General features: G+C 52.6%; 5 protein-coding genes across 8 annotated transcripts in view; 4 read left to right on the top strand and 1 right to left on the bottom strand.

Moving 5' to 3' along the window:
• Positions 1-7,270: 7,270 nt before the first annotated feature.
• AP3D1 (adaptor related protein complex 3 subunit delta 1) lies at positions 7,271-51,542 on the top strand. The gene is made up of 32 exons (XM_036399281.1): positions 7,271-7,586; positions 20,810-20,905; positions 21,699-21,779; positions 22,416-22,496; positions 24,314-24,421; positions 24,755-24,884; positions 26,925-27,064; positions 27,327-27,400; positions 29,099-29,148; positions 30,650-30,699; positions 31,099-31,147; positions 31,587-31,732; positions 32,474-32,622; positions 33,771-34,001; positions 35,407-35,638; positions 36,021-36,166; positions 36,291-36,432; positions 37,163-37,234; positions 38,007-38,082; positions 38,815-39,014; positions 39,648-39,721; positions 41,952-42,162; positions 43,386-43,448; positions 44,075-44,173; positions 44,925-45,074; positions 45,195-45,242; positions 45,574-45,763; positions 46,815-46,903; positions 47,821-47,906; positions 48,243-48,364; positions 49,095-49,174; positions 49,330-51,542. Exons 1-32 carry the CDS (start codon positions 7,491-7,493, stop codon positions 49,423-49,425), a joined length of 3,657 nt encoding a protein of 1,218 aa, XP_036255174.1. The 5' UTR covers positions 7,271-7,490; the 3' UTR covers positions 49,426-51,542.
• Positions 51,543-54,418: 2,876 nt separating this feature from the next.
• Positions 54,419-68,141, top strand: MOB3A (MOB kinase activator 3A). Of its 3 annotated transcripts, none has more exons than XM_036399624.2 (4): positions 54,419-54,507; positions 64,459-64,989; positions 66,667-66,869; positions 67,687-68,141. In XM_036399624.2, exons 2-4 carry the CDS (start codon positions 64,572-64,574, stop codon positions 67,714-67,716), a joined length of 651 nt encoding a protein of 216 aa, XP_036255517.1. In that variant the 5' UTR covers positions 54,419-54,507; positions 64,459-64,571; the 3' UTR covers positions 67,717-68,141. The 3 variants fall into 3 exon arrangements, with proteins under 3 accessions (XP_036255517.1, XP_036255519.1, XP_036255520.1); XM_036399626.2 differs by lacking the exon at positions 54,419-54,507 and adding an exon at positions 59,295-59,383; XM_036399627.2 differs by lacking the exon at positions 54,419-54,507 and adding an exon at positions 60,246-60,298.
• Positions 68,142-78,145: 10,004 nt separating this feature from the next.
• MKNK2 (MAPK interacting serine/threonine kinase 2) lies at positions 78,146-89,264 on the top strand. Its single transcript, XM_036399345.2, has 14 exons — positions 78,146-78,223; positions 78,322-78,508; positions 80,405-80,486; positions 80,637-80,738; positions 80,861-80,958; positions 81,873-81,952; positions 82,385-82,458; positions 82,538-82,642; positions 82,981-83,036; positions 83,374-83,469; positions 84,811-85,005; positions 85,097-85,261; positions 85,363-85,406; positions 85,645-89,264. The coding sequence occupies exons 2-14, from the start codon at positions 78,461-78,463 to the stop codon at positions 85,910-85,912; spliced, it is 1,413 nt and encodes a 470-aa protein (XP_036255238.1). The 5' UTR covers positions 78,146-78,223; positions 78,322-78,460; the 3' UTR covers positions 85,913-89,264.
• A 6,225-nt stretch (positions 89,265-95,489) lies between these two features.
• On the top strand, positions 95,490-121,941 carry BTBD2 (BTB domain containing 2). The gene is made up of 9 exons (XM_036399552.2): positions 95,490-96,101; positions 102,690-102,809; positions 106,218-106,374; positions 110,002-110,107; positions 110,909-111,106; positions 115,278-115,470; positions 117,024-117,111; positions 118,290-118,436; positions 119,311-121,941. The coding sequence occupies exons 1-9, from the start codon at positions 95,515-95,517 to the stop codon at positions 119,470-119,472; spliced, it is 1,758 nt and encodes a 585-aa protein (XP_036255445.1). The 5' UTR covers positions 95,490-95,514; the 3' UTR covers positions 119,473-121,941.
• A 2,318-nt stretch (positions 121,942-124,259) lies between these two features.
• The window catches only part of CSNK1G2 (casein kinase 1 gamma 2), a 42,880-nt gene continuing 38,271 nt past the window's right edge, over positions 124,260-128,868 (bottom strand). Inside the window, exons 11-13 of one of the 2 annotated variants that reach the window (XM_036399553.2) lie at positions 127,640-127,744; positions 125,208-125,314; positions 124,260-124,769 (exon numbers count right to left, since the gene is read on the bottom strand). In XM_036399553.2, coding sequence (XP_036255446.1) covers positions 124,715-124,769; positions 125,208-125,314; positions 127,640-127,744 — 267 coding nt within the window. In that variant the 3' untranslated portion in view covers positions 124,260-124,714. The remainder of the gene's footprint in view (positions 124,770-125,207; positions 125,315-127,639; positions 127,745-128,868) is intronic. The other variant, XM_036399554.2, reaches the window with a different exon arrangement.

The following is a 128,868-nucleotide window of genomic DNA, read 5'->3' as shown; positions in this document are numbered from 1 at the left end:
CTCTGCTCCTGTAGCACTGGAAAAGAGATTTTTCCATGTCAAGAGTGCACAGTGGGCAGCTGGTGCCCACAGGCAGCTGGCACAGCCCCTCCTGCCCTGCTGCTCCCACATCCCACCTCTGCTCCCGTACAGCCCCGGCCAGGGATCCCCCAGAATGGGGGTCCCAACTCTGCACTGTGGGGGGACACAGGGAGGGCTTTAATGCACCAAGGACACTTTGCACAGGCAGTGCTCTGACCCTCTGTGCACAAACCACGTGCAAAGGCACCTCTGGAGCTCATCCCACACCGGGGTTACTCCCCTTGGACTGTGGGGTCGGCTTCTATCATGTTCATGTGTCCATTAACCCTCAGGTAGGGCCAGGGCTTGGCACAGGGACTTGAGGAGCACACAGCTCCTCTGATGTGGACCTGCCTTCCAGCAACAGCTCATCTTCACTATTGACCCAATTTAGCTGACAACAACAAGCTGGATCACGAGGCAGGTTCCTGCAGGCAAGTTTGCTCCCATCAGATGAAACATCCCAAGGGGAGCCCTGGTAGTGGCAGGGCAGGATGCAGGTGGTCCATAGCCCCAGGGATGGAGTCAGCTCTGATGGCCGTGCACAACTTCCCTTTCCCTCATGCAAAATGCCCCACGTGCAATTTTCCAAGCCCCACTTAAATTTCTTGGGGTCAATCCTGCATGGCATCAGGGAATTCCCTTCCACATCATGGAGCAACATCTTTCCATCTGTCCTTTCCATCTGTCCTGCCAACTCTCTGGGCAAAAGCTCTCCAGAGATGCTCTGGCTGCAGTTGCCACAACAACAGTGATGCAACAGTTTCCTCTGCACTGGAGTCCTGTTGATTCCGAGGGCCTGGGCTGGGCAAGGCATCAAAGCTGCGCTGGTGCCAGTGGAGGTCCAGGCAGGATAAAGCCACTTGTGGTTGTCAGTGTCTCCCTTTTGGTCCTGGAACTGGTCTCAAACTGGGTTTGAGCCCAGGTTGGGAGCTTTTTCTCTCTAGGGAGATGTGGCTGCCACTGCTGGAGCCTCCCTTACACAGTGATGGGAGCACTCTCCAATGAGGAGCCAGAGCTCCAGATTCATCAAGGAACAAGAGGGACAAAGCCAGGGGTGCTGCCTGTGCCAGGCACAGCTGGTGGCAGAAGAGTCACCTGCTCAGCCCCCCAGAGCAGCCCTGAGGCCAGGGGAGGCGCCAGGAATGTTTTCACTGTGTCTCCCTCCCACCCAGCCCTCGGGGGTTCCCATCAGCTCTGCTTTGCCAGGGGAAAACAAACCCGATTTGGTCCTTTTAGGCTCTGCTGGAGCTTGAATTGGCCGATGCTGCAGCGCTGGCTGTGTCTAACCCCACACTGCCAGAGGGCTTCTGGAGAGCCCCTGGTGCCATCCAGGAAGCCTCTGCCCTGCCTGGCCCCTGGCAGAGGGGACAGAGAGGCCAAACCAGGTCCTGTGGGTGGGCTGGGTTGTCCCTGCTGCTGCCTCCCACCTCTCTCGCCCTTTTTTACCCCCTTGTTTGGGGGCAGCCGGGGTTAGGGACACGCTGGCTCCATTTCTCAGGCAGAGGGAGCAGTGCCCAGCTTTCCCCTGGCTCCGGGCTCTCCCCAGCCTTCACCTTGCCGGCCCGGCCCGCTCCAATGTGCCGTGGTTCGGGATGGATTCCAGGCATTCTATCAGATGTGGAATTTGTGAGCACGAGGCGGGTGTTTAACCCTCGGGCTCCATCCGACCCCTCTCTTTCAGCAGGAATGTGGGGACACAAAGGCTCAGGCTGGGGCGAGGGGACCGTGCCAGCTGCCCGTGCAGCGGTGCCAGACCCGAGTCACCCGCCCGGGACCCGCAGTGCCCCAAGGCAGCCGCGGCTCACGGAGCCTCCTGAATGGGTCCCTTGTCCCCGCAGCGCCGGCTGGCCACGTGTCCCGGCCCGTGCCTGGCCCGCGGGGACACCGGCTGCCCCCGCGCCCCACCCCACAGCTCATCGTCACCCACACCCTAATGTGGGGGTGGGAACATATTGGGGTCACCCTTAATCTAAATGTGAGCACCCATCACCTCCACCCGAATATGGGGCACCCATCACCCTCAACCAGACACCACAGAGGCGTCACCCCAGCAGCACACACGGGGCACCCGTCACCCACACCGGGTGCCCGATGGGGAACCCAGCGCCCCATCCAGCCACAGTGCACCCATCACCCCAACACGGGGCGTCCATCTCCCCCCACATCCCCCTAAAGGCTGCAGCCCTGCCCCTGATGACACAGGTCCCCCACGCGTGTCCCCAGCCCGGGCAGGTCCCGCCGTGTCCCCCCGGCTCTCCCGGGCCGCAGGCGCCACCTCGCGGGGACGAGCAGGGACCGGCGGAGCGGGGTCTGTGCCCGGCACCGCGGACACCCCGACAGCGCCACCCCAGGACAGGGCACCCCGGCATGGAGCATCTGGATATGGGCACCCCAAAACGGGCACTCCGGAATGGGGCATCTGGATATGGGACCCCAATAGGGGCACCACAAAACGAGTATCTGGATATGGGCATCCCATAGGGGCACCCCGAAAGGGGCACCCTGTCATGGAGCATCTGGATATGGGCACCCCAAAACGGGCACCCCGGAATGGGGCATCTGGATATAGGCACCCCACCACGGGCACCCTGGCATGGGGCACCTGGATTTGGGACCCCAATAGGAGCAGCCCAAAAAGGGCACCCTGGCATGGAGCATCTGGATATGGGCACCCCAATGGGGGCACCCCAAAAAGGGCACCCAGGTAAACACATTCCAACACAGGTACCCCAGTATGAGCACCCCAATATGGACAGTGGGGCATGGGGCACCCCAGCGTGATTCACCCCGAAACTGGCACCCCAAAATGGGCATCCTATCGTGGACAGCTTGGCATAGGGACTGCAATATGGGGCAGCCCAATATGGGCACTCCAGAATGGGCACCCCAAAACGGGCATCCTGTCACAGACACCTCTGCATGGGGACTGCAATATGGGCTCAATTTGGGGACTCTACTATTGTCACCAGGGGGCAGGACACCCTGGCACAGTCACACCATCCTGGGCATCAAGGACAACCCTACATGGGACACCTCAAAAAGGGCATTTTGACATGGGCATCCCAGCAAAGACACTCCAGCAGAGGTACCCCAATATGGGCACCCAGGCATGGGGCACCCCAATGTAAGCACCCCAAAATGGGCATTCTGTCACAGACACCTTGGCATACGAACTGCAACATGGGGCACTCCAATATGGGCATCCCAAAACGGGTACCCCAATATTGTCACTTGGGGACAGGGCACCCTGGTTCAGTCACCCCATCCCGAGTGTCCCATATAGGACACCCCAAAAAGGGCATCCTGGCATGGGGTTCCTGGCAAGGACATTCCAACACAGGCACCCCAATATGGGTATCCAGGCATGAAACACCCCAAAAGGAGCACTCCAAAATAGACATCCTGTCATGGGAACCCTGGCTGGGCCCTTGGAGGCTGAACAGCCCCAATTTCATGTTTCTTTCCTTCAATTCCATGTGTCTTTCCTTGTGATTTACATAAAAATCACAATTAACATAACCAAGTACATCCTCTTAAACATCATTGGGGTGTGAAACCCACAGAGTGCTTTGAGTGCCAGGAATGGGGAGAAAGCTCTTGGAAGCATTGCCACGGGGGAAACCAAACAAGCAGCTCAGAGCCAGCTCCATCGGGGATGTGATGGTCGGGATTGTGTTTTGTGGGACTCAGCAGAGCTCTCCCAAGGCACAGCATTCCTTAGGGATACTCTGGCAGCGGCTGGAGAGGGAAAATTCCTTCCCTGGAAATGCTGCCTGTGTAAGTGCAGCAGAGAAAACAGGAGGTGGCGTAATTTATTAAAAAAATAATAAAAATATCTGAGCTGCAAAAACTGGGAAAGACAAAAGCTGGGAAAGACAAAAGCTGAGAATTTTAAGATTTAGGTATCACCGATGGCAGCAATTAGGTTTAAAGCAGTGCTGTTAATTAAAGGTGATCATAAGGGGATTCCAAACCCTTCAGCATTCACAGGAAGAGTGAAAAAGTCAATTGTGTCCCAAATTCAATGCTTAAGGCTGAACTAAGTCAGGCTGCCTCAGGAAAAGAAATCCTTGGAAATTCAGTTGGGAGCGATCAAGTCTTGAGTCCAAACCCATCTGTAGGAGATGTTCCCCACACCTCAGGGTGCTGCATCTCCCAGCCTGGGCTTCCCTGCCTGGGGCTGTGAGGGTGTGACAAAGTGACAATGTGACAAAGTGACAGTGTGACAATGCGATAGTGTGACTATGTGACAGTGTGACAGTGGCTGAGCTCCGCTGCAAAGGGCTGGGTTAAAGCAAGGGATTTTCACAAGGTTTTTGGGGATCCCCTCAGAGAGCAGCCCAGTCAGAGGCAGGGGGACAGTGTGGGGACAGTGTGGGGACAGTGTGGGGACAGTGTGGGGACAGTGTGGGGACAGTGTGGGGACAGTGACAGCACAGCTGGGCACAGCCAGCCCTTCCCAACCACAGCCTCAGCCTGGCAGCTGGATGTTCTCCATTCCATGAGGACTCCAGCAAACACAACTCCTCCCTTTGACTTTTTCCCTTCAAAAGGGAAACCTCCTGCAGAGGGGCTGATGTGTGCAGCTATTTCTGAATAAAACCAACACAACCCCCGAGATGGGCTCCTCTCTCTGCCCCTGGGCCAACACCAACAGCCTGCAAAGCCCAGGCTGAAGGCAGAGAACAAAGGGGAAAACATTGAGAGCAAGAGAAATCCTGTTCCTTCCCCTGTCGTGCAGCAGCTCAGAATCCCAGGTGGATCTTGGCAAGGTCATGTCTCCTTTTTGTTTGCAAGCTCCTTTCTCTTTGGTTCCCTCCTTTCCCTGATGCTGGAATCTTGCTCTGGAGATGAAGGAGGGGTGGGAAAGCAGCCCCTGCACATTTTGTTTACCCTCTCCTGGTCCCTGTCACCACCCACCTGTAGTGGGGACGTGTCATCCATGGGTAGGGGCTCATTCAGGGGTGCTTCACACACGGGTAGAGGACAAGCTGTGGTCACAGGGACACCAAACCACTGCCCACTCTGTGCCCACACATGTGGGGACACCCACAAAGTTCCACACATCATGTCACCTGTCACCTGTCACAGCTCTCCCACACTGACACTGGTCACCTGGGGCAGTGGGTGACAGTGTTTAGTGGCAGCCTGTGGAGTTGCATCCCCAATAAAAAATGACCCAAAATTTGGCTCTCTTGGCTGTGCAGCAAATGCTGACACCCACGGGCAGAGGGGAGAGGTGGAGCTCTGCCAGCCCCACTCTATGGGACCCCCACCCCATGGAGGGACCTGCAGCTCCCCCATCCCTATGAAGGTACACCTGACCCCACAGGGGAACTCTCAGCCCCAGAAATTATCTGCAGCCCCATGGAAGGATCCCCATCCCCATGGAGGGATCCCCATCCCTATGGAGGTACACCTGACCCCATGGGGGGACTCTCAGCCCCAGAAAGGACCTGCAGACCCATGGAGGTGTCTCCATCCTTATGGAGAGTTCCCCAGCCCCATGGAGTGACCCCCGGCCCTATGCAGGAACTCTCAGCCTCAGAAAGGACCCTCAGGCCCACAAAGGGACCCCCATCCCCATGGAGAGACCCCCATCCCCAATGACGGCCCCTCCTCCCTACGGAAGGATCCTGTCCCCACGGGAGGACACCCACCCTCATGGAAGGACTTCCATCCTCACGGAGGGAGCCCCATGCCCATGGAGTGACCCCCATTCCTACGGAGGGACCCCCATCCCCATGGAAGGACCACGGTCCCCACGCGCGTCCCCGCCGCGCGTGCCCGCGCTGCCACGTGGGACCCGCGGGAGCGCCCGGCTGGGGGCGTGGCCAGTTCAGAGGCGTGGCCAAGAAGGGGGCGTGGTCCGGTATGAGGGCGTGGCCAATGCTGGGACAGCGGCAGCAGTGGCAGCAGGGACAGCAGTGGCAGCAGTGGCAGCAGTGGCAGCAGTGGCAGCAGGGACAGCAGTGGCAGCAGTGACGCGGCTGTCGCGGAGCGTGGGGGGGATGAACCCCAGAATAATTCAAGTTTGAGTGACCACACCGGGCCATCCGCTCCCACCCTCCTGCTCCGGCAGGGCTATCCCAGAGCACAGGGCACAGGACTGTGTCCAGATGGTTCTGGAATGTCCCCACTGAGGGATGCCCCACACTTTCCCTGGGCAGTCTGTTCAGTGCTTGGTCACCTGCACAGCAAAGTTCTGCCTGACGTCCAGATGGAAGTTCCCGGGCATGTGTTCCTGCCAGTTCCTCTGGTGCCACTGCTGGGCTCCACAGGGCAGAGGCCGGGCCCTGCTCTGAGCCTCCCTCAGGCACACAGGGCTGAGGGCCCCTCTCCGCTGGGTCTGCTCTGGAGGCTGAACAGCCCCAGCCGTTCCTCGTATGAGAGATGCTCCAGTCCCTTCATCATGTCCACAGCCCCCACGGGCCCACTCCACGTCTCGCTGATCCCGAGGAGCCCAGAGCTGGACACAGCATCCAGCTGAGCCCCAGCAGAGCTGAGGAAGGGCCAGGACCAGCTGCCATGTCCTACCACCGATGCTCTTCCTAACACAGCCCGGGATCCCACGGCCTCTTGGCCCCCAGTTCAGGTCCAGCAGCTCACTAAATACTCAGTGTTTGCTCCAAGCGCTTCCAGGGTTGGGGTTTTCTCGTGTGTTTACAGCTGTTTGTTGTTTCCAATGCTGTTTCCATCCCATGGCATGAGAAGGGCAGGATCCTTCTCCCGGGCCTGCAGCCTCCTGAGGGGCGAGTGGGCGGGGCCTACAGGAGTTGGCGGGCGTGGCCTTGCGGAAGGGGCGGGACGGGGCGGTCTCGGGGCGTGATCAGAGTTGAGGGGCGTGGTCTGGGCGGGGTAAGCGGGGCTGGAGAGCAGCAGTGAGATGGGATTAAAGGCGTGGCCAGAGAGGGAGGGGGCGTGTCTGGAGATCAGGGAGGCGGGCAGATGGGGCAGGGGCGGGGTCAGAGGGCGTGTCCAGACATTTGGAGGCGTGTCCAAGGTGATTGGGGCGTGGCTGGAGAGCGGCGAGGTGGGCGGGGCCGTTCCGGGTGCGTGGCCAGACCGAGACGCGGCCCGGACGGAGTGGGCGGGGCTGGAAAGCGGCACAGCGGATCGTGTTGGCCTGGGGGCGTGGCCGGTCGGTCGGGGCGTGGCCATGTCGGGGGCGTGGCCGAGCCCTCAGCTGACCGGCCGCCATTTTGTCGGTGCCGGATCCCCAGCGCCGCCTGGAGCTGTGCCTGCGGCCGGGGTCGCCCGTGCCCGCCCGTCCTCCAGGGCAGCTCCGCCCGTGCCCTCCCGCTCCCCTCGGCATGTGAGCGCCCCGGCACCGCTGCTCTCACCCGGCTCGAGCGGCAGTAGCACCGCGGCGGCCCCCCCGGCCGGGCCCGGCCCCTCAGCCCGGCGCAGGCCCCGCCGCCGCCGCCATGGCGCTGAAGATGGTGAAGGGCAGCATCGACCGTATGTTTGACAAGAACCTGCAGGACCTGGTGCGCGGCATCCGCAATCACAAGGAGGATGAGGTGAGGGGAGCCTTCCCCGCGCTCCGGCCCGGGGATGTCACCGCTGCCCGCCGGGGCCATGTCTGGGAAGGGAATGTTGGTTTGGGAAGGGGGAAGCGGGAGTCAGAACGAGGAAGGTGACGCTGGGGTGTGGGGCACGAGGGACAGGCTGGGTGAGAGCAGGAGAGTTAATAAGGGAGGGTCGTGCTTGGTGCTCACCTTTCCATTCAGTGTGTTGTGGTGTTAAGATCTGTGATATACATACGGATATATATATAAATATATATACACGCAAATGTATACGTGATTATTACAGAGAAATAATATCGAGGAATTCCTTCCTCTCCAGCCCTACAGTCACGTGCTGTAGTCAGCTAGGTGTTCTTCACCCTGAAGCTGTTATACAGGAGAAGTAAGCTCCTAATTCAGCTGTCAGACCATTCATGTTAAGAATCTCCTGACTAAAATGTCCTTCTCTCAGAGCTTTTCTAGGCAGCAATCAGTTCTCCGTGCTGGCCTGTTATCCACTCTTGTGTGAGAAGCACGTGATCAGGAAATTAGTATAGGTGAAATAATTAGTCATCAAGAACGTGTTATGTGAGACTCCACAGTCAAGTGTCACACGGTAATTGAGAAGTAACGGGCCCAATGTCATTTATGTTCATCTTCGAGTAACTCATGAGAAGCTTTCCTAATGTTGGTCTAACAGCTGGGCTTTGCTGGTTCGTTGGGGGGTGGCTGTGGAGTCAGTATCAGCTATCAAAAGCTGCAAAGTTGTAAACATGTAACTAAATGAAGAACTTTACTAGGAAAACCGATCTTCCTTGCTGGTGCTGTTGAACTGAAACACAAAATATAACTTCGAAAATTTCTGTGAAGTCCCTTGTGCACAGGACAAGGGGTTGTTTGGTAGTGGGCATACCTGGGAAATTTCTGCTTTTAACAGAATAGGCTGAGTTGGAAGGGACCCACCAGGATGATTGAATCTAATTTATTTCAGCATATGTTACATTTATGGTATTGGTTTGGTGGCAGAGGAAGGCAGGGCTGCTGTGCAGTGCCCTGAAAAATGTGGGAAACATCATGAAGTAGCAACAGGAAATTTGTATGGAATTTATGAGCTTAGTGTGTTCTGCCAGAGCAGGATCTGGTCAGCAGTATTCTTATGGAGCCCTCCAGTGTGTTGTGCTGCTTTTAGTAAATCTGCTTTATTCCTTTGTGCATAGGACAGAATGTGTTTCTTAGCTGTCAAAACCCTGAGGATCCCTCTGGTGAAGGTCCAGGCCTTTGTGGCACCAGTTCTTTGAGAAAAATTGAATGTTCTTTCTGAAATAATTTTGTGACAAACAGCTTCACAAAGAGAATTAAGAGCCACACTGAGTTTGTTGTAACCTGTGACAAGAAATGGTTAAAATGCATTGGCTTTGGTGCCCTTTGGAGTTAGGAAAAAACACTCCTTGGACAATTTTGTAGGGCTCTGTGTACTTGTAGGAAGCTGTTACTGGGATCTGTGCACACTCTGGGATTCAGTGAGGTCAGAGCAATATGTTGTCTCAGAACAGCTGGGCTGCAGCATGATGGGATTTTAAACTCTTCTGTTTGGAGTACAAATGGTGAGGTTTTGAAACAGATAACTACAGGGATAATTCCTTTTCATAGGCTCACGAGCACAGCAAAAATTAAAACCCAAACCAGGATGTGTTCAGCTGATGAAGACATTGCTCTGGTAAAACCTGTGTGTTTGGGAATCCTTCAAACATTTGTCTTAATTCCAGAGAGTGGCTGCAAACAGCACAGGACTGTGCCTGTTCCTGGCTCAGCTGGAGAGAGCTGTAAACCTGCTGTTGAGGTTTTGGGTGTGGATTCAGTGCTTCCAGGCAGTGGCCAGGGACATTGGCTAATTTTCAGGTGATGTTACAAAATCAGAAGGCTGTTTTAGAGGAACTAGCTGCAAAAATTCTTCCTCTTTTCCCTACAGTGTTTCCATTGTTCATTGTATCTGTTGAATGTTGCTCCAGTGCTGTAGTTCAAGCAATATTTGTGTGTCTCAAGAGAAGGGTCTAAGCCTAAGACAGACACTCCATCCTGTTCAGAAAAGCAAATTTGTTTAAAACAAACAGTGTGCTTTAGTGGGGAGGATATTGGCTATTGGTCTTGGCTCAACAGGAGTTTCTCCAGGAAGAGTTGTCTCTGGGAAGAAGCTACTGTGGTTGTTAAATAGCAATGATATGAAGAGAAATGAAGGCAAGATTGTTATTTGGACTTGTGATTTACTTGTGCTTTTTGCAGGAGGTTAGTTTATTTCCATGTTTTGGGTTTTGTGTTTTGGAATTTAATCCCATGGAAAAATCTGCCATCACTTATTCCCTCATGCCTCTGGGCAGTCTCTCCTGGTAGATCTGAGATGGAAAGTTTGATTCCTTTCCAGCTCTTATGCAGGTACCACATGAGCATATTTGGTATTTCACAGCCCATCGAGGCTGTACCAGTGCCTGGCACCCCAGTTCACAGTGGGTTTCTCACTGCAGCTCTTGGACAGCCCTGCTGTCTTCTTGCTTGGTGGGTTTGTGTTCTTCCTATGTTGCTGTGAGCCTAAATCTCACACCCCAGGGTGTGTCCTGAAGTCAGAGCAGGCCACATCTCCTCATTGAGGAGTTTTTGTGCTCCTCAGCTCTTTAGAGGAGCTGGGAGTGCTGGAGGCTGCCTGGCCCTCGAGCTCACAGCCCCTGTGCAGCGTGTTGATTCCCTGTTGGAGGCATTTCCATGTGTGACCCATTTACTTTGAGTTTAAAACACTGGAACTGAAGGGATGGAGGCCCCTAAGGATGTGAGGCAGGAGGGAGAGGTGGTTGAGGCAGTCCCTGCTCTGTGCACGCTCCCTGTGCCCATTTCTGGTGTTCTGGGGAGTGCTGGAGCTGCTGCTGCTGCAGGCTCGGTGCTGTGTGCAGGGCATGAGGTGGCAGAGCAGCAGGAGCTCCCTCCCAGCTCTGACACCTTGTGTTTACTTTCCAACAGATGCTTTCGTTCCTGTGGCGTTTCCCAGCGCCAGTTCAAAGCCAGACTTGATCCTACTGCGTTTTCCTGACTTTTCGCTTCCAATACCTCATTCTTTCCCTTTCATTTGGAAAAGGGATGCTTTTGCTAATGGAAGTGGTGTTTTTCAGCAGTTTTTAGGTGGTTTTGTATGTCGTGGAGTAACTTCTCCTACTTTGTGCCTACTGCTTCAGGATCTGCTCCACAGCGTGCTCAGGAGAGGAATGCCTTGTACCATAGGCTGTTAAAATATACTGGATTTTTGCAAGATAGTCCAAACTGATAAATTATATCTGTTCTCCTAAATGTGCAGTAAGGGACAGGATATTCCTTTGATGCTGTTTGGCCCTTGCACAGTGTTTTTCATTCACCATTAAAAGTTTACTTTTCCCAACAAGGAAGCTCCTGTCAGATGCTGATGTGAGATGTTCCTTTAGAAAACTGAAATTATTAAGTAACAGGTATTAATGAGTGTGCTTAGCTCATTCACACAGTAGCCTTCTGTTTCAGGTGTCTTTGATTTACTGCAGGACACTTAAAGAGAGAGAAGGGGTTTTAAAAAGTCCTGTACTAAATATCTGTGCACTTCTTTTATAACATGAGAAGATTGTCCCCCTATTTTCTCAGAGACTTTGCTGTGTGTGCCTTCGTGGTTTTGGGAATTGATACTTTCAGGAAAAATCATATTGAAAAATTCACCTTTTCCTGTCTCTGGTGTTGGGTGATAAGTATCTCATTGCTGGTTCACACTTAAACTGTTTTGGAAGAAATGAGCACTCAGTGCTGCTGGTTGGGAAAAAACTTCAGTTACTAAAATAATGCTAAATGGGAGCAGCATTGTGTGTGAAATGTCTGATTTACTGTCAGCCTGGGCTTTCCAACCTGCCAGTGGCCCCTTGCTGCTCACTGAGTGTTACCTGAGGACAGGCCACTTGTGTTGTTAAAAAAGCTTTTTCCTCTCAATAAAGGGCTGCTGTGTTCCACTGCTGATTTCCAGCTTCTTCTCTGACACATTTTCGGATGAAATGATGTGGGGAGTTTTGAGGAATCTTTTCACATCCCAAAACTCTTCTGGGCTCAGAAGGCTGAAGGCCTTCTCATGCTGTGGCTTCTGCCAGCCTGGCCTCAGCCCCTGGTGCAGTATTGGTATTTGCTGGTCAAGGACGTGGGATGGAACATAATCAGGGAATTTTGAGGAATGCTAAAGCTTCTTGGTGCCTGACAGAACAGAGCAGAGCAACTGCTGGGCAGTGCAGTTCATTGATGACAGGCAGCTCTTTCAGGCACTGCTGCTCCGTCACTTACTGGGTGTCATGTACGTGTTGGTATCTTTGAAGGCAGCTCATTATTCCACCCACTTCCAAGTGCATCTACAGTTGCTATTGTTAATTCTTGGTGTGTGTGAATCACTGCAAAAGACAAAGTCGGAAGCAGAAACAATACACAAAGGGGGTTGGATAAGGACCTCACACCAGTCTGGGACTGGCCTGCAGGGCCCGGTGTGAGTGTCCTGCCTTGCCTGCTGTGTCACAGTCACAGAGGGCCTGGGGCATGGCACACGAGCCAAGATGTGGGCAGTGTTCTCCTGTGATTACAGGCAGGAGCAGCTGAGGCTTTGCATTAGTGCTGCCTTTCATTAGCTTCTTGCTTTCTCCTGTATTAAATATTACTTAATTGACTGTGGCATGAGTGGGGATAATAGCTTTGTTCCCAGTCCTGAGCGTTTTATAGCTGCCTCTGCTGAGGGTTTGAAATGCTCCAGACAGATCTGTGCTGGCACATGTGGGAGTAAATATTGTGCCTAGGCAGGGCCAGGGGAGAGGAAGAGCTGTCTGGTACCTAAGAAATGGAGTGACCATCCACTGTTCCTTTAGTGAGGCCAGGGGGAAAACAGCCAGAGAAATCAAAGTAAAATACGGATACATGGATACAGATTGCATTTCTGCACTGTGATCAACTGCCAGGAGTTGTTTATTTGGTGCTTTTTGTTGCAGATCTTTGTCCTGCTGCTGAGTGCACAAAATGGGGTTTTTGTGGTTTCTTTCCATCAGCGTCCATGAAAGTGACTGAAAACCTCTTCCTCCACAGTGGGGTTAGTGATGGCATTTTTGTACAGACAGCACCTTTAGGTTTTTCACTTGGAAGTGTCCTTGGGAGAACACCCTGTTCCTGGTGTCCTGTGAAGGGCAGCGTTACATGACAGCACCAGAAAGAACCAAGTCATGGGACTGCTTACAAGGAAGCATTTGTGTTCATTGGATTATTAAAAACTGCTGATCATTCACACTGAGAAATTGAAATGCTTCATCATCTCAGGGGAGTCTGCTAAAATCCAGGTGTCAGGAAGCATAAAAATATTTGAATAGAGTAAAAACTGCAGAAAATAACATTGTTGGTGGTAGTTTTAGTAGCTCAGAAAGGTGATTGAGGGTTTTTTTAAACAAGAAGCAAATGTTGACAGTAACTGAAATAAGTGAGCCCTGTTGAATCCTGGGTGTAACTGGGTACTAGAAATGCTTGGTTCCTGCCAGCCCCCCTCAGTCACTGCCCAGCAGGCTGAGCAGTTTGTAAACCTCATAGCTGAGTGCTGGGTTTTGGATTAGCTGTTTCTTTTTTGTTGTTATTTCCATGATCACCTAGGTGTTCAAACCTGACAACTTCTATTGAGAAATTCCTGTGTTGGAAGCTGTATAAATGGAGGGAGGTGTCAATGTGGGAATGTTGAGACTTTCTTCTGGTTGGCTCAGTCTATGGCAAAGCTGTATAAATGTATTGCCCCAAGTGCATCACTGTGCTAATCAGCTTCAGCCTTGAGAGTGGATGTTTATTTAGTGTGAGTGCTGTGATTGTACAGCAGGGAGGAGGTGAACAAACTTACTTTAATTGCACAAATATTTGTGCTGAATTTAAGAAGTCAGGAATGGCCATGAACCATCTTTTTCATTGTCCTCCTTACCTTTCCATAACTGCACAGTACTCACAGCTGTGCATGAATCAGTGTTAGAGCTTTGTAGTACTTTCAGTGTTACATTTTTATTTGATATTAATACGTCATTAAGCATCTTTTTTTGGTTTCTCTCTGAACTACTTCAGTCATCTGAGTCTCAGCAACAATAGCTACTTTAGTTTCCCAGGAGGAAGTGACTGCTTCCTCTGCATCCAGCAAAGCACGTGCTTGGATGAAGCCTGCCTTTATCAGAGCCTGAAACTGCACAGAGATGTCTGGAACAAGCAAGTTGAAAAATCTACTGCAAAAACATTTACATAGCTTTTTACTCAGTAATGTAAAAATAAAACTTTGGGTACATCTTTATTTGCAAAGATGACACTTTTATCTGACATCTCTCCAGGCTTAAAAGTTGTCTGCTCGGATATGGCTGAGACAGCACAGACCCCTGAGGATTGTTTAATTGCTGTGCAATTAAATTAACACATACTGTGATCAGACAGGAGATGTGCTTCTATTAAGTGACTGATCAGACTGGAGATAATGAAGGGACAGCTCTAGACCCTTGCTGCTGCTGCCTGCTTGCTGATTTACTGCTCTTGGGCCTTGCTGATTGCCATTTTGCTGATTCCCAAGGTGCCAGCAGTGATCTTGGCCTTGCCCACCTGGGAGGGGGCCAGGGTGCCTCATGCAGCTCCAGCTTCCTGCATCAGTGCCCTTCTGTGGGCATTTCAGTGTGAAATCCTGAATTGTCTCTGGGTAAACCAGCAGAGAGGAGCTGTCCATGGGAGACTGCCAGACACCCCAGTGCTTGGAGGCATGCTGCAGGTGCCTGGAGTCACTTGGGACAAGCAGCTGCAACTCTACAGCTTTTTCTTTGCTGCAACCCAATCATTGTGTTCCAGCCCTGCTCAGAAGATCCTGTGTGTTTTTCTGTGGTGCCTTAAGGGGCTGTAGTGGCTGGTCTGGGGTTGGATATCTGCCCTGAAATTGGTGCACAGTACTTGCATCGATAGCATTTCTCTGATCTTTTACAATGAGGTTCAAAGGTTTTAATTGGCTTATGAGTCACTTTAGGATGGATGTGTGCATGGATCATTCCAGATCTCAGTTGGTGTGTTTAACTTCAGCAAACATTAACAAAAGAAAAAACTGTAAACCTGCTTTTTGCATTCCTTCCTCTGTGTTGTTTGGCCAAGGAGTCTTGTGACCTCCCTGTGCTTGTAGCAGACAAGGGGCAGTGGGTAATGCATCGTGTTTCTAATAAATAATCGAGAAGTCTGCTGCAAATGAACCAGCAGAACCTCGTGCTCTGCTGTTGTCACTCAGAACATTGGGCTGGGACCTTAAGCCTAGCTCAGGATGAGCCAGTAAATCCCTGGAAAGCTTCATGGATAAAACCAAGGCAGGTTAAAACATGTACAGCAATGCTGTTTGTCAACAGCTGAGTGAAAGATAAGCTTGGCTTGCTGAAAATGCCTTTCAGTTTCCTGAGCCCTTTATTGCAGCTGAGAGCCCTCTGTGCTGCTGGACTGAGGCTGTGCAGAGCCAGCAGGACGAGCATTGTGCAGCTCCCCACTCACTGCTGATCCTTGTTCTGCTCTCAGCTGCTTTGCCATGGCTTTGGTGAAGTTACTTGTGAGGAGCATGTGTGGGAGCACATGCCTTGGGATTCTGTCTGTCCAGCCATGGAGTAGCCTAAACAAAAGATCCTGTTGTTTATCTCCAATAGCTTTTTCTCCAGTAGTTAAAATAATACAGTATTTTTATGGACATTAATGTGTAATATGTTGGTCTCTAATGCTGTGTCCAAGTCAGTAGAAAGCAGCACATTTTGCCCTTTAATGCCCTTGTCTGTCACTTCAGTTGATTCATTCCATGCTGTCCAGGCACTGCAAACACTAGAGGTGTCCTCTGACTGGTTCAGTGCTGTTGGACATCAAGTGCTGCTTTGGGGGGTTTGAGAGAAGCCTTACAAGTGATAAATATTCCTTCCCAGCCTTCTTTCCAAGGCACCTGATCTGTGCTGTGAATGGCATCTGCTGCCTGGAGCACAAGCAGACCTGAAAGTTCCTTCACCTCCTCAAGGTGTTTTGGGGTGTGAGTGCCTTTGGTGTTGGGCATGGTGGTTGTGTTAGAAGTTGCAGCAGTGGGCATCTTCCTCTCATGTGAGACCATCATGTGCTTGTGTGATGGTCTCAGTGTGATCTCATGGAGTTTGTCTCAAAGTCCTACCAAAAAGTGATAAATCCTATAGTGCTTAAAACAGAAGAAATGTTACGTTTTGTGCATATTTATTTTTATGTTCTAAGTATTCCAAACATTTCTGTTTCACCATGGTGTGGTTTCAGACATATCAGAAAATATCTTGCTCCTTGGGGCATTCACTGTTAATAATTCTTTCCTTAAAACACTGTATTTAACCCTGGAAGTGCAAGAGAAATAACAACTGATGTTCACTGATGTTTTGCTCTTTCATGTGGATGGAAGCACTTGGATGTTGCAGTGAGAGGTTTAAATCTCAAATCAAGTGCATTTGGTTTGCTGGGTAGCAACCCAAAGTGGTAGGAATGGGAGTTTGCCTTCTCATGAATTTAGAAGGTGGTTTATGGCTGAGATGAAATACAGCTTCTTAAATACTGCTGGAAATGAGTAGTTTACACGATGAAATTTAATGTCAAGGTTCTGCAGTGATCTCCATTCCAATCATTGGTGTGTTTCTGCCAGGTAATGACAGAAAGTACAGCATGGAGAATCACATTTCCTAGGGATGCAATTGTTGTACAGATTAGGGACTTGTTTAAACTTCATATACTGATTGCTTCAGGAAGAGAAGTCTTTTGTGAGCATCTCTGAAATTGTCAGCAAACCCCAAGTTCTGTCTTGGCTTGGAATAAAGCTTTAGTGTTTCTCAAAGTTAAGTCAAAAAACATGGCTGGGAAATAAAAAGTCCTATAAAATGGCATTTTTGGCTTCTTACCATGACCCAGTCTCCCCTTCCTCCTTCCATTTCTAAGAGACTGTATATTTGATTCATGATGCCTCCTTTCTTATTTTAGCCACTCACATTCATTTAAATGCACATATTTTCTAGGTGAGATCTTGGAATTCTTGAGGAATTTGGGCTTGTTTGAAAAAACAGCTTGTGTGTTTTGTTAATGGGTATAAAATACTCCAGCATCTCGTTGGTGACATACTTTGAGAAATGCCCTTGTGACTGTGCTGTTCTCCCAGCTCTCTTGGGTGCTCTCTTCTCACATCTGCAGGCTGCACTTGGGTTTTGGCTGGGCTGCTTGGGCATGTTCCTGTGAGGCTCCTTGGGAGAGAGAACAATCACCAGAGTGGTTGCTATAGCATTTCATTAAGGAGCCCTTCCACCGAGGCAGGGAAGGCTCCTTTCCCACTTGGCAGCCTAGCAGGAATAAAAGAGAGCTCAGCTCCTTGCCTGCGCCCTCAGAGCCTCCAGCTCTGCCCCTGCTCCCACCCTTCCTCCTGAGAGGGTTCCTGTGCCTCATGGCTCTGCCTGAGGGGCTGCTGAGCATTGCCTGGCTCCCTCCCAGCCATCTGGATGGGTGCACACAGGTCTGTACATGTTGGAGCTTAGAAATGCTCCTCAGTCCACTGATGTGGCCAGGATGTGTGAGCCATCAGCACAAAACTGCAAATTGTACTGTCACAGAATTAGGAAGGAATGAATAGCTAAGAAATACATTGATATTGTAATGAATACTGGGAGCATAAATGAACTCTGGGCACTGCTGAGGCCCTGTCTTGAATCCTGGGCTCAGGTTTGGGCCCCTCATGTAAGAAACACATTGAAAGGCTGGAGCATGTCCAGAGCAGGGACTGGAGCACAAATGGATGAGGAGGAGCTGGGGGGCTCAGCCTGGAGCAAAGGAGGCTCAGGGGGGACCTTGTGGCTCTGCACAACTCCTGTCAGACAGGAGGGGACAGCCAGGGGGGTCGGGCTCTGCTTGCAGGGAACAGAGGGACAGGAGGAAACTGCTTCAAGCTGTACCAGATGAGCTTTAGATTGGATATTAGGGAAAATTGCTGCATAGGAGGTGTGGTCAGGCTTTGGAAGGGGCTGCCCAGGGCAGTGGTGGAGTCACCATCCCTGGAAGTGTTCAAAAAAACGTGTGGATGTGGCATTTGGGGCATGTTTTAGTGATGAACATGGCAGTGCTGGATTAACAACTAGTGAACTTGTTGATCCTTGAGGGCTTTTCCAACCTCAATGATTCTGTGATTCATGGGACCTCAAAAGCATTTAAGGAAAAACAGAGCTACTTATATCCTGGGAAATATTTGGTTTTAATTACCACACTAGGAAATTCCTATATTAGAAGGATTTCTACAAAGACATAATCGCTGCTGGGCAAGATACCCAGATTTTTTTGCTGTGTCAGTATGTAAATGTTAAATGGTTTTTACTTCCAAGTATTTAGGTCTTGCTTAGTGACTGGAATTCTTTTCATTGCATCGAGTGGTTGTTCTCCCTTTTGCTGTGTGCTGTGACCCCACACAGTGAGCAGCAGTGGGACCCGTGGGTGTGGCTCTGTGCCCAGGTCAGGCTTGCACAGCTCCACTGAGGATCTGCTCCTGCCTCCAGGTTCCCTCCCAGTTGTGTGGGTGTGAGATGTGGCAGCAGATCCAGCTGGGTGTGGTGCTTGCCTTTCACATTGAGGAGAGACTGCACCGATCAGTTTTCCTCATATTGCTCATTCACAGCAGTGCCACTCCACAGGATTAACAAAAAGTTAATACCTGCTGATCCTGTAAAGCTTTCTATATATAGTGCCTGTCATTCCTTGGAGTGTTTTGGGATTTGAAGTACAGCTGTTTCAGAAGGACTTCTTTCTGCTCTCTCTAATCCCTTTTTCAGTTCTGTAATGTGCTTTTCCAGAAGCTGGACTAACTGCTAGGCAGGGATTTGCCTGTGGGATGCTGGGGCTGGTGCCTCTGGAGCCTGAGTTCAGCTCTGCCAGGCTGGGCACTACTGAACTTCTCTGTGCTCTATTTTTTCCACCTCTCCTGCTCACACAGTGGCTTGTGCTCAACTCTGAAGAGGTTGCCAGAAGATTAAGCTGATGTTTGTATAGTGTGGGGATAGATGCAGTGGGAAATAAGTGAGGCTTTTGGTTATGGATGTAAAGACTGAGAACCTGTGTCAGTGTCCTTCTGCCTTGAGAGCCATCACTGGGCCTTGCTCCCAGGATGTGGCAACAAGATACACACATGAAGGATTCTGTGACACTGTTCCAGTGTGCTCTTCTGTGAGCATAAAATATTCAAGGCCAAGTACAATATATTTGTGGATCAGTTGCATGTTGTGTAAGTCACTCTTTCAGCATTTTTAATGAAGTATTTATTTTCTACCCTCAGAAGGGTTTTTTTTAGTTTATACTCAAGAGTTTAAACTTCCCATATGAGTTGCCAGGACCTGAATCACTCTCAGGTGAAGGGTTTACAATCCCAAGTCTGTTTCTGGGTAAAGTCACCTGGACACTGTGTTGTTAAGTGTTGGGGGTGATGCCATCTCCAGTTTTGGCAGATGCAATCCACTCACCTGTATCCAGGAGAGCAGAAGGGATCTGCATACAGGACAGGGCTGTTTGGTGTTTCCAGTGCCCTCCTTTAGCATGAGAATTCCCACTCTAAGGACAGTATTTCTATCCCAAACACAGGCATTTAGGAATAGCTTAGATTCCCTCCATTCATTCATTCATTCATTGTCTGCTGAGCCCCCCCAGCTGTGCCAGGCTGGCTCCAGAACAGAGGGGCTCCAGCCCTTGCAGCATCTCCGTGCCTCCTCTGGCCTGGCTCCAGCAGCTCCACGTCCTCCTGCTGCTGGTGCCCAGGGCTGGGGCAGCTCTGCAGGTGGGGTCTCACCTGAGCACAGGGGCACAGGGGCAGAATCCCCCCCTCCCCTGCTGCCCACGCTGGGGGCTCAGCCCAGCCCAGGGGGGGTTTCTGGCTCAGTGCCCATGGCCGGGGCAGCCTGAGCCTCTCACCCACCAACACCCCAAGTCCTTCCCCCAGGGCTGATTTCCATCCATTCTCCACCTGCTGTTTCTACCAGCAAACTTTTGTAACTTGAATTGTGTCACTCCAGACATTTGTAAAAGACTAAAAACTCGTTGTATTAATGCCCAAAAATTAGTGTAAAGGGGAAAAAATGTTGATTAAAGTCAGGCCACTAGACACTTCTGTGCTAAAAATATCATTTTGGAGGAAGGTGGTGGTATTCAGGCAGGGATTAGGTAATCTGGTTCTGACCTGGTTCCTCTGGCAGCTAGGAATGTGAAATACCCTGGTGCATGCATGGCTTTGAAAAGAGAGATTATTTCTCTGCATTTAAATTTTCATTATTCCTGTAGCAGATGCCTTCAGTACTAAAATAATAATTAATTGTGAACTGGAAGAATCTTTGGCTGAGCAAATTCTGTGTATAAATTAAAATCTGTACAGATAATTTTAAATCACATGTTTGCCACATCCTTCCCACAAGCACAGATGTGATTGCTTGGAAAGATGTGAAGCACCGATATTTAAATGTAAACATTGTGACATTTGGCTCTTTGAATTGCTGAGAAATTGATAGAAATAACTGTTATTTATCAAAATGTGTAAATGGCAATAGGGCTGATGGAAGTTGAGAACCAGAGAGGGAGTTCCTGACTTTCCACAGAGCTTTCCATGGCTGGGGGGATCCAGGAAGCACCTGTGTCCCATCCAAGCCTTGTGTTGTGTCCCTGTGCTGTGGGTGCACACCCACAGTGTCATCATTGGCAGCAGGTCCATAAAGGGGCTGTTGTCATCAGTCCCCTCTCATTTGGGGGCTGTTAGCAGTGTGGCAGTTTGTCCTTGTCACGTAAGGAGCGGGTGTTCTCTGACGTCCCTCTGGAGGCAGGAGTTTGCTAGCAATGCTGAGCTCTGGTTTTGTGCAGGCCTCTGCCTACTCAGTCTCCATTGAACAGCTTCATGGTTGCAGATTTATGAATTTAGAGCTTTGGAGTGAGTGGTGTGATTGTGAGGGAGAGGTAGAAGGGACAACCACCAAAGAAACATCTCAAACTTTGGGTTTTGTGACAGAATTGTGATTCTTTTTAATAAGTCATTTTGTCAGAATTAAGTGCTTACTAAATTGTGTGTGTGTGTGAGATTGATGCTTGCAAATGGAGTTCTGCTGCTTCTCACCACCAACATGCTGGAAACTTGAGAAACTGGTGGAGGAGCTCAAGTTTTTGTTTGTTTTCCTCAGGCAAAATACATCTCTCAGTGCATCGACGAGATCAAGCAGGAGCTGAAGCAGGACAACATCGCCGTGAAGGCAAACGCAGTCTGCAAGCTGACCTATGTAAGTGCCCTGCTGGTCCCATGCAGCTGCATTTTGTCCTTCCCTGCTGGTTTGGAGCCAGCCCTGGCTCTGGGTGCCTGCTCTGCCTCCCTGCTCTAAGTGCAGCCTGGGGGACATCACTGCCCCAGCTCTGACATCAGAGGCTGCAGTTCCTGCTCTGTTTGGTACAACTGGATTTAATTGTGATGGGGCAGGAAATGAATCTCATTTAAAACAAGCAAGTTAAAAGAAATTGGTTTTAGCTGGATTGGTTCTTATGACATAGTGACATGAGCACTTGAAACTGGGTTCGTTTCTCTTTGCTCAGTCCTTTGCTGACAAGAAGACAAATTTTGGTAAAGATTTCTTTTTGTGGCTCTGTTATGGTTTTTATTCAAAGAAAATCAGGAAGAAAACCATTCACACCAGTGCTTATATAACTGCCTATCATAGAATCATAGAATGATTTGGATTTGAAGAGACCTTAAAACTCATCCTCCTGCCATGGCAGGGACACCTCCCACTGTCCCAGGCTGCTCCCAGCCCTGTCCAGCCTGGCCTTGGGCACTGCCAGGGATGCAGGGGCAGCCCCAGCTGCTCTGGGCAGCCTGGAACTGGTGCAAACTGTTGAAAACCTGTGATGTCTTTCACTTACTGTGGGTGGGGCAGTGCTGAGTGGTTCATTGCTCATAAACCTGTGATGCCTACAGTATCATTTTCAGACTCCTGTTGCATCAACAGTTTTGGGACATGTCTTGACCTATTTCCTTGAGTCTCTTATTTGAGAAGTTTATCTTGGCTTCTCTGCTCACAGTTACAGATGCTGGGCTATGACATCAGTTGGGCTGCTTTCAACATTATTGAAGTTATGAGTGCTTCCAAGTTTACATTCAAGGTGAGTTCTCTGTAAATGCAGCTGTCCTTTACCTTTTGTGAAAAGCCAGGGTATTTTTATGTGAAGACCACCTGAGATTCTTAGTACCAGGCATTTTTTATTCTGTAATAGCGTTATAATTTTTCATGAAAGATTTATTTTATGTTGTGTTGCAGACCTTTTTCACCAAACAGGGTGGAATTTTGCTTCCTAAGAAATTATTCCCTAATGGGGCTTTATACCTGAAACTTGGGAGTCAACACAAACAGAATAATTATAGTAGACAATCCTACCTTATTTCTGCAGCTTTGTGGTCACTGAACTGTGTTGTAACAAAATAGAGAAGGTGGAGGTGGTTTTATTATCCCTAAGACAGATAAATTATCAGTAGAACATTACTTGTCTGAACTTTCTCTTTTTTGATATAAACCCCCATTTCTAGGGAACCCTCTGATGCCTCTTGTCTTATACAAACCTACTCATTCACCTGTTTAATATTGCTTATAAAACCTACTCATTCACCTGTTTAATATTGCTTATAAAACCTACTCATTCACCTGTTTAATATTGCTTATAAAGCCACCAGTTGTTTTCAAATTGAACATTGTGTAAATTGATTTAAGAACAAGCCTTGTTTTCCTCCCTGCCTTTTCCCAGCGCATTGGTTACCTGGCTGCCTCCCAGTGCTTTCATGAAGGGACTGATGTCATTATGCTGACAACTAATCAGATCAGAAAGGTAAATGTTCACTTCTTCATTGCTTCTTGCACTCTCTCCCTACTTGTACTTTCACATCTGTACTGAGTGTTTCTCCATGAGGAATACAGAGGTGTTTCAGTAGAATTCTCCATTTGCAGTCTCCTGTCATTCCACAAGCAGAGGGATTAATGAGACACTCAGGACTGTGCCCATCCCTCCCTGTGCTGTCTCATACCAGCTCTGTGTTTGTTCAGCACTGAGAATGGGGACAGAAATAACTTTGCTGCTCTCTAGGCAGTGCTTATAAGAATGTAACAGGCAGGAAAAATGTCCCCATTCCTGAAGTAAAATGAGCAGTGGCTCAGGAGTGACATGGCTCCACAGCACTTCTACTTGTGAGGGATATTTTTGTCTGCAATTCCACATCAGACTTTGACTTCTCTGGTAGAATTGGGTCTAAAAATGGTGAAGAGAGTATGGAAAGTTTTGTTCTGCATTCATGTACCCACATGTGCATTCATTTTCATAGAGCTTGATCACTTGGAGTTACTGGTTTGCAGCATAGTTTTCCCATTCTTGAAGTTACAGATATTATTTTAAGCTCTTGACTTTCATTTTTTAATTATCACTGCTTTAAAACTTGAATGATCCAGTACAAGATCTGCCTACATTTTTACCATTTTTACAAGGAACCAAAATGTGTTTTCCTTGCTTAAAAAAGAGCAGTGGGATGTTACCCTGTATCTTCCTAAAGAACCAGTGCTTTTCCTTTTATCTTTTGAACTATTTTGTGCTGAATGGGAATATCTATTGTCTTTATTATGGACTCTTTATTTTACTGAATTTCAGTCACTTACTGGCTACTTGCACTTTGTGCCCAAGTTTTTATGTAAAAGATAAAAATCTTTGTCTTTTCATGTTTCATTGATCCATCAACTTGAGATTTGAAGGATTTATCAGTTCTAAAAATACATTAGAGCCAGGATGAATTGCAGTTTTTTGCTCCTTAAGAAGTAGATTGCATTATTCTTAAAGTAGACTCTAATTTCCCACCACCTTTAAATGAGATGTAAATGGCACAGAACCCCAAAGGCCTGACTATGTTTAGCTCTCCTGAAGCAGCTTCAGTATCCATGTGAATCTGGACTCTGAATTCAGCAGTCCATGTGGGAATGCTCTGTGCAGCTGCATGTTGGTGTTTCCTGATACACAATTTATAGTCTGTACTTGAACATACCCATAAATTAATTTTACTATGGGTGACTTAAGCTTAGAAAGACCTGAAAGACTAAGGAGGGCTGGGTAGGATACTGACTCCAAATAGATCCAAGGGAACCTGACCAATAAATGTGTTCCACACACAGAAATTGTGTCCTGTCTTGGTGGGCTGGAAGTTGTGGTGCTGCCAGCAGCTTGGGAGAAGAATAATCTCATTTCTCTGCTAGATTAAGGTGGAACACCACTCACCAAGAGTGCTTGTTCCCAGTAAATTCACACTTGGAATTGGACTTAGCAGGCTTAGTGTGTAATACCAGCTTTTTAGGACTTTAAATATGTTTGTGATCCTGTAATGAGTGTTTAAAACCTATTTCCATTCCCAAAACACCACCAAGGCATGATCTCTCTGATTACTTTTATTGCAGTCATCCATCTCTTGTTTAATTATGGTTCTTTGTGCTCATTATTAAACCCCAGGCTGGCTGTAGTTTAGCAGGTGTTAGTAGTTGATATATAAATATTCCCATGAAGAAGAAGCTCTGCTTCATTTATGTTGATTATATAAAATTACTCTGAGGAAGTTGTTTCTTGACATTCTGTGTGATCTTAAATTTTTGAGCGTGTTTCTCTTTTTTCAGGATCTGAGTAGCCCTAACCAGTATGATACTGGAGTTGCACTGACTGGCTTGTCCTGTTTTGTTACTCCAGATCTTGCCAGGGACTTGGCAAATGACATCATGACATTGGTGAGTTCATAAGGTTGAAAGAACTTTATAATTATAGAATGTGAAGTTATTCAAATCTGGTAAATATCTTAAATTTAGAACTGCTACATGTGAAACCTGCTGCTTCATTCTTGTGGGGGCTCTGGGGAGCTTTTACAGACCTTGCTTAGATCAAGAGGATCACTTTGAAATCCATCCATTCGTTTTGGTGATAAACAACAATATTTTGCTCTTGCCTCAAAGCTGAGTTTTCAAAAAGCAGTTTGAGTCTCCCAGGAAGAGCTTTGGTGACAGCACAGGAGCTCTGGAAACACAGATGTGCTCAGAGCCTGACTGCAGTTGTTTCCTTCACAGATGTCTCACACAAAGCCTTACATCAGGAAGAAGGCAGTGTTAATCATGTACAAAGTTTTTTTGAAGTACCCAGAGTCCCTCCGTCCTGCATTTCCTCGCCTTAAAGAGAAACTTGAAGATCCAGATCCTGGTGAGTGGATTTTAGTGAATTCCTTCTGCTCTCACACATGGAGGTCCATGTGCTTGTAGAGTTTGTGGAGAGAAGAATTCATTCAAAATGCTGTAATCATCTTTTGGGCACTGCCTCCCCTGTTTCAGGGTAGGTGAGCATAGGAGAGTTTTGGTGGGTGTTGCCATATTAAAAATATGTTCTTTAAAATGTCCATTTCTTCAACCCCAAAGCTACTGAAAATGTATCAGTGGGTTAAACCTTAATGGACAAAGCAGCTTAAAGTTTCCTGATTTGTTGCTTACTGAACTCAGCTATTGAAAATATTTCAGTTGATTTCAGGGTTTGGGGTTCTGGTTTTGTTACTACTTGTGGCTTTTTTAGCTGCAGCTGTTGACTTGCAGTGGACACACTTGAAATGATTTAACATTCCTTAGTGTATTTTTTATTTATTTGAGTCCAGACTGCTCTTTGGACCCCTCAGGACTGTGTCAGTGCAGGTCAGCAGCAGCACAGGAAATCTGCAATTGCTCAGTATGAAATTCACAATTTTGCTCAGTCTTTAGGAGGTGCTGCTGTTCCCTCACTGCGCTTGTTTTAGGAATTCTGTGCGTGGTGTGTATCTGATCTCCACTTGATTTGTATCTGCAATTACAGAGAGAAATTTAATTGCATGTCCCAACTGTTTTATTGTGGGCATGGATTATTTATCTTCCAGGGACAATGTTATTAAAGAAAGCAAAATCCCTCACCTGCAGAGAGAGGAAGAAATTGCCTGTTGAGCTTTGTGGAGTGAAGGATTTCTCTCTGCTAGGACACCCAGCCTGTCTAGACTAAAACATTCCAAACTGACAACTCAGGGGCTGAGCAATGAGAAGGGAGTGAACATGTCCAGTCAGATTGCTTCAGGAATTATTTTTGTTTTGTATTTAAACATTTGTAAAGAATACATATCAGAGAAATCAGGAGCGATTGGAAACTTTCTGGGGGGTGGTTGATTGTGTTGTCTGTGTCCCACAGCCAGCTCTCCACAGTCCAGGGCAGGGATGTGGCAGTGGGCTTGGGAAAAGACACACAGGGATGTGGCAGTGGGCTTGGGAAAAGACACACAGGGATGTGGCAGTGGGCTTGGGAAAAAACACACAGGGATGTGACAGTGGGCTTGGGAAAAGACACACAGGGATGTGGCAGTGGGCTTGGGAAAAGACACACAGGGATGTGGCAGTGGGCTTGGGGAAACACACACAGGGATGTGGCAGTGGGCTTGGGAAAAAGCACACAGGGATGTGGCAGTGGGCTTGGGAAAAGACACACAGGGATGTGACAGTGGGCTTGGAAAAAATACACAGGGATGTGACAGTGTGCTTGGGAAAAAGCACACAGGGATGTGGCAGTGGGCTTGGGGAAAAGCACACAGGGATGTGGCAGTGGGCTTGGGGAAAAGACACACAGGGATGTGCAGGGTGCTTGGGAAAAGACACACAGGGATGTGGCAGTGGGCTTGGGAAAAGACACACAGGGATGTGCAGGGTGCTTGGGAAAAGACACACAGGGATGTGCAGTGGGCTTGGGAAAAGACACACAGGGATGTGGCAGTGGGCTTGGGAAAAGACACACAGGGATGTGGCAGGGTGCTTGGGAAAAGACACACAGGGATGTGGCAGTGTGCTTGGGAAAAGACACACAGGGATGTGGCAGGGTGCTTGGGGAAAAACACACAGGGATGTGGCAGTGGGCTTGGGAAAAGACACACAGGGATGTGGCAGTGTGCTTGGGAAAAGACACACAGGGATGTGGCAGGGTGCTGTTTTTTCTCATGCTGGACCAAAGCAGATACCTGGCTTGCTGCTGTATTAGAAAATAGCCAGAATTAAATAAAACCCTTTCTCAGTTTGCTTTTACATCCCTGTATTTACTGCCTCAGGCTTGGGAATGAGGCCAAACCATTGGACACACAGGTCTGACGCTTCAGCTGCTTTTGCTGTGGGGGTTCTGCACCAGAAACTTCAATTCCAGTGAAGGCATTGATGGGATTTGTGCTGTCCCTCCTGTTTTGCCCAGGTGTGCAGTCTGCTGCAGTAAATGTGATTTGTGAGCTGGCTCGACGCAATCCCAAGAATTACCTTTCCCTCGCCCCCCTCTTCTTCAAGCTGATGACGTCGTCAACCAATAATTGGGTTCTCATTAAAATTATAAAACTGGCAAGTATTCTGCTTTTTGTTTACAGGATTAGAGTTCTCATTAAATGACTTTGGGTGTGAAAATGGATTTCTTGCTAGGAGGCATAGTTACCGTTCAATCTGAATAAAAAGAAACCAGGAATATCTTTTAATGTTTGTGAATGTAACCAAAGAGAAAAATATGTTAATATAGCTTGGTTTAAATACAGTGAGCTGTAATTTACATAATGTGTTGAAGCTGTTGAAAAGCAGCTATTAACTCACTTTTCTTCTCATTGGATAGTTTGGTGCTCTTACTCCATTAGAACCAAGACTGGGAAAGAAACTGATTGAGCCCCTGACCAACCTCATCCACAGGTTTGTGTGACAGATCCTGCCTTGTTCAGTCAGGACTGGGGAAGGCCTGGTGGCTGGGTCAGTAACTGGGGTGAGGATGCATTCTGTAATTTTTTTATTGACTTTTGGTACATTGGCTTCAAGTATCAAAAGATATTCTTAGATAAGGGTTGTTTCTGGAAAACCTGAGTGGGGTAAAATACCTTAAAGGAAAATCTCTGGGTGTCTGACTGTCAGCATGAATTCCCCCAATGAATAGATGAAAATTGGAGCAATTTGCTTTCCTTTCACTGCATTTCAAGCCAGAGATGACTGTGAAGGATGTGTAAAAAGGCTCAGCTGTGTATTTGCCTCTCCTGTTTGCCTCACACATTTGATTCCTGACTTTTAGGAGTGCCTTACCCACCAAAGCAGCGTGACAAGGAATATATTAAAGCCCTTTCTCATGCATTTGGCAGCTCAGATGTGTTTTGAAAGAGGTTCTTACAATATATATGTTCTAAATGTAGATTAAATAAAGTTGAAGTTATTTCCTTGGCCCTTGTCTGTTACTGGTTTGTAGTGGTTCTAATTCTGAACTGAAATCAGGGAATAGATGCCTTGGGGGAATACATGGATTCTCCCTGTTATGAAGAGGAAGTGTGATCTTATGCAGGAGTTGTTAAGTGAAAAAGTTGATTTCTTTTCATGTGAGAGAGCAAGGTTTTAAGCAGATATCTGTGTAGCCTTGAGAGCAGCTCTAGCCAGAGGATTTCTGTCCATCCTCACATTCCTCTAAGGCAGGCTCAGAACAGACTAGCAGGTACCTCCAGGAAGTTGTCAGCACTAACAAATAGGTACAACCCACCAGAAAAAGCAGGAAGATGGACAATCCCAACTCCCACATCAGTAATTCTGAGTTGTGGGGACTGAATCCTCTTTGGCTTGGTCTCCATTCAGTCATTTTGGGTCTCGTTATGAGTCACAGCACCCTGAGCTGTCCCACCAAGTGCCCAGGGAGCAGAAGTGGTGGTTTTGGTTCCCAGCATCCCAAGCTGACCCTCAGGGCATCACTGTGCCACTGGAGCGGTTCTCCTTCCCTGTGTCCCTGTGCTTGGAACCTGCTCCTTTGGGGCTTGGCAGGTTCCTGGTTCCCTCTTGTACGGATCAGGCTTTGCAGGGACCTCTGCAGTCCTCAGAACTGCTCTGTCTGGGTGTTCAGCTGGCACAAGCAGCCTTGAATTTGAGTTCTGGGGGAAATCAGGCACTGGGAATGGGTTGATGATTTCCAGGGATGGGAAGTGTGTTCCTGCATCCCAGTCCTCTGCTGCTGGGCCGTGACTCCTTCGCTTGGAGAGAGACTTGAGCTTCTCCATCTGCCTTGTCAGGAGTTTTTGACCTTGGGCAGAGGATTTAATTTGATTCTTGGACAAGATTGCTTCAGTATTGTGTGACTGGTGCTGAAGTTTGAGTAACCACTTCCTTCCATATTCCTTGTGCCACAGTACTCTTACTTGCTGCTTTTCCAGGGAGATTTTTGAGTTTTTAAACATTTGTTTAAAAATTCCTCCCCCCAACAGTTTTTAAGTGAGAATCATTTCATCTGTTTGAAGGGATATGGAGCAGAATATTGACAATGTCTTGTGAAGTTCAAGGTGCTAACTAGCTCCAAGATAGTGCTGACAACTCTCAAAATGTGCTGGTTTATTCCTTATTTAATATACCTGATTTCTGTTTCAGCACCTCAGCCATGTCTCTCTTATATGAATGTGTGAACACAGTAATAGCAGGTGAGAACTGAAACTTGGAACCTAGAAAAAAAAACGTGATGAACTTTGTTATCAACTGACACCATCTGTAAACCTTCTTTTCTTTAACATAATGTATTCTAAAATGCAATAAGTCTCCTGGCAAACTTTGTGTTACTGTGGGGCTGAAATCCTTTGTTGTCAGTGGGTGAGGCACAGTCACTACAGCTGTCTTGTGTTTGCTGAAAGCTGAGGGCAGGTACAGACAATGAGATTATTTATATGCTAGATCCTAAATGTTGCTACAACTACAAAATGTACCAGCAGCAATAGAATTAAAACAAGTGATGTCTCTTTGCCAAGTTCTCTTATGTGATGATGGATCAGACTTTTTGTTTTTTTTTTAATTTTGCAACTTTGCAGTTTAAAAATGGGGTGTAATTCCTTAGAGGAGGCAGTTGGAATTACTGATTGGCAGTTTCAGTTTCTGGGGAAGGGAGATGAACTCCGTAACTGGGAGGGTGAGAGAAAACAAAGGCAAAAAGGGATAACACAGTATTGCAGCTCAGGCTTGGCTGCAGTATCAGAGTGTGGAGCACAGGGTTATTGACATGCACAGTTGGTCTGTCTGTCTCCTGTGGGTTCTTTGGATAATGGTGCAGAACTTTCTGTGCTGGGTAGTTCAGAGAGGGAAGAGAGATCTGTCACTCACTGTTACTCCTTCAGGAAAATGAGGTGTTGTGATGGGAGGGAGAAGAGCACAGAGGGAATTCCATTGTGGGTGAGAGTGGCCTTCACTGAGATCCAGTGGGGTCATCCTGTGGGCAGAGGGGGAATTCACCCACCCAGGACACCTCAGGCATGGTGATGTCAAACTCAGAGCCAGCAAATGAGCCCTGAAAGGCCAGAGGAGCACCTGGCACCTCCCAGCTCTGCAGGTGACAGTGTCCAGCTCAGCTTCCCTGCAAGGCCAGAGGGCAGCACCTGGCAGCTGCTCAGGCACAGCTGTGCCAGCAGCAGTTACCAGGGTGAGCCCACCTTTTCTGCAGTGGGGCTGTGTGCTGCCAGAGCTTTCAAGTGTCCCAAATAATCAACAATGGCTGGCTTGATTAAAGCTCCAATCTAATCACATTAAACTCCAGGATCCATTGCTGCATCCCATTGCATTAGGAAAGTGCACAATTAAAAATTCAGCTGTACAGTAGCTGCTGACATATTAATAGCCTTGACTGCTATGTGATGTCAGTGAAATAAACCCTAGTAAGAGCAAAAAAGAGCAGCTTTGACCTGGCTGGTGCAGCTTTTTCCACTTTTACACTTTTTTCCCTGCCCTCTTATTATTACTGTTACAGGTGTATGAAACTGTAAGTTCATGTCACAACCTTCTCTCCTTCCTCCAGACCCCCCAAAAGTCCAGACCAACAGACAAACAATAATCTATCACCTTTCCCTTCGAGCTGAGCTGGGTGTGGGCTGTTGGGTGGTGTTGTTGCAGTCACTCCCAGCACAGAAATTCTGACTGGAATTTGTGCTTCTGTTTCAGTTCTGATCTCTCTGTCCTCGGGGATGCCCAACCACAGCGCCAGCATCCAGGTGGGACCCTGGGTTTGGGACTTGTTCTGCTCTGCTGGGGGATCCCAAGGGCCAGGGAAAATGGGAATGTGTTCCTCTGCCAGAAGTTACAGCAGTAGCTCCCTGAAGTGCTCTTCACTGTACAGCCCTGCAGATTGAAGCATTCCCTATATAAATTTTCCTACTTAATTCACTCTAAAATGCAGAGTTTGAGAGTTTTCCCAACTCTTTATTTTTTTCCTGCTATCAATACAGTCATACAGAGGGTCCTTGTGTTTGGAAGTCTGTTAATGCAACAAAACCCTCTCACCTAGAGACCTCAGGTCTTGGTCAGATACTTCCTTGTGTATTGAGTAAACTTCATGAAGACTTACTTTAATTAAAGACCTGTAAAAAACACAGTGTGGTCTTTTTTTCCAGCTTTGTGTGCAGAAGTTGAGGATATTGATAGAAGATTCTGACCAGAACTGTAAGTATGGTGCTTTCTTCATGGAGCTGTTGGCCCCCAAGCCCTGGGGAGATGCTGCAGCAGCCACAGAGGGGTTGTAGTGCCTGGTGTGCTGTAAACAGTTGCTGGGGTATTTAATATGGAAATAATTTTTGATGGTGAGCACTTCTTTATAATAATATTTTTAAAAACAAATGACAGCAATTATTACTGCTGCTTGTGGTCTTGTAAATCTAAACCAGTTCTTTCCATGCTCTGGGATTTCTGTTTTTATAGACTGGCTGCTTGGAAAGCAGTGACAGCTATTTTCAGCAGAGTGAGCATAAGAGTAAAATGCAAGAGTGTTGACTGACTTTAGTGACTGCAAAGAATACTGGGAAATTTTTAACTTTAAGATATCATGCTCAGCCCAAAACAGTGTTTCTATATTTGGAAAGAAGTTTTATTTTGTCTTTCACAGTGAAGTACCTGGGCCTGTTAGCTATGTCCAAAATCCTGAAAACACACCCCAAGTCAGTTCAGTCTCACAAGGATCTCATTCTCCAATGTTTGGATGACAAAGATGAGTCCATCCGACTCAGAGCTTTAGATCTCCTCTATGGCATGGTATGTTCCTACATTTATTTCCTCAGCAGCCCCACTGACCCTTTAGGAAAATAATGATTAAGGAAAACATGCAACTTTGTCTGCCCACTCCACAGCAGACTATTGCTAACAACTCCTATATCTTTTCTGGCAGTCCTTTATTAGTCCTACTTAGGACAAGTAAAATATCTGGCTCAGCATGAGGGTTTTAAAAATTCTGATTCAGACTGGATGGAGTTTCTCAGTTCAGGCCCTGTTGAAAATCACCCATTTTGAAATCAATTCCATTGGATGTTAATAATTCCTAAATTTGTTTCCTTTATAAGCAAAAATGTTTTAAACTCTTAAACTTGCTAGTCTGGCAGTAGAAGAGTCACTTTCTTTTGGATTTCTGTATTGCTGATAGTAATTCTGATCCTCAGCTCTCCCACAGCAAGGTCCTCACAGAATCAGCTGGGTTGGAAAAAACCTTGGAGATTATCCAATCCAACTTATGATCTAACACCATTTGTCAGCCAGGCCATGGCAGTAAGTGCCACATCCAGTCTTTTCTTAAAGACCTTGTAAAAAGCTGACTCTTCTGTAACAAAAATATTGAACAGTATTAAACAGGTTCATTTTTGGATTGGGGCCCACAGAGGTGGTTCTGGTTTCTTGTTAACGTGATATGGGTCCAGCAAAGATCCAGCAGCTGCTCTACTGGAACTGGAAGGACTTGGCTGTGTAGGAAAGTGGTTGAACCCTTCACCACCTCTTTAACAGGTCTCCAAGAAGAACTTGATGGAGATTGTGAAGAAACTGATGATTCACGTGGATAAAGCCGAAGGGACGACGTACCGAGATGAGCTGCTCACCAAAATCATTGACATCTGCAGCCAGTCCAATTACCAGTACATCACCAACTTTGAATGGTCAGTGCTTCCAGTGCCAGCTTGGAGCTCATCACAAAGACAGTGCAGGGTTGTGTTGGGAAGGATGAAAGTTTGACAAGAAAGTCTCACAGATATGTATGTTTAGCATAAAAAATTTTTAAATGTGGAGTCTGATGAAGGAAGAGTTGGAAGCAAGTTTTGATATAGAAGAAAAGAATTGCTGAGCCAGTCTTACTGGATAACCAAGAAGGCCAAGGGTGTGTTAGTTAGAAGGGGTTTTTATGGCTTAGAGCAAAGGATAAACCCACCTGAAACAAGATGCTTTTACCAAGCAGAAAGATAGCACAGGCAAACAAGGCAGCAAAGCTGCAAGTAGAAAAAAGGTCTCAGAATTTTCCACTGCAAGAAAACTGAAAAACAACTCTAGCTGAAACTGTAATGTACTGACTTTAAATGATTGGAGAACAGTAACAAGAATATGGTAATGATAGTAGTTATGATAGGCTATAGATAATAGTTAAGGTATAGATTGGTTCTACTGTATTAAGATGCTCAGCAAAGAAAAGTCTCTAATGCATTGTAACCAAAACCAAAGCATCTCCAGGCCTGTCTGCAGGTAGAGCTGCCACTGTAGGCACAGCTCTGTCACCCACCACCCTGGACTGCTGGAACCTCTTGGATGGAATAAACTGCATTTTGGAGAGCAGCCTGGAGTCCCACATCCCTCATTTTGGCTCTCAAGTGGTGCCCAACGTGAGGCACCATTAGTAAGAGGGACTGGTAAGAGCCTGAATGAGGGATGCAGGTCTCCAGGCCTGTCTGCAGCTGGAGCTCACAGCTGTTGGCACAGCTCTGTCACTGTGGACTGCTGGAACCTCTTAGATACAGATAAACTGCATTTTGGAGAGCTGCCTGGGGTCCCACACCCCTCATTTTGGCTCTCAAGTGGCGCCCAACATGGGGCACCATTAGTAAGAGCCTGAATGAGGGATGAGGGTCTCCAGGCCTGCCTGCAGCTGGAGCTCACAGCTGTGGGCACAGCTCTGTCGCCCATCACCCTGGACTACTGGAACATCCTGGATACGATAAACTGCATTTTGGAGAGCTGCCTGGGGTCCCACACCCCTCATTTAGGCTCTTACAGGGTTGTGCTCTGATGCCCAGCCATCCCTTCCCCTTTGCCATAGGTACATAAGCATCCTGGTGGAGCTGACCCGGCTGGAGGGCACGAGGCACGGGCACCTGATCGCGGCGCAGATGTTGGACGTGGCCATCAGGGTGAAAGCCATCCGCAAGTTCGCGGTGTCGCAGATGGCCATGCTGCTGGACAACGCCCACCTCATCGCCAGCAACACCCAGAGGAACGGCATCTGCGAGGTGCTCTACGCTGCTGCCTGGATCTGTGGGGAGTTCTCTGAGTAAGTGCAGGCACAGCCTGCTGTGCTCTCAGGGGCAGCTTCTGGGCAAAGCTTTTGGTCACTGAAATGTGGTTTTGAGAGAGGGTTTAGAGTATGTACCTTAATGCCACCAAAGTAGTTGTTTTTATCTTGTTCCCTCACACTATTGACTGCTCAGCTCTTTCTAGCCAAGACATTTTTAACTATCTGATCATTTTTCCTGTCTGTCCAGCCTTGCCCACTCATGCAGGAAGCTATAGTAGTAAATCATAGAATCCCAGAATATGCTGAGTCTGAAGGGACCCACAGGGGTCATTGAGTTTAACCCCTGTCCCTGCCCAGCCACCCCAAGAACCCCACCCTGAGCAGCCCTGGGAGCTCCTGGAGCTGTGGCAGCCTTGGCACCATTCCCTGGGGAGCCTGGGCAGTGCCCAGCAGCCTCGGGGGGCAGAACCTTGCCCTGAGCTCCATGCCAAGGCCTGGCCCAGCTCCAGCCCTTGCTGGGCTCCTGTCCCAGAGCAGAGCTCAGCCCCTGCCCCTGTGCCTGCCCTGGGCAGGAGCTGCAGCCCCCGAGGAGCCTCCCCTCAGTCTCCTGGGCTCCAGCTGAACCAGCCAAGTGCCCTCAGCTGCTCCTCAGCCCTTCCCCAGCTCCGTGTCCCTCCTTTGGCCACTCTCCAACAGCTTTGGACCCTTCTGGTATTGTAGGTATAAGCTGTTGGATCTTCAGATGTTGAAGGAACTCCTTAATCATGACCATGTGCAGTCACCATGCTTGAATTAGTTCTTTCTCTCCTCCTATTTTGCCCTTGTTAAAAGGTTTTTGCAGAGCCCCATCTTCCTGGAAATTAAAAGTTGTCATCTTTTTGCTCAAAATTTTTCAGTGCCCACAGTAGTACAGTTTTCAGTGTTCTTGTACCAGTATATTTTTTTAGCTTCAACAGGTGTTTTTTGTCTCTTGCTTGTGCAGATGTAGCTGTTACCCAGCTTTTATTCTGGTAGATTGGACAGGTGTGGTACTGGAGTCTCCTCTTACCAGCTATTTGGTGTCTCCTTCTAATTGCCACTCTGAACACTGGCTCCAGTTTAAATTCACACTGTAGGTGTGATATTGGGGGAAAGCTGGTACAGCTCAGATCTTTGTTTTCTTAAAAAAAAAAAAAAAGTTGTACAAATAAAAGGGCAGCTGAAGAAGTAAGGAAATACACTCTTTTTTCCAGGGCTACCACATTTTTACTTAGAAACTACTTTAGCTTTCAGTTTGTAATAGTCCAGTAACTTTTTGTGCATCTTCCATTTAGTTGTGAGCAGATAAGAGCATGAGGTCTGTTAAAACCAAGTGCTGTGATCTATATTCCTTTGTGTATTAAGCGCTGCCTGTTGGATTTTATTTTTGCTTACCTTTCATCTGTGTATCCTGTCCTTACAGACACCTGGAGGAAGCAAACCAAACCCTGGAAGCAATGCTGAGGCCCAAAGTTACAACCCTGCCAGGCCACATCCAGGCTGTTTACGTGCAGAACATGGTGAAGCTCTATGCATCCATCCTGCAGCAGAAGGAGCAGGCTGGGGAAAAGGAGGCAGCTCAGGAAATTACACAGCTGATGATCGAACGCCTGCCTCAGTTTGTGCAGAGCGCAGACCTGGAGGTTCAGGAGAGGGTAAGAGAATGAAATGACTTTGGGATTTGTCATGGGAAGCCTTGGAGCAGGTCTCTGGTTCTCTGTGGCTGTGCACATTTTCTATAAGTTCTTATCAGCAACAAAGCCCTGATCTCATTGCAGTTTGATGCCATCTCTGAAGGCTGCCAGCAAGATCTTCACTCAAAACAATTTAATTTTAAAATTATTCAGGCACTTAAGGGCACAAAAAGGACCCAGCTAAAAGAGAAGCTTAATATGGATTTTTTACATTTGCTCTAAACCTGCAGTTTATGCTGCTTCTCTTAAGTCCCTTCATGAACACTTTCTGTTGACTTCAGTCGATTTGTTTGGTTCAGCTTGTTAAATATTACTCTGAAACCACTTCTGTATTTGTTTTTAGGCTTCTTGCATCTTGCAGCTAATAAAATACATTCAGAAGCTACAAGCAAAAGAAGTTCCTGTAGCTGAGGAAGTGATAGCCCTGTTTGCTGGTGAGCTGAACCCTGTGGCTCCTAAAGCACAGAAGAAAGTCCCTGTTCCAGAGGGGTAAAGTTCCTTCTCTCTCCCAAACCTTTATTTAAACTTTGAATAATAAAGCAAAGTATATGAAGAGACACTGAAATATTCAGTGTACTGAGTCAAGCTGTTTGTTTGCTGCAATTCTTCCCAGCCTGGACCTTGATGCCTGGATCAATGAGCCTCCATCAGACAGTGAGTCTGAAGATGAAAAGCCCAAAACAATATTTCATGAGGAGGAACAAAGGCATTCCAGACACAGACAGCCAGAAATTGATGAAGAGGAACTGGCCAGAGTGAGTGAATGTTAAAATGCTTCTCCCTACATAATTCAGTAGTAATCTAAGTGGTGCTGGAGCAGTGGGGGCTGCTGTGGATTCTCCATAAAGCCAAGGAGCCCTTCTGCTCTCCACAGCTCAGGAGAGCTGATCACTGATGGGAGCTGATGCTTATGGACCTGAGCAGCTTCTGTCAATGACTGTACCGTGATTGTGCTCAGCAGTGATCCCACCTTTCCTGCCTCTGACCTCTCTGCTTGCACAGAGAGAACCTGTTGTTAATGAATCTTCACTTCTTCCTCTCCTTGCAGAAATGAAAACAGCAACATTAAAATTACTGTCTGGGAAGGTTTTATCTCTAGTCTATAATAAAAAAGCAAAGGGTGTTCTAAGGAATATTAGTTAATATCAAATACAATGGCTTGGGACAGGAGGGATCTTGAAGCTCCTCCCATTCCACCCCCTGCCCAGGGCAGGGACACCTTCCACTATCCCAGGTTGCTCCAAGCCCTTTCCAGCCTGGCCTTGAACTCTTCCAGGGATGGGAATTAGTAATGGCACCTGCAGTTCTGTCCTGGTGTGTCTGGTAACTCAGAACTGCTTCATCACTCACAAGCTGCTCTGCTCTAGTCTTTTCACAGTTACTTATTGTTCAAAAATGCAGACAGCTTTTGTTTTGCACTTTGGTGTCTTTTATCTCTTTGCTTACAAACAAACATTGTAACTGCAAATCCTCTTCTGCTTTTAGCGTCGAGAAGCCCGGAAACAAGAACAGGCAAACAACCCATTTTATATTAAAAGCTCTCCTTCCCCTCAGAAGGTGAGTCTCAATTGCAATATCTCACTGGACTCTGCTGTCACTGTGGGAAGGCTCCCTGAATATCAGAGCTGCAGCTTCCTCTGGGACATTCTGATATTTCCCCTTCCCACTTTATAATGCATGGGCTGGAGTGGCTGCCTACAAGTGTTTTTATAATTCCTGTTTGTGCTGAGGATCTCCTGAGTGACCTGGTACCCCCAGGGCAGCCTGTGAGAGAGTCTGTGCAGTTGGTCCCAGCCCTGGGTGATGGCAGCAGTCACATCCCCAGGCACCTCACTCAGAGCCTGCAGAGGGTGACCCTGGAACTCACACTGTATTTTGTGGATCAGAAAGTTGTTGTGGTCTCTGAACACCTTTTTCAGGGAAAGAACTTCCTTTATTCCCTCTATATCTCTCTATATCTGAAGGACTGCCCCATATTCCTCTACTCCAGTCTCCAAATTTATCTTCTGAAGTGGCAAGTTATTAGCAATAAAACAAACCAAACATTCTTCATTCTGGGAGCTGCAGTAATTCTTCATTCTGGGAGCTGCAGTAATTCTTCAGGGCAGTAGTGGGGTTAAAAAACTGTAGCTATAAGGTCCTTTAAAATAGTTATCAACTGGCTTTAAAACACTCTCTGCTACCACACAGAATTATTAACAAGCTGTTCCATTCCTATCTTTTAAAATGTTCACTTAAGGCATTGAACTGCTTACTGTTTTGTAATATTCCTATTTACAGAAATTTGTGCTGGCAGTGCTCAGAAAGTAACAAATCTTTCTTTTCCCAGCGATACCAAGACACTCCAGGGGTGGAACATATTCCTGTGGTCCAGATCGACCTTTCTGTCCCTTTAAAAGTTCCAGGTAAGCACAGCTAATCTATTAAAATTCATTAAAGAAATTCAGTTTAGCAAAAGTCACAATTCTTTCTTAGGACTTCCACCTGAGGTTTTGAAGGGCAAGGAACACACTTTCATTAGAGTCTTAAATGTATCTCCTTAATTTACATTGAAAATAGTACTTTGCAGTCTAAGTTCCTTTCAAGATAATATTAGAAATAGTTCTGTGATTAGGAATGTCATGCAGCCAAGTCTGTAACATGTAGAGGAACCACTGTTCTGTGTGGGAGCAGTCACCTTGAAAATATCTTAGAGGTCTGATGGAGGAGACTTGAAATAGAAACTAATGGTAGAGATACTGTTGGAATATCTTGTTTCAGTTATCAAAAGTGGTTGTGTATCCAAGGAGTGGTTGGATACAGCACTGAAAAGCTGTTGATAAACTGCCTTACATTGCAAGTACAGCAGCCATGTCACCAATTCTCCTTAAAAATCTCAATATTTGGATGCTCCTTGTAATGCAATAATGCAGCCAAGAATCAGAGAGCAGGGTTGAGCTCTGTCCTGTTCCTGGAGAGGTGCAGTGGACAGCAAAGCTGGTGCTTGGGGGCTGTGTGAGGTGATGTGGAAGCACAGAGAGGTGTGGATCTGGCTGGCTCTGGGTAGCTGGAAGCAGGAGCAGGGCACACTCCTGTCCTGGTGTTTCAGTGCTCAGTCCTTGTGCTCTGGACCTGAAAGCAGCTTGGCTTTCCCCCAGGAATGCCCATGTCAGACCAGTATGTGAAACTGGAAGAAGAGCGAAGGCATAAACAGAAACTGGAGAAAGACAAGAAAAAGAAAAAGCAGAAAAAGGAGAAGAGAGGGAAACACCATCGCCACAACTCCCTGCACACAGAGAGCGAGGAGGACATTGCTCCAGCTCACCACGTCGACATCATCACTGAGGAGATGCCCGAGGTCAGTTCTGTGCTTGGGGTCTGGGCTTTATCAGTGTGCAGCTCTTGAGAGATTCTTGCCCCCACAGCTGCAGATGTGGCAGTTCCAGAGCTGTTTCAGAAATGACTGAGATGATCCCAGGCTGTTCATTGCAGGGGAAGAAATTACTGTCTTTATTTTTTTTTTAACAAAAAGACAAAAATTGCCACTGAAGCTATTAAAAAAGCCAAAACCAACCAAACAATGTTCATCCCTGCTCTAAAAGTAACACTGTCCAAATAGCATTTATTATGCTCTGCTGCTTCACTTTGACAGTAACTTGCTGTCTAGTCAGCAGCTTTGCAGCTGATGATAATTAATTGCAGATGCTAATGATGTCATCTGTATTTGTTTCTAAAATTTCCTTTAATCAAAACCGAACAGCAGCAATTCAAGTCCTGCTGTTTATGAAGAAGGGGTTTCTGTTCCAAATTAGTCTTGAAACTGGATGCTGCACTGAAGTGCATTGTTCCCATAACTTACTGAGCCTGACTGCAGCTGGCCTGCTGCAGGGTTCACAGGCTCAAAAAGTTTAATTTGGGTGGTGTTGAGCTTGAGTTTGAAAATTGCCAGTGTTTTGCTGCCTCAGTGGATGTCTCTGAATCTCTCCTGCAGAATGCTTTGCCCAGTGATGAAGATGACAAAGATCCCAACGATCCCTATAAGGCACTTGACATAGACCTGGATAAGTAAGTGCAGTTCTGTGTGTGAGTTCACTGAGTTGCTGAGGGAGTGCCTGGGGGCAGGGCTGGGGCTGAGCAGGCACAGGCACTCCAGGCCTTGAGGGGAAAAGGCTGAAGGCTCTCCCCATGGCTTTGATGAGACCTCAGGTGCTCATCCAGCTTTGGCTCTCACTGCAGCTTGGATGATAAAATCTCAGCTCCTGAGTATGAGAGAGATTTGGGAGGGGCAGGGCAGTCACTAAATGTAGTGTGAGTGTGACTGAAGGAGTCTGGAAGCACAGACAGTGGCACTGGATCAGGTGTGGGTTACTCTGAGGTTTGGGTGTCCCCCTGTCTCTGTGCTGTCACCTGTGTTGGCACTGAGTGTGAGCTGTGTCCGTCTGTCCCCTCAGAAGCTCTGTGTCCATGGCAAGCCTGTGTTGGATCAGTGAGCAGTAACAGCCAGGCTGTCCCACCCCACTGCCCTCACTGTGTGGCCCCTCAGTGTGTCCCACTGGAGTGAAGTGTTGTTCTGCTGTGACTGAGCTGTGTCACACCTGTGCCCAGGCTGTCCCCAGCCAGCTCTGGGGCTGTGCCAGTGCCAGCACTGAGCCCCTGCATCCTCATGCCCGTGAGCCCTGGGCTGTGCAGTATTGCACAGGAGATTGGTTTGGATTTTGGTTTTAGTTGCTCTTTTACAAAATCACCATGCTAAAAATAATTGCTGATTTATGGTCCAGGGATGCCTCCTGGGAAATTTTGAAGACTCTGCAGGCCCATGTGGGTGTGTGGGGGATCTCTCTCTTCCTCTGGTACTCGAGTCTGTGTCTTTCTTTGCAGTTCCAGATTTTTAGGGCTTTGGCCCCTGAGTACCTTGTGAAAAAATGAATAAAATAGTTCCTGAGGAATTTCCTTTTTTGGAAGGCCAGTCAAAGTCTGCAGTGACAAATGTATAAAAGGAAATCATTTTCTGCCTGTAGCCCCTGTATTTGCATGGTGATTCTCAGCAGTGCTAGGCACACCCAGCAGAGCAGGTTCTGCGTGCTGTGCTCCAGGAGGCATCCAGGGCTGGTGGATTGTTCCATCCATTCCCTCCCCTGTGCCATGAGTGCTGTGCTCTCCTGTCATGGTTTCTCATGTCTGTGTCCTCTCTCTTTCTTTCTGTGCTTGCACTGCTCTGTCTGTCACGCTCACACGCAGTCTGGTTTCAGGGAAGCCTCCCAGGTAAGAATATCTCCTGAGTGTTGACCTTTGTCAGGTTGGTTGATTTTTGGACAGGGCAAGTCCTTGAAGGGTGGTGGAACTGTTAACTCAGAGACTCTCACATTTGAGAGTCTGTTTTGTCACTGGCTTTCAGCACCAGTGCTGTTCCTGTACAGGTGTATCTGAAATAGTAAAGGGTGAGGCCTGTTTGTTGTTCAATCTTCCTTAGTGTCTGAAAGTGAAAAAATCATTGGTTCTGGTTCTTAATGCAATATAAGCAAAAAAATTGAGGCAGTTGAGGCTGTTAGAAATGTTCCTGAAGTGATGTTTGCTGTGCAAATTTTAAAATTAACATTAAATAAAAGCTGATAAATAGAAAAATATTGAGTTGGTGAAATTCTTGCTGGTTTATGGAAATGTTTGACAAGAATGAGAGAAATTTTTGTGGTGTTTTTTTCCCCAAGTAGTGGATTTAGGATACAGTGTAAATATGACCTGCTGTTGCTGCTTTTTGGAAACAAGTGTCTGAAATGACATTTAACTTACAAAATGTGTAGTAGAGTAGAAATTCATAGTGTAAACTTCCAAAATAAAAATTACTTAGAATAATTCCCAACTTGACCAATCTATTCATCAAGAACAACAAACCCCACACCCTTCAAGGGCTGCTGGAGCCATGCTGCCATTCCACTGCTCGAGTTTCCACTCTGCTGGAAATGCTGTTCCACATCCCTGCTTTTCCTTGGAGAGGGATTCCATGGACACACAGTGGAACCTGGAGCTGTTCCTCTGTGGCTGTTCCTCAGCCTCTAGCTGGCACCTCGAAGGGTTAAGCAGCAAAACCTTGGCTCTCAGTCACCTGCAATTGTTTCCTCTGACTCCTAACCCACAAGGGCAATGTTGCAGTGCATAAGCAAACTCCAGGCATGGAAAGTATGCACTGATTTTAGGCTTGGGGGCCCAGCTCCCTAAGAACAAGGCAGAGCTTGTCTTGGCCAGGTTGTCTGGCTGAGGGAGGCTGTTGGCAGCAGGTAATGGGCTCTTTCTTTTCAAGACCCTTAGCAGACAGTGAGAAGCTGCCAGTGCAGAGACACAGGAATGTCGAGACCCTGAAGTCACCAGACACAGAAGCTCCCCTAGTAGAGAAGAAGAGCAAGAAACCCAAAAAGAAGGAAAAGAAACATAAAGATAAAGAGAGAGATAAAGGAAAGAAGAAAGAGAAAGAGAAAAAAGTGGTAGAGGAGGAGGAAGAAGAAGTAAAAAAGGTAATTCTCCAAGATTTGCATTATTTTAGCTCCTGCTGTTATTTATTGCTGAGTTCATTTTGTTGCCTAGGAACAGTTGCATTTAACAGTTCAAACAGCTCAATGCATTCACCCTCTATTTCCTTCAATTTTTACTACTGTAGCAGCAGGTATTTAAAGATTCCTGTTAATAAAAATAACACTTAGCCTCCTAAGTTAGCTGAATTGGGCTTACTGCAGCCTACACAGCAGATCTGCCAGAGCTCACGTGGAAGCTGAATTTGCTGATATTTTGTCTGTTCTCCAAGTGGGGAACTCCTTAGCAAAATATCTGGAACTGGTTTTGTGAGTGTCATTTGTGGTACATCCTGTCTCCCATGTGCTCCAGAGCCTTTCAGTTATAAACCCTGCCCATAGCTGCCAGTTGCTGTCGGGATTTGAAGCATCCTCCTGTGAATCCCCTGCAGAGCTGCACGTTCCCTCTGCCCTGCAGCCCTTGGAATGCCAGGGATACCCTGGTGTAGGGGTGCTGGGCAGGTGCTGTCAGCTGGGCCTGCCTTTGGAAGTGCTCAAAGACTGAAGTGAAGCTTCTTGGTGTGTTTGCTCCTGAATGTGTCACAGCATCTGTGCATGAGGAGCACTCTGGAGTGCTGCATTTCCACGGGAACTTCAAGTTTTGATTTAATTGTTGTAGAGTCACAGAATCCCAGACTGGTTTGGTTTCAAAGGAACCTTAAAGCCCATCCAGTGCCACCCCTGCCATGGCAGGGACACCTCCCACTGTCCCAGGCTGCTCCCAGCCCTGTCCAGCCTGGCCTTGGGCACTGCCAGGGATGCAGGGGCAGCCCCAGCTGCTCTGGGCACCCTGTGCCAGGGCCTGCCCACCCTGCACAGGGAACAATTCCTGATTGCCAAGATCCCATCCAGCCCTGCCCTCTGGCACTGGGAGCCATTGCCTGGCTCCTGTCCCTGCAGGCCTTGTCCCCAGTCCCTCTGCAGCTCTCCTGGAGCCCCTTCAGGCCCTGCCAGGGGCTCTGGGGTGTCCCTGGAGCTTCTCTTGTCCAGGTGAGCACCCCCAGCTCTCTCAGCCCTTCCTCCTAAGGCAGATGTTCCATCCTTGTGATCTTTTTGTTTTGATTTTCTTTTGTTGCTGTTGTTGGGGGGGGTGTTGGGTTTTTAATTTGATTTTTAAGAAAGATATACGAACAATGATAATGGGGTTTTTTTTTTCTTCTGAAATTCAGGGGGAAGACTTGGATTTCTGGCTCTCCACTGCTCCACCAGCTGCTCCCATGCCCCAGCCACAGGTAGGAATCTTCCTCCATCAGAACAAACTTCTGTGGTTATTCCTTGCCTCGAGCTGTGCAGGAGTGCTGTGTCATGCTGCAGCACAGAGGGGAACATCAGCTTCATCTCCTCACCTTCCTGCTGGGGAGCAGAGATATTGTGTCTGCCCAGTTCACAGGAACTGTAATGGGAGACTTGAGGCTCATTCTGTGCAGATCAAGGAATAGAAATAGAAATACAGATGCAGCTCCAGGCTTGGTTGATTTTGTTATTGATGAGTATAATGTTATACAGTTGTATGGTTTTCATTTCCCAGTATGAGGTAGACTCTAGCAATATTAATAGACATGAGAGACAGAGTGTGAAAGAAAAATTCTCATGAATTTTGATGGGAAATTCTAGAGGAAAAGACAAAGATGTAAGGGGATGGATTCCTTGGAGAAAATCTTCTGAATCGTGTCCTCAGGTGATCATATTTGCTGGGTTTCAGAGGCATAAAATGAAAGCCTTGATTCCATGTTAGCCTAATGTCATTTCTGAAATAACAGTTGTGAGGAGTTGTCACTGTTGAGTTTCTCCTGGTGTGGGACTGGGTTGTTCCAGCTGCTTTCCATGAGTGTCAGAATCCTTCTGCTCATCTCCTCAGAGCGAGCCTGCAATGGGCACTGCTGTGGTGGCTGAATCTCAAGGGGTAAAAAAAGAAGAAAGGGAAGAACAAGATGAGGAGGAGGAGGATGAAGGAAAGGTAAGTGGTTCAAGTTAAGAGGAAATTGCCTCAAGTTACACCAGGGGAGGCTTAGATTAGATATTAGGTAAGATTTTGTTGTTATTGTTTGTTAATGGAAAGGATTGTCAGGCACTGGAACAGGCTCCCCAGGGCAGTGGTGGAGTCACTGTCCCTGGAAATGTTCAGAAAACCTGTGGATGTGGCACTTGTGGATGCTTTAGTGGTGGATGTGGTGGCACTGGGCTGATGGTTGGACCTGATGATCTTAAAGATCTTTTCCAACCTTCACAATTCTCTCGTTCTATGAAGTTGCTGTCACCTTTCAGCCATATTCTCCTGCTGTCTCAAACTCCTCAAAAAACAGCACAGAGGATTTACCAACAGCATCTGTTCAGTGCAGTGACTGCCTGCAAATGTTGCATCCTTGAGCTGTGACCACCTCGTGTCCCTGAGCCAAGGGACAGGTCCCAGTTAAAGCTGAGCTTCCAAACACTTGGAGAGATTCAGCCCTGTGCTGTTCCCAAGTTACTTTGGGATAAGGTGTGGGCAGCTGGGTGGGGAGCAGGGTTTACTGGGACTCCACATGGAGTTACTTTTGAGATTTGAGGAATGGTAGCTCTGTTTTGGGTTCTGCTGTAAAGGGAAATTTTGTGCAGTCCAGGAAGTGCAGAGAGCAAGAGTCCAGAGCTGGAAGTGTGGTGGAGGGGTCATAGCTAGAAATCAAGGGTTTCTTTAAGGGTTTGTTGTAGTTTCTCATTCTTCTTGGTAGAAATCCTCCAAGCATAAGAAGAAAAAGCACAAGAAAGAGAAAGAAGAGAAATCAAAGGAGAAAAAGAAATCCAAAAAGAAGAGTCATCACAGCGAGGAGGAGCCCCCGGAGTCGGTGCAGAACGGGACACTAGAGGATGAGCCACTACCAGTGAGTGGCTGTGCCCAGGCCTGGGGACAGGGAGAGCTCAGCTGCTTGGGAGGGAGGGCAGGGACAGCTCTTCTCAGAGTCAGCAGTTCTGGTGTGACTGTGAGCTCTCTTGTTTTGCAGCCCATGTCCAGTTACCGCCTTCTTGCTGAAAACCCTTACATTAAAATGGTGAGTTTGGGCTGTTCTCTGTGTGCCCTGAGAGAGGGGTGCCCTGGGGATGGGATTCTTTCCTTTATGTAGCCATCACATAACTGAAGAACTGTTTCAGTCCCAGGCTCTATTTCCTTTCCTTTGGGTGGCCCACTTGAATTTCTAAGTTGATATTTTCCCAATCCTTAGCTGATCACCAGTGTGTTTCCATAATCTTTCCATAAGCTATTCCAAATTACCTCCCTTTTGAACCTGGTTTTATCCCTGGGTGAAATGGGGATAAATGTGTTCTGTGTTCTGTTTCTTGAAGTTTGATTCTTTCCTGTGACATTTTTCCCTTCATTTGCAGACCTATGATATTCAAGGAAACCTCCAGAATGACAGCCAAGTTACTGTGTCTGTTATCTTTGAAAACAAGAGCACTAGCTTCCTTAAGAGCATGGAACTCAATGTCCTGGACTCTCTCAACACTAAAATGCTCCGACCAGAAGGATCATCAGTACACGATGGGATACCTGTGCCCTTCCAGCTCCCCCCTGGTATGCACAGCTTTGCACAGGGCTCTTGGAGTGTGGCTGGCCCTGCACTGCCCTCCTGTGGAAAGAGCTGCTTGAACTTCTTGCTGTTTTCCAGAAAAACCATCTCTGCTTGGGTGTTGCTGGGCTTTCCCACAGTTCCCTGGAGAGGATAAGCCTTCTCCCAGTATGGCTGTAATGCAGGTGGTTCTGCACAGCAAGAGCAAAGCCTTAATCTAGGGCTGGGAGTCCAAATGTCTGAGTTCCTTTTCCAGGTTGCCTGCAGGCTGGCACACCTTTGACTGCAGGAATCCAAAATTCATGATGTGTTTGCTATGAGGTTTAAAATAAACCAAGGTAGTAGGTTTGTGAAGCATTAGAATCCACTCTGGATTTATTCTGGAGCTCTTGTCCCACTGTTTGAATGGCAGAGGCCTTTTGCAGGGAAGGTTTGTGATAAGGATGTGCAAGGAGGGCAGCTGAAGTATTAAGCACAGAAATGAATGATAATGGTTTTGTACAGAGCACAGTAGTACAGTCAAATCTGTGAACTTTCCTGAATTTCCCTTCCTTCACCAAGGAGTTAATCTGAATCCTGGAACAGCTCACAGAGGGCTGGAGTGGTCTCAGAGAGCTTTTCAATCCCCCATGGAAAGCAGTGGGGTATTTGATTTGTTTTAAATCTGTATGTGGCAGTTCTTGACACAGACTTGTATATTGAAAGCAAAACATAGAAAAATTAGAATTCAAATTAGCTCTGAAAGCTACTCTGAAATGTCTATAATATAATTCCAGTTATGCAAATAGTTTAAATCTGTGACACTGTGACACTTTGCCCAGGCACTTGCTCAATAACCTCCATGAAATGCCAGCTCCCATTGCTGCTACTGAGAGACCCAAGTGCTGTAACATTGTTGACTCATCACAGCAGTTGTGTGTAGAACTCTCTTCCAACTCAGAGAATTTCAGACTTGGTTCAGAACTAGTCTGCACATAAGTCAGTTTATTGTGACCATTACTCAGATCTGGAAACCATGTTCTGACCTGACTTTTCCCTCTCCTCTCTTCACACTAGGAATCTCTAATGAAGCCCAGTTTGTGTTTACACTTCAGAGTATTGTTATGGCTCAGAAGTTAAAAGGAACACTGTCCTTTATAGTCAAAGTAAGTGCAGCTCTCAACTGCCTCTGCTTCCTTGGGAACTGCGTCAGGGAGCCGCACTCGGGTGGGAAGCTCTGCTCTGGAGCTTTTTTAGGCATCATTTCATGCCTGCTGCAGCAGCCCATTCTGTGAGGAACATTTTCACATGACATCTTGTGTAAAGAGTGCCCCCAGTCCTGCGTCAGCACCTCCTGCATTGTCATTGCTGTCAGCGTGTGAGCAAGGCAGCCTGGAACATGTGCCACATTGTCAGCTAGAAAATCCCACTGACCTGCTGGGGAGGGGACACAGGGAGCCAGGGTCTGCTCCTTCTGATCTCAGCTGACACTGCAGCCTGGTACAAGGCTGCAAAACAAAAATGAGAATTAGATGCAGTTATTAAGAGTGGAAATCCAGACCAAGAGTGAAGGCATTGTTTAATAGGTATTGACTGGATAAGACTGTGTGGGTCTCTGATGTTATTTCAGTACAGTTATTAATGAAAGAGATGCTCAGAGGAAATGAATGGAGACAGTTGTGGCTACTCCTGAGTCAGCCATTGTCTCTATTTTAAGAGTTTCTTAAAAATAGCATTCTAGTCCTATTTTAGTACCTAAGAATCTGGGAACTATTAATTTATCATTTTGCTCAGGAAATAATGAACTGTAAAACCACATCTCCAAGTGTTAAACTCAGTCTGCTCAGTTCATTTCAGCAGAGTGCAGGCAGAACTGCAGCCCAGTGTGTCCCTTACCTGTTGTAGGTGCATGTATCAACCCAGCTGCCCAAAGCTTTGAGTGGGCTGATCTTGTGGTGGGATGGTTCTCACACTGATCCTTCAGGGCGACCTCAGCCCTCAGCTCCTCTCTGGTGACTCTGTGGTGGCTGGGGGTGGCTGCCTCAGGGCTCCCCCTCACCTGCTCTCCTTTGCCCTGTTGCAGGATGATGAAGGTTCAACCCATGAAAAACTAGATTTCAAATTGCACTTCAGTTGTGCTTCATACTTGATCACGACGCCTTGCTACAGGTGAGTGCCCCTGGCAGGCTGAGCCCTGCCTGCTCCTGAGGGCTTGGGCAGTGTCTCTCTAAGGGGTGACTGCTCAGATATGTCCAGTGACTGATTTCAAATGGCTCTGCAGAGGGAGCTCTGTGCCCTGCAGGCTGGCAGAGGCAGCTCTGGCAGCAAGAGGGCACAAGTTGCTCCAGTGGGCTCTGGAGTGTGGTTTCTGTATTTGCTGTAAATCCATTTTCCTAGAGCTTGATAGCACTTAAGCTTCTGTATCCTGACATGTTTCATGGGGCTGATGGCACAGATTTCACTTGCATTTCTAATAAAACATTTGCTTTCCTTCCTGTTCTGCAGTGATGCTTTTGCCAAGCTCCTAGAGTCTGGAGATCTGCACATGAGTTCTATTAAAGTAGATGGAATTAGCATTTCTTTCCAACATCTACTGGCAAAGATCTGTTTTCATCATCATTTTTCAGGTGAGTCTTCCTTGATGCAGAACCTTCTGCAGAATTCCATCTTCTAAAATTTCTGCTTTGCTTGGTGGGCATAATACTCCATGGGCTCAGCAACCACAGGAGCAGGTGATGTCCAGATTAAATACATTTGGGAGAGTTTTCTCCAGTTTTGCAACACTCAAAGCATGCAGTGTTCTTCAAGATGAATTCTCCTTGTGTCCCTGTGGAATTCCTGCAGCCCAGTGAGGCATGTGACAGCTATCATGGGAGCAGCTGCTGTGGAGTTCAGGCTGTAACTGTTCTCTGGAGGATGGGTTTGATCTGCAGGGTTTCAGACTCCTTCCCCAGTGCCTCCTGTCAGTGAGGGAGAGCCCCAGCTATTCAGCTTTGGGTTTATTAATTAAAACACAAGCACTGGCTGAAGCAAAACAACTGGCTGTTTCATCATGCTCTGGTGTTTGCATTAGACATTGCCTCACTGGAAGTATTTCTGGGGAAGAAATCTACGTTCTGAGCAGTGTTTTTGCCACAGAACATTTGTGGCTTAAGAGACAAATGACTCACCTCATTATTGTGAAACGTCCCAGAGAGAAGCCACGAGGAGCCAGGCATACCTTAACCCTGACTTCCTCCTCCCCTCTGTAGAAGCCTCTGTTCCTCAAGGCCAGGCAGAGCAAGGGCTGCTCTCCAGGGGAAGCAGGGCTTGAATTAAAATGGAATGGAATGAAATGAAATTGCTGTTTCTCTGCAGTTGTGGAACGCGTTGATTCGTGTGCATCCATGTACAGCCGTTCTATCCAAGGCCATCACGTCTGCCTACTGGTAAAAAAGGTGAGAGCACTGTAACCCCTGAGGGAAGCTAAACCTGGAGCCTTCCCTGCCTTCCTCTGCCTCTTTCCAGTCCTGAATTTGGCTGGGAACACATTTATCCCCACTTGGAAGAGAAGCTAATGGTTTTTTTTCTCTTTTTTTTTTTCCTTTCCAAGGGAGAGAACTCTGTATCCATAGATGGGAAATGTAATGATTCTACCCTGCTTAGCAACTTGTTGGATGAGATGAAAGAGACATTGTCCAAGTGCTGAATATTCCTTATACAATATTCCAAGGAGCAGAAACACACCCAACGTGTAAAGACGAGCAGACCCAAGTGTTAAGTTTCTCCCTCGTACGCATGTACTACCCTGGGGCACGTGCTTTCAGTTCACTCCACCATTGGTTGCAGTTTAGACATTTTAAGGCTGTATGTTACCTTTTTATTTTCAGAACTTTTTACAAACTGTGGTGTTAACCCTTTCTAGCCCAAAGAGATCCTGGTGACATGACTGGAGGAGGGAGGGAGGGAGGGGTGGGCACTATTTATTCAGCAGCTCATGATGATCCCATGACCTTCATCTGTGTGGGACGGCGACTGAGCAGGACTTTATCAACAGTAGCACAGTTTGTTGCTTGTGCTTATGCCAGGGAAGGTTGACTTAATCCTTAGCCATGAAATATGTCTTCAGGGCTGCTGTAGTTGATGTATATTTCTAGCAGAGGCTGGTGCTGGACCAGAAGGCCTCTTTTTGTTTCTTTTTTTTTATATATATATGATTTATTATTATCTCAAGATCTATTGTGATCAGCATATAAATATCCTCCATCTCCTTGAGCTAATCCAAAGGAGCCCTGTGGGAACTGGGATGTTTGAGTTTCTGTTTATAGTAGTTGCCTTGAGCCTTAACCTTCTTTTAGTGACAGCTGGAAGAGTCGAGTGTGGAAGCATGAAACGGGCTGGAAGTGTTATTGTTTGGGTCTGTGCTCCCCTCGACTGCCCCACACACGGAGTCTGTCAGGCCTCTCCCCTCTGAGCTGTCTCTGCTGATGTGTTTTATGAGTCCACTTCAATTTCACATTCCTGAACAGTTAAGCTGTAGCAAGAAACTGGAAATCCAAAGGGGTCTGTTCCTGCTTTTTTATCCTTTTGCTCACCAGCTGAGGTTGACCATTACCAGGTTAGAGAAACAATCATGGGTGCAGCCCCTTGTGTGCAGGTCCATGTCCTCCCCCTGGGCTCTGAAACCAGCAGGGTCATTCTGTCTGTGTCCCCTCAGTGTCCCCCAGCCCTGCCCTTGCAGCACTGAGAGCAGATTTGGCAGCACAAAGGCCCCTGGGTCCCTGTGGCAGAGCCCTCCTGCAGGGAGAGAGGGCTGCATGAGGACCCCATGTCCCAGAGGCAGGAAGGATGAGGAGGATGATGATGATCCCCTCTCCCTGCCAGGGTGCAGGAGAGGGCTCGTGAGGAGCTGCTCTCCCTTCAGGGTGCAGGGTGGGGAGGGGGCTGAGGAGCTGCAGATTTGGGACTGTAGCTGTTGCTTTAGGGAGGAGAAGGGAGAGTCTGGGAAGTGCCCATTCTGCACTATTGGAATCTTGTGGAGTCACTGACAGGAAAGGAATGTCACAGTGTCCTGCAGAGATGCTCAGTTGATGTCCTTCTACAACATCCCTTGCTTTCAACTTATTTTGTATTCCCCTGCTCTGTTTCTTTCCTTGCAGTTCCACACCCAGTGAGCAAAACTCCATGGAAGGATTTTGCTTTGAGGCACAGAGCAGGAGCAGTTTTGATTGCTCCAAAAAGGTGCCCAGGGAGGAGCTGGCTGGGTCTGCACGTCTCCAGCACCACCACCACTCCTAAAACACCAAACCCCCACGCAGGGAGCAGGATAAAGTGTTGATCTTATTTGTTGGGTGATGTCCTGTACTTTACGCGTGTCTTGTGCTCTTTACACTCTTCCCACAGGAGGTATTTTGGCAAAGGCTCTGCTCTGGTGCTCTGGGTTCCTTGCCAGGCCCAGCTCCGTGTCCGACCTGCGCTGCCACAACGTGGAGGGTTTGGTTTTGGTCAGCCTCCCTTGGTTAGCCAGTTGTGTATTAGAAACTGAACATATTAAAATTGTCTTAAAGGATAATGTTCCTCAATTAGTGTTTGGGTTTTTTAATTCATGGATGAAAACTGTCACTTTAGCATGTAGAGTCTCTTACAGAATCCTGTGCAGTGATTCTAGAATTTTGAAACTGTATGATGTGTTACATTCACAAATTTATTTGCTATCAACATTCCCTGGAAAAAAAAAAAAGAAAAGAAAAAGAAAACAACATACCACAAGCTGCTGTAATGATTTTGTGTCAAGATGATCCAATAAACTTTCAAAACAAAGTTAAATTTTTGGCTTTATAAATGGTCCTTTCATAAGACTGTTCCAGTTTGGATGGACCCAAAATCAAGGGCATGGATTTACCCCAGGGCTTGAATAATGGATCTTCAGTGGAGGTAAGAGGAATCTCCTTCCCAAAGGAGGTAGGGAATTCCAAGTGCCACCCCCTTGAAAGGCAGCTCTGCAACAGCAGCTGTCACTAACACTGAAATTACAGGAAAAAGTAATTCAGACTATCTCTGTTAAATCTCCATGAAATGTTTTGGATCATGATTGCAGTTAAAATTCAACCCTTGGAAGAATGGGAGGAATCAGCCCCTGCTGTTGCTTCCTCTTGGCCTCCAGTGAGATTTGTGACAAACGTGGTGACATTGATGTGGGGCTTAAGGCCCTGTCCTGCCACAGCAGGAATGAGGCCTGGGCTTGGCTGAAGCCCCAGTGGTTTCCAGTCACACCAGAACCTGTGAGAATCATCTTGGGATAGAAATCCCTGGGGCTGAGAGGCAGGAGCCACCAGTTCTGCACTGGAATTGCCCAGTAGCTTGTTGGCCCCATTGCTGCAATCCCACATGGACCTGCCATGGGCTGGGACTGCACAAATCTGATGGAATGGGATGGAAACAAAAGTAAATCCCAACCCAGGGAGTGCCTGGAGCAAACCCCAAGTGTGAAATGAGCCGCAGGAGATGATCCTGCCCCTTCCTCAGCCCTGCAGTGCTGTGTCCAGTTCTGGGCTCCTCTGGGGCCTGTGCAGGGCTGTGAGGATGATGAGGGGATGGAGATCTCCTGTGGGGAAAGGCTGTGGGGGGAAGAGCAGAGATAGACAATATATATATTTATATATTACATATATGGATATATGCTTTACTAACTGCTAGAGGCTGGGGCCAAGCAACAGGACCGGAGCTCATGGGAGGAAACTGAACACAAGAAATTCCACCTGAGCAGGGGAAGGACTTTGCCCTGGGTGTGACAGAGCTGCCCAGAGAGGCGGTGGAGTCACCTTCCCTGGAGATCCCCAAAAGCCATCTGGCCACAATCCTGATGTGCTCAGGGGCCCCTGCTGAGCCAGGCGAGCTCCAGTGGTGCCTCCCCAACCTCGCTTCTGTGACCGGGAGTTGCCCACGAGCCTGGCACTCAGGCTCCTGCCCTGGGGCACAGCATCATCATCTGCTCATGGAGGAATCCTGCCAGAGGGGCCCCGCGTTCCCGGGAGCAGCAGCGGGATCAGCTGCTCTGCAGAGCCCCCGAGCTGCTGCCGTGAGCCGGGGCCAGCTCGGGCAGCCAGACACCCCCGAGGAGCTGAGGCTTCACCCCAGGTTCTGCGGCTCAGCTGGGCTGGGAGGGGCTGTGACCACCCTGGGGGTGCTCAGCCTGGAGAAAAGGAGACTCAGGGGTGCCCTCATCACTCTCTGCAGCTCCTGAAAGGTGCCTGTGCTCAGCTGGGGCTGGGCTCTTTCTCCAGGCACTGACAGAACCAGAGCACACAGCCTCAAGCTGTGCCAAGGGAAATACAGGTTGGGTATCAGGAAAAAGTTTTTTACAGAAAGGGAGATAAAGCTCTGGAATGGCTGCCCGGGGAGGTGGTGGAGTCCCCATCCCTGGGTGTGTTTAACAAAGCCTGGATGTGGCACTGGGTGCCAGGGTTCAGTTGAGCTGTTGGCGCTGGGTTGGACTCGATGATCTTGAAGGGCTCTTCCAGCCCAGTGATTCACAGTGAGCTCAGCTCCTTCTGTGATTCAGTGATTCAGTGATTCTGTGATTCTGTGATTCTGTGATTCAGTGATTCTGTGATTCTGTGACTTGGGGTGCGGGCTGGGGGCTGTGAACACCCGGGGACTGAGCCGGGGTCTGCAGAGGTTTTGGGGCACCTGGGCTGGGGAACTGCCGGCTCCAGCCAGGAGTGTTGGAAAACCCCTCATGGGGCAGGAGCTCCCAGCTCTGCTTCAGCTTTTGGCACCCTTTGCTTTTGGGCTTCCCAGGGATTTCCCAGCGGGGTTTGACTTTCCCCATCCTGATGTTTGTGAGCAGTTCCCTTTGAACCAGGGGCTGGTTCTGGCCACTTCTCCTTTTTATGACCTTAAAGTTGAGGTCTGGGCAGGTCCCTGCAGCTGCCCTCGTTGGACCAATGCTCTGCTCGGACCCCCCTGCCTTGTCCCAAAAACACAAACACTGAATAAATGGGAATAAAGGAAAACAAACAAAACAGAATAAAATGGGAAAATAAATTAAAAAAAAAATAAAGCAGAATAGAAGAAAAGCAATAAAAGGGAAGAGAGGGAAATAACTGGAATGGAATAAAAGAAAAAAAATAAATAAAATTAAAAAAAAATACATAGAATTATGTATTAATAACAGAATTAAAGAAAATAAATAATAAATCGAATTAACGAAAATAAATAATAAGATAAAACAGAAGAAAACATAAAAATAAAATTGATAACAAAAGCAAACAGAAAATTAAAATAGAAAATTAAAATAGAATAAAGAGAAAAAATAAAATAAAAAGAGAAAATAAAAAGAAGATTAAATAGAAAATAAATAAAGATAAAAGAGAAAATAAACTAAGGATAAAATAGAAACAAAATGAAGTAGAAAATAAAATAGAAAATGAAAGAAAAGAAAGAAAGGAATTCAGATGAGTAGAATAAAATATTGAAATAGAATAAAAGAACACAGAGTAAAATACCCTAGAATAAAACTTTAACAATACGGTAAAACACGAACGGTTCCCCTCACCAACATCCGCTGCGCCTCTCCCCTTCCCCCCTCCCTGGCCCGTCCCTCCCGTGGGCGGGGCCGGCGCAGGCGGGGGCGGCCCCTTTAAGAGGAAGTAGCGCCGGCCGCGAGCGGCGCGCGGGAGGGCGCGGGAGCGGCGGGAGCGCGGCGGCCGCGCGGGGCGTGCTGCGGCCCGGGGAGTGCTGCGGCCCGGGAGCTGTGCGCGTCCGCCGGCGAGGGAGCGCGGCCCGGCAGGTGCGGGGGCTCGGGGGCTGTGAGGGGATCCGGGAGAGGCTGTGAGGGAGGAGGGCCCTGCGGGACGGGCTCGGAGGGGCCCCCCGGGAAAAGGGGCCGGGAGAGGGCCGCGTGTCCCCAGCCCTGCTCACGTGTCCCCCCAGCCCCGGTGGGCCGCGTTCCCCCGGTGGGGCCGGGCCGGGGCTCTCCCCCGCCTTGGCGGGACGGGACGGGACCTGTTGAGCTGCGGCCACCGCATCCCCGCTGTGGGCGTTCTTTAATTGTTTGTGTTTGCTTGGGCGGGGGGCGATGGCGGCCGCGGCCCGGCCTGAGCCCCTCAGGAGGGCCCGGAGCCCCCCGGGCAGGGCCGGGCGGGGATCGGGGCATGGATCAGGGCATGGATCTGCCTGTGCTGGCCCGGCCCTGAGGAGAAACCCCCTGGATGGAACATCCCCAGCAGAGCCCTGGCTGCTGGGCACAGTCCCCTCCCTTCTGAGGGGTCGGACCTGCTGAAGGATTCGTGAGCAACTGGAAAATTCATAATGAGGGAAAAAAAAAATATCGCAGAGAGTAAGGGGGTTGGTGGCACAACTGTGGAGTTACAGCTTTCAACTTCCCTATTTCATCCCTCCTCTCCTTCCCGACTTTCTCCAGCCCAGCTGCTATAGGTAAAGGCATAGCTCTGAAGTTCCAGCCTTTCAGTCTCTAAACTGGTCGGGGAATGGGGAATTTTCCATTTTTTTTCAGGTCATGGTGAGCCACGGCTCAGCTGTCATGAGGGAGAACGTGTCAGGAGAACTTGAAAGCAAACTCTTGCTCTGCTTCTGTCTCTTGCTGCAGGCTCAGGAATCCTGATCTTACAGAGCTGCCTCTGCTCTGATCTGGGCACAGTGAGCTCAGCTCCTTCAGAGAGCCTGTGTGAGAAGGACAGGCAAAAGAAAGAGCAGGAAGTCCTTTGGAGGGAAAGGACAGGGGATCTGGAGTTGTCCAGTGTGCAGCACAGATGTTTGGGCAAAGCTTTTCTGTCAGTGCTAGTGAAGGGCAAGATTCCCTCCTCTAAGAGCTGCAGAGTGGCCACACTTTCTAGATTTCCATCCCTTTGTTAAAAGTCCCTTTCCGGTCTGGAAATCTTCTGCCATGGCAGGGAGGGATTTTGCTGGGAGATGTGAAACTTCCCCAGCCACCTGTTTATCACAGTCCCCAGGGCTTTGTCCTTGCACTCTGCTTCCTTTCCCAACTTCAGGCTCACTTCCAGCTCCCTGTTTGTCTGTTGCTGTTCCCTGGACTGTGAATCCCATGTTTCAGATTCACTTTCTGTCTTAGTCACTTCCTGTGAGGTGAACCTGGGGTGAGCTTCTGACTCCTCAAAATCCCCAAAAAGAGGGAGAGAAGCATTGGGAATTCTTCCAGTGGTGGCAAAACCTGGAGCTGTTGGTTTGTAGCGAGGAGCTGAGCAGGGAGCTGGTTCCCTGTGCCTGGCTCACCTTGCAGCTCCTGGGATGCTCTGTTGCTCTGTCACCTGTGCCATCATCAGAGATGGAAATGGGCTCTCCCTTGTGCTTGGCCAAGGCTTGGGGAGCTCGGAGTAGACTCAGCATCCTGAGCAAAGTTGTCCTGCTTCCCTTCTGCTGCCTCTGGAGCTGTTTGCCAGCTGCTTCCTTGTCCACCTCTAACATGGCCCTTCTGCTGATGGGGTGAAAAGTACCCCCACACTGGAATGGGGTGATTTAGTCCCATTTTGGAGGTTGGACTGTCCAGATCTCTGCTGTGCTTGGTCACTCTTGCTCCTCTGTGGGGGCCAGGGATCTCCACGGCCACACTAATGAAAGAGAAAATGTCCCATGTGAGTGGTGAAAGTATCTGGGGTCAGAGCACTGAGATTGCAAAACCTTTCCAACCCTGTCCACAGGCCTGGGAAGGGAATTGCTTTCAATTTCTGAGTTTTAATTTCTAGTAAGACAGGGAAGTATTTTCTGATTCTTGAGCCATAAATGCTGCTGTAAGTGGATCCAGAACCAGCTTTACTGAGCTTTATCAACTTATCTTTAGGAATATGTAATACCAGCTAATGCTGTCAATAAAGAGTGCACCTTAGGCTGCACCTTTATCCTCCTTTTTCCAGCTGCCCCTGGGAGGCAGAGGTATCCCTGGTTTGCTCTGCTGCCTGCTTCCCTCTGGAGCTGGTGGTGTGGTGCAGGTGCTGCTCTGCTCCTGGTGTATCTGAGTGGGTTTTTGCTCTGGGTGCATGAAGCAGAAGGGAGAGCACAGGAAGGGATGGAGGCAGCGAAGGCCAGGAAAAAACCCAAAAACAAAACAGCAACTTTTGCAAGTGGGCAAAGCCAGAGCAAAACAATCCATCACATCTGACAGCTTTGACTTCCTCCAGAAAACCTGGCTGAGGTCCCAAAGAGCTGCTGCTGGTGTTGGGTCAGTGTGAGTGAGACGAGGCCACCGTGGTGGTGCTGCAGACACTCCCATGTGTGACCCTGTGCTGATTCCAGGGAACTCGTGGGACAGAAGGTGAGCTGGAGCCACCCAGGCTACAGCTGAGGGTGCAGCAGGAGCTGAGCTGGCCCTGTGGCTGCCCTGAAAGGCCCTGCATTTTCTGCAGGCCTCCCTTGGGGCTGTTTTCTGGCTGCCTTTGCTTCCTTCTCCCTTTCCTCTGGCTGTGTGATGTGGTTGGTGTTGAGGTGGTCTCCAGCTCCACATCCATGGGCTCGCTCTGTGCCTGGAGCTGTGCTAAGGGATTGAGTTATTCCTGTATCTCCTGCCAGGGCAGGAGAGGCCTCGTGGGCCTCTGCTGTCAGCAAGAAACAATCCTGCCATTCATCCCAACGTGTGACATTAACATAGGGAAAAGGGATGTTTGTCCCTGGGATTATCCATGCTCTGGGAAGGCTGGTTGTGTGGCCAGCTCGTGCTCCAGCTCTGCCCTGGGGTGTGATCCCACACTTCCTGGGATCCCAGCCCACTGTTACAATGGTGCCATAGTCATTTTATCATCCTAATGCAAATTTCAAGCTCCAAACTGATGTTAGCTTTGACTTGGGTGGGGGCAGATCCCAAAGTTAGAGGAAATGGAACTGCTCTGGGCCCAGAAATATCCCTGTCCAGTGAGGACAGGGCAAGCAGGGAGAGACAAGCAGCTCAGCTGGGACTTAATAAACACCACCCTGCCCTTCCAGCCCTGTAGTGGGGACAGCAAGAGGCCTTCCTGGAGGACCTGGAAAAGTGGGAGCTGCTCCTACTGTGCCATCACTGGCCTTGGGCTCTTCCCTGGCAATTGTTGTGTGTGCAGTTAACCTGTGCTGGAGTCGTGACCCAGCTTGTCAGCTTAGCACAGCCCTGCAGAGCCCACAGAGGATTAGCTCTGCCTCCACACGCAGCCCCAGCGCGGCGGGAGGCATGGACACCTTCCAGCAGCCCTGCGAGGCTCTGACATTGCAATGGATGCAGATGGCACGGAAGAGCAGCGGGGCTGGCCCTGAGTCAGTAACACCCGGGGCTCCGCGGGGCTGCCTGCAGTCGCTGCTGTTCCACGGGAGCAGTTGGGGATTGCAGCATCTGCTGCCTGACCTTTCCCTCTGGGCAGGGAAGCAGGAGGGGACCTTTTACAGGGCTTACTTTCTCGTGTGGCTTTTCTCCCTCTGTGGCTGTGGGGAGCAAGGCCAGGGGGACAAACCACGCTGGAAATTTGGGTTTCTTGCCTTCCCTCTCCCTTGCCAGACTGGGTTTTCCAGCCTCCCCAGCACTCACTGCCTCACCTGCCCTCTCTCAGCATCCCTGTGCAGTGTGAGCAGTGTCACCCATAACATCCCTCCTGTCACTGCCCATGGTCTGAATGTCAGTCCTGATCTGGGAGCCAAGCAATAAACTCCCTGATCATCCATCTGCCTGGGATGGATGCTGGTGTCTCACTGCTGGCTGACCTGGGCTCTCTGCTCCAAGCAGCAGCATTGCCACCTGCAGCTCTTGATGGGCTCTGCCAGAGCTCCCCTCATCTCTGGTGGGTCCTCTGCTATCCCAGATACTGCTTAATTTAACAGGGCTTTTCCCTTTATTCCATAAACTAACTCAACTTTGGGATTGCCTGGAATGCTTGGCCTTGCAGGGGCAAAGGAGATGCCAGTTAAAGCCCAGGAGAACTATTTTTGGTCTTTTATTATGCTTTTTTCTCTTCTCATTCATATAGCCTTGTCCTGCTCCTAAACCAACCTCTTCCCCTAAGCCACCCTCTTTCCAGGAAGGGCCTGGAGACGTGGGAAGTCCCAGGAGATCTGTACCATTTCTTACTCGGGAATTTCCAAATTGTGCAGCAGATTGGAATAGCGAGGCCTGGGGGTGGCTGGCAACAAGCAGGACCTTCTTAAAGCTGACTCTGGTGAGAGACAAAAGGCTCTTTGTTTGCCCAAACCTTGGCAATTCAGCATTTCCAGTGTGCCCCTGTTCAGATTTGCTTGCGAAGGCTGCTGCTAAAAGAAAAATGTGGATGTTGTCCTGCAGAGCAGCAGAATGAAGTGGGGTTGGGGTTGGGGTTGGGGTTGGAGGTGCAGCTGGGCTGGGTCGAGCTGCTCCTTCTCCAGAAAGTTCTGAGCAGCTTCAGCTGCAGGGGCTGAGCTCGGGGGATGGACGGGGAAGGCAATGCCGAAGGGAACAGCCGTGGCTCAGCTCTCCTGCAGCAGCACGGAGTGATCCTGCGGGAGGAGGAAAGGCAGAGCTTGCAGAGGGGAAGGATTAATTTTGGGAAAACATTGGCAGCTCCCTGGGCCGGGAGGCTGGAGGCAGTGCCAGACAGGAAGCGGCTGACGTGGAAGTGCCGGCTGGCCGGGATTATGAATGGCCAGGGGTGCCTTCCAGCCACACTGAGCCCTCCTCGCCCTGCCCTGCCCTGCCCGAGGTAAGCACGGGGCAGACCTTCGCTCCTCATATCACAAATCCATTCAGAAGAGCAGCTGGAAGTCTGCTCCCAGGAAGACAAGCCCTCGTTTGTTGCCGGACTGGCTCTGGAGGCACAGAAACTGGCTGCCATTAGTGTGGTGCGGCTGCCAGGATTGTTCTGGTCCCTGCTCTCTGTAGTAAAATCTCTCCTTTGATCGGAGCAAACCAGGATCATCCTGTCCCGAGCCACTGAGCTAGTGCAGAGTGGCCATGGGAAGGGATTTGTGAAAGGAGGAGGGGGATGGAATTGTGGAAAAAATGTGAGCGTCCGTCTTGGCTGTTTTGTGCAAGTTGCCTGTTTGAAGCTGCTTTTCTTCTGTAAATTCAGGTTTTTACTTGAAATGCTCGGTGCATCCAAAGTACCTTTATCAGGGTTGCTTTATCAATCAGGAGGGGTTTGTGTCCTGTGTTGGGACCTCTGGCCTGGCGTTGAGGACCCTGGAATGGCTCAGGGGGAAGCAGGATCGTGGCTCCCCTCTTCTGGGGAGCTCTGGGGACACGGTGGCTGTCACAGGCTCCCCACCCGAGGCTTAGAAGTGATGCGAGGACGGCAGCCTGGCTTCCCGGACAGGAAACTGGACAGTCCCTGATTTGAAGAGCTGCCTTGCTGCCTGGGCTGTGCTGTTCCAGCAGAGGCAGCAGGATGTGGCCGGCCCGGCGCTGGAGTCACGGAGGAGGGAGAGGGAGGCGGCCTCGTGTCTGACCCCTCCCCAGCTGCGGAGCCGCCGCGTTGTGGCCGCCCATGAAACCAACAGGGAGGTTTTTCCCCCTCTTTTGAAAAAGGAAGCTTGGCCTCGGCGCCTGCCAGTGCTGCAGAGGGTGCAGAGCGGGGCTGAGCCCTCTGCAGGAGTGACTGCTGAGGCCAGGAGCACAGGTAGGAGCTTGCTCACCGCTGCCTTGCTGGTTTTCCCTGGCTGTTGTTAAAGCCCTGTGCAGTGTTGGCAGCAGAGGGGAGCATGGAGTGCTGCTGGGGCTGGCACTGATGGAGCAGTCATGGGACTCCTGGAGTCCTTTTTGGGCCATTCTGCCTCTGTAGGGAGGGCAGGATCTGTCGGGAACTCTGCTGGCTCCTGGAAAACCTCGGGATGGCTCAGCAGGGTGCAAGGGGAGGCAGTCTCCTGGCGTTTTGGAGGAGCTGACTCTTCCCTTTTCCAGACTCTGAGCTGCTTTTACAAGTGACCAAGAGTTGGGAAGCAGCTGCCTGGGCTTCCTTCCTCTGCCCAGAGCCTGGTGTTAGAGCAAGGCAGCTCCTCATGATCCACCATTCCTGGCGAGGGAGGAGGAATGGCAGGACAGTGCCAACAGCCCCGGCAGCAAAACCAGGCCAGGACTGGAGCTGCACAAGCAGGGAGTCAGAGAAAAGGAGCTTTTGGGATGGGAGGGAAAGGGAGGGCCAGGCCTTGAGCCCCCTGGGCAGGCAAGTCCAGCCCAGCAGGAGCTGCTCCTCCCGTGTCCTTGGGATAAGCTGGAGGCATGTTTGTGCCCTGGGCAGCCCACGGGGGTCACGGGCTCTGATCCTGAGCGCTGGCCAAGGTCCTCTCAGAGCACCGGTGACGTCTGCTGTGCTCTTGGCTGGCTCAAAGGAGGAGGCAACAAAATGTACTGAGGTTTGTTTAGGGGGGAGTGGTTTTTCCCCCCACCTTTAAAGCTTGCAGATACCATCCAGGTGCTTTGCATGTCCCATTTCCCAATTGTCTCTAACCTTTCCTTTCCCTTGTGTGCGGGGGCGGTGTCAGCTGTGACTCCTGCCTGTGGAAGTAGGTGTTGTACAGATGATATCATCTCTGAGCAATGTCAGGGATGCTTTGGTCTCTGTGCCTCTTTATTTTTATTTTTTTCCTAGAGCTAAATGTTTCTTTTAGCTCATTGCAGTCAGAGACCGTAATTAAATAGGCTGCATCTGCTTGATGTCTCAGCTACTCATTTTGCTAATGCTTCACACAGATGCTGAATCGTCTGAGAGACAATTGCTCTGTGTTGAGCTCCTCAGTTCTCAGGGATGATGTCTCCATAGGATCAGGGATTTGTTTGTAGGACAAGTACTGCCTCCACGCCAAATAAACTGCCCTGCACAGAGACCCTGATAATATGGGGGGGCTGGGAAATCCTGAGCCATGTGAAAAGTGACAAGGGCAAGGGTCAGATCCTGCCCTGGGATGGGGCAGCCCTGGATGCAGGGACAGACTGGGAATGAGAGGCTGGAGAGCAGCGCCGTGGGAAGGGCCCTGGGGGTCCTGGTCAGGGGCAAGTTGGATCTGAGTCACTGCTGGGTCCTGGCAGCCCCAAGGGCCACCCTGTGCTGGGGGCACCAGGCCCAGGGAGGGATTGTCCCACTCTGCTCTGCCCTGGGGCAGCCTCACCTCCAGTGCTGGGGGCACTTTGGGCACCACGAGATCAGAAGGAGCACAAAGCTGTTGGAGAGTGGCCAAAGGAGGGACACGGAGCTGGGGAAGGGCTGAGGAGCAGCTGAGGGCACTTGGCTGGTTCAGCTGGAGCCCAGGAGACTGAGGGGAGGCTCCTGGGGGCTGCAGCTCCTGCCCAGGGCAGGCACAGGGGCAGGGGCTGAGCTCTGCTCTGGGACAGGGACAGGAGCCCAGCAAGGGCTGGAGCTGGGCCAGGCCTTGGCATGGAGCTCAGGGCAAGGTTCTTCCCCCCGAGGCTGCTGGGCACTGCCCAGGCTCCCCAGGGAATGGTGCCAAGGCTGCCAGAGCTCCAGGAGCTCCCAGGGCTGCTCAGGGTGGGGATGTTGGGGTGGCTGGGCAGGGATGGGGCTGCACTGATCATCCCTGTGGGTCCCTTCAGCTCAGAATATTCTGGGATTCTATGAAGTCTTTCCATCCTGCTCAGATGAGGAAAATGGTTGGTGTTTGTTTCTTGATGTGTGGTGCCAAAGCCAGGGGATGTTTGTTTTTACCCTTAGGTTTTACATCCACATCCATGGCAGGCCCTGCAGAGCAGATCCTCCAGAAAAGAAGCAGGGATGGAATCACTGCTGGGAGTGCTCCAGGGAGCCACATAGAGGGTGCTGCTGCTGCTGCTGCTTTGTGGTTTCTTGTGTGAGAGGATGTGTTTTCCTCCCTCTCCAGTGCAGGGAACTCATCACAAGAGCTTCCCTGGACTTTCTGCTGGAAGTAGCAGCAGCCTCAGCACCTGCTGCCCACATTGCTGGTTCTGTGGGGGCCCTGCCTCGGTTCCGGGGTGGGCGCAGTCCCTGGAGCTTCCTGCTCTGCCACAGGATGTGGCCAGGCTGTGACACAGCTCCTGCTAACCAGCACTGCTCAGCTGTCTCCCCACACCCTTCACTGCTTCCTCTGCCACGTCTGGGGCTGGATCACGCTCCAAAGGACACATCTGCCAGGGCTTTGTGCTGGGTTTGCCTCCCCTGAGGTGGCTCATGGGGTCACAGCAGCTGTTTTGGCAGCAGAAGGCCAGGTTGGATGGGTTTTGGGTTGCTTGGAACAACCTGATCTAGTGGAATGTGTCCCTGCCCATGGAAGTGTCCCTGCCCATGGCAGGGAGTTGCAGCTGGATGGTCTTTAAGGTGCCTTCCAATCTAAACCATTCCATGATGACTTATCTGCTCTGGATTCACCTCTCAGCCCACATTAAATTGCTTTTAGGGTTTCTCCCAACACATCATATCCCATGTTGGGGTTTGGATCTCTCAGCTCCTGCATGGAAGAGGTTACTGAGCCCATTCCCGCAGGAAATGTTGAGCCTGTTCTTAGTGAGGTGAACTGGAGTGGTTTGGGGTTTCTTCCTCACTGTAATTAAATAAGGAAACAAGAGGCCTTGGCTTTAAAGCTTTTTAATCTTTCTTCAGAGAAGAACTGCTGATTAGCACTGCAGCATCTGTTAGAGACGGGCTCGATTGCAACCACGGTAGTCATGACCTTGAGTTTGGGATGTGCTTGCCAGCATTTGAGGACACTATTTACCTATTGGAGCAACACTCTTGTAAATCTGAGGCCTCATGTAAATTTAAGTAGATTCTGCTTGGGGAAAGGGTTGTGGTTTTTTTTTTTTTTGCTTGCTTGCTTATGAAATTATGGAAACTTATTTATGCTATTTAAGGCATCAGCTTAATTTTTATTACTTTATTCATTTCTCTGTCCAGCACATGTAAAATAATATTTTTGGTACACAAAGCTTTCTGCCTTAAGCTTTCATCAAAGAGCAGCCTGGCACAAATTCTGTGAGGGGCTGGATGTGGGAACAAAGGAGGTATAATTAGCTACAGATAAACAGAGCTGTGTTTCTTGTCAGCATCCCTTCAGATCTCAACTTGTGTCTCACCCTTGGAGCTGATTTTCTACAGTCTGGAAGAGGAAGATGAGCTTCCCCTCATCTTCCAGTTTTCAACTTGTAAACGCAGCTAAACTGAAGTGGGAAATATGTTTATGGTCTGTGTACACCTGCAGAAGAGGCTGTGGCTGCTCTCAGGGCTGGTGTTATTTCAGGATATTTGCTTTCCGGGTGCCTGAGCTGTGACTTCTTCTTCTCATTGCCCTCCACCCCTTGGTTCCTGTCTCTCACTTTCAGTGGCTGGCTTGGTGGGGGCTGCCTGGCAGCAGCTCTGAGCTGTCTTGTGGGCTGGCATGACCTGGCCTGGCCTCATTCCCAAAGAGGGGATGCAGAGGTGAAAATGGGATCTGGGTGAAACCCAGCTGGTTTTACCCTTTGTCAGTGCATGTCAGCCAAGCAGGTGGTGGCATTTCTACAGCCTTGGGGTCTCATGGTGTGGCACTGTTGGGGTGAGTGGCAGCCCTCTCCCTGGCTGTGGGGCCTGTTCCCTCATTCCCACATGGAACAGGGTCAGGAGGTGACTCTGTCCAGCCCCTCCAGCCTCCCCTCCCCTCTGCTCCAGCTGGGGAAGGGAAGGGGGAGGAAGGAAAGCTGCTGTGGGCTCCCCCCCCTTCTCAGATGTGGGGCGAGGGCCCAGATGGCATCCCAGATCTCTTCCTATGGGATTTAGACGAGGTTTCCTGTTGAGAACGCTGTTCCTAATCGCTGCCCTTCTGTGCTGTGTTGCAGATCAGGACCAGATGAGCAGAGGGAGGTTTCTCTGAAGATCAGAGTCGCCCCAGCCGTGCCCCGGGAAGCGGCTGTCACCGCTGCGGGCCTGCAGGACGCGCCAGAGGAGGAAAATGTCCCACGCTTTAAAGCAGGTGTTCAATAAGGACAAAACCTTCCGGCCCAAGCGCAAGTTCGAGCCGGGCACTCAGCGCTTTGAGCTGCACAAGAAGGCCCAGGCCTCGCTCAACGCCGGCCTGGACTTGAAGGTGGCCGTGCAGCTGCCGCCGGGCGAGGAGCAGAACGACTGGGTGGCCGTGCACGTCGTGGACTTCTTCAACCGCATCAACCTCATCTACGGCACCATCAGTGACTATTGCACGGAGCAGTCCTGCCCCGTCATGTCGGGGGGGCCCAAGTACGAGTACCGGTGGCAGGACGAGCACAAGTACCGCAAACCCACGGCCCTGTCTGCGCCCCAGTACATGAACCTGCTCATGGACTGGATCGAGGTGCAGATCAACAACGAGGACATCTTCCCCACCAATGTCGGTGAGTTTGGGTTCCAGCTGCGGCTGGAGGGAGGGAGGGGTGTGGAGCCTTCTCGTGGAGCTCCTGTTGCTGTTTCAGGAGATGCTGCAGCACAGCTGACCCCTGTAGCAGAGCAGTTTCCCTCTGTGCAGTGAGCTCTTCCCAGCTCTTCTGCAGTGCTGGAATACCCAGATCCCACTGGGATCATGGATACCTCGAGTGTCCATACCTCAGTGCCTCCAGTGAAACAGGAGGCTGCCCTTGGAGCAGTCAGTCAGTCTCTGAGTGGCTCATGCTGGATACAGGATGGCTCTCTGGGAGCTGCTGGCCAGCCCAGGTCTGAGGAACAGCTCTGTGTCACCTGGTGATGGTGTCACCTGCCATAATCAGCCCCTCTGTTATTAGAGGCCACACTGGCTGCCTCTGCCCCTGCTGAGGGGTGGGATGCTGGCACAGGCCTGGAGGGAAGGGCCACATTTCATCTACTGCCAGGAATTTGGCCTAAGTCACCTCAATCTCCATATCCAAATGCAGCTTTGGGACAGAGATTGTTGGGTTTTATTTTGTGATGAAGATGGAAGAATTTAGTCTCTAAGTTATCGTGTAAATACAACTGAGCCTATGCAGTTGTAGCTGAGCTTCCATCTCCTGGGATGGAGGAGATGAGGTGCAGCAGAGCTCCCTCCCTCCCTCCCTCCCTCCTGCCCTGGTGTTTTTCCCGTTGGAGCTCTGATGGGATGCAGTTGGTCCCTATTTGGGGCACATCTGCCACTTGAGCATCCACAGGGATCCTCCACTGTGCCAAAATGCTGCTTAAACCTGGTGTGGAGTGGGCAGGGAGGCGAGGGGGGCCGTAAACAGCCAGATTTGAGAGAGCTGCAGCACCAAACCCTCCCCTGCCATTCTTCTCACGCTGCACAGGCTCTGCTGCAGCTCTCTGGGGACCTCACTGGGGGTGTTGGTTCTGTTCTGGGCTGCAGGACGAACTTCCGACAGCACGAGGGTTGTGGTTTGGGGTTTTTGAGTTGTTACTGTCTTCAGCTCAGCTTTAACCAGGTCCTTCAATGCTGACTGAAATGCTGCAGCTCTGGCAGAGCAAGGAAAGGGTTTAACTCGTCCTTGTTCCTCCAGAAACAGTGTGAACTTTACACCCTGATATCCCATGGAGGTGGCTGCATGGCCAGACTGCTCTGCTGCAGGGGCCCAGCCAAACAGTCCTGGAGCCTTCAAAGAGGACCTAAACAGCTTTAATTTTTAACCAAAGAGCTAAAGATGTACCAAAACAAGGGATAACTGTGGGGAGTTAACAGCCCTTTCCTTTGGAAGTTGCTTGGTTGTATCTGGTGTTTTGCACTGTTTATATAAATACATCAAGCAGTAGTAGAAGAAACTCTTGTCTGACTGAAACAACTGCTGGGAATGTGGGCTCTGCTTTCAGTCACAGCAGTGCATCACTCTGTCACTGAAAAAAATCTGTGCTTTGAAAAATGTGATGCAAAGGAAAGGAAAAGGAGACAAGAGCTGGAAATGACCAGGGACAGAACTTTTGGCTCAATCTGTCCATTTTACCAATTTATTATACCAATTTCCATTATACCAATTTCCATCAATCTATCTATTTTACCAGTTTATTTTAGCCCTAAGCAACCAGCTTTAACCTGACCAAAAGTTTTTCATGGCCACTCTTCCCCTCCCAAGGTACTCCCTTCCCCAAGAACTTCCTCCCAGTGGTGAAGAAGATTCTGTCCAGGCTCTTCCGGGTGTTTGTCCACGTCTACATCCACCACTTTGACAGGATCACCCAGATGGGCTCGGAGGCTCACGTGAACACCTGCTACAAGCACTTTTACTACTTTGTGAAAGAGTTCAATCTCATAGACACCAAGGAGCTGGAGCCCCTGGTGAGTGTCTGCTGGGGCTCTCAGGGTCTGTGGCCAGCACAGGGCTGGGGGAGTCACAGAGGGCTCTGGAACCTTCTCAGGAGGCCCCACCTCAAATCCTGGGGTCAGTTTTGGGCCCCTCACTCCAACAAAGACATGGAGGGGTTGGAGCATGTCCAGAGATAGGAACAGAGGTGGGGAAGGGTCTGGAGCAACTGAGGGAGCTGGGGTTGCTCAGCCTGGAGCAAAGGAGGCTCAGGGGGGACCTTGTGGCTCTGCTCAGCTCTCTGACAGGAGGGGACAGCCAGGAGGACTCAGTCTTGTCCCAGGTAACAAGTGACAGGACAGGAGGAAGCTCTCAAACTGTGCCAGTGGAGGTTTATATTGGATTTAAGGGAAAATTTCTTCACTAAAGGGGTGGGACAAGCATTGGAAAGGTCTGCCCAGGGCAGTGTTGGAGTCATCATCCCTAGAAAAAATGTGTGGCTGTGACACTTGGGGACATGGTTGAGTGGTGACACAGCAGTGGTGGGGTAATGGTTGGACTTGATGATCTTGGGAGTCTTTCCAACCCTTAAGGATTCCATGATTCCCTTCTAAAGCTGGTTGCCCAAATTCAGGACCAGTTGGCCTTGCAGTGTAACTGTCAGGAACCTGGCAGTCAGGATGGGACTGGGATGTGGTGGGGGGAACACAGCCCTGCCCAAACTGGGCAGCAGGGTCACCCCGTGCCTGGGAGTGCTACTGACAGCTACACACAGGGGGGTTTATCTACACCCTCACCTGGGAGCCTGGGATCCTCCTTCACAGTCCCTTGTGTTCTCTGTCCCTTTGACAGAAGGAAATGACCTCCAGGATGTGCCACTGAGCTCAGACCCTCCTGCTCCCACCTCGGCACCTCCTCCGAGGACTCCGAGCCCCCACCCCAGACTGGAGAGGTGATTCAAGGGGAGAACAGAGACGTTTCGTTGAAGAAATTATATATTTTTAATGAGTTTCAATGTAAAACTGTGATACTGCAGGAATATTTTTTTAAAGATGCTCTAGATTAACTAATTTTTTATAGTAATTTCTATAAAAAAGAAAGAAGATATTTTGTGGGCCACTTGATGGGAATGTTGGCTCTCGGAGCAGGGAAGAGCTGCCTGAGCTGCCTCCTCCATGTGCCCTGAGTGAGCTGAGCCAGACACTTCACACAGAGCTGTGTCGTGGGGCTGGTGCTGCCATGGAAGCAGTGCCTCCCTTGGGATACACATTTCCCACCCCTGGAGGCAGGGTACAGGACTGGTGTACATGGATCCCCCAGCACCTCTTCCACTGGCTGTGAGTCTGGGTTTGGGGCAGAGCTGCTCTGTGCCCACCTGTCCCCAAGGCCTGGCTCTCCTGTGCTCCCTCTGAGTGAGCTGGGACTGGGCTTCATCCCAAGGCTGCCACAGCTGGGGCTGGTGCTGTTGGAGTGGAAATCTGCCCTCGAGTGTCAGCCCAGCCCTGAGCTGAGCTCTGCACACACAGCCCTGCTGTGGCTCTGCACTGTCCCCATGGGGACACAGATCCACACTGGCAGCTCCTCATGGGAGCCACCAGAGGGAAGGTGCTGGGACAGGCACCAGGAATTCTCCTCCATCCCCTCCCTTCCCTCCCTGTCCCTCGTGGTACGCTGACCCTGCTGGGACCATCCTGCTTCCCATTGGGGTATGGAGCCTTCTCCCCTTCATCAGCATCACCATCCCGTCCAGCTGTGCACATCTGGGACCAAAATCTCTGCTGTGCAGCCAGAGCCCCCCAGCCTCGCCCGCTGCTTGCACGAGGAGAGCTTGGCAGTGCCCCTGGTAGGTCGTGGGTCTACCTAGGATTTGGGGACCAGTAAGTGACCAAACTGCACCACTAACCAACCACTTCTTCCTTACAAAGCATTCCCGTGCCCTGGAATCTCTGTACGTACGTGACTCTCTCATTTCTCACCCTGCCGTTAGGACACTCGTACAAATACCACTCGTGCTCTGAAATGGAACCAATAAATTATGTTGTATTTACACAGCACACGCCGCCGCCGAGCGTCTCGTGACTGCACCTTCGTCAGAACCTTCCCATCAGCAAAACAAACACGGGGTGTTTGGGCTCCTTGGGGATTGTGCTGGGGAGCTGGGAGCTCGTGGGTGTGTGCTCCTGGCACAGCTCCTGGGGCTTGGTTGGGTTCCTCCTGCTCTCCACGTGCCAGGTCCGGGCTGCTCCAAGCTCTGTGCTGTGTTCCAAGGCCATGGGGCCTGACCCAGGGGTTGTGCTGCTGCCTTGTGTCTGCAGTGTCTCTGTACCCCAGGGTTGAGCTGTTCTCCCAGCTCTGAAACTCAGGTGGAAGTGGGCAGGGGAGGGGAATTCCAGCTCACCAACTTGCCAAGAGGCTCCTCTACCATGGGAAGGAGCCAGGGGTGTAGTCATTGAGGCTGGTGGACTAAATTGGGAAAAACTCTGCATTTGGGAGATGCACATTGTTTTCCTGGCCAGGAGGGGAGTCAGGAGCTCCTCAGCTGTAGCTCCTCTTGTTCCCTGCCTGCAGCACTGGCTCTTGCCCATTCCCCTGCCCAGTGGAGGTGCTGGGACCACCCTCCAGCCCTCTCCCAGTGTTTTGTGGGTGCAGCTCAGCTGGAGAACGTGCTGTTCCTTGGTGTGGAGTATCTCTGGCCAGCCTGGGTCAGCTGTCCCAGCCCTGCTTCCCCCATTTGTTGTGCCCCTCCTTGCTGGCAGAGCATGGGACACACAAAGTCCTTGGCTTAGGGTAAGCACTGCTCAGCAACACCAAAACATCGGTGTGTTATCAGCATTATTCTCATCCCAGATCCCAAACACGGCCCTGGACCAGCTACTGGGGAGAGAACTGGCTCTGTCCCAGCTGAAACCAGGACACCTGCAAGGCCCCAGGTGCTCAGCCGTGGTGGGGCTGCAGGTGGGTGGTGAGTGCTGCTGGGTCAGCCCTCAGAGCCAGGGCAGCTCCTGCTGCAGTTCCTCAGCTTCCCCTTTCACATTCCTGGGGTGCTGTGGGTGCTTTCTGGGGACGTGTGGCACCTGTGACCCACAGGGCTGCAGGGACCTGCCTTCCTCAGCCCCCCTTTCTTTTTGGGGGAAAGACCCTCCCATGCCAGACCAGCTCAGCCAAGGGAGGAGGAGGAGGAGGAAAAGCACCTTTGTAGAAGATGTGGCCAGGCTGGAGGTGGCTGAGCCCGGCCCCACGCCCGGCAGTGCAGGATGTTGCCCAGACAGGTCTGTGGAGCCACAGCTCTGCCTCTGCCTCGGCAGCCCCAGCCCCACTTTCATCTCCCCAGGCTTTCATCTCGTGTTTACTTGCTCCTGAGCTGCAGCTGCAGTGCTGCAGGGAGCAGGCAGCTGTGAGCCCCTGGGGCTGAGCCCCCAGGGCTGAGCACCCCAAACTGCTGCCCCAGGGCTGAGCACCACAAGCTGAGCCCCCAGTGCTGAGCACCCCAAAGTGCTGTCCCAGTGCTGAGCACCTCAAACTGCTGTCCCAGTGCTGAGCACCACAAGCTGAGCCCCCAGGGCTGAGCACCACAAGCTGAGCCCCCAGGGCTGAGCACCCCAAACTGCTGCCCCAGTGCTGAGCACCCCAAAGTGCTGCCCCAGTGCTGAGCACCACAAGCTGAGCCCCCAGGGCTGAGCTCACCCAAACTGAGCCCCCTGAGCTGAGCCCAGCCTCGCCACAGGGCTTAGCCTTGATCAGGACCTCTGGGCACTTTCACTGCTCATCCCCCTGGCACAGGCTGGGTGCAGAGGGATCACAAAGGCTGTGCTGAGAACCCAGAGAACAGCTTTGCAGATCTGCACTGCAGGGCCTGGGCTGAGCAGGTAGAGTGCCCAGGGCTCCAGCAGCCTCCCCTCTGCAGGGCTGATCCCTTCCCAAAAAGCACAGATGGCATCTGCCCTGGAGCTGGCAGCACAGAGGGGGCTGTGGCTGCCGTATGTTCTGAGGGAAACGCTCCTTTCCTGTGCTTCAGAGCAGGGTCTCCTGCTGCTCCCAGGAAGCCATGGCTCGTTCTGATCCTCCCCTGCTGGGCTTCTCCATCCCCTGAACCCTCAGGAGCTTCAGGGCCCCATGAATCTGGATTTAGGATCCTGCCAACAAGATCCGTTTGTCACAGATGAGTGATTTAGGGTCACTCAAAGAGTCACTGTCAACACTGTTAGATTTTAATATGAATCTATGAAAGTGTGATTTAACAGGGTACAATAATGAGGTTCCCTCTGGTACTTCCGACATGGATGTAAAAGACTAAGGAAAATCAAGTTGGAATCGAGCTGAAATGATTTACTCTGAGACTGAGGATGTAAAAGGGTAAGAGAGACCCTTCTGTTGAGTACAAGGTTCAGACAAGACCCCCCTGCTTCCTAAATTCCTGATGGACCTTAGGGACAGCCCACATCCAGTCTTAGTCTCAGATTTGGACAGTGGTTCACATATGAAGGAATTAAATACATGGATTTCATTAGTGTTAATTCAGGGTGCTGTCAGGAACTCACCAAGGAGCTGTTCCAAGTAAGGGTCTCAGTCTCATCCCAAACCCTGAGATGTGTCCCACCTGCAGAGGAGATGACAGATGTGCAGTCCAGCTGCAGATTAGGGGGAGCTCAAACTGGGCTTATCCAAAGATGTGTTGTTGGTGGAAAGGTCTCTGTTGCTTGAGGCACAGCTTGAGAGGTGTCCCTGTTCCAGGACCCCCTGGCACAGCCACGCTGCCAGGCAGGGAGAGCTCGAGGCACCCACTGGTGCCTTGCTGGCAGGGGGATGGGGTGAAGCTGGCTCACAGGGAAAAGTGCAGGGGGCTCCTTGTACCCACAACTTTCATTGTTCCTTGATAAATAAGTCTTGGAAAAGCCACCTGCTCTCCAGGTGTTAATCCCACACAAGGTTCTGAACTCACAAGCATCGATGCTCCCTGGGGCACTCTGCTCCTCCTGGGTTTCCTGGACTTCTTGGCCTGGCTCTGGCCTTTTCCCCTGCTGGATCCCAGTCCAGACCATTGCTGGGTTGGTGGAAGGGTTGATCACATCCATCACGAGTCCCATCAGGGTTTGCTTAGAGTGGGAAGCTGGGAAGTGGGGGCAGCCTTTGCAGGGACCCTTGGAAAGCAGCCAAGGGGGACCAGGGGCTCCTATGGCACCTGTGGCTGTGTGGCTGTGGGGTCTGTGCCAGAGCCACGTCCTGCTGGGTGAGGACAGGGGTGTCCCCACCTGCCACCACCTCCCTGGGCAGCATTGCTGGGGCTGTGCTGTGACAGAAAGATGTCCTTACACTGCCTGGCCCTGCTCCTCCAGCCCTGGGCACTGTCCCAGAGACAGCAGGGACTGTGTTCCCATCCCCAGGAGGTGCTGCCTCATTCATGCACCTTTTGAGTTGGGGAAACAGGAGCACAGGTGGCACAGGACATGTCTCTGCACAGCTCTGCTGTCACACTCAGCCCCCCACACCCTCTGTTGAGGCAGTGCCTCTGTCCCTCATCCCTGCACGGGCAGTGGACGCTTTCCAAGCTCTGAAATGTGCTTTTTGTTTGTTCTGTGTTCCCTGGACAGCTGATGCCTCTGGAGCCAGATTCCCCAGGGTCCCTGGCAGCCCCCCAGCCCTGATCCGTGCCCTCCTCCTCCTGGGCAGGGCCCTGGGTTTGCTCAGCTCCAGTTTTGGGCTCCATGGAGGAGGTGACAGCCGTTGTGGGACAAGGGAACAGTCACCAGCATGGCACGTGCTCCCTCTGCCTTGTATGGCACAGGCCAGGCCGGGAGCCAGCAGCTCCAGGAACATGGGCAGGACCTGGAATGCTTCTGGGAAAATGCTGGAGCCAGGAGGACATGTCCCATCCCTGGTGACACTGATACCCAGGGCACCTGCTGCTCGGGCCCCACGGGGATGGCAGCTCCCTCCTCACCAGGAGAAGGGGCCCCAGGATCGTTTTTGGTCCTGGTGAACAAATCCCTGCTAACCTCAGAGCTGCCAGCACTGACAGGGTGTAACAGGGTGTACAGGCCCTGCTGTGGTTTCAGTGCCCTTTCCAAGGAAGCAGGGGGGAATTTTTTGATGGTTTGGGAGTTTTTCTGCTCCTTCTAAGAAAATGTGCAACGTGCCAGCCTGCACCTCTTCCTGCCACGTCCCTGGGCTTCCCCAGAGTGACCCAGCTGCAGGGGGTCAGGGCTGCTGCTGCAGACTTCCCCCTTCCCAGGGAATTGGGAGGGTGGAGGAAGGTGAAAAGAGCCCGGGGTGTTTGAAGTCCTCCTGGAAATGCTTTTCCCATTTGCTGCTCTCCGCTAAGACAGGACTCCCACTGTGGCACAGCAGGAGCCCTGTCCCTGCCCTTCTCCCACCAACCCCAAAAGCTCCTGCAGCTCCTGCTCCTTCTTTTGGGGGCTGCAGAGATTTGAGATTTCCCTCCTGGAGGATTTGATCCATCTTCCCAGTAGATCCCTGGGCCAAGCCCCATCCCAATCCCACCATCTCCATGTCCTTGTCCCCTGGGTTTTGGCTGGTGTGGGGTGTCAGGGACTGGGGGCTGGGGGAGGGAGGATGTTCCCACTGAGCTGGCACCTCCCTTGTAGGACTTTTTGGGGGTGAAACCACCCCAGGTGTGTTTGTACCTTCCCTCAGAACACACTCCCCTGCAGCTTCCATGCTGGGCTCCAGCTACTCTCTCCCCTTATGGCACCTCTTCCAGCTGGGGAAACTGAGGAACACCACCACCATCCCCCTGCTGGTGACCCCTCTCACTCTGCCTGTCCCCCTGCTGTCCCCTGGGACACTCTGGGCAGCTCTGCTGGGGGCTCCTGGGCAGGGGGCAGCCCTGAAATGGGGGGGTAAAGCCAAGCAGGGCTCACCCCAGCCCTGTCCCTGCAGCAGATGGGGACTGAGGGACCAGGGCCGGGTCCCTGGGAGAGCCCCGGGGTGCCAGGGGGGGACTTGGGGTGCACTGGAGGCCTGGCAGGAGCTGCCAAAACTTCCCAGTGGCTTCAAGGTGAGGGGGAAATCGAGGATCCACCAGCACAGGAACCAGCCCGGCCATGAGCCCGTGTGTGCCCTGGGCATGGGGGAGGGCTGTCCCCTGTGTCCCTCCTGTCCCCGTGTCCCTCCCATCCCTCCTGTCCCACCCCAGCGCCAGGAGTGTCAAACCTCCGATTTCTGCCCAGCAGGAAATTCCAGGTTTTTTGCAGGATTTTTTCATTTGACTCACAGCCAGGCTTCCAAATCCTCCTGCTTCCAGGGCCGGGAAGCTGGGCCCTCCTTGGGCCGGGGAAGTAACACACACGGAAAAAAAAAAAAAAAAAAAAAAAAAAAAAAGAGTTTTATTTATTTTCCTTCCAAGGCAGAGCAGTGGGGTGGGAGGGGAAGCCCTGCACAGCCCCGAGCAGCGCCTGCCCACACTGGGGCACATCCAGGGGGGTGGGCAGCCACCCCTGAGTGGCTCAGGGCACAGCGGGTGACAGGGTGGCCGCGATGCCTCCGGCCCCTGCCGCTCCCTCTGCTCCTGGCCAACAATAGCCGCCTTCCGGCACAGCCCCGCTCACTTTCCTGTTTTCCCTCGGCCCGTCTGGAGCGTGGGGCTCCAACAGCTCCTGGAGACCCCACAAGATGGTGGGTCCTGGTGCGGGGACAGGTGACACCGTGGGGACACAGCAGGGGGCTCACCATGATCCTGGGCAGAACTGGGACATGGGGAATTCGCTGCTCTTGGCACCCCTGGGGCACTGGATGTGATCAGGAGCAGAGAGGGGGCTCAGATGTATCGAAATTTGTGTTTCCCTGAAAAAAACATTAGGAAGGCCTGAGTTGTGCTCTGTGAGCTGCCAGTGCTGGCCCTTTCCATGGTCCACAGGCACGTGTGTCCCACAGCAGGAGCCACCAGTACAGGGACCTGGGGGCAGGCTGGGCCCAGGAGGGTATTTTGGGGATTTTGGCTGCACCCTGTGCCCAGCAGGAGAGGGAGAGCCCTGGTCCTGTGGGGGAAACACGGGTGGTGCACTGGGATGGACACATGCAGGCACAAAACTACACCTCGTCACCTGTAGGTGTGTGTGTGTGTGCTCATGCAAACACCCCCTGGCCATGCTCTGGCCTTGCACACACGTGTGTGCTTTTGTGCACTTTCCCTGGCAGCCAATTCCACAGGGACCAGCACGGGGAAGGGGAGCCTTGGGAAGAGGAGCCTTGGGAAGAGGAGCCTGTCCCGGTGTCCCTGTGCCCAGAACTGTTGCCACACGGGGCTGGAAACCTCCCCTTGAGTGTTTAAGGGTCCCCTTGAGGGTCACACACCCTCCCCACTGAGGGTGTGTGACCAGCACGGGGGCAAACACGCCAAGGTCACGCCAGGGCCACACGGGGAGTGGGGTGGGCACTGAGCACACACCAGGCGTGCACAGAGGGCACGGTGACATGTGGGGACACACAGGGGATACGCGGGGACACACAGGGGACACACAGGGGACATGCCAGTAACGTGACACGCAGCCAGCACGTGGCACACGTGGCACACACGGTGAACACGCTGCCACTGCCCCAGCTTACACACCCCAGGGAACCCCCGGGGTTGGGTGAGCCCCCAGCCCGGCCCTGGGTGTCCCCCCACGCCAGGCACCCCTGGTGTCCCCAGGGCTGTGGGCCCGGCTGTGCTGCCCTGTCACTCCCATGACCTACGTGGTGGCGGGCCTGATCTGGGGATGTGTGGCTCCTCAGGAGCCCCAGCGGGGGAAGAGACCGTCCCTGTCCCCCTGAGGACCCCCCAGCAGTGGGGGCACCACCACTCACCCCCCCAAACCGGATTAACGGGGGAGCCCTCATGAGCTGCACCAACAAACAAAGGCCCGGGCAGGGCCAGGCCGGTGTGAGGGACGCAGGAGGAGCCATGAGGGCCCGGAAAAGCAGGAATGTGGCAGGTTTGGAGGGGGGGGGCCAGGAGCCCACCCTGGGGACCCCACGTCGGTCAGCACCGGGATTTGGGGCGATGCACATTCCCCCAAACAGCCCCTGCAGCGGGGGAGAGGAGGGGGGGGGCAGAGCGGGGCCGGGGGCTGCGGCAATGGGGGGGTGGTGGTGCCGATGGCTGAGGGGGCTCTGGGGGTGCCGATGGCGGTGAGGGGGGGGTCCGGGGGTGCCGATGGAGAGGGAAGGGTCCAAGGGTGTTGATAGCAGTGAGGGGGGGTCTGAGCATAGCGATGGCCGTGGGGGGGTTCCGGGGGTGCCAATAGGGGGGGGTTCCAGGGGTTCCAATGGCTGAGGGGGGGCCTGGGAGTGCCGTGACAGTGAGGGGCGTCCAGGGGGGGCGATATCGGCGAGGGGGGATCCGGGAGTGCCGATGATGGTGGCGAGGGGGGTCTGGAGGTGCCGATAGTGGCCGGGGGCCGGGTCCGGGGGTACCGATGGTGATGGGAGGGCCGGGGGTGCCGGTGGCAGTGACGAGGGGGGGCTGGAGGTGCCGATGGCAATAATGGCGGGGGTCCAGGGGTGGCGATGGCGGCGCCGGGGGTTCCAGGGGTGTCGAGAGTGCTGAGGGGGCTCCGGGGGGTGCCGGTGACAGTGCCGGGGGTGGATCCGGGGCTGCCGTGATGGAGCCAGGGCGGTCGGGGGTGCCGGTGTCGGGGGGCTCCGGCGGTGCCGGTGTCGGTGCCGGGGGCTCTGGGGGTGCCGTGGCTGTCACACGGGAGTCCGGGGGTGCCGATGGTTGTGACAAGGGGGTCCGGGGTGCCGTGGCGGTGACGGGGGGCTCCGGGGGTGCCGTGGTAGAGACAGGGGGCTCCGGAGGTGTCGGTGACGGGGGGGTCCGGGGCTGTCGATGGTTGTGACAAAGGGGTCTGGGGGTGCCGGTGTCGGTGACGGGGGGTCCGGGCTGCCGTGGCTGTCACACGGGAGTCCGGGGGTGCCGATGGTTGTGACAAGGGGGTCCGGGGATGCCGTGGCGGCGGCGGGCGCAGCCAATGCGCGGGGCGGGCGGTGAAGTCACCGCGGTGCCGCAGCCGTCGGCCCCGGCGCAGCCGCTGCGCGCACCGAGCGCGTCTGCTCCGAGCCCCCGCTGGCGTCACCCGGCGCGGGGGGGACAGGACGGGACAGGACGGGACAGGACGGGACAGGACAGTCGCACACACGCGTGGGGAGGGGCTCCCACGGGGTCACCGCGCCGGGAGGGGGGTCCTGCTCCCCACAGCCACTGGGGACAGAGGGACGTGACCCCTGCTCTGCCCCCCCCGCCGGTGCAGGCCGGGCTGAGCTCTGCCCCACTCGTGACCTGAGTGGGCTGGGGGGCTCAGGGGCCCCCCCCTCCCCTGCAACCAGGTCCTGAACACGGATCCGGAGTGTCCTTGTCCCGGTGCAGGGGGGTCCCCAAGAGGTGTCCCTGTCCCCATCCCTGTGCCCAAGCGTTTCTGAAGGGGAGGGGGGAATTGGGGTGCCTTGAGGGGGGACATTGTCCCCTAAAATGGTGCAGGGGGGTCTGAAGGATGCGGGGGTTGCCCTCCCCCACCCCGGCACCCTCAGTGGGTGCAATCTGGGGGGGACTGGGGGTGCCCCTGTGGCTGGGGGCAGCACAGGGGGGGTGGCAAAGGGGTGCAGCACAGGGGGTGCCAGGTATGGGGGTGCAGGGACCCTTCCAAGGAGTGTCCCCAGCCTCCCCCACAGCACAGGAGGGTGCCGGGGGGGGTCCCGGTCCCCGGAGCAGCACAGAGGCTGCCCCGGTGCAGCGAGGGGGGTACCCGAGGGGGGTGCGGTGTCCCCAGATGGAATCCGGGGGGGTGAGGTCCCGGGTGGGTGCCCGAGAGGGGGTGTGGGTGGTCCCGGGGGGCGTCTGGGGTGTCCCCCTTAGGGAGGCTGTTTCCCCAGTGAGTGCCCGGGGGGGTCTTTGTGTCTCCAGGAGGAATTGGGGTGTCCGGGGGGGGCTGTTTGCGTGTCCGGGGGGGTGTTTGTGTCCGGGGGGCGGGGGCGCTGTTGCTGTCCCTGTGCCCGGGGCTCTGGGGTGTCCCGGGGGGGGGTTGTTTGTTTGTGTGCCCGGGTGTGGGGGGGCACTGTGTCCCCGGGGGGGGGGGGTACGATTGTGTCCCGGCTGAGTGCCCGGGAGGGGTGTTTGTGTCCCCGGGGAGTGTCGGGGGGGTTCTGTGACCCTGGCCGGGGGTGTTTGTGTGCCGGGGGTGGCCGTTCGTGTCCCCGGCGGGGTGTCCCCGTCCCGGGGCGGCCGGGGGGGTGTCGGCGGCCCGGGGGCGGGGCGGGGCGGGGCCGCGGCCGTGCCTATAAAGGCGGCGGGGGGCGGCGCGTCCCCCCCCGGCGGCGGCGGAGCGGCGCGGAGCGGAGCGGGCGGCGGTGCGGGCTGCGGTACCACCAGCAGCGGCGGCTCTGCGGGGCCGCGCCGGTGAGCGCCGGCCCGGGGGGCTCGGGGGCGGAACCGGGCAGAATCGGGGGAGCCGCAACCGCCTGACCCCCCCCCCCCCCCCCCTCATCTCCCCGCAGGTCTCGGCCACCCCCGGACTCCCCTCCGGCTCTGCCCGTCCCTCCGCCTCCCTCCCCCCATCCCCTTTTTTTTTTTTATTTTGCCGCCCCCCCTCATTTCTCCCAGCAACGCCGCCCCCCGCCCCCCCCCCGCAGCAAGATGGTGCAGAAGAAATCAGAGATCCCGGGATTCCACCGCTCCTTCAAGGTAAGGGGCCGCTCCCCGCCCCTACCGGGATGCTCTGGGGGGCTCCGGGGCCAGGCTGCCGGCAGGGCCGGGCTGCGCCCGCATCGCTGCCTCCCCTGCCCGGGAACGGAGGGGGCCCGGCCGCTTCCTGCCCCACCCCCGAAACCCCCAAACTGAGGAGCTCCGGGGGCGCTGCCCCCAAACCGTGCGGGGGGACCCCCCTGTCCCCCCGTGCCGGAGGTCGCGGTGCTCCCGGGGGTTGGCTCAGTGTCTCCCCCCATGCCTCGGGTGGGCGCTGGGATGCTGCAGCTCCCGCGGGGATCCCCCGTGGGTGCCTTGGCTGCACTTTCCCCCCGCCCAGCTGCACCCCCTCGTCCTGGTCCGGCTGCGATGTGGGGGTGGTTTCAGGGCTCCCCAGACCCGGCCCGGTTGGACCGTGCGAGGCTCGATCGCGCCCGCCCCGGATGCCCTGGGCACCCCAAACCCGGGCCCGTCACCCCCCCCCGGTCCTACCTGCCGCTGTCACCTCGGGGGGTGCGGGGGGTCCCTGTGGCCCCGCTCCCTTCGCTTCCCCCCTTCCCGAGCCGCTCCTGGCTGTGGCTTGCGGGGTTCTTTGTTCGGTTTCTCTCCAGCTCCGGGGTGCGGGAGGGTCCCCCTAACCCCCTCCTGGTGGTGACCCCCGCTCCCGCTCGGGCGGCCTCTGGCCGGGGTTTGTGTCCCCCCGCGGTGGCTGGGGATGGAGGCGGGGGGGCACCTCGGCTGTGCTGATGGAGCCCGTGCGCAGCCTCCCATCCCCCAGACCTTTGTGTGGCAGTGCTGCGGCAGCTGGCAGGGCCCCCTGGCCCCCTACTGCCCCCCCAGTGCCCCCCTGTGCTTCCCCTGCCCTCCCGTACACCCCGTGCCTCTCCCGGAGGCCCCGACCCCCCCATCCTGCCGGGGCTCGTCCCGGGGGGGCAGCAGCTGCGGGGCGATGCTGCGCTCCCCAAATCCAGGTTTTGAGGGGGAGGAGAGCTGGGAAAATGCAGCACGGGAGAGTTTTGGTCCCGGAGATCCAAAGTGGTGGTTGGTGGGGGGGGTGATCCTGCCCCCCGTTCCCCTGGGGACCCCCGGCCCCCCCAGGGCTGCAGTAAACAGGCGCCTTCTGGGTGTTTCTGCCGGTGGCCGGGGTTGGCCGTGCTGGGGCTGGCAGCCGGCCCGGGCACCGGGCGGGTTTGGGAACGCCGCTGGAGCTGCCACCTCCACCCAAACAGATTTCATAATCCTGGGGAGGAGGGGGCCCTTTTGCCCCTAGCACTGCCCCATCCCACGGGTGGCTCAGGGGATCAGGAAGCAGAGGGTCCCCATGTCCCCTTTGGGTGCCACTGGGGTTCAGCATGGGGGAAGGAGCAGGTCCATGCCCTCCATGGATCCCAGGGTGCAGGAGGGTTTGGAGTGAGGCCTGATCCTGCCGGGTCGGGGGTGTCCTGCAGCCCAGTGGACACGATGTCCATGGAGCAGGCTCTGGCCTCTGTGACCTTGCAGGGAGCTGGGAGGACATGGAGGGGTGGCTCTGGAGCCTGTCTTGCCCTGTGACTTCTCTTCCTCCCCCTCCTACCTCACTGTGGTTCAGGTTTGGGTGGAGATTTGGGGTTGGGTTGGTGTGGGCGGCTGCGGTCCCTCTCATCATCCCCCGTGTGCTGGCCTGGGGCTGGCTGGAGGAGTGACCCTGCAGCACCATCCCCATCAGGAGATGTGGTCAAAGCCTTCCTCCTCATCCTCTGGAGCTCTGCCGTGTCCCACCATTGGCTGGTGACCTGCACCATGGGGTAGTGAGCAGAATGTGTCCCAGGAGCTGCTGGAGCATGCTGGGCTCAGGGTGGCAGCTGGTGGTGGCTGATCCAGCAGCTGCCACCTCACTCCTGCTCTTGGCTCCCACAGGGGCAAAACCCTTTCGACCTGGAGTTCGACCAGTCCAACCACCTGGAGCCCGTCTTCAACTTCGAGTGCCCGCCCCGTCCCGGTGAGTCGCCAGGGGCTCCCTCCCTGCGTGGCCTCTCCCATCCTGCCCCTGGGATCTGGGCCCTGAGGGCTTTGGGGGCAGCCCTGGTGGTGCTGGGGGAGGTGTGGGTGGACAGGGATGGCTGACACTGCTGGCTTTGCTCTGGCACAGACATGCCTTCAAGTCAACCCATTGACATCCCTGATGCCAAGAAAAGGAACAAGAAGAAGAAGCGCTGCAGAGCCACCGACAGCTTCTCGGGCAGGTTCGAAGGTGAGTGGGGCTGCTCAGGGACCCCAGGGGCTGCCCTTGGCCTGGGGCAAGGCTGGGCCCTCCTGGTGTCCCCAGGCTGTGTGCAGTGGGGCCAGCAGCTCAGGTGACCTCTCCCCTGGCAGATGTTTACCAGCTGCAGGAGGAGGTGCTGGGAGAAGGGGCCCACGCCAGAGTCCAGTCCTGCGTGAACCTCATCACCAACAAGGAGTATGCGGTGAAGGTAAAGCTGCCCTCCTCCCACCCTCTACCTCAGTTTCCATCCTGTCCTCCACTCCTGGGGCTCTCCCAGCTCCCAGGACCATCCTGTGCTGGCCCAGGACTGCAGTTCTATGGGCTGGAGGGAAGGGAGAGGGGTGGGGATGCAGCAGTGCTGGGCTGTGGTGGTGGCACATCGACCTCTGCCACCACCCAGCTCGGGCTCCTCGGTGACCTCCTTCAGCCACACTCCTCTCTCTGTCAATGAGGGCAGGCCAGAGACTAAATGAACACTTGGGATGTGTCTGGGGACTTGGGGCAGGGTGGTGCTGGTAGGATGGTGGTCTCCTGTTCACTCTAGGAAGGTTTCTCTCATGCGGGTGCTGGAGGAGGTTGGCACGAGCTTTTGGGGTCAGCATGGTGGTCCCGTGGCCCTGCACCCCTGCAGATTCTGAGCCATGGCAGAGGGGCTCTGGGATGGGCCCTGTGTCAAAAAGCAGCCAAATGCCAGGGGAGCTTTGCCTCCCCCATCGCTCCGTGGGGGCCTTTGGGTGCCCCAGAGGAGAAGCCGAGGCAGCAGGGAGGGCTGTGCTGCTGGAGTGCTCTGTGTGCCCCAAAGGGCAATGACAGCACCCATCCATCTGCCCTCCCCACCGTGCGGGGTGTCCCCCTGTCCGCCCTTGGCACGGGCAGCGAGCCCCGCCGTGCCAGCACCCAGTGGGGCATAGGGCCCTTCGCTGCTCCAGCGTCACATGGAGCTCTGCTGGCCCCGGCCCCGGAGGGAGCGGCTTGGCACGGCCGCTGCCGCTTGGCACCGGCGCCGGGAACAGCCTGTTCTGCTCCGGAGCCCCGCCCGGCCCCGCGGCTCCCCGCGCCCGAGGGGCAGCGGTGCCCCGGCCCCTCCCTGGCAGCGCTCAGCCTCCCCTCTTTGCCTTCCAGATCATCGAAAAGCGCCTGGGACACATCCGGAGCAGGGTTTTCCGGGAGGTGGAGATGCTCTATCAGTGCCAGGGACACAGGTACGGGGGGCATCCCCCACGGTGGGCACCGGGAGTGGGCTGGGAGCTGATGATTGGGTCACAGCCAGCCCGCCCTCTGCCCCACGCTCCCTGCCCCTGACCCTGCTGGCCGGTGGAGCATCCCCAGGGGACATTCGGTGGTTTGCCATGACGGCAGGGCCTCGGTGGCCAAGTTGGAGCCGAGCCGAGCCCCTGCTGTGTGTGGGGCGGGCCAGGAGGGGCTGGGAGCAATTAGGGAGGAGCGAGCCGGGCGCTGCAAGCCCCTCTCCCTCCTGGAATTCGGCCAGGGGGGCCCTGGCCGTGTGGTTTCAATCACTGCAAGCCCAGTTTTCCCATCCCACATCCCTCCCGGGGTCCTGTGCTGGATGGGGCTGGGGGGGGACCCCAGGAGGTGTTTGGGGGGATGCTGGACTGATGCCATGGTCCCTGCAGAAATGTGCTGGAGCTGATTGAGTTCTTCGAGGAGGAGGAGAGGTTTTACCTGGTGTTTGAGAAGATGAGGGGAGGTGAGTGCAGCCCCAGGGTGGGGGGAACTGGGGCAGCAGGACCCCCACGAACCCCAGCTCTGCTCTCACCTGGCCACAGGCTCCATCCTGACCCACATCCACCGGAGACGCCACTTCAACGAGCTGGAGGCCAGCGTGGTGGTGCAGGATATCGCCAGCGCCCTGCACTTTCTGCACAACAAAGGTGAGCTGGGACGCCCCAGGTGCCACCAAGGACACCCTGGGGTGTGCTGGGCCCTCCCGGGGGTGTCACTGCCTCCCCTCATCCTCCTGCCCAGGGGACAGTGCCCGTCCCAGCACGCAGGGTCAGGCCCAGCTGCATCACAAGGCTTTTTGTGGTGCAGATCCTGTTCCTCCAGTTTGGTTGGGATTTGGGGCCAGCAGCAAATTTTGCCTTTTGCCAGGGCACAGGCAGTGATTTGGGGTGGGGAGGGAGGGGTCCTTGTGCCACCCCCAGACTTTACACTATAGCAGTTCTTGTAGGAGGGGGATTTTTACCCTCATTGGCTCTTTTGCCCCCAGGGATTGCACACAGGGATCTGAAACCAGAAAATATCCTGTGTGAGAGCCCAGACCAGGTGAGCGGGGAGCAGCCAGGGTGGGTGCAGGGTGTGCTGCCTGGGGGGGGTGGGCACAGTGGGGTGATTCCTCAGGTGGGGGGTGCAGGAGGGTCCTGCCAGGGACACACACACACATGCCAGGTCCTGCCAGGGACACATCCATACACACACCAAGTCCTGCCAGGGACACACACACACCCCATATGCCACAGCACAGCGTGGTGTGAAGCTTGACACAACCTGGCATTGAGCAGCTGTGGCCTGAAAACACGGCTGTGGTCCCCGGGGGCTGCCGGCTGTGGTTCCTGCAGGATGCCAGGGGGGTCACCGACCACTCCTTCCCCTCTCTCCCCAGGTCTCCCCAGTGAAGATCTGCGACTTTGACCTGGGAAGTGGCATCAAACTGAACGGCGACTGCTCCCCCATCTCCACTCCGGAGCTGCTCACCCCGGTAAGCGTGCGAGCCCCCCTCCATTGTGGGGTCCCCGGGCACCCCCCAGCTGCCCTGCAGCCTCCAGGAGCAGGGCTATATGCACGGACACCCCCCTGCTCGTCGCTGCTGTCGCTGATGCAGCGTGTCCCCCGTCCCCCCCCCCCGCCGTGGCAGGCGAGATGCGGTTACATAACGCGGGGGGGCCGGGGGCTGGCGCAGCGCCCGGGCTGCCGTGAGCCTTAGCAACAGCCCGAGCGCTCGCCGAGCCTGCCGGGAGAACTGGGTCAGCACCGGGCTGGGGGGCCGCGGTTCCCCGGCTCGTGGGCGAGGGAGAGGGGCCGAGCCTGTGCGGCGCGGGGTGGGCAGCCCGAGAGCTGCCGGGTGTCCCCGTGTCGCGCAGATGCCATCTCCCGCAGAAAGCCGCGCTGCCCTTATCGCCAGCCGCAGGTGCCCCCTGCGGGGTATCGCCCTGCACCCCCGATTCTGGGGTGCGAACGTGCCGGGGAGGGCGGAGCCGAGCCCGTGCTGGGTGCACAACAGCCAGGACACCCCAGGCCCCCTCCTTCCTCCGCGTCCGCCTCCTCCCGGGGCGGATCCGAGGTCCTGGGGTGTCCCGAGTTTCCCCATTCTCAGCCGGGATCGGGCTGGGGGGTTGTTTTCCTGCGGTGGCATCAGCTGCTGGGGCCGGCCCCTCGTCTGGAGGCCTCTCTCGTTACGGGGCGATTATCTGCTGGCTGCAGCTCTTTTCTGCCCTGGTCACGGGGCCTGTGTGGGCTGCGGGTCATGTGCTGGAAAGCCCCAGAGTCCCTGGAGCGATAGGGGAATGGGGCCGCTGGCTCTGCCTCTCCCTGCACAGGGTTAACTCCTCCCGCCCCGGATCCTGCGCGGCAGCTCCGCCCGTGCCGGCCCGGGGAGCAGGAGCAGGCACAGCAGGCTCGTCCCACCGTGTCCCGTGGCCGCTCCCCGGCGCTGGGGCTGTCCCGCCGAGCCGGTTGGGTGGTGACAATGCTGTGGGTCCTGTGGGTCCGGCTGTGCTGCACCGTAGGGGTTGCACCCTTTAGGCTTTTTTTTTTTTTTTCCTTCGGGGTGGCAGCTGCTGTTGGGTGACCCCAGAGAGGCGGATCTGTGGCATCCTCTGCGGTGGGAAACCCAGCAGGGCGATGTGGCAGGAGCAAACCTGGGGAGCACCTTCCATTCAGAGGTGCAGCCCCGGAGATCTGGCAGGACCCTCCCAGTCCCCCCTGCCCTGTCTGTCCCCACCCTTGGGGCTCACCCCCTGCCCTGTCTGTCCCCACCCCCGGGGCTCACCCCCTGCCCTCTCTGTCCCCACCCTGGGGCTCACCCTGCCTGTCCCCACAGTGTGGCTCAGCCGAGTACATGGCCCCGGAGGTGGTGGAAGCCTTCAACGAGGAAGCCTCAATCTACGACAAGCGCTGTGACCTGTGGAGCCTGGGTGTCATCCTGTACATCATGCTCAGTGGGTACCCCCCCTTTGTGGGCCACTGCGGCTCTGACTGTGGCTGGGACCGGGGTGAGGCGTGCCACACCTGCCAGGTGAGTGGGGGACCCCAGCAGCGCCCAAACCCACGCCCAGTTTGGCTGCAGCGCTCCTGGCTGAGGCCTTGTTCTTTCTCCCCTTGCTCAGAACATGCTCTTTGAGAGCATCCAGGAGGGGAAGTACGAGTTTCCTGACAAGGACTGGGCACACATCTCCTTTGGAGCCAAAGACCTCATTTCCAAGCTGCTGGTGAGAGATGCCAAGAAGCGGCTCAGCGCAGCCCAGGTCCTGGAGCACCCCTGGGTGCAGGGGGTGAGTGTTGATGTCCCCTCCCCACTCTCTGCTCCCAAAATCCGGGGTGGGGAACATCTGTCTGCACAACCCTGGCTCTGACTGGCTGCATTTTGTTGCAGTGTGCCCCGGACAATACCCTGCCAACCCCCATCATCCTGCAGAGGTGAGTGGGCTCCAGCCCCCTGAATCCTGACTCCACTCCTCAGCACTACTGTCTGTTCCTTCTGCTTTTTGGGGGCTCTGCCACGACTCTGTGTCTGGGCAGCCCTGCCACTTTGGGTTTGATTTTTGGTGTCTGAGCAGTCTGGCATGGCCAGCATGTGAGGAGGGACACCTGGATATTTGATCCCAACCTCCCTCCAGCCCCCCACACCCCAGCTGAGCCCGTGCCTCCCCTGCAGGAACAGCAGTGCCAAAGAGCTCACCTCCTTTGCTGCTGAGGCCATCGCTGTCAACCGCCAGCTGACACGGCATGACGAGGACGAGGAGGAAGAGGCGGAGGAGGAAGCACGACCCATCATCATCAAAGCTACCTCACGGGCCATGCAGCTCTCCCCCCCCTCTGAGTCCAAGCTGGCCAAGCGGCGGCAGAAGAGCAGCCTGGCCAAGGCAGTGGCCTCTGGGCAGCACCTGGTGGCCCCGCTGGTCCTGGTGGCCGACCAAGCCTGAGTGGTGCCCCTCACACCTGCTGTACCCCATGTCTCCCCTTCTCCTCCTTTCTTTCTTCCCCTTTCCCTCCCTGACCCCACCGTTTCTGGCTAGTGACAAGATCAGGACTCGTCCCTGTGGCTGGTTTCCAAGGTTTTGCTGATCTTGTAGGTCTGGGGGTGGGAGGGTTTAAGATCTTTTTTTTTTTAAAGGTATAAAATCAAGTGTGAGGTTGCTTCACCCAGGGCACACTCAAGGACATCTGACAGACACACGGACTTTTGTTTCCCAGCTCTTGGTTTCTCCTCTGACATTTTCCCCCTCCCTGACACCAAAGGACTCTTTGTATCCGCGGCTGCTTTGACGATTTCAGCTCATTTCATACTGTGAACAAAAGACCCTCGGTCGCATTTTCAACAACGGGAGTTGTGTTTTAACCTCGTCCCTCCCCTCGGAGCTGCAGGTTTCTCTCCTTGTTGGGGTAGATCCCACAAAAACCCCTTGCTAGGGGTCTGGGAGGCACCTCCCAGCTGTGGGAGGTGTGGGGAGCCCCTGTGTCCTGTTCTTGGGGGTGTCCCCAGCTCAGCTCCAGGGGGACACAGTGCAGGGAACAGCTCGGGCTGGGGAGAGACGGTGCCAGCAAGGGAGCAGCGCCCATCCCACCTTCTCTCCTCGGCATCCTGCTTCCAGAATAAGCTATTCACCTCTTTTCTTTTTGCCTTTTTTTTTTCCCCTTTCCTTTTTAATTACTGTTGGTTTTAAACTGCCAGCTGTGCTTCTCTACAGGGCACAGAGAGATGTCTTCCTTTCCTCCCACGCTCCGGCTGGCGGCTCCCTGGGGATGCATGGGTGCTCTTGTGCCAGGTCAGGTGTTGCACCCCGGGTTTTGGAAGGGCTGGTGGCTGTGCCCCTGGGGGAGGTGCATGGGGGATGAGGTGTTCAGGGTGGCCAGAGCAGCCAGAAACACCCTCTGGGAATTGTGTGCTCTGTGGAAAGCAAGGACCCCCTTACAGAGCATCAGGACCTGCTGCAGGACAGTGAGACCTGCCGTGGCTTCAGGCTGGCCCCGAGGCTGCCGTGGCAGGAGGCTCAGGGGGCACAGAGGGTGCCCAATGCCCCAGGGGTGCCAGTGGGTGAGCAGTCAGGCTGGTGGCAGCACCCAAAGGCCAGGGCATGGGGGAGCAGCCTGGGGACAGCTCGGGATGTGGGGCTGGAAGGTTTGGGGTCAGAGCAGCAGGGTGTTCAGCAGGGAGAGCCGGTGTGGGTGGTCATGCACGTGCATCCCTGCTCACGTGTGTTCAGCCATGCATGGTGTTGTCCTTTCCTTGGAGTTTGCTTCAGGGGGGGAAGGACTCGGGATGCTGAGTTGGGGCGAGGCCCTTGGTTGGTTTCTGGGTCTGTCCAGGGGCGCTCAGGGCCAGACCAGCCTCCAGATCCCCCTGGCACCCCCTGCTCCCTGCCACAGGCACTGCTTGGGGTTGTGCCACCAAGCTGTGCCTGCTGCCAGCCCCCACCCCGCTGGGAGGGCAGTGCCCCCTTCACAGCCTCCTCCTGTCCTTTCTGACTCAGTGCTTTGAGCTTTATATTTTGCAAAAGCAGCCTCGGCCCATCGTGTGCACAGGTGAGGGCTTGGGAGCTCTGAGCTGGGGAACAGACTTCCCTGGGTCTTCAGCTGAAGACAGTTGCTGTCTCTGGAAAAAAAAAAAGAAAAGAAAGTTCTCCCTTTTATTTTAAGACTGCTGACAGCAATACTATGCAATATATGTTGTTTTTTGTTTCAGGGAGGTGTGTGTGTTATCTTGGGAGATGATGATCTCGGGTGTTGATGGAGTTTAGGGCAGGGGCCATCTTCTCTCACCCTTCCCAGCCTTTCTGCTGACCCAGGGGGCTGGGGAGGGTGACTCCATCCCCATCCCACCCCCAAAACTGCCTCGCACTTGTGATCTCCCTCTCCCCTGTGTGTCCCCAGTCCCACTGTGCTGGGTGGGGAGGAGCAAGGCAGTGGTGAGGGGAGACCCTCCCCGCAGGCACCAGGACACCCTGGAGAGGCCTCCTTTAACAGGAAGAAAAAAAAAATCCATCTTGATTGTACGTTGTTACTTTTTATAGCTTATTTTGTTTTATCAGTTGTAGATAATTCCTTGTTGTCTTATATTAAGAAATACTTGAATGATGTACAGTACGCGATGCCTTGAGCTGGTATTGTGAAGCTATCGTTGATGCTGCACGCTGCAGCCTTTTTTTAAAAAACAAAAAAATCATGGGAAGGGGATGGCAGGGGGATGTCTCCAAAATTTATCTGTCCCCCATGCTGCTTTTGTTGGCAAACTGAGTTTCCCCTTTTCCCCCACGCATAAGAGCGATCTCTTTTATATCTCTAAATATAAAGTACACCACACACTCTGGGGAAGGCCTGGGTGACCCTGCCTGTGTCCCGTGGGTGTCCTCGGCCGGGGATGTGCAGCCAGAAGATGCTGTGGGAGTTTGTGGGACTTGGAGGACGTGCTGGGAGCATCCGAGCTCAGCCTGGGCTCGGCTTTGCATTTTGGGTAGGGTTTGGTGTGGACCCGGCGCTCCTGGCGTGGTACTGGGGGGTGCCCCAAGGCCAGGTCTGTGCATTGGTAGAGAATCTTTAAATGCCTCTATGGACTGGAAAACCTCCAGCCTGGCTGGTGGCAGTGCTGGGCACCCACAGGTGCCCTGGCAGGGCAGGCATGGCTGGGGACGCCCTTGTGCCAGGGCCAGACGTCCCCTCCCCGCTGCCAGCGCCTCTCCCGGGGCGGTTTCCAGACAGATGCTCCCGTGGTCCAGCACCAGCGACCCCCTCTCGCCAGCACCCTTCCTCCTCCTCTTCCTCTTTCCAAACTTTCCCCCCCATAGAGCATCTATCTTGGAAACCAACTTCAAAAATATTTTTTTTTTAAGCTGGAAATGTTAAGTGTTTTTGCTTCCTCCCCTTCCCCCCCACCCTTCCTCCAGCCAACTAACTCGACTTAGAACTGGTTAGAAATGTTTACTGTGAAGCTAACTCTTTTTTATCAAACCAGGAGAAACTTTCTCCACTTTACAATTGATGAAGACTGCCAAAGCTGGTTCAACAAGAGTCACGTTAACGCACTGTTGGTTTGTGCAACAGCTGCCTCTGCTCAGGGGCTGGCTGGGAAATAAAATAAAATATTAAAAAAAAAAAAAAAAGGACAAAAAAACAAAAACAAAAAAAGGAAAAAAAAACAAACACACAAAAAGAAGCACTTTACTGTATGTACCAGGTGATCTGATACAGCTGAATTGAAGTTTTCCTTTATAACAATTGTTGATGCCAGAATTTTGTATTCTGTTTTGTAAGAATTTAATAAAAATGCATTGAGACCTATATGCTGGGCAGGTGGCTGTGGCAGGTGGGACTTGTTGGATGAGGGCTTTGGGGAATTGGGTGGCTCTCTGTGCAGGGGCTCCTCTCCCCATAATCCTTCCCAGCCCACTTGTTCCTTCCCAGCCTGCTGCTGGCCCAGGGGGCTGGGATGTGGCTGGGGTGGGAGGCCAGGAATAGGGGCTGGCAGAGGCTCAGGCCCTGACTCACTTTTCCCAGCGGATGGTGTGATCCTCTCAATCCCAATGGGAGCTGGAGGTCACGGGGCAGGGCTCTGCTCCCTGCCAGCTGCACCCAGCGGCCTTGGGACTGCCCTGCCACCCCCAGAGACACTCCTGGCACATCCTCCCCACCCCTCCATGGGTCAGGGGCCAGAGGGGGACACTGAGGCAAGAGGAAAGTGTGGTGGGATAGGGAAGGCAGTGGGGACTGGAGGCTGGGGATCAGGGTGTGGGAAAAAGGCTGTAGAGGCCCTGCTGAGCTTTCTTACATGGACAAGGCAAGACCTTGTGGCATTTAAAATAAAAATTTAAAATCCTGACTTCTCCTGCCCTGCTGCTATGCTGGGGGATGGAGCTGGATCCCTCTGGATGCCATTGCCACGGTGCTGCTGCCCTGGCAGAACCCCATCCATGGCACCCCAGGTTTGGGGAATGGGCTGTGGGCTCTGCCATGGAGCAGCTGCTGCTCCCAGCTGTGAGCTGAGAGAGCCCCACTGCAACACTGCTGAGGATCCAGGCTCACTGCTGGGTAAATGCTGCAGCTGCTTCTTGCAGCATCTGGATCAGGACAGGATGGCCCCAGAAGTGTCCCTTCCCTGGCTGTTCCAGGATGGCATGTGCTGAGAACAGAGCTGGGGTTCCCTCCATGCTGAGGATGAGGAGCATGTCCCATCCCATGGTGCTGTTCCAGCCTCTGTTGAACAAAACCATTGCTCCCTCCTGGGCCTGGGGCCACCAGCTGATGACCCTGGACATTTTAGGAGCATCCAGTTCTTGGCTCTTCTTCCTCTCTTGCATGTTGTTTCACCATCATTGGGCCCTCAGCTGTGTGCTTCAGAAATCTTTCCTCTCCTGCCCTTTGCTCAAGAGGTGCTCAAAAGGATCCAGCTGGATCCCAGACAGGTGTGTCAAAGGCAGCTTTGCTGCAGATGCTGGTTTAACTTTAAATCTCTGAAATTCCTTTACATGGTCCCTCTTCTCCCCTTTCCCCAGTTTCCCCAACCCCAGAAAGTGCCTGGCAGTTGGAAACCATTCCTGAGCACGTGCAGAGAAGGGCAGCTCTGAAAATAACCCAGCACTGGGTTAAAATAACCTGTGCTGCTCTGGTGCTTGAGCATCAGCCCAAAATAGGCTCTGCTGGGATAAGGGCGCTATAAATACCCTGGTGTGGATTTGCACTGGAGAAAAGCCCCCAACTGCAGCAGGAGCAGTGCCCACACTGGCCCAGAGGGAAGGGGCCACTGCAGAGCCCCAGGGTGGCCTGGCTGACGTAGGGGGTCAGCCAGGCTTGGGTGATGTGGTGGCTTTGTGCCAGCCTGCCTGGCTTCAGCATCTAATGGAGCCAGCAGGTCATGGTTGGATCTGAGTGGCCGCAGCACTGGTGGGGTCACATCTGCCTTCAGCCCAGGGCCCTGAGGCACCTGGGCAGGAGCAAAGATGAAGTGTCCTCAGTATTTTGGGTCTGAGCCCAGCTCTGCTGGTGACAAATGATGACTTGGGTGATTAGCCAACATTTTGATTCAACGTCTGCCCAAAAAACCACCCTGGAGTGAGTAACATGCATTCCCTCAGACCAGACTGCTCTCCTGAACCCTCAGTGAACCCCAAACCCACACTGGACAACGTGGAGTGGAAGGTGTGAAGTGTGTTTTGATGCAAAACAGCTGCTTTGGATCAAAAAAAAAAAATTAACTTTCCTTTTTATGCTTTTAAAATGTTTTCTGGGATAGGGCAGAGATGGAAAGAACTCCAGTGCATTTTGCAGAGAGTCATGTCTCCTATCCAGGCAACCCAAACCAGCCATCTGGGGTGGTTTTTTGGTAGGATGTGCCATTTTGGTGTGGTTTTGACTGGTGTGTGCAGGTTCTCCCTCTGAAGTCATCTCAGGGAGTGAGTGCAGCCCAGCAGAGCCCAGCACACAGGTCTGGCCCTGCCTGTGTTTCCTGTAGCTGCTCCCTCTGCACCAGGAGCCTCAGTGGCACCAGCACAGCATGGCATGGTCTGTTTCCTCCACTGTCTGAAGGCCCTGGTCAGCCTTGCTTGTGGTTTTGGATGGTGAAGTGTGAATTTTGGAGAGCCATGGGCTGCAGGTCTGGCTTTGCCACAGGGTTCCAGCTCTGGGTGGAATTGCACAGGCAACGGGAGCTGTGGTCAGTCAGTGGGAGCAGAGCAGGGTCAGGTTTTCCCAAAACCCAGGAGAGCTGTGCCCATGGCTGGAGTGGACCCTGGGCCTCAGGAGTCACCTCCTCACCTGGCTGGAGGTTTAGATCAGGGTTTTGTGCTAAGGCACAGGGTTTGGCAGGTCCCACTTTGCCCTCCTCTGGCTCACACCCGGGATGTCTCTGTCTTTGCCATGCAGTCTTCCTCGGAGCTCCCTACATCCTAAAATGCCTCCTTTGAGGTGAACTGCTCCGCCAGGGGAGAGCTGCATCTGCCTGGCTTTTGCTTTGAACACACATTTGCAGCTTTTGCTTGGAGCACACATTCTAAATGGTTTTTTCTGCCTCCACAAGGTGAAGAAAGGCCAGATGTTCTCTGCTCTCCAACTCTGAGCACTCTGGTCCCACTGGTTTCATTCCAGCTGCTCGTAGCCTTGTGAGACCCTTCGTGTCCAGCCCTGGATGGGGTCAGCCTTCACCCCACCAGCTGAACCCCAGCTGTGGTTTCCCTGCCCAGAGGTACTGCTGGGATGAGGCTTTTGCTCACCCTGTGAATGGCCCAGCTAAAACAGCACTGCCTTTGCCCAGTGCCTGATCTCTGAAGGAGTCTGTTGGCTACCAGACCTGAAATAATGACCCCAAGCCCTTCATAGGAGTGTTTGTTCCCAGGTTTATTTTTGGGATGCTAAAGTCTCCTGTATGACACTCCTCTTTTTATTCCTCTGGTCTAACACACCGCTGATCACCGTGGTGCTGGTGCTGGGTCATGCAGCAAACCTGTCACCCCATCCCACAGCACCAGGGTGAGTGTCCCACACAGGTCCATTATCCCTGAGATCCATGGCTGTGTTTCCTTACACTGGTCCTGAGTAAAGCCTCTGGCTCCTGCCACAACACAAATCACCCTGATTTACTTTACCACGGGCTGAATAATCAGGATCTGTCAGATGCACGGTGGCAGGGCTGGCACGGTGAGCACGGCACAGAGCTGGTGGTGCTGGAAGATCAGGATTGATCGGGTGCAGAATCCCCTTCCCAGGTGATGGAGAAGCACCGTCCTCCCTGGCAGGCACACCACAGTTTGTCGAGGGTGAATTTGCTGGGATTTTGGAGCAGAGAATGCTGTGTTGAAGAAACTTCAGCCCATGGGCTGGGCTGGATGATCCTGCACCTCCCAGGCAGGGCAGGAGCCCCTCGGTGGCACTCCTGGAGCTGGATCCGTGTGGGATGACACAGCGGTGACCCCCGGGCTCGGGACGTGCCCGCAGGCCGTTCCTGCCGGGCAGCAGCCGGTCCAGCCACCCAGCCGGGCACTGCGAGTCTCCAGCTCCCTCTAATGTTTGTGGCCCGAAAGAAGCATCCGCAAGCAGGACAGGCCTGAGCAGCGAGCCAGGCTGCACGGCCCCGAGGGAAACGTGTGACGCTGAAATCGGTGGAAGCAGCTGGGCTAGAAAGGGGGGAGTGATGTGCCGAGGAAATGGTGCTAAAGAGTAAAGGATGCAGCATTTTGAGAGAGAATACGGCTGTACCTGAATTCCTGGTTATTATTAGTAAATGAAAGATTTCACAGGAAAAAGGATTGTTCCTCTGAAAAATACTATTTCTAATACTCTAAATAGATACTTGAAAATGCTGTGTTTCCAGCCCTGGAAGTGCTCAAAAAACATGTGGTGACATAGTTTAGTGGTGAACATGGGGGTGATGCTGGGGTAACAGTTGGACGTGATCTTAAAAATGTTTTCTTATATTAATAATTCTATGGTTCTGTGGTTCTCTGATTTTAAAGGCTCCTACTCATTCCTGCCTACACTGAGACTGTTAGGACGAGAGCTCTGCATAGGAGTTTCCCAAACTTGTGCATGGGAAATGCACCTTTAACAATGCAGCAAGGAACATGACAGCACAGAATGCAGCAGAAACGGGTATTGACAACACAATACAAAGCCAGGCTGGACTCTCAGTCAAAATCAGTGGTGTAGCAGCACTGCTGTGTCTGGCCATAGTGGCTCATGGGGAGATCCCAGATCTGTGCAAGGGTCTGGAAGTGTTAAATCCACACCATCCACACAAACAGCACACCATCCACACAAACAGCCTGTCTCTGTGTGCTACAGAAGCTGTAACACCAAGGCACAGGAAGCAGAAGGGGCAGCCAGGCCATCTCCCCTCTGACACATGGACTCCCAGAGCACACGCCTGCTCCTGACTGGGTGTGTGTGCAGCACAGATCGGGGGATGGATAACAGAGAGAGGGGGAATGTAATTACCCTGCAAAGAATAAATCACTTTAACGGTTCAGTTACTGAGATCACAGCGAGGCAGTGGCACAGCCTCTTAATTAATCTTCTGCTTTGCAGCCGGCTCCTGCCCCCGCACCATCTCCACCTCACACTGCCTGGCAAGGAGATGCCATCAGTGGGGACAACACTGGCCAGTGGTTTCTGGCTGAGCAGGTCCAGCAGGAGCAGCAGGTGAGGGATTAGGGTGCTGTGGCTCCCAGGTTTGTGCAGGGTAATGCCTGTGGTGGGCTTGGTAATATGGTGCTCTAGGCCTGTGTCAGCAGCAGCCAGTAACTCTGATTATTGTGAGGAATTGCTGGGCATGCAGCAGGGGCCTGGGGATGCTGGAGGCCTGCAGAGGAATGGCTGCTGTGTGAGATCATGAAGGGAAAACCCCCAATTCACCTTCACCACCACAAGGCCCAAACCGCCCTGGCGCCTCACCCCCAGCACTGACCCCCTTCAGCCCCTTAACTCTCAACATCTTCTCTGTGAATTGCACCCCCATTTCTCATCCCTTCACAAACTGCTCTCTGGGCTCCCTCATCCTCCTCAGAATAACCCCTTTCACAGGATGCTCCCCTTATCCCTCAAAATTACCCCTCAGAGATTGCTCCCCTTTGACCCCCTCACATTGCTCCACGGGGAATGGCCATTATCTCCAAACTGGTTCTCAGGGATTGTTTCTGTCACACCCCCACACTGTTCCTCAGGGAACCTCATCCCTCAAAACTGCCCCTCAGGGATTGCTTCCCTCACCCCCTGCCCCCCTCATTGCTCCTCGGGAAATCACTCCCATTTCCCTGCTCCTCCTCATTCCACCCCAGGGATGTGCCCTCATCCTCCTCAGGGATCACTCCCTCATCCCCAAAACTCTCCCTCAAGGATCGATCCTCTTGCTGCCCCTTCCACATTGCTCCTCAGGGAAATGCTCCCTTTTCCTTAAAACTGTCCCTCAGGTTTGGCCCCTCATCATCTTCAGGGATTATTCCCTCATGGATCATCCTTTTATTGCCCTCAGGGATCACCCCCTTGTTCCCAAAACCGTCCCTCAGAGACTGACCCTCACCTCCTCAAGGCTCACCCCCTTTGTCTCTCAGACTGCCCCTCAGGGATGGTCCCCATCCTTTTCAGGGATCAGCCCTTCAGGGATCATCCCCTTACTTTCCCTAAGGGATCGTCCCCTCATCCCCCAAACTGTCCCCAGGGATTGCCCATCAAAATTGTCTTTCTCATTCCTCCACACTGTTTCCTCAGGGTCTCATTCCCTCTTGCCCAAAAGTGCCTTTCGGGGATCGCTCCCCTCTGCTGCTCGTCAGGGAAATGCCCCGTTACCCTCAAAAGATCCCTCAGGGATCGCCCCTCAGGGATCGCCCCCTCATCTCCAAAAGTGCTCCTCAGGGATGGACCCTCATCCTCCTCAAGGGTCGCCCCCTCAGGAATCATCCCCTTAGGTATCACCCCCTCACTCCCCCTCGCATCGCCCTCCATCCTCCCACTCCGTGCCGGCCCCGCCCGCCGCCCCACGCCCTCTCCCCGCCCCGCCGCCGCCTCCGCCGCTCCCCCGTGCCCGGCCGGCGGCGGCGCCCGCCCCATGCGCCGCTGCTGCCCGGCGCTCTGCATCCGCACCGCCATCGACGCCACCGCCATCGACGCCACCGCCGACATCTCCGCGGCCCTCGCCCCCGTCCCCGTCCCGCCTGCCGCCGTGTCCCGCCCGCCGCTGCTGGTGCTGGTGCTGCTGCAGCGCCGCCCCGCGCCGCCCGCCCCCGCGGCCCCGCCGCACAAGATGGCGGCCGGAGGGAGCGGCGGCCCCGGCGGCCTCTCCTCCTCCTGCCCGCAGCCGCCGCCGCCCCCGCCGGGCAACGGGGCCGCGGCCGCCGCCTGCACCAACGGCGCGCCCGCCTCGCCGCCCGGCCTCACCTACAACCAGAGCGGCGCCGCCAACCCGCCGGCGGCCAGCGGCGGCGCGGGGGGCCCGGCGGCGGCGGGGGCGGCGGGGGCGGCCGGCGGGGCGGGCGGTCCTGGCGGGGCGCTGCAGCGGGAGCCGGTGTACAACTGGCAGGCGACGAAGCCGACGGTGCAGGAGCGGTTCGCGTTCCTCTTCAACAACGAGGTGCTCAGCGACGTGCACTTCCTGGTGGGGAAGGGCCGCGGCTCCCAGCGCATCCCGGCGCACAGGTGGGGCGGGGGGCGCGGGGGTCCCACGCGTGGGGATCCGGGAATGCGGGAGGGATGAGGGATGAGGGGTGCGGGGGCACCCAGCCCCATGGCCCTGCGGGGTGGCCGCGGGTCCCGGGCCTCGGGAGGGTCATGGGGGCCGGCCCGATGGGCCTGGGGTCGTCCCCTCACTCTCCCCACACTGATAAAGGGAATCGCCTGTTTATTTGACAAAAGTGCCCCTCAGGCACCGCTCCTCCTCCTGTCAGGGATCACCCTCTCAAGCCCCAAATTGCCCTTCGAGGATGGTTCGTCTCCCCCTCCTCCCCCACCCCCCGTTATCCCCTGGGGGAATTGCTCACATATTGCCTCGGGAATTGCATCTTTTTCCCCTCACTTCCCACCGGAGATTGCTGTCCTCACCCCTCTATGTTGTTCCTCAGGGAATCACTCCCTTATCCCCCAAAACTGCTTCTCAGTGATTGCTCCCTTTGCTCCCTCGTGTTTCTCCTCAGGGAACTGTCCCCTTATCCCCCAAAACTGCCCCTCAGAATGTCTCCTTATTCTCAGAACAGTTCCTCCAGGATGGCCCTTCATCCTCTTCAGGGATGATCCCTTTGCTCTCCATCGGGGATGGCCCCTCATCCCCAAACTGCCCCTCAGCCATGGCCCTGGGAATGCTGTGGGTTCTCCTGCAGCCCCGGGGTGTGATGTGCCGTCGAGTGGGGTACAGCGGTGCAGGGTTTGAGCTGCTGCACCTCCCCTGTGAGGAGAGAAAAGGGGGTCACATAACTGCACCCCACATTTCACCCCCTGCTCAGGGACACGTCCTGAGCACAGGACCCCCACTGTGGTCAGTCAGTGCTGTCCCAGATCTCTCCTAGCCTTGGGTCAGTGTTGTGCCTCTCCTCAGGGTCACCAGCTCAGGATGCATCCAGGGTTTGGGTGAGAGTGTTTTATCCAGAGGGATGGAGTGAGTAGGACAGGCGCAGCATGGAAAACCCCACATCCCTGGGTGTCACTTGGAAGTAACTCTTGGTTTGGTGGGAAGCAGAGGAGAGGAGGAGGAGTCTCCCTCATCTGCCTGATCCCTGCTGACAGGGATCACCAAAATCTTTGAGACCATTGGGGATGGAAATGAAGGAACAATGATTCAAGACCCCACATTTCAGGTGGAACATTTTAATTTTAAAATGACCTTTATTGAATCTTTCCTGAAGCCCTGTGTTTTGTGGGTTAATCCACTACCTGTGAAGAGCTGTGTTGAGAATGACACCTGGGCCTGAACAACCGTGGTGGTTAATGCTTAGGGCTGAGCTGCCATTTAAGAATTTGCAGCTCAGAGGAGCTGGGAATCGCCTCCACCTGGATGATGCAGATCTGATGTGGCTGATTGACATTCAGCTGGTTCCTTGGGGGAGCTCCAGTGAATCCATGTATGCCACCCTCTTCCTCCCAAGGAAGAGCTCAGAGATGGAACCACCTTTTTTAACTGGGTGAGGGAGGTTCCTTGGTGTACCTGGAAGTGGTGCTTGGCAAAGGGAGCCTTGTTCCAAACAGTTTCAAATTATTGCTTTTCTCCTAAGTGCTCATGTTACTGGAAGTTCCCCCTTCAGATTTCCCCCTTTTCTCTCACTTTAAGAACAAACCACACTTGTTCTAGGCTGGTTTTAGAGTTTAGGGTGTCAGCTTTGCTCTCTTATAATTTGAAGCTTAATTAGTATTTGGGTAAGCTTGGTCCTGTCCTGAGAACTAGGCTTGCTGGGTGGGGACAGGTGCTGTTCAGCCCAGAAATAAATGGAAAATAAATGAAGATTTGAAAAAAAAAAAATCGTCCCTGAAGTGAGATGCTGCTTAATTGCTATGAAATTCATCTGGTGCTCTGGGTGGTAAAGATAGAATGGAGTGTGTCATGGTATGACATCCCACCTAAGGGTTGGTTCTAGAGATTCTAGTAAAACTTGTCCATATGATGTTACAGCTGGGATATCCTTGTGATTTATGAAGTCCTGTGGTTATTTCAGAAATAAGAGAGCCGAAAATAAAACCACCCAGACCCCTCCTGTGCTCAGTTTTCCCACAGCACCTCTACAGCAGAAGATACTTTGGGTTGGAATTGAGTTGCAAAGCAGCCATGGGTTCAATTGGAGAGGTGCTGTTTTGTTTCAGTGGCCAGGGCAGGTGTTGGTGCTTTGTCAGATGTCTGAAATCATAAACTCATGGAGTTATTAATGCTGGAAAACACCTTTAAGATCATCAAATCCAATCATCAGCCCAGCACCACTATATTCACCAACAGACCATGTCCCCAAGTGCCACATCCATGTTTTTTGAACACTTCAGGAATGGTAACTGCACCACCACTCTGAGCAGCCCATTCCAGTGCTTTACAACTTTTTCTGTAAAGACATTTTCCCTAATATCCAATCTAAACCAGCCCTGGCACAATAGTGCACAGTTCCCAGGTAAGTATTTCTGCAGTCTGGTTTAATTGTGTAAACTTTTAAACCAGGCCAGGTACCAAGCATGGGTGCAGGAGGAGCAACTCCTAAATAGAGTTCTTGGACAGCTCCTTGTGATGCCTTAAGGAGTGGTCTGCAGCATCCTGCCTGTCATCCTTGATATGACTTCATGGTGTGCTGGGAATGGCTTTAGCAGCAGCCTGGGAAGCACAAATAACCCAAGAGATACAGTCCTGTGGGAGCTGGAAGTGATGGTGATTCCTGGTCTGTCTTCTCCTGGCTGGAGCTGAGGGAATGTGGAGGGTTTGTAGGTTGAGGTAATGAAGTGGGGTGTGCCCAGTGAGCACAGGTGATGTCCACAGGTGCTGGTGCCAGAAGAGGTTTCTGACAGAGCTGTAGCTTCAGGTGTGTTTCTGAGTGCCCCTGGAAAATTCAGTTAATGGCCCTAATCTGAAAGGAGGGGAGATTTAGATTAGGAAGGAATTGTTCCCTGTGAGGGTGGGCACAGGGTGCCCAGAGCAGCTGGGGCTGCCCCTGCATCCCTGGCAGTGCCCAAGGCCAGGCTGGACAGGGCTGGGAGCAGCCTGGGACAGTGGGAGGTGTCCCTGCCATGGCAGGGGTGGTTCTGGATGGGCTTTGAGGTCCCTTCCCACCCAAACCAATCTGGGATTCTGTGGCTCAGCAGTTCCTATCAAGCCACAGAAACAGATAAAAGAAACCTCCCAGAGCAGCTAAGAGCTGCTAAGCAGCTAAGACAAAATAAAACATTCATTTTGTGTGAGAGCCCAGTTTGAAGATAAAAGGTGTGAATGGGTCTGACTGAAGGGTCACCTGCCCAGGTATCTGCAGCCCTGAGAAGATCAGGTGTTTCCCACATGGAGGAGACTCCAGACCCTGTGGAAGTTCCTTGCCTACCTTGAAGCAGGCCCTGTCTCTGAGCCTTCAGCTCATTCCCTCTTGCTGCTGAATCAGCCATCAAGAAGATGGGATGGCCTTAAATTTGTTTTTGACGTCAAGGCCAGGCCGAGCAGCTGCCTCGAAGCTTCGTGGCACCAGCATGGCCAAGGTCAACACATTGATTAGACCCAGCAGTAAGAGGGGAAGGTTTTTTGTCTCTCTCCAGATCTGCTTCATCGAGCACAGTATCAATGGGATTAGAAATGTCTAAACCTCATCAGCCAGGAGTTCCATGGGTCTCGTAATTAAACTTGTTAATTGGCCAGAAAATAGGGCCTGAGAGTGAGCAGGGCGAGCATGTGGGGATGCAGCCCTGTGTGTGCTCCAGCCTGGGAGATCTACAGCTTGGTGACAGCCTGAGTGAGACTTGGCTGTTGTTTCCAAGAGTCTCTTCTGAGCCCATCCTGGCTTTTCTCAGGCATGCATTCACTCACAGTTCCTGTGTCCCATGGCTCCTGCTTCCATGCAGGGCTGCTCCTGCCTCCTGCTCCTTTCACCCAGGGTCTGCATCCTCTGCAGCCAGCACACCATCATCATCAGCAGCAGCTTCTCATCACCTCTGGTGGCACCGAGCTCCAGCATGTCATGTGTTGCTGTGTTCCTGTGCCAGCTCTTCTGGAATAGATAATTTAAGGTTTCTCTGCAGTGGTACAGATGGAGGAGGGGGCTGTTCAGCAGCAGTGGGGTAGCTGTGGTTTAGAGTGGTTTCTTTTGTTATTGGTGTTACTGTAGTGCCTGGAAAGGGAGCAGCACTGGTGGGTGTGCAGATGAAACCAGGTGACAAGGGGTGCCAAGGTGAGCATGAAGCAGTGAAAGTTGTGACAGGAAACAAAATAGCAGAAGGAAAGACATTTTCTTGCAGGCCTTCCACAGCCTGTAGTCAGCTTTGGATCCTTTTGAAGACAAATTAAGCTCAAGGAAGTTCCTGTGACTCTTACCACTGACAGTCAGTTTACTTTGGCTCTTCCTGGTGCAGAGGGAATGAGGAGAAATCAGGTGTTGCTTTCTTAATTCTTTAGTTCTATTTCTGCTTATTTCTCTGCCTCCTTTCAGTAGTCCACTCTGTTTTGGCCACAAAAGTGTTTAAAAATAACTCTCTGTTGGATTTTCCCATCTAAAACAAATCCCATCTCTTCCTGCTGCAGACCTGCATGGCTGGGGGAAGCTGGTGGATGGTGTAGGAGGAGTGGTGAGCATCCCTGCTTTTCCTGGAGTGTCTTTAGAGCAGCTTAAGAAAACACTGGAGAGAGAGAGAGAGAGGGATTTTCTTATGTTAATTATGTTCTCTTAGTGTTTTAAGGGAACTTCAAATGTGGAGTCCTGGGTTTCTCTGGCACTTCCCAGGATCCTATTAGGGCTCAGCAGTTTACAAAATCTGACTGATTTGTTCCCGACTGAAATGGAAGCAAACATTTGAGAGTTTTTTTAAATGAATGCCCTTTTCAAATAGCTTCTGAAAGCTCTTGCTCATTGAGGACCTGTACTGTGCTGGCTGTGAGAATGAAAATTGGAGAGTGCAATTAATATATGTTAATTTTTAGTATCAGACAAAGCCGGCAATTGTTTTGCCACCATCGCTGCTTTTGGAGGAACAAGGATTTTTGTTTCATCTGGCAATTCTGGTATTGTGAGGAAGGTTTTTATTTTTCTTGACATTTTTCTTGAGAATGGTTTGACAGAAATATGCATGTGTGTACTTTTTGTAACCACTGTGGTTTGTCCCGAGCTCCCTGAGCCCATCAGGAACAATGAGCCAGCTCGTCAGCCAAACTCCATCACAGCAAATGAGCCTGGCACATCCATGGAGCTTCACTCCATTGTATCCCTGGGAAGCCTCCTCTGGATGGGAGGGGAGGGAAAAGCAAGAAAAGAAAACATTGTTTAAATGGAAATTTCCTACTTTTAAAAGTTTACTTAATTTACTTAATTTCCTGTTAAACCTGACTGAAATTCCCCCGAAGTGCTGGACTTTCCTTGGGCTGGAGGTTTCTGCCCCATGCCTGCTGTCTTCTGTGGATTTCTGCCTGCAGTTCTTGCTGCTTCTCTGGAAGTGTGCATCAAACCCCTGCAGCAAGAACCTGGAATATTCCAGCTTTTTCCTTTTCCTAGTTGGTAGAGAAGTGGCTGTAGTCATCTCCTGCAGCCTGGGCTGCTCTGCTTCCTTTCTGTGCTGAGCTGTGACCTTCAGTTTAACTTCAGGGAGCTGCATGGTGGCAGACACAGGAATCCTTCATGGCAAAAAGCTCACTTCTGTATTTTTGAACAAGAAAGTTTTCAAAATGGCTTTCTAAGTCCTGAGGCAGGTACAGTAGTTCAAATGTACACAGGCCCCTCAGCAGCCCAGGCCTGGGCCTCCTCCTGAAACAGGAGATGTCTGTTGGGAGAGGGGATCATCTTGTTTGCATGGGAGTGCTGGGACATAATTTTTGGTATCAAACCTGTTTTGTGCAAGTTCCTGCTTTCAGTCTCTTTAGAGCTGATAGCATCCTTCTCTGTGCCAGTATTACCATGTAAGCTCCCAGCAGTGCTGAGGTTTGTGTGCACCTCTCTGTGCTGGTTTGCTCTGAGGGAGGTTTGTTCTTCCCTCTGGGCTGAGCCCAGAGCAGGTTATCCATGGAAGTGCTCAGCAACATGGGGAGGGCAGCTCCCGTGCCAGGGCTTGGCCTCTGCAGCTCCTGCTGCTGCTGCTGGTGCAGTTTTGTGTTTTGGGAGCTTGCTCTGCCATCACCAGAGATGTGTGCCTGGGCCCGTGGGTGACAAGTTTTATATAAGTGTTTCCAGTAGGTGACTGTGGGGAATTGCAGCAAGACTTGGGCTCTGTTTACTGGAAGAACTTGAACTCCTTAACTTTGCTGTTCCTTTGCTTCTCAGCGTTGGGATGATACATAGGCTCCTACAGGGGCTTTACAAAGCATGTGTATTCTATTCCATAATTCCCAAAATCTGGCCTGTGGGGAACCATTCCAGTGCTGTAGGACAGGGCTCAGAAGGAACTTCCTTGCAGCTTTGGTGCTTTGCAGCAAGCCTGACCCTCCCTGCTCTTGCAAAACACTTTTGCTTTAACTCCACAAACGATTTGCCTTCCCCGAGGGTGGCTTTGGAGATAAGCAACCAGCCTGGGATTATTTTGGAATATAAATATGATTTAACATAAGGTTTTATTTGCATGTTTGTTTTTTCTGCACGTTAGGTTCGTGCTGGCCGTGGGCAGCGCTGTCTTCGATGCGATGTTCAATGGTGGGATGGCCACAACCTCCACAGAGATTGAGCTGCCTGACGTGGAGCCTGCTGCCTTCCTAGCTCTGCTCAAGTAAGCTGCTTCTAAAGCACAGCATAACTGGGATGCACAGATTCAGTGTAGCAAAAAATGGTTTTAATGAAAGCAGGGAAGTATATGTAGAAGGGAGGTTGTTAATTTCCAAAGTGAAATGCCTCTTTGATCTGTTCAATGGTGTTTAACTGCTGGTGGTAAATCCCTGTTTTCTTGGGTAAAAGTCTACTGCAGCTACTGCATTAAAAAAAAAAAAAATATATAATATTGGCCATTGTGTTACAGCTTCTTATTCACTAGTTGGTTTGGTTTCATCCTAAACGTTCTTTGAGAGAAGAGGGGAAAAGTGATCTTTTGAAAGCTCTGTAAGTTACAAACACTTGGAGCTTGTTTAGGCTGTGAGCAAGTTGTAACAGGTAAGCAGGGGTGTGTAATAAATCTCAACCATTCCATGTGGCATCAGCCTTTGTGTGGGTTTTATCCCTCTTTTGGAGAGCTGGGTTTGAATTTACATTTCCAGTGTGTGTTGCAAGTCCATGTGCTGAAGGAGGAGGAAGAAGGGGCTGTAACATCCTATTCACCAATTCCTTTAAGCTTGGCTGGTGCTGTACAACATCCAGCAGCAATCCTGAATGGATGCTGGAAAGTCATTGTCCTGTTTCTATAGGATTTCTGTAACCTACTTCCAGGGGTTTCCAGTCCTGTGCTCTTGACATGTTCCCCACTCGCTTCCTACTGGGAGCAGTCACTATCTATAGCTCTGGCACACTTTTTGCTTTACCTTCAGAAAGTGCTTTGGTCGTGCCTGTGCTGTCTTGGAATATTTTAAAATTGATCTGGGCTAGAATGAAAGGCCAGAAATAATTGGGAGCCCCGAGCCCCTTCCCCTTTGGCTCGCTTTAAAGCAGGCACCAGCACGTGGGGAATCCCTCTAATTGGTGTGTGCCTATCAGCCATGTGGATCTCTCTGGAGTGCAGAGCTTGTAACTATCTTTAAATCAAATTCACAAATTCACTAGGTATTTGTGAGGCCCAAACATCTAGTGATTTAGAGGCAAAAATCCTGATGTTTCCCTGCCAGTGCTGAGATTTCAGCACTTGATTAAACAGAGTGATTTCAGAAGAGAACCCATCATCTCAAAAGACAGAAGTTTAGGTGGATTTCAACAGAAATATTTACATTTTTTATGGAAGAAGTCATAGTTGGATTACCTCAGTGCTTCTGAGCTGTGCCCATGGTCCAGTGACATCTGGGGTGCTTAAGTCTAGAAATGAATTTTTAAATTGCTTTTAAAATGCTCAGAGCTTGTACCAGAGGATGTTTGGGTGCTGCTTTCCAGGAGACAGCTGACCAAGTATGTGGTATGAGTTCCTGGAGTAAAACCAGTCCCTCCAAACACTGATCTGGAATGGCAGCTGATCCTTACATATGTCTCTGGACTTGGTCCAAGCCATGATCTAATGCTGTAGGATCAGAAGCTTATCCAGGGACCAAGTGCCCATCCTGAATGTTCTGCAGAAGGTCCCATCTGGATGCTGGATTGTGATGGAGTTTGTGGGCTAGTGACCTTTAATAGGTCTGCTGTAATTGTGTAAGACTATTATTATTATTATTATTATTATTATTATTATTATTATTATATCTCAAAATGAGAACACATCTGATTGTCTGGGTTTACAGTCTAAATGTTCTTTTAAATTGATACTGGGTTTTTTCACAATATCACAGTTTTTTACTCTTGCCTCTCTTGTTACCCACTGGACTGTGGTAAATAGAAATACTGACACAGTTACTGAAGTAAACAAATAACTGGTTTTGGAGCCACTGTGTTCTGTTAATCTTGGAATAGAAAGGATTGCTCAGTGCAAATGGGGCTGGGAAAGGGTGTGTGCAAAGCACATTGATTAACCTGTGGCATGATGCTGCTATTGACAAATGCCCTGGAGCAGCACAAAGCCTGCTTTCAGCAGTGAGAGTGCTTCCCTGCCTGTGGATCACACTGTTGATGCTTCCCTGAATGCCATCCTGGTCTTCTCTAGCTGGAGGAGAGGAGCTCCTCTGCTGCAGATGGGAATGCTGCCTGGCATCCCCCTGGATGAGCCCTGCTGCTGCGTGAAGCTTCCAGGAACAGCAGCCACACAACCTGCTGCTGTGTCCCCTTCAGAGAAATGCAGAGCAAAACATTGCTGGAGTTTGCAAAATATCCCCTGGAATAGGAGTGCCAAGCACAGTTAACACAATATTGCATCTCTGTGCTTTGTGTCCTTGAGATCCTGACTGGCAAATGCTCCACTGGTTAAAGGAGATACAGTAAAAAAAACTGCATGAGCTGTTCAGCCTGGAGAAGAAAAGGCTCTGGGAAGAGCTCAGAGCCCCTGGCAGGGCCTGCAGAGGGACTGGGGACAAGGCCTGCAGGGACAGGAGCCAGGCAATGGCTCCCAGTGCCAGAGGGCAGGGCTGGATGGGATCTTGGCAATCAGGAATTGTTCCCTGGCAGGGTGGGCAGGCCCTGGCACAGGGTGCCCAGAGCAGCTGGGGCTGCCCCTGCATCCCTGGCAGTGCCCAAGGCCAGGCTGGGCAGCCTGGGAGGTGTGGGAGGTGTCTGTGCCCATGGCAGGGGCTGCAACAAGACAGGTCCCTTCCCAGCCAAACCATTCTGGAATTCTGGGATAAGGACTAAACCACTGCATCAGTACTTTTACTGAGCTCAGCCTCAGTTCCTGCTGTCTCTGGTCAGTGAGTTCAGGTACAAGGGGGCTCAGTCAGGTTTCCTTTGTTTTTCACATCATGAATGTGCTTCCTTGTTTTGGCCTAACAGTGAAGGCTGGTGCTTTGCTGCAGCATGGCAGTCCTTGTTTTTCACTGCAGTTAACTCTTGCTTTATGCTGAAATTACACTGTGAGCTGTACTTAAACATCTGTGTCATGAAATGGAACAGTTCAATCTGTGAAGAGATGAGAGAGTGTGGGTAAAGCACCTCGTGTGCAGTAGATGGGTATGTCTGAGTGCTTCTCAGCACTTCTGAATTAGTAGTGTAAAATGGAGTTTTTCTTCTGAGGGAGGCAGGCAAGATTGAATCTTTGCCCTTGTTTATTCTAATTGAACAGCCAAAAATATGAATTTTAAGGGGTGCCCTTGGCCAGAGACTGTTTTAGCCTGGTATAAGGGGTAGGCTAAGAGCTCACTGGTGGTGAGATGCAAGCCAGTTTGAGCTGCTTCTTCAGTGGAAATCCCAGCTGTTAAAAGTTATACTGTAAAATGTCTGCTAAAAAAAATCTTGGTAAATCAGAGTCAGTGGAAAGGATGTGAAAACCCTTCTACCTCTCCAATAGAGGAAATGGACCAGGATGACAGGCAGAGAGGCACAAACATGTTTTCTATGAATTGAAGAGGTTTTACCCTGTTACCTTAATTCACCACAGCAATGTTTGTTTGCATGTTTTCAGATTTCTTTACTCAGACGAAGTTCAGATCGGACCAGAGACTGTTATGACAACACTTTACACAGCTAAGAAATATGCAGTTCCAGCCCTTGAAGCTCATTGTGTGGAGTTTCTTAAAAAAAACCTCAGAGCAGACAATGCATTCATGCTATTAACTCAGGTGAGTTTGTGATCCTCTGCCTTCAGCAAGGTCCAGCAGAGTCAGAAAATGGGAATTTTCTGGGTGTTCCAGAGTTGATCATCCAAAGTGGAGCAGCTCTGGCTTGCTTTGAATTCTTCCTCACAGGAGTCCAGCACTGCTGAGCAGGTTCTTACAAAGAACCATATACAGCAAACGTTGCTGCTGTTTCAGATCTTTCTGTTTCACTGTGGCAGGTGGTTCCTTCCAGAGTGTGAGCTGGGGATGGAGTTAACAGGGTGGAAAGATTTCATCTGCCAAGAAGAAAAGTGGAATGAGAGGATTTCCGTGTGTTACAGAATCAGGACTGGTAATGCTGAGCTTTCTCTCAGTGCTGTGTCTGGCTGCTCAGCCATTCCTTGAAGGACTTTTGTGCAATACTTTTCCTGAAGTGGGGGTGAAAGAAAACCTTTTCATGAATGCTTTGGTTTATTTTCCTGGGAGAGGAGCAAGGTGCTCTCTTCCTCAGCCTGTTCCAGCTCCACCTCCTGCACTGAAGGCTCACAGACCTGGAGTGTCAGAGCAGCTGTTCCTTGGCCCTGGGTCTGATCCAGTCTCTGAGGGTTGGGCTCCTCCACCTTCCACTTGACTCTTGAAGCAGCAGAGTAGGAGACAGTGTTTACAACTTCTGCTTAGTTTGGAAAAGATCAGACTTTGCATCCAGGTTGATTAAATGAGCATCACTCATCCCCATTTCCCAGCCCTATCTTCTCTCTCTGGCCCTGTCACTCTCTCTCAGACACCTGATGCCATATTGGTGACATCCACAGTGCTGTCATCTGTGTGGTGGATGGCACTGCCAGGGACACCCTGTTCTGGGTGCTGTAGGAATAAGAAGGACACAGGCTTTGTGTGTAACTTTCTTTCCTTCAGGGAATGTGCAGACTGGAGTAGCTCTGGAGGATATTTCTGAGCAGCCAGCTCAGGAAAGCTGCTGTGATGTCTGATGTTAAATAGAGCTTGCAGAGGAGTTTCCCAGCTGCACTGAGGTGGGAACCAGCACACCAAGGTACCCTGGCTCTGAGGGATTGCCTGTCTCACCAGCATTCCTGTCTGCTGGACTTTTCCCCTCATCAGGAGTACAGGTGTCTCAGGCTCTGCCTGTAGGTACCATGTGGGTGGCAGTGGCTACACCAGCAGTTGTGCAGATACTGAAGCAGTGCTGGCCTGAAGTAGTCACTGCTGAGCTCTTTGCTCAGGATTAGGCTGGATTTTTTTTTTTTTTTTTTTTTAGTTTAAATATTTGGATCAGTTCTCAAAGTAGTTCCCTGTCACACTGGTGTTTGTAGATACTTGTCACTGCTTAGGTTCAGCTACTGCTGCAACACTCCCTGCCTCCTTCTTCACCAATCCTCTTTAACCTGGCCCTTTTCCATGTGCCATGAACAGATGAGGCAGCCCCTGAGACGAGGGGGGATCCACACTGCACTTCCCAGAGGCAGATTCAGGACTTGAAGGCTCTTGATTGGGCGATGGTAGCCAAATCTGTGCCCATCTGATGCATGCTGGGGCAATTGCAGCTCCTTGGCTGCAGCTTTCCCCTTCTTTGGGTTCAGCAATTGCAATCTGAAAGATCAGGAACTGTTAGCCAGGAGCTGGGAACAGATCTTTGCCATAGACTGAAGTTTTGAGGAGGAATCTTAGGCTAGGCATTACCTCATGAGGGGTTAGAGGTGTTGGCTTTGGTGGTATTCCTTATGCAGAGATTTTTTGTGGCTTCCTGTGTCTCTGCACTTGAGTTTGTAGCTTTGGCAAGGTAATATTTCGGTTTATGGTGACTTCCTTACAGGTCACAAAGGTCCTTCTTTGGCAAAGGAGGAAGGTATCCTTGTGTTTCAGGTGCCAAAACCAAAATACTGCCTGGCACTCCATCAGTAGCACTGAGGCACATGAAATGCCAGATGGGGAAAGGCTTTCCTGATGCCTTTTGTTTGTGGCTTGTTCATTCTGTATAATCATCAGTGATGATTCCCATCTAGTTCACTAGTTCTCTGTATCAAGTCTGAGTTGTTTGAGGCAGGTCTTGCTTGAGAAATGTGCCTGATCTTGATGACTGGCTGCACCTCACTGAAAGGATCTCTTCTCACAGCCCTCTTGTTCCTGGTCCTGCAGTGTGAAAACCTACCTGTTTTCTGCTTTCACTGCATCAAACCAACACCCTCTTCAGTAAATTACAGACCTGAGATACATCTTGTAGAAGACACTGCCCTATAGTTTTGAGATCATGGACCTGAGATCCCAGGGAGAGCCCCATACCTCCAGCCTGCCCAATCTGCTGGTCCAGCAGCTGTGTCACTGGCTGTCTCAAGCAACTGCTGATCAGTGGCAGAAATATCAGAGGCAAACAGCTTTCCTAGTGAGCCCTGATCCTCTTTCATGCCAGACACACATCCAAGTGTCACTTTGATCAGCATTTTGAAACTTGGAAAGCTTGCCTGGAGCTGCTGTGGGGGAGAGCTCTGTGAGTGTAACTGGAGTCCTCACGTGTCCAAAGAGCCACTCCAGTAGTAAAGTCTGAGTCAGTCCCAGCTCTTGATGCCAAGAGTGTAAAGGCACTGGCAGCCCTCCAGCCCCTGCAGCAGGTGACAACTGCTGAAGTTTCCCTGGGCCCTGAGAAATTGTTGTTTCAGCTTCCCGTACTTGAGGTCTCAGCACAAAGATTGGCCTTGCTGAGCTCTGCGTGCCACAAGCGGGGGTGAAGGAGAAGATGCTGGAAGGCACCTCCTGAGTGATGGAATTCCCAGCCCAAAACAAGAGTTTTAAGCCTTACCTGTGGCAGCGAGTTCAAGTCTGGTGTATTCTTGTTAGGTGTGAAGTCAAGGCACTTCCTTCCTAAACAACAAAACCAAAGCACTGAAGTAAGAGATCATTTAGTGTTTTTTGTGTGTTCCACCCATTTCTGCTTATGCTGGGCACAGGGCTGCTAACACGTGGCAGTCCAGGGTGATCTGAAATGGCAGCTAAATTGTTACAAGACTTCACTTAAGGTGGGCAGAGAAATTCTGAGCAGCTCTCCAGGCTGTGTAAGGCTTTTCTTGGAATAGTAGCCTATTTTGGGACAAATTCTTTAGGGTAACTGGATTAGAGTAGCTGTTTCTGTGCAAAACATGGAAATGCACTGAGCAGGCTGTGTACCCTGTAGGGCTCCCCAGGACACACAGGCACTACTGCTACAGCTTTTTCTTGCTAATGCACAAGATCAGTGTGGATGTTCTTACAGAATAAGCTATCTCTGCATTATTCCTAGAGCAAGCAGGCCTGGAGTCACTGGGCAAAGCTTTCTTGTAAATAGAAAAATGAAGTAAAAATTGCCTGTGCTCAGCTGACAGGGTCAGTGTGGTGCTGGAGAGCACGACTGGTGCCTGCACCCAGGCTGTGCTAAAACAAAGACGTGCCTGAAGACATGCACAGCTGAACCAGGGCTGCTGCCAAACACAGAATTTTCTAGTGTTTGCCTTGTCATGCTTAACTGCATGTGAAAGGCCCAGTGGATTCCTGGTGCAGTCAGGCATGGTATTGCTAATGAAGATGGGCTGTGGGAGGGGAATGGGGGTTCTTAGAGTAAACTTTAAAATACCTTTTCTGTTAATGCTGCTCTTTCCTGCCTAGGCCCGGCTGTTTGATGAGCCCCAGCTGGCCAGCCTGTGCCTGGAGAACATAGACAAGAACACCTCAGATGCCCTCAATGCAGAGGGGTTTACAGACATTGACCTGGGTAAGCTCTTTTCCACCCCTCCCTCTCTCTCCCTGCTTTCATAACCAGCTTGTCTCCAAAGTTGTTACAGGTTAATAATGCTTGGCACTTGTGGCTTGGCTGTTCAGGAGCAATCACTTGAATAGTCTCTGGCACAAAGTGGCTGGAGACAGGGAATTTGCCAAAGAGTTTGCTGCCTTGCCTGCAGAAATACCCTGGAATCTGCTTACTTTGGTGCAACTTGAGTTTTCTGGGCATGACACAAAGCCTGCTTCCTGTGTTGATGTTGGCAGGTTTTGGGAGGGTGTAAACTTGCCTTTTTTTTGTAGAGTTGGCTTTCTTCCCCAAGTCTTTGTCAGGTTTTGGAGTTAAAAAGGTGTTGTGTTTTTGGAAGCAAGGACTGGCTATTTTAATTACCGTCTGCAGTTTCCAAACTCGCTGGGCACAGTTAATGAACATTAAAATTCAGGCTTTAACCTTCTTCTAATGAGATGGGCTGTGGAGGTAAGGCACGGGTCACCTTCTGGCTTTCATGCTGCTTGTTTCATCCAAATTTGACGTCAAGCAAGTTGCAATTCATCCTCCTGCACTTGCATTAACATGCCAATTCAGTGGGCTCTGTTTACTGCTCCAGTGAGCTCCTTGCTGATGGAATATTCAGATAAATCTTCCTCAGAGGCTGCAGGCAGCACTTTTGGGAGATGCTGTCGGCTCAGCCGCTTCCCCTTTTCCCTTGGCTGTGCACGGGGTACTCGTGGCAGGGTGCAGGGGGCTGGTTTGGGGTTCAGAGGCTGAAGCTGTGCCTGTGGTGGTGCCCTGCAGACACGCTGGTGGCAGTGCTGGAGAGGGACACGCTGGGGATCCGGGAGGTTCGCCTGTTCAACGCCGTCGTGCGCTGGTCCGAGGCCGAGTGTCAGCGGCAGCAGCTCCAGGTGATTCCAGAGAACAAGCGGAAGGTTCTGGGCAAAGCTCTCTCCCTTATCCGCTTCCCACTGATGACTATTGAGGAGTTTGCAGCAGGTAACTCAACAAAGGTGTTTCTGGCAATCCTGGTCTTTGCTTTCCCTCAGCTACAGAGAGTCAAGTCACACCAACGAGGGTTTTCTCTGTGTGTGCTGTAGTGATTTAAATATGAGATTCCCCCTGCATTCCTCCCCATTTTCCCTCATTCTGCCCCTAAAAGGCTGGAAAGGTTTCCCACTGATGACTATTGAGGAGTTTGCAGCAGGTAACTCAACAAAGGTGTTTCTGGCAATCCTGGTCTTTGCTTTCCCCTTTTCCCTTGGCTACAGAGAGCCAAGTCACACCAAAGAGGGTTTTCTCTGTGTGTGCTGTAGTGATTTAAATATGAGATTCCCCCTGCATTCCTCCCCATTTTCCCTCATTCTGCCCCTAAAAGGCTGGAAAGGGACATTTCATAAGGGCCTGGAGTGATAGCACAAGGGGGAATGGCCTCCTGAAGGAGGGCAGGGTTAGACTGGATGTCAGAAGGAAATTCTGAAGTATAATAATATATAATTCTGTAGTATTCCAGTGCCACGGGGTGTGAGGCCCTGGCACAGGGTGCCCAGAGCAGTTGTGGCTGCCCCATCCATGGAAGTGTCCACAGCCAGGCTGGACAGGGCAGCCTGGAGATGTCCCTGCCTATGGCAGAGGGTGGCACTGGATTGGCTTTAAGGTCCCTTCCAACACTCTCCTGTGATTCCATGATTACAAAATCTACTGTCTGAATCCCGTTTTCATCCATGCCCATTCTCTCATTTTAAAGCCTGTGGTGCTCCCCTGGGAAGAGCAGGGGGCTCACAGCTGTGTTTGCTCTCACAGCATGGGTGGATGGTTACTGTCCCATTCAGCTGAGAGCAAAGATCCAAACTGGGCTTCACCTGCTCCCCTTCCCAGCCATCCCGAGTGTTTAAACTACACAAAGCTGATGAAATTGCAAATAATTGGTGTTGATCATAGCCTGTTCCCAAAGAGAAATGGGAATGTTTCTCCCCATCCTCTGCCTGTGGTGGTGTCTTGCCAATGCTGTTCTGAGCAGAGCCCCATGTCTCAAAACCTTTGAAAATGTTCTTTGAGCTGCAGGCTTGGTGTTGTTTAGTCTGTGTCTCAAAGTATTTTTCAAGTTTACATTAAGATCTTGATCCACAGAGATATCTAACTCATTTCACAGCTTGGACTATAGATTGCCTTGTTTTCTTTTCATTGCTTGTTGTCTTTCACTTCATCCTCTGGGGATTCCCCTGGGGATTGGAAGCTGGCAATTGGCTTAAAGAGTTTTCATGCTAAAAAGACCCAGTGGAGCCATTTTCCAGACTGTCACTTGTTTCAGGCTGCAGTGCTGTGTACACAGGAGCAAACAGGGGCACTGACCCCTTCCTTTGCAGGTCACTTCTCAGGGCAGCGCTGGCATCAGCTGCTCAGTCCTTCATGTCCCTGTTCCCACGTGAGGAGGGCTGTTAGGAAGAGGAAAATCTGGGCTTTAGACTTGGTCCCCACTGTCTGCTTGGCCTGTCACAGCTGTGATGTGGCCTTAGGGAACGTGGTTTTCTTCAGTGAAGCAGAGACCTTTGCCTCTTTCTGCAGATCTCATTTCTTTCAGTTCTTCCTTGCGACCTTGTATCATTCTCTCAGTGCAAGGAAAGTGTTAATTTTGGCATGTTTGGGTTGAAGGCTTTGAGCTGGGAGTGCCAGTGCCCCTCCCCATGTTGTCTGTGACAAACTGCCTGTCCTACTTGGACCTTTGTGCTTTGAGACAAATTTTTAAGTTTTCTCCATCCACTTTAACCTAAAAAATGAACAAAATCCCCAAACCTGGGGGGCTGCAATGATCAGCTGTTCCTTAAACAAGGAATTAACTTGGAATTCCTTCAGCTTTGTCCTTTTTCTGAGTTTCTTAGTGACTCTGATTTCTGTGGTGATCACAGCAGAGAGAGGAGAGAAACCTTTCCCCTCCACACCCCTCTCCCCCAAAAGCCAAGAAAAGAGGGAATTTTACAGCAGTGGTTTCACCAGTTTATTGTATAATCTGGTATCAAACGTGGGTTTTGCATGAAGATGTTTTAACTGGCAAATGTGTCCCTCCCTCCCCTTAGAGCAGGTAATTTGAAACATTGCAGAAGTGAGTTGCAACAACACAGGATAAGTTCAGACACATCAACGAGGCTGATTTTCTGCTGAACAAAGTATCCAGAAGCTCATTTACCTTTGAGGAGTCGACTTTTTGAATTCTTGAGTCTCTCCCTATTGCATCATTGGACCAGGTTATGTCTGGGTAATATCAAGCTGAATTTAACCAGCTACAAGTAGTTTTGGACCTAGAAGGAGCTGGGCATTTGTTCCCCACGTTGAAGAGCATTTAACTGCTGTTGTTTCCCCACTACTCAATGGTCTTGTTTCTGTTGAAAGCCTTGTGCAAACAGCTGCAGAGAAGCTTTTGAGTGTTAGGCTAACAGACTAATTTTATCCAGTTTCACTTTTGAAAGTATTTCAAGTAGTTTGCAAAGATTGAGTTTAGCATCAGTGAGTTGGTTGCCCAGAGCAGCTGGGGCTGTCCCTGCATCCCTGGCAGTGCCCAAGGCCAGGCTGGACAGGGCTTGGAGCAGCCTGGGACAGTGGGAGGTGTCCCTGCCATGGCAGGGGTGGCACTGGGTGGGCTGTAAGGTCCCTTCCAACTCAAACCAGTCTGGGATTCTGTGATCACTCTGGAAAAAATGTCTTGTTACTGGAGAAAAGATGAGAACATGCCCCAGCTCTTGCTGAAATCATTAGCATTTTTCCCAAGGTTCTACAATAAAGGTATTCAAATGCAAGATGTGGATTAAATGCCTGAAGGAATGAGCTGAACCACCTTTGTCTTGAGTAAAAATTCTCTTGAACTTTTTGAGTTGATGGTAACTGCATGACAGCTCCTCTCCCTCCTCCTCATGGTCCTCCATTGTGTCTGAGCCACCAGTGGGGATGTTTGGAAATCCCTGTCTCTTACCAATGTTGGCATTTCCAGGAGTGGGGCAAGGATCAGCTGTATACTTTTGGGTTTTTTTGGTAGCCCAGTGCATTTGGGCTCTACAGAGCTGGGCAGTTAATCACAGCTCCGTGTTCCACGAAGGCTCTGCAGCCCATGACTGCCCTGTGGATAAAGGGCAGCACCTTTGTCTGGGATTTAATGTCCTGATGCACCACTGGGATCCCATCTGTGATGGGGGTTTAGCCTGGAGCCAGCTGCAGGTCAGGCTTGTTTCCTCATGAAAATCCCAGAGGATTCCTTCTGCTTATGCAGTTCTGGGGCCCCCAAGATCAGAAGGGTCCAAAGCTGTTGGAGAGTGTCCAGAGGAGGGACACGGAGCTGGGGAAGGGCTGAGGAGCAGCTGAGGGCACTTGGCTCGTTCAGCTCCAGTACCACACCTGTCCAATCTACCAGAATAAAAGCTGGAGAACAGCTACATCTGCACAAGCAAGAGACAAAAAACACCTGTTGAAGCTAAAAAAATATACTGGTACAAGAACACTGAAAACTGTACTACTGTGGGCACTGAAAAATTTTGAGCAAAAAGATAACAACTTTTAATTTCCAGGAAGATGGACTCTGCAAAAACCTTTTAGAAGGGCAAAATAGGAGGAGAGAAAAAACTAATTCAAGCATGGTGACTGCACATGTTCATGATTAAGGAGTTCCTTCAACAGTCTGAAGATCCAACAGCTTATACCTACAATACCAGAAGGGTCCAAAGCTGTTGGAGAGTGGCCAAAGGAGGGACACGGAGCTGGGGAAGGGCTGAGGAGCAGCTGAGGGCACTTGGCTGGTTCAGCTGGAGCCCAGGAGACTGAGGGGAGGCTCCTGGGGGCTGCAGCTCCTGCCCAGGGCAGGCACAGGGGCAGGGGCTGAGCTCTGCTCTGGGACAGGGACAGGAGCCCAGCAAGGGCTGGAGCTGGGCCAGGCCTTGGCATGGAGCTCAGGGCAAGGTTCTGCCCCCCGAGGCTGCTGGGCACTGCCCAGGCTCCCCAGGGAATGGTGCCAAGGCTGCCAGAGCTCCAGGAGCTCCCAGGGCTGCTCAGGGTGGGGTTCTTGGGGTGGCTGTGCAGGGATGGGGCTGCACTGATGATCCCTGAGGGTCCCTCCTGACACCAGGACATTCCAGGACCCTGTGGTTCCCTAAGGCTGACAGCAGTGCCCCTCCCCTCCCCTCTGCAGGGCCTGCCCAGTCGGGGATCCTGACGGACCGGGAGGTGGTGAGCCTGTTCCTGCACTTCACCGTGAACCCGAAGCCGCGGGTGGAGTTCATCGACCGGCCCCGGTGCTGCCTGCGGGGCAAGGAGTGCAGCATCAGCCGCTTCCAGCAGGTGGAGAGCCGCTGGGGGTACAGTGGGACGAGTGACAGGATCAGGTCAGCTCTGCGCCCATTCCCACCCCTGGACTCGTGTTCCTGAGCTTCCCACTGCTCTAGCTCTAAACACTCAAGGTTCTGTGCTAGACCCCGAATTTCCACGTGTGAGCCCAAAGGGAAGGTGTTCTGCTGGGCAGAACCAGCCCCTGATGCACTGACCTCCATGGTGCTGCCACTCTGCATCTCTGTTGGTAAAGGCTTCCAGGAAACGTGGCTCCCAGCACAGGCCCCTGGAAAGGGAGGGAAATAACCCCCCAAGAGCTTCCTGCAGCTTCGAGGCACATAAATGAGCTGTCACCAGTTGTTCCCCTGCCATGCTTTGGGGGGGACAGGTAACCAGTGCTCCATCAGGTTGGTTCCTGCTCCAGCTGTCAGTGTGGAGCACTGAAGTGTCTGGTTGAGGCCCCTTAACCTCTCCTGTTGGAGAGAGGGGTTGGGGTAAAGTTCTGCTGACACCCAGTTTGTTCAGACCTGAGCTTGTGGACAACCAGCAGAGCCCAGTTCCAGTGACAGAGACTGGCAGGTGTGGCTGGAAAATGGTGCTTTGCAAAGGTTGTGTTCCCAAAGCAGAAAATGAGAGCAAGACAGGAGGGAATGAGGAAGCCTTGGGGTTCTTCCCTGCTTTGTTTTCATCGTGGGAGGAAGGGGACTCACAGCAATGAAGCTCTTCACAACTTTTAAGATGGTTCTGTTGCACTGGAGCTGTTGGTGAGATCCTCTGGTCCATTCCCCCCTGGCAGTGGGAACTGCTGCCAGCTCCAGACACTTCCTGCTCCCACCTCTAACACTCACAGCCATTTTGGAGTTTGGGTTTGACTTGGGGTTCAGCTTCTGCAGCATCAGGGTCAGTTCCAACACTGAATATTCCACGCTGGCTGCAGAGCTGAGGCTTCCAGCCTGCCCCAGGTGTTTTTTCTGGAAACACTGCAGGGCTGAAAGAGTTGGTGGATGGATGAAGAAATGCTGTTGGCAGGTTGGCAGACACTGAGGCTTCTGCTGCCTGAGAAGGTGGAGCTGTAGTGGGGCAAAGACCCTTCCCCTTCTTCCTTGGGCAGCAGGGATTTCCTGCACTCAGGAGTGGCTGAATCCTTATGTCTGCTCTTGGTCAGTTTGGAATGCAGCAAACACCCAGCAGCAGGTGAACAACTCCCCAGGGCTCAGCAGTGAAATCCCCAGTGGTGTCTGCTGGGCAGAGCTCTGTGAGGTGGGCACTGCTCCACACCCCCAGGCTGCCCTGCCTGGGCCTGGAGGGCATTTGGGGGTGCTGATGTTTTGCCACAACTTGGAAACACTTCCTGAGGCTGGACCCTGAAATTTGAGGATGGGATTGTGCAGCTTTGTGTTTCACTGGACCAGTCAGAGGTGTGAGTGTGCAGCTGATGGTTTCTGTGCAGGGTTTCACCTCTTAGTAAGGGCTGCACTTAAGTCTGTGTAGGTTTGATTAAATCAGAGATATAAAATCAGCACAAGTAGAGATATTTGTGTATCAGCTTTGTACTGGAGCAATAGAGGAGTGGCAGGTTTGGACTGACTTTCCTGCTCTGTTCCTGCAGGTTCTCAGTAAACAAAAGGATATTTGTAGTTGGGTTTGGATTATACGGATCCATACACGGGCCAACGGATTACCAAGTAAATATACAGGTAATTCTCTCTGCTACCTTAAAAACCCTGGCTGTTTTAGGGGCTGACAAACACATTTTAGTGAATCTGTAACAAAACCTGAGGTTCAGAGGGACTGTGTGTGTCCCTGGGCAGGGGGGCTGGCAGATGTAGCAGGGGCCAGATGGGGCACTGGGGATCAGCAGGATTATTGCTCTTGATTTCATTGCACACGTCATTGCAGCATCTCCCCAGCTCTGCTCCAGCTTTGGGGCAGTTGGGAGGCAGTTTGGGAAGCAGCTGTGCATGATTTCCCACCCTGAGCATGCTGGGAGAGGCTCACTTGTCTCAAGTCCATGATGATCTTGTCCAAAGAGCAGGTGGAGCCCGTGGGTGCTCTGTGCCTGCTCTGGGTGCCCCTGTGCCACCCCAGTGTGGGTCACTGCAGGAGGACTGTCCCCAGGAGAGTCACTCCAGCACACAGGGCTGGTGTCATGAGCACAGGCTGTCAGCATTTCTTCTTGACTGCCAGGGCTCATCCTGCTGCCCTGAGCTCTGGGGGGAGAAGGGTCTAAGCACAGTGTGGGCTTGCAGTGCTCTGCCAGCCTGGGGGTGAGCAGGGGACATGAGCCCACAGCTCTGTGCTGAGCTCAGAGGGACCCAGAGCAGCTGTGGCTGCCTCAGCCCTGAAAGTTCAAGTCCAGGATGTGGCTTGAAGCAACCTGGGATAGTGGTGGCATCCCTGCCCCTGGCAGGAGGGTTGGAGACGGATGATCCTTAAGGTCCATCCCAGCCCAAATTCTGTGATCATTAAGGTCCATCCCAGCCCAAATTCTGTGGTCATTAAGGTCCATCCCAACCCAAATTCTGTGGTCATTAAGGTCCATCCCAACCCAAATTCTGTGATCCTTAAGGTCAATCCCAACCCAAATTCTGTGATCATTAAGGTCCATCCCAGCCCAAATTCTGTGGTCATTAAGGTCCATCCCAACCCAAATTCTGTGATCCTTAAGGTCAATCCCAACCCAAATTCTGTGGTCATTAAGGTCCTTCCCAGCCCAAGTGTGGTTCTGTGATCATGGCATGGATGGGTGACACAAGTGATGGACAGTGCAGTCATCACAGGGCTGGTCAGTCTGGGAGTGCCTGGGGCTCAGCCTAGCTCAGGGACACTCCTGTGGGCAGTGTCCAGATGAAAGCTGACCCTTCCTGTGCTGCAGATCATCCACACAGACAGCAACACGGTCCTGGGGCAGAATGACACCGGCTTCAGCTGCGACGGCTCCTCCAACACCTTCCGGGTCATGTTCAAGGAGCCTGTGGAGATTTTACCCAACGTCAACTACACAGCCTGTGCTACTCTGAAGGTACCAACAGGGTGGGGGGAGCTGCAGGCAGGTGAGGGCACCTGCTGTAGCTCATCAGTGCAACCTGGGCATTGCTCTGTGTCCCTCAAGGCCAGTGGTGCAATCTCCAAGGTCTCTGTGTGTCCTGCTGCTGCCATGAGCTCATTGACCCCCAGCATTCAGAGCTGTTTTTTTGTGACCGTGTTCACAAAAGGATAAGGGAAGAGATGAGCATCTGACTCCATGTTTCAGAAGGCTTGATTTATTATTTTATATTTATTATATTAAAAGTATACTAAATAGAAGAAAGGATTTCATCAGAAGGCTGGCTAAGAATAGAAAAAGAAAGCATGAATAACAAAAGCTTCTGTCTCAGACAGAGAGTCTGAGCCAGCTGGGCTGTGATTGGCCATTAATTAGAAACAACCACATGAGCCCAATCACAGATGCACCTGTTGCATTCCACAGCAGCAGATAATCAATGTTTACATTGTGTTCCTGAGGCCTCTCAGCTTCTCAGGAGGAAGAATCCTAAGGAAAGGATTTTTCATCAAAGATGTCTGTGACAGTTTTTGACTTGTCTCACAGCACTGAGCAGGTGTTTGACTGGGGAGGGCATGGGGTGATTTTTTTGGTGTGGTTTTTTTGAGCTGTCAGTCCTGCAGTGTGTAATCCAGAGCCTGCTGCAGTGGCCTCAAAAAGTTCATATGTAGCTGTTGAGACCTGGTTAAACTAAGAGTTAAATTTTGATAGAGATGGGATTGAGGTCAGAATACCTGAGGTGCACATCCAGGAGGAAAAGGGAGGAACTGACATCCCCACAGCTCCAAACCCACCAGAGAGCCTGGGCAGCAGCAGGGCCCTGACCTGTCCTTGTCTTCCGTGACCCCTGCAGGGTCCAGATTCCCACTATGGAACCAAAGGACTGCGCAAAGTGATCCATGAATCACCAACAACAGGAGCCAAAACCTGCTTCACGTTCTGTTACGCGGCTGGGAACAACAACGGCACCTCCGTGGAGGATGGACAAATCCCAGAGATCATCTTCTACACATAGTGCCACTGCCAGCCCGCCCTGGACTCCACTCTTCCCTGCCACCTCCCAAACGAAATCTCTGGCTGAGTTTGACCACACCAATTGGAGCCACACTAGCCAAAGGTCCCAGTGAAATCATTTCAAAGCTCATCTTCTGCCTTGTGCTAGTGCTGCTGCTGCTCTCAGGTGCCAGGCCAGCTGGTGTCCCAGTGCAGCCCAGCTGGTGTCCCAGTACCATTTGTACGTTGTCTGTGGCTTGTTGTTTTTCACTCCTGATTAACCCTATCTAACAACGTGCGTTTTTTTGGACTGTAATGAATGTAGATGCTTTTCCACCGGTCAGAAACAAGGCAACGAGTGGCTCTGGTTGTGGTTTCACTTGCCATGAGGAGATGGTCCTGCAGACAGACTCGGTCAGGGCTGGGTGGCCTCTGCTCTGCTCCAGCTCAGCAGTCCAGGCCACACTGCAGGGCTTGGCCAGCCCGTGTCCAGCACCTTCCCTCCCTCCCAGCAGCCTCAGCACACAGAGCCGCCTTCAAACTCATGGGAAGTGGCCTTTTCCCTGAGGCTTTGCTGTTCCAGCACTACACAGGCTTGGAGACCTCAAAGCTGAGCTCCTCTGGAGGGACTGAGGCATTTTCCTGCTCTCCCCACCGATCTGTGACAATCTTCACCTCGGGCAGTTGGTGGCAGCGAGGTGACCTCCCTGCAGAGTGGTGAGGGGCAGCTCCTCCTGCATTCTGAGTCCCCGTGGTGCTGCTTCCACACCCCTGGCACATCCCAGGTGTTGGTGATGCTCAGCTCACCCCTGAGCAGCCCCAGCTCTGTTGTCACTGGTCGTTGTCCTTTGCAGAGTGCCAGGGTTTGTCAGTTGAAGCAGAAGGGCACCTGCCTCACCTGTTCCAGGGCATTCCTGCAGTTTCCATGCACGTTTCCATGCATTTCCCTCTGTTCCTGTGCATTGCTGCCTCACCCCCGCTGCCCTGATGGAAGCTGGAGGAGAGGCTGGATGTGCACCTGCCTGTTACCTAGAATGCAGCAGATGGACAAGGATTTACCAAATGGTTCAGGAAAAGGTGGAATATTCTCTGTGCTGGGGTGTGTTTGCACACTGCCTGTCGGCCAGGCACAGCAGGGGGATCACAAACATCACCTGCTGAGCTGTGGAGCTCGGTGACCTTGAAGATACCCCTTGTTCAGGCCCAGCTGCTTTTCCCCGTGGCCGGTCCTGGGCTGCCTGACCAGCCCCACCCTCACTGCCCACGAGTGAAGACCACGAGACTCTTCCTCCCCTCCTCTGGAATTAAGCTCAGCCTGGCAGGAAGAGCAGAGCCAGCGGGGTCTGCGTGGGACTGGCTGGGGTGGTGCTGCCTCAGGGCCCCTTCTCCAACCTCCTGCTCCAGCACACGGAGCCACTGCCACTCTCTGGGCAGCTGCTGCCCCTGGATTTCACTGCTGGAAGTCGCAACCTGGCTGTCCTTGGCTGGAGCACGGCTTCTCCTCCTCCTCCTGCTGCCCCAGCCGGGATCCTGGGGCTGTGCTGCCTGGAGTCTCCTCCTCAGCCCTGCAGCAGCAGCCTGGGAATGCCCTGCACCTCCTCAGCAGTAGCTGTTAGAGATGCCCAGAGTGTGTTCTGTGCTCCAGGGAGATGGTGTGAGCTGTGCATTGTCAGCCTGCTTCCAGGTGGGATGGTTCTAATATGGCCAGTACTAAAAAAATAGAAAAAGAATCCCAACCTGTGTCCACGACCTGGTGACTGAACCCGACTCAGTGCAATGCAAACAGGGCTGTGGGATGGATTCACAGACTCTGTGTCCGTCAGGCTGTCTGTGACTGTGCCTGCTTCTGTCACCACCCCTCTCCCAAGGGTGGTGGCAATGTCACTGCTGGCAGCCAGGGCTCACGTTGGGGTAGCACCTTCCCAGGGGCTCTGATCTGGGTTCTGCACCTCAGGGCATCAGGTACAGGTGGAAATAGTGGAATAATTGGAATTTGAGAGAAGCAGAGCTTGGCTCTGTGAGCAGGGCTGGGGCAGGCCCTGCCCAGCTGCAGGGGGACCTCCCTGGCTGTTCCCTGGAAGTTCTGTTGTTCTCATGATTATTTTGTTACACAGATTCTCGTCCCAAATCCCACCTTCCTGCCCTCCCTGCCCGGGGCAGGTCTGGCAGCTTGTCCTGTCACAGAGGGAGAGGAGTCAAACTCTGAACTACAGCTGAGCAACTTCTGTTCTTATGGCTTTTCTGCAGTTTGATGCAATTCTGGCTTCTGTAGATAGATGAATGTAATTCCTTGTTGGACATGCCTGTTCCCAGCAGTATGAGCCATTCTGTTGTACCACGTCACCTTCCAGCAGAGCGGGCCCCGCCCGGCTCCTGTGCTCTTTGATGAATGTATCCGATGCTCTCGTCCCGTGTTCACACTCTGCTTTTTGGCCAGCTTTGTGATTTGTAAATAGGAAAACAATAAAGACATCGAGGTTGTCTTTATGAAGTTTGGAGAATGATGGCTGCTGGAATGATGGAGGGAAGATCTGGGCCATGCTGGCTCCTGGCCCATCTCCCCCAGCTGAGGGTGTGGGGTCCTCAGCTTCCCATCCGTGGGCTGTGGGATGAGCCAGACCCTTGGGACTCCTGAAGCCTGGCAATCACTGCTGGGGAGTCCAGACCCTCAGGCTGTGAGGTGGTGGTAGGAGGGCAGCAGGATGGCACAGGGTGGGAGATGTCATTTTATGACTGAATTTCTTGAACCTGAATTGGAGGTTTTTGACAATTAAATGCACTAAAAGCTGCCTCAGCCTTTGGGGGTCCAGGCCTGGGGGGGAAGGCAAATCCTCTGGCCAGTGATTCCCAGCACGGAGAGGCTTTAGGGGCTGCTGGAGCAGGGATGAGGGCTGGGCTCTGCTCCTGTGCCCAGCACAGCTCCCATGGTCCCTCAGCTCCATGGGGGCATCAGAGCCCTGCCCTTTGCCCGAGGGAGCAGTGGGGCCGTGGTGAACGTGAGCCCCGGGGCCAGGGGCAGCTTCCCAGGGCTCCAAACTGTGCTGGAGCTCGGCCTGGGGGCCCTGCAGTGCCCGGAGCAGGGGGAGCCCAGCCCGGCTCCCTGCTGGAGGAGCACAGGGCTCAGCTGGGAATCGCCCTCTTGCCCCATCACCTTTCTCACTCACGGGCTTTGCAGGACTGCCCACGGCCATCGGCTGTGCTGCTGTTCCCTGATCTGTCCCCCCGAGATTTTCCTTCTGCTGCTCCAGGAAAGGCTCCTGGTCCCCCCTGCGAGGGGCTGGGGCTGCTCCCACCCACTGCTGAGGGAGCCTCCGACAAAAAGGGGGTGCTTGGTCAATGTCCTCCCCCTTGGGAGCCACACAATGAAGCACAGAAGAACGTGTTGGGTTTTAAAGATTTTTTTTTATTTTTTTGTTTTTTATTAAAAAAAAGCCCCTAAATTCTATGGCTTCCAGGAAGCATCAGAGAAATTGAAATGCCATATCTGTACACTTGGTTTTAAAGCAGTAACTAAACTCGCAATGGAACAAACGCTCTCACGTACAATCGCAGTATTTGGACTCCTCGCTGGAAGGACAGAGAGTCCCGGGCTCGGGCCCGGCCCCGGCAGCCGAGGGAGCGCGCACGGAGCCGGGCACGCCGGGCACACCCTCGGGGCCGCCTCCCCTTCCCCTCCGCGGCTCCTCTTCGGCCTCTGCCGGGGCTGCTCTGAGCCGACGCGCTGCCAAGGGACCACTTCCAGTGAAAATTTTAAGGCGATTTTTAAAATTCGTTTGTTCGCCTCGCTGGGGACACGAGGTCAAACGTTGCACGTCCCCTTCCCGCCGTGGCCAGGGACGCGGCAGCAGCTGGGGCCGCAGCCCGGACAAGCCAAAGGCGGGGTCAGTCCCGAATTTAGGATGAAGAGGGGCCGTGGGGAGGGCACGGCCCCGTGGGAGACCCCAGGCCCCCCCAGCCCCTCCACAATGCGGGGTCTCCAGCCCCCCGAGATGGTCAGTTTGGACAAATGTTTCAAAGCAGCCACAGATGGTCCCATCCCTCCCCCGCCCCCCCAGCACAGCCTCAGCCCCTTCTTTGGGGCAGAACATCAGGGTTTTGGTAAAGATAAGTGTGTGTCCCCCCCCCAAAGTGTCACGATCAATACACACGACAGCGCACGGGGTCATTCACGTGGGGAGCTGCAGTGCCCTGGGGGTGCCGAGGAACGCGGGGGTGCGGGGGGTGTCCGTGGGTCAGTTCCAAAACCTGCATTTCCCCAGCCCCAGGACAGGCCGGGAGGATCGGGCAGCAGCAGGGGATGCCCTGGTGGGGATTCCACCGCTCCACCCCGGCCCGGCCCAGCCCCGGCCCCCCGGGACCTCGGGGGGCTCAGGCTGTAAAACCAAGAGGCCATCAAGCCGTGCCCACACCTACAGCTCTTGTGGAAACATCCAGCCCCAAGACATGGCAGCACCAGAGACGAGGCTGCTTCGCTTCCCCTCCCTGCTTTGCCACCGCCATTCATGGGTCCCTTTGGTCTCGGCCGTCCCTGTCCCTGTGTCCCCCAGCCCCTGGGAGTCTCGGACCTGCTCTCGGCGGGACCGGACGGCGCCTGTATTGCTCGCAAAAGTGCATCGTAAATGAACTGTAAACGCGTTTCCTCTCCCCGCCCCGCGCGGCCCCGGCTCTCCCCGCCCGAGCGGGGCCGCTCCGAGCCCAGCGCTCGCCACTGACCGAGGGGACCCGGCGGGGACGCGGGGCGGGGCCGGAAGGAAGAGCAGAATTCGGTAACACTGAAGATGACGGTCAAAGACTGACGACTCAGCACTCTGCACCGAGACTCACTTTAAATTAACTTAAGAGACAAAGAAGCAACAGAAAAAAAAATATTCCTCCTTAGCCCACTGCTCTTGAAATTGTCTTCGTCTTCTTCTGACAGCGACGGGTCAGAGTCTGTAGTTGATCCCCATTTCAGACCGGTTATAAACTCAAAGCAAGTGACGCCGTGGGTTTTTCTCTTTTTCTTTTTTTTTCTGTTTGACGGACGCAGGAACTTCAGCGAAGTTGGGCTTGGTTCGAGTAAACGGCCACGAGTGGCGGAGGAAAGGACAAGCAGTTTGGGGAGGCCCCGCTCCCCAGCTGCGCGTGGGGCGCTGGGGGAGCCCGTCCGGCCCGGCCCCCCCGTCCCCGTCCAGCCCCAGGGGCCGCGGGCTCCGCGGGGCAAGATCCAGCCACGGCCAGAGGGAGAGGAGCCGGCGCTCGCCGCTCCGCCCGGCCCCGGCTGCTCACTTGCGACGCTTGGTGGTTTTCCTCTTCCTTCTCTTGAAGAAACAGCAGCACCTGGGGACAGAGGGGACCCGTGAGCACGGAGGGTGCAGCAGCAGCCCCGGGGTCAGACAGGACAGAAAGCCCTCGGTGCCTTGGTGAGCTCCACGTGGGCAGAGCTGCCCCACCAAGTGCCCCTGGTACAAGTGACACCTGCCACAGCAAATGGCACCAACCAGGGGGGTGACACTGACCATGGCACACAAGGCCATGAGCCAGGGCCAGGCAGGAACTCCAGAGAAGGAGCAGTCCCAAACCCATCCATGCCCCTCTGTGCGGGAGCCTTGGGCAGGGCGAGATGGGAAGGGCTGGGGTGGTGGTGGCCCTGCAGGGACACCTCTCACAGGGTGCCAGGGGACAGCTGGGCTGGAGGGCACTGGACAAGGCATCCTGGGGCAGCTGCTGAGCCCTCCTCCAGCCCAGCACTGGCGAGGGGCAGGGCTGGGGCCTTACTTTGTATCGTCTGTCACCTCCACCTCGGTGGGGGCTGTGATGGGGGCGTTCGAATGTCCTGCCGTCGGGTCATCTGTGTTCAGCTCTCCATTGGTGGAGCTCATCACCTGCGGAGAGATGAGTGTCAGTGGGGGCAGCCCAGGGGTCTGCAGCCCTTCCCCTCCTGAGGGGCACAGGAGGCACCCAGGAGACCACCCAGCTCTGCCCAGGAGCACCGAGGTGCCCTTGGTGGCAGATGGCGCCCTCAGCCAAACCGCAGTGCTCAGCCTCGGTGCTCCCCAAGAGCCCCATCACAACAGAGAGCTCTGAGCCCCTTAGAACAGCCCTGGAAGGATCCCAGCTCCTGGGAGCCCCTGCACCAGGAGAGGGGCATGAGAGCAGCCAGCTCCAGAGTGGGTGAGAGACAGGGGCCTGGCAAAGCTGACAGCTCCAAGGAGCCCTTCCCACAGCTGAGCATCTGGACACGACTTCTGCTTCCCAGCACCAAGACTCAGCCCAGTGCCTACCCTGAGGGCTCAGGCGTCCCTGAGCTCCTGCCCACTCACCAGGGCAGCAGGGTCAGCCACAGTGCCAGGGCCAGGAGGACATCCAAGCCACCGAGGCAACTGTGGGATGCCTGAACTGCCATCCTGTGCCTGCTGCCCACAGGCAAAGCCAGGAGCTCCCTGGGGATGCACAGGCCAAACACTCTCCAAGCTGCTCGGCCCCAGCAAGGACCCTGGGCCTTCCCCAGCCCCTTGGAGGAGCTGCCACCCGACAGGCAGTGCCCAGGCAGCAGGGACACCCGACAGGCAGTGCCCAGCCAGCAGGGCCACGTCAGGCTCCAGCCCCTGACACCAGCACAGAGACCCCTGCACATCACCCCACAGTGCCGGGCGCAGGCGGAGCACGGCAGGAGGGTTTGCAGAGCAGGACTGGGGAGGAGGAAGGGGATGAGGGACAGGAGGAGCGAGGCAGAGCATGAGCTGGGCCCTCGGAGTGCCCGGCCCTGTCTGGCACCACAGAGCGCCCGGCCCCATGATGGCAACAGCAGGAGCTGTGCCCAGGCCTGGGGCCGAGCACCAGCAGAGTCCCCGTGGAGCAGCAGGAACGAGCAAGAGCAGCGGGGACGGAAGCAGAGACAGAGGAAGCGGCGCAGGCCCAGCCAGGGGACCCAGCATGGATGTGCCACCATCCATGAGGGAGGGACCCCCAGGCCCAGGCAGGGCTGAGCGGAGCGGGCAGGAGGCGGCGAGGGCGGCGAGCACGGGGCTGACGGCGCCAGCACAGGACCAAGGCAGGGCCACGGCAGGGGACACGGCCAAGGAGTGCCCAGGAAGGGAGGAGAAGCAGGGCTTGGAGCCAGGGCTCCAGTCAAGGAGGTGCAGGGAAGTCCCTGCTCAGACGAGCGGCACTGGGGGCAGAGCAACGCTCACCCAGCTGCTGTGCTGAAGTGTGCCTGCCACCCATCCACCCATCCATCCATCCACCCATCCATCCCTCCATCTGTCCATCCACCCATCCATCCATCCCTCCATCTGTCCATCCATCATCCATCCATCCATCCATGTCCATCCATCTTCTATCCATCCATCCATCCATCCACCCATCCATCCCTCCATCTGTCCATCCATCCATCCATCCATGTCCATCCATCATCCATCCATCCATGTCCATCCATCATCCATCCATCCATGTCCATCCATCCATCCATCCATCCATCCATCCATCTGTCCATCCATCCATCCATCCATCCATCCATCCATCTGTCCATCCATCCATCCATCCATCCATCCATCCATGTCCATCCATCCATCCCTCCATGTCCATCCATCCATCCATCCATCCATCCATCCATGTCCATCCATCCATCATCCATCCATCATCCATCCATCCATCCCTCCATCCACCCATCCATCCATGTCCATCCATCCATCCATCCATCCATCCATCCATCCCTCCATCCACCCATCCCTCCATGTCCATCCATCCATCCATCCATCCATCCATCCATCCATCCATCCATCCATCCATCCATCCATCCATCATCCATCCATGTCCATCCATCCATCCATCCATCCATCCATCCATCCATGTCCATCCATCCATCCATCCATCCATGTCCATCCATCCATCATCCATCCATCCATCCATCCATCCATCCATCCATCCATCCATCCATCCATCCATCCATCCATCCATCTCCAACCACCTCTAATTCCCCCTGGCAGCACCAAGGGAGCCCAGCAGCTCCCGGGAAGCAGCACCAGCCTCGTCTGTGAGCCGTGAGCAGCCCGTCACACCACAGGGACAGGCAGCACGTGGGCAGGACCCCGGCATGTGCAGCCCCGGGGCGGGGGAGCGGGGCTGATCCCGGCTCCGCGGGCGGCCACGAGGCCCAGGGTGGCTCCGCTCCCTCCCGTGCCCGCCCTGCCCCAGGAGGTTTCATGTACCTGCACGGACCCCCCGAGCCTGCCGGCTGCCAGGTGAGCTCCCAAAGGCTCCTCGGCAGGCTGCCCACCGGCCTGAGGATCCCACAACTCCGTCCCCTCGGGCGGCTGCTCGCGACAGGCAGGAGGAACAGAATGAAAAGAAACAAAAGAAAAAGAGGGAGAATGGGGAAGAGAAGGGAGAAGTGGAGGGAAAGGGTGGGAAAAGTGGCAAAGGGAGTCGAGAAAATAAGACATGCAAAAGCAAAAACATGACCGGAGCAGCTCGAGTTGGTGATTGCGGAGGGCACCCGTGCAGCACCGTCCCGGCGGCTCCCAGAGCGGTCCCTGCGGTGACAACGGGGGTCTGTGTCCCCCTGCCACCTACACACACCCCCCAGGGCCAGCCCCACGCAGCCCCTGGAGCAGGGCCAGCTCCAGCAGGGCTGGGGGCCGTGTTTGGGAGTGGGCTGGGGCAGCAGAGCCGGAGCTGCAGCCAGGCCCAGGTGACGCCGCAGCCCCAGGACGACGCAGGGCTCGGCAGGGCCTGTGTGCCACGAGCTGGGCCAAACCCTCCCCCAGTGAGCACAGCACGGCCCCAGAGCTGTGGGGACACCCTGTGTCCCCAGGCAGGGCTTGGACATCCTGTGTCCCCAGGCTGGACACTGCTCCCGTGCTCTGGGAGCGCTGTGCTTTGCTCTTCCCCCTGCTCTGGAGAAGGGCTATCCACCATGGCACTTCCCTGGGGTGCGGGCACACAGCAGACCTTACTGGGAGTCAGCTCCCAGAAATGAGCCAGAGGTGATGGATTTGACATTTTCCTCTCCCTGAGGAAGCCCTGCCAGGCTCCCTGTGCTGGGCAGGAGCAGCCTGGGGAGGACAGGGCGCTGTACCCCCTGCTCCAGCCCCTTTGCAGGTGCTCTGCCCCCAAGGAGGTTTGGGAGGACAAGGGTTTGTACAGGACTGCTGGAAACACATGAGGTTTGCTCTCAGTGGCAGCAGTGCCAGACACACGTGTCCTGCACTAGGGCAGGACAGGCCACAGCACTGGAGCAGTTCTGAGCAGCCTGGACCCTTTCCCATACAGCTCTGCCTGATCCCTGCCCCGGGCTGGGCTCCCTGTGCCCTGCCCGTTCCCAGAACAGAGGCAGCCCCAGCACGGGACAAAATGCAGCCAAGCTGCCCCCCAGTCCTGCCCTCCCTTGTCCCATGTCACTGTCCCATCAATGGAAGGGCATCACAAGCAGAGCAGC

This window comes from Molothrus ater, chromosome 26 (assembly GCF_012460135.2).
Source record: "Molothrus ater isolate BHLD 08-10-18 breed brown headed cowbird chromosome 26, BPBGC_Mater_1.1, whole genome shotgun sequence".
In the NCBI taxonomy this organism is placed as follows: Eukaryota; Metazoa; Chordata; class Aves; order Passeriformes; family Icteridae; genus Molothrus; species Molothrus ater.
The sequence above is the reverse complement of the archived record's forward strand: the minus strand, read 5'-3'. Positions and strand labels throughout refer to the sequence as shown.

Bases quoted from the DNA above. Each gene is read 5' to 3' on its own strand.
- BTBD2 (XM_036399552.2), top strand. From the start codon at position 95,515: ATGCGCCGCTGCTGCCCGGCGCTCTGCATCCGCACCGCCATCGACGCC. The intron at 111,107-115,277 runs GTAACTCAACAA...TCCCCTCTGCAG, and splicing joins TATTGAGGAGTTTGCAGCAG to GGCCTGCCCAGTCGGGGATC. The intron at 118,437-119,310 runs GTACCAACAGGG...TGACCCCTGCAG, and splicing joins CAGCCTGTGCTACTCTGAAG to GGTCCAGATTCCCACTATGG.
- MKNK2 (XM_036399345.2), top strand. From the start codon at position 78,461: ATGGTGCAGAAGAAATCAGAGATCCCGGGATTCCACCGCTCCTTCAAG. The intron at 80,959-81,872 runs GTAAAGCTGCCC...TTTGCCTTCCAG, and splicing joins ACAAGGAGTATGCGGTGAAG to ATCATCGAAAAGCGCCTGGG. The intron at 83,470-84,810 runs GTAAGCGTGCGA...CTGTCCCCACAG, and splicing joins CTCCGGAGCTGCTCACCCCG to TGTGGCTCAGCCGAGTACAT.
- AP3D1 (XM_036399281.1), top strand. From the start codon at position 7,491: ATGGCGCTGAAGATGGTGAAGGGCAGCATCGACCGTATGTTTGACAAG. The intron at 36,167-36,290 runs GTAAAGTTCCTT...AATTCTTCCCAG, and splicing joins AAAGTCCCTGTTCCAGAGGG to CCTGGACCTTGATGCCTGGA. The intron at 49,175-49,329 runs GTGAGAGCACTG...TTCCTTTCCAAG, and splicing joins TCTGCCTACTGGTAAAAAAG to GGAGAGAACTCTGTATCCAT.
- MOB3A (XM_036399624.2), top strand. From the start codon at position 64,572: ATGTCCCACGCTTTAAAGCAGGTGTTCAATAAGGACAAAACCTTCCGG. The intron at 64,990-66,666 runs GTGAGTTTGGGT...TCCCCTCCCAAG, and splicing joins CATCTTCCCCACCAATGTCG to GTACTCCCTTCCCCAAGAAC. The intron at 66,870-67,686 runs GTGAGTGTCTGC...TCCCTTTGACAG, and splicing joins CCAAGGAGCTGGAGCCCCTG to AAGGAAATGACCTCCAGGAT.